This window comes from Erinaceus europaeus, chromosome 14 (genome assembly GCF_950295315.1).
Source record: "Erinaceus europaeus chromosome 14, mEriEur2.1, whole genome shotgun sequence".
Taxonomy (NCBI): domain Eukaryota; kingdom Metazoa; phylum Chordata; class Mammalia; order Eulipotyphla; family Erinaceidae; genus Erinaceus; species Erinaceus europaeus.
This window is the reverse complement of record NC_080175.1, coordinates 41,586,294-41,728,195: the sequence shown is the minus strand read 5'-3', so window position 1 is coordinate 41,728,195 and position 141,902 is coordinate 41,586,294. Positions and strand designations below refer to the sequence as shown.

At 48.7% G+C, this 141,902-nt stretch overlaps 5 protein-coding genes across 5 annotated transcripts; all 5 read right to left on the bottom strand.

The window, feature by feature from the left end:
• Positions 1–62,160: 62,160 nt before the first annotated feature.
• On the bottom strand, positions 62,161–65,877 carry LOC132532860 (uncharacterized). The gene is made up of 5 exons (XM_060172243.1): positions 65,872–65,877; positions 65,378–65,569; positions 64,394–64,515; positions 63,247–63,520; positions 62,161–62,382 (listed from the first exon to the last, which is right to left on the bottom strand). The coding sequence occupies exons 1-5, from the start codon at positions 65,875–65,877 to the stop codon at positions 62,161–62,163; spliced, it is 816 nt and encodes a 271-aa protein (XP_060028226.1).
• Positions 65,878–74,985: 9,108 nt separating this feature from the next.
• LOC132532859 (uncharacterized) lies at positions 74,986–78,702 on the bottom strand. The gene is made up of 5 exons (XM_060172242.1): positions 78,697–78,702; positions 78,203–78,394; positions 77,219–77,340; positions 76,072–76,345; positions 74,986–75,207 (listed from the first exon to the last, which is right to left on the bottom strand). Exons 1-5 carry the CDS (start codon positions 78,700–78,702, stop codon positions 74,986–74,988), a joined length of 816 nt encoding a protein of 271 aa, XP_060028225.1.
• Positions 78,703–79,267: 565 nt separating this feature from the next.
• LOC132532858 (uncharacterized) lies at positions 79,268–82,987 on the bottom strand. Its single transcript, XM_060172241.1, has 5 exons — positions 82,982–82,987; positions 82,488–82,679; positions 81,471–81,622; positions 80,354–80,627; positions 79,268–79,489 (listed from the first exon to the last, which is right to left on the bottom strand). The coding sequence occupies exons 1-5, from the start codon at positions 82,985–82,987 to the stop codon at positions 79,268–79,270; spliced, it is 846 nt and encodes a 281-aa protein (XP_060028224.1).
• A 2,680-nt stretch (positions 82,988–85,667) lies between these two features.
• On the bottom strand, positions 85,668–89,384 carry LOC132532857 (uncharacterized). Its single transcript, XM_060172240.1, has 5 exons — positions 89,379–89,384; positions 88,885–89,076; positions 87,901–88,022; positions 86,754–87,027; positions 85,668–85,889 (listed from the first exon to the last, which is right to left on the bottom strand). The coding sequence occupies exons 1-5, from the start codon at positions 89,382–89,384 to the stop codon at positions 85,668–85,670; spliced, it is 816 nt and encodes a 271-aa protein (XP_060028223.1).
• A 14,700-nt stretch (positions 89,385–104,084) lies between these two features.
• Positions 104,085–108,364, bottom strand: LOC132532856 (uncharacterized). The gene is made up of 5 exons (XM_060172239.1): positions 108,116–108,364; positions 107,069–107,251; positions 105,981–106,274; positions 104,934–105,116; positions 104,085–104,249 (listed from the first exon to the last, which is right to left on the bottom strand). Exons 1-5 carry the CDS (start codon positions 108,362–108,364, stop codon positions 104,085–104,087), a joined length of 1,074 nt encoding a protein of 357 aa, XP_060028222.1.
• Positions 108,365–141,902: the final 33,538 nt, after the last annotated feature.

The following is a 141,902-nucleotide window of genomic DNA, read 5'->3' as shown; positions in this document are numbered from 1 at the left end:
ACCCCATGATTTTCCCTAAGATTACTGCAGTGAGGCCTCTGTCTTCAGCGCCTAACATTTTCACAGACAGCTCTAAGACAGGATATGGAGCTTACGTAATAGAACACCAAGAACCAGTTAGGTGTCATTTCCAACCAGGCTCTCCTCAAATAGTGGAGTTGCAAATTGTAATTGAAGTCTTTAAGAGATGCTATTTTCCCTTTAATTTGATATCTGACTCTGCTTATGTGGTTAATGCAGTCAAGGTTCTAGAGGCCGCTGGACCTATAAAAAGATCCAGCACGGTGTGTGCGCTGTTAAAAGAACTACAAGATCTGATTTGGCACCGCACACAGCACTTTTATATTCAACACATTCGAGCACACACTGGATTGCCTGGCCCCCTGAGCGAGGGTAATAACATTGTAGATAAATTGGCAAGACAGGATGTCCTCTTGATGGCTCCAGCAATGGAATGGGCCAGACGTTTTCATGAACTTTTTCATGTAAATGATAAAACCCTACAGAAAAAATTTAATTTGCCCCGTGCGGACGCTCGTCAGGTGGTTCTGGGTTGCCCTCAGTGTGTGACTTTCCAGCATCCACCAAGCGTTGGAATTAACCCTCGGGGCTTACGCCCTGGCGTCCTATGGCAAATGGATGTCACGCACTTTTCTGAATTTGGCACGCTTAAGTATCTACATGTCTCTGTAGACACCTGCTCTGGTGTTATCATGGCCACTCCATTGAGTGGCGAAAAGGCTCGCAATGTGATCACCCATTGCCTAGAGGCATGGGCTGCATGGGGTATGCCTCAAATTTTGAAAACAGACAATGGCCCTGCCTACACTGCTCGGTCTTTTGTCTCCTTCTGCCAGCAAATGGGAGTCCGCTTAACCCATGGCCTGCCCTATAATCCTCAGGGTCAAGGCATTGTGGAACGTGCTCATCGCACCCTCAAGGAATGTCTGTTAAAACAAAAAGGGGGAATAGGCCACGGCCGCACCCCTAAGGAAAGACTATCCCTAGCCTTATTTACACTTAATTTTTAAAATTTGGATATTAATGGCCACTCTGCGGCGGAAAGACATCATATGCCCCATGGCCCACAGAGAGGCATGGTAAAATGGAAGGACATATTAACAGGCACATGGCATGGGCCTGATCCCGTGCTGACATGGGCACGAGGCTCTGTTTGTGTTTTTCCACAGGACAAACCAGATCCGGTGTGGGTACCCGAACAACTGGTGAGAAAGGTCCAAGATGCCCCACCACCAAAGAATACACCAGATGCTCCTGATGACTGCGGTGGTGATGCCGGTGATGACGGAGCCTCGCTGGGGAATCCTGTCCGTGTTTCCAAGGCCGATGCCGATATGGCATGATGCCGGGCTCTTAGGAAACTGGTCTGGGAGTTACGATACCCTGATGCGACAACTGCGAAGCGCCATCGTGGCAGTCAACTCAACGCGGGTGGATGCTTCCATGACGGCGGGGTTGACCTCCTGGATCAATCAAGCAATGGACAGTTTAAAAGAGTGGGCGGGCTTGGGATGCTTAACTGCGCTCTTGGTTCTGGCCTCCCTGATGGGCCTGTGGTGTATTTGCAAAATTAGGATCACACAGAGGCGTGAAGTCGCGCTGATTGCACAGGCCTTCACAGCAATCGAGGATGGCCACTCCCCCCAGGCTTGGCTGGCGGCCTTAAAAGCCTGATATGAAACGCTCAGGGTGCGAGGCAAAGCACCGCACTTGAGGGCGTAATGCCATCTCAAGGAGTGCACGTCCAATGCATGCAGGTTGTGCCGCTCCCTAACCCCATAATTTCCTTATCTCCTGCCCCAGAACAAAACGGCACGGGATGGGTCTAGCACTGGCGAAGCTTGATTGCTTAGGCGAGGACTATGACAATATCCCCTCCTTTCTGGGATTGGACCTCTACACTCACCTGCTGCGTTGTTAAAACAAAAAGGGGGAACTGTGGAGAGCCATGTGCCGCGCCCCAAGATGGTGCCAGCCTCCTCTACCCTCCAGACCACAGGGAGAAGTAAACAACTCCATAAATGGTCTGAGACTGAGAGCACGCTTGCTTCCACGATCGTGTGCCTATGAGCAGCTGCCACGTGTGCCCTTGGGATTGGCTGACCCATGAGTATATAAGTTGGAGGTTAGGTTATAGCGGGGCTTTTTGCTGTTCAAGGTTCCCGAATAAACTGCTTGAAGAAGAACTTGGCGTTGCGTGATCCTTGCAGGCAAGGGTGGACGCGACAACCTGTGTGCTCAAAGGACCCCCACGACTCACCCCTGAGCAGAGCCAGCTGCGTGTTCAGAACTGGGTTGCTGGGGCTCTGTGTGTCCTGGGTGGTTGTCTCCAGCAGCCTCAGGAGCTCCTGTGCCTGGAGCCAGGAGACTCTGCCTTTGTTCCAATGTGGGGTCTTCGTCAGGGGCTGCTGTCTTCCTTGGGTTGTGGGGATCCTGTCCTGGAGTGCCAGCAGGGCCATACAGGTCTTTAGATGGTGCTCAGCATCTGTGATGATGGGGGGAATATTCCCCATGGTGTCACAGGGGCAAAGGCCACCTGATGGGTTCCTCTCTGCATCCTACATGTCCCCCATGGTCATCTGCAGAGAAAGGGACACAGGAAATCCCACCTGAGACTGAGTATTGTCTGGAGATCAGGTCCTCCCAGGCCCAGAGACAGAGGGCTTGTGGGCTAGGAAGTCACAGGGGCTCACCTACTGATTGGGTTGCAGCTCCCCTTCAGGCTCTTTGGGCCCTGGCCCCCCTTGAGGCCTGTCCTCCAAGGGAGGGGGGGGCAGTCACTGTGAGGGCACGACCCTGAGTACCAGACTACTCTTACCTTGTTCTTGCATGGGGGCTTGGGAGGAGGCTGGTGCCTTCCCTGGGCTTCGGGGACCCCCATATGGTCCTGGGCACCTGGCAGGGCCACATTTGCCTCCAGCAGAGGCTCAGCTTCCTTGTTGGTGGAGGACAGCTGAGCCGTGGTGTCAGAGGGGCGCAGGCCACCTGGTGTGTCCCCTTCTGTGTCATGTATGTCTTCTGTGGACATCTGCAGAGACAGGGACACAGGGCACCCAGTCTGAGACTCTCTGTGTCTGCCTCTCATGAGCCAGAGTATGGACATGTCACATCTGACCAGATGAGGGACCCTCTCCAGAGGGTGGGCAGCACATGCTCTGAAAGAGTGTCACCTAGGGACCCCACCTTTCACTCCCTGGAGTTCCCTTTGCCTGTGGATGAGGGAAAAGCACTGATAGCACAATGGACCCCAAATGGCTTAGCAACCTATTTCAGCCCACAGCGTATTCAGCCTTGGGAGAGACCCCAGTGCCCCCATCCAGCTCCTCCCACCCCCACTGTGATCTGTCCACCCCCAGGAAGTGATAGTGAGGACAGAGGCTTCAATGGGCTGAGTTCCATGGAGCTGAGGAGTCACTCTTCTGAGTTAGTTGTGAAAAGCTTTGGAGTCAACTAATTAGCTCTCCTGGCTAATGTGTTGCTTTGCCCTATGTGTGTGTGTGTGTGTGTGTGTGTGTTTCTCTCTGTGTGTGTTTCTCTTTGTGTGTATTTCTCTTTGTGTGTGTGTGTGTGTGAGCTGGGTGGAGGCAAAACCAACCCAAGGGATTAAGTTCCAGGACTGTGGTGTGCTATCCTCTCACCTTTCTTTCTCCCATTGCTCTCTCTTTCTCTCTCTCTCTCGTGTATGTGCGTGTATCTCACTTTGTATGTCTCTGTCTCTTTCCATCTCTGTCCTTATATTAACTCTCTCAAGAGAAGCTAATGTGGTCATGAGCCCCTTTAGGACAAGATCGTGTAGTTCCTTGTTCAGCCCTTCACCACCCTTAGCCAGGACAGCAGGAGACTAGCCACATGCCTGTCTGGGGCTCAGATCCCCAGAGACCAAGGGGCAAAATTGCCTGTGGGCTCAGGAAGTGACAGGTAGTCACCTCCTCTACAGGTTGCAGTTCCACTTCAGGATGCTGGTGTCCTGGTCCCCTCTGAGGTCTTTCCTCCAGGGGAGGGGGCCAGTCACTGTAAGGGCATGACCCAGAGTACCAGACTACTCTTCCCTTGTTCCTGCGTGGGGGCTTGGGAGGAGGAGGCTGGCGACTTCCCTGCATCTCGGCAGCCTCTATATTGTCCTGGGGAACTGCCAGTCCCACATTTGGCTCCAGCAGGGGCTCATATTCCTTGTTGTTGGGGGGCAGCTGCTCCAAGGTGTGACAGGGGCACAGGCCACCTGGCGTTCCCCCTTCTGTGTCCTGCATGGCCTCTGTGGTCATTTGAAGAAACAGGGACACAGGGAACCCAACCTGAGACTGTGTGTATCTGCCCCTCATGAGCCGGAGTGTGGAACTGTCACATGTCACAGCTGACAAGATAAGGGACCCTATGAGGAGGGTGGGGAGCACAATTATGAAAGAGTCTCAGTTAGGGACCCTGCCTCTCACTCACAGGTGTTCCATTTCTCTGTGGATGAGAGAAAAGCACTGACAGCCCACTTGTCCCCCAATTGCTTAGCAACCTGTGTCAGCCCACAGATACCCCCCTGTCCCCATCCTGCTCCTCTCACTACCATTATGACCAATTCCACCCCCAGGAAGTAAGGATATGGACAGAGGTTTCCATCAGTTGAGTCCCATGGGGCTGAGGAGTCACTCCTCCAGGGTAGTTGTGAAAAGTTTTAGAGTCAACTAATTAGCTCTCCTGGCTAGTGCATTGCTTTGCCCTGTGTGTTTGTGAGAGAGAGCTGGAAGGAGCCAGAACCCTTCCAGGGAACAGAGCTCCAGGGCTGTGGTGTATCCCTCTCTGCTTTCTATCTCTCATCTCTCTCTGTTTCTCATCTCTCTCTTTTTCTTTATCTGTCTTTTTCCATCTCTGTTCATATATTAAATCTTTCAAGAGAAGGATAATTATGGTTATGGGCCCCATGAGAACAAGAATCATGAAGTACCCTGTGTTCAGTCCAGCACCACCCTTAGCCTAGATAGCAGGGGACTAGCCACATGCCTCCTCTGGTGTTCAGGTCCCCCCAGGCCCAAGGGCAAAGGGCCTGTGGGCTCAAGAAGTGACAGGCACTTACCTCCTGCACAGGTTGCAGTTCCTCTTCAGGCTCTTGGGGTCCTGGTCCCCTCTGAGGCTTTTCCTTCAGGGGAGGGGGCCAGTCACTGTAAGGGCATGACCCAGAGTACCAGACTACTCTTCCCTTGTTCCGGCGTGGGGGCTTGGGAGGAGGAGGCTGGCGCCTTCCCTGGGCCTTGGAGGCCTCCATATTGTCCTGGGGACCTGCCAGTCCCACATTTGGCTCCAGTGGGGGCTCAGCTTTCTTATTGTTGGAGGGCAGCTGCCCTGAGGTGTCACAGGGGCACAGGCCACCTGGTGTGTCACTTTCTGTGACCTGTGTGTCCCCTATGGTCATCTGCAGAGACAGGGACACAGAGAACCCAACCTGAGACTGTGTGTATTTGCCTCTCATGAGCCAGCATGTGGACATGTCACAGATGGCCAGATGATCGGGACCCTATGAGGTGGGTGGGGAGCACATGTTCTGAAAAAGTCTCAACTAGGGACCCCATATTTCACTCACAGGGAAATAGGATTCTTTCCCTGTGGATGAGGGACAACCAACTGGTCCTCCAAATGGCTTAGCCAACAGCTTATTCGGCCTTGGGAGAGACCCCTGTAGCCCCATCCTGCTCCTCTCACAGGCATTATGACCTATTCCACCCCCAGGAAGTGAGGCTTTGGACAGACTTCAATGGCTTGAGTTCCATGGGGCTGGGTAATCACTCCTAGGAGCCAGTTGTGAAAAGTTTTAGAGTCGACTAATTAGCTCTCCTGGCTAGTGCACTGCTTTGCCCTATGTGTGTATGAACGAGAGCGAACCCTCCCAGAGGAGGAAGCTCCAGTGTTGTGGTGTTCCCCTCTTTGCTTTCTCTCCCTCATCTCTCTCTCTCTCTCTCTGGTGCCCTCTGAGGCTTATCTTCCAGGGGAGGGACCAGTCACTGTAAGGGCACGACCCTGAGTACCAGACTACTCTTCCCTTGTTGCTTCGTGGGGACTTGGGTGGAGGCTGGTGCCTTCCCTGGGACTGGGTGGTCCCATATTGTTTTGGGGAACTGGCAGGGCCACAATAGCCTCCAGCAGGGGCTCAGCTTCCTTGTTGTCACAGGACAGCTGCCCTGAGGTGTCACAGGGACACAGGTCACCTGGCATGTCCCCTTATGTGTCCTGCATGACCTCTGTAGTCATCTGAAGAGACAGGGACATAGGGAACCCAACCTGAGACTGTGTGTATCTGCCCCTCATGAACTAGAGTGTGGACATGTCACATGTCACAGCTGACCAGATGATTGGGACCCTCTGATGAGGGTGGGGAGCACATGTTATGAAAGAGTCTCAAACTAGGGACCCCATATTTCACTCACAGGTGTTCCCTTTCCCTGTAGATGAGGGAAAAGCTCTGACAACACAATGGACCCCAAATGGCTTAGTGCTCTCAGCCCAGAGCTTACTCTGCTTTGAAGGAGACACTTGTGTCCCCATTCTGCTCCTCTCACCCCTATTATAACCTATTCCACCCACAGGAAGTGAGGATGTAGACAGAGGCTTCAGTGGGCTGAGTTCCATGGGGCTGAGGAGTCACTCCTAGGAGTTCACTTGTGAAGAGCTTTGGAGTCAACTAATTAGCTGTTCTGGCTAGTGCGCTGCTTTGCCCAGTGTGTGTGTGTGTGTGTGTGTGTGTGTATGTGTGTGTGTGTGTGTGTGTTTCTCTCTGTGTCAATGTGTGTTTCTCTTTCTCTATGTCTCTCTCTGTGTGTTGATGTGTTTCTCTCTCTCTGTACGTGTGAGCTGGGAGAAACCAGAACCCTTCCAGGGGAGGAAGCTCCTGGCCTGTGGTGTTTCCCTCTCTGCTTTCTCTCTCTCATCTTTTTGTCTGTTTCTCTCTGTCTCTCACTCTTTCCATCTCTGTTCTTGTATCAAGTCTTTTAAGAGAACCCATGAGGACCAGAAATATGAAGTGCCCTGTGTTCAGCTCAACATCACCCTTAGCCTAGATAGCAGGGGACTAGCCACATGCCTCCTCTGGTGATCAGGTCCCCCCCAGGCCTAAGGGCAAAGTGCCAGTGGGCTCAAAATGACAGGCACTTACCTCCTGCACAGGTTGCAGTTCCTCTTCAGGCTCCTGTAGTCCTGGTTCCCTCTGAGGCCTTTCCTTCAGGGAAGGGGGCCAGTCACTATAAGGACATGACCCAGAGTACCAGACTACTCTTCCCTTGTTCCTGCGTGGGGGCTTGGGAGGAGGAGGCTGGTGCCTTCCCTGGGCCTTGGCAGCCCACATATTGTCTTGGGGACCTGGGGACCTGGCAGGGCCACTTTTGCGTCCAGCAGGGGCTCAGCTTCCTTATTGTTGTGGGGAAGCTGCCCCAAGGTGTCACAGGGGCAAAAACCACCTGGTGAATCCCCTTCTGTGACCAGTGTGTTCCTTGTGGTCATCTGCAGAGACAGGGACACAGGAAGCCCAGCTTGAGACTCTGTGCTTGAGCCTTTATCAGCCAGAGTGTAGACATATCATATGTTACAGCTGACCAGATGAGGGACCCTCTCTGGAGGATGGGAAGCTCATGCTTCGAAAGAGTAAACTAAAGGACCTTCACCTCTTGCTCCCCAGTGTTCCCTTTGCCTGTGGATGATTAATTAAAGGAACTGACTGCAAGTTACTCTCCCCAAATGGCTTAGCAACCTGTCTCAGCCCACACAGTGCATTCAGCCTTGGGAGAGACCCCAGTGACCCCATCCTGCACCTCTCACCACCAATGTGACCTATTCCATCCCCCAGAAGTCAGAGTGTGGACAGAGGCTTTAATGGGCTGAGTTTCATGGGGCTGAAAAGTCACTCCTAGGAGTCAATTGTGAAAAGCTTTGGAGTCAGCTAATTGCCTCTCCTGGCTTTGCGCTTCTTTACCCTGCGTCTTTCTCTCTCTGTGTGTGTATTTGTGTTTTTGTGTGTGTCTATGTGTGTTTGTGTCTCCCCCTGTGAGTGTGTGAGCTTGGAGTAGATGGAAACCTCCCAGGGTAGGGAGTTCCAGGGCTGTGGTTTTTCCCTCTCTGCTTCCTCTCTCTCTCTTTCTCTCTCTTTCTGTCTCTCTATCTTTCAATCTCTGTCTTTATATCAAGTCTTTTAAGAGTAAGTTAAATCTAGCCATGGTCCCCCATAAGGACCAGAATCATGAAGTGCCCAGCACCACCCTTATCCAGGACAGCAGGGGATTAGCAACATGTCTTGTATGTGGTTCAGTTCCCCAAAGGCCCAGGGGAAATGTGCCTGTTTGCTCAGGAAGTGATGGGTGCTTACCTCCTCCACAGGTTGCAGCTCCTTTTTAGGCTCCTGGGGTCCTGGTCCCTTCTGAGCCTTTTCCTTCAGGGTAGGGGACCAGTCACTGTAAGGGCACGACCCAGAGTACCAGACTACTCTTCCCTTGTTCCTGCGTGGGGGCTTGGGAGGAGGCTGGCGCCTTCTCTGGGCCTCAGTGACCCCCATATTGTCTTGGGGACCTGGTAGTCCTGCATTTGTCTCCAGTGGGGGCTCAGCTTCCTTGTTGTTGGGGGGAAGCTGCCCCAAGGTGTCACAGGGACACAGGCCACCTGGTGTGTCCCCTTCTGTGACCTGTGTGTCCCCTTTGGTCATCTGCAGAGACAGGGACACAGGGAACCCAGCCTGAGCCTCTATGTTTCTGCCCCTCATGAGCCTGAGTATGGACATGTCACATGTCACAGCTGACCAAGTGAGGGACCCTCTGAATAGGGTGGAGAGCACATGTTCAGAAAGGTTCTCACCTAGGGACCCCACCTCTCACTCTCCAGTGTTCCCTTTCCCTGTGGATGAGGGGAAACACTGACAGCACAATGGACCCCAAATGTCTCAGTGCTCTGTCTCAGCCCAGAGCCTATTCTTCCTTGGGAGAGACCCCTGTGTCCCCATCCTGCTCTTCTCACCACCATTATAACCTACTCTCCCCCAGCCCCCCAGAAAGTGAGAGTGAGGAAAGAGGCTTCAATGGACTGAGTTCATTGGGGTTGAGGAGTCACTCCAAGGAGTCAGTTGTGAAGAGCTTTGGAGTCAACTAATTAGCTGTTCTGGCTAGTGGATGATTCAACATGTTTGTGTGTGTGCTCTTTTCTGTTCACCGTGTGTGTGTGTGTGTGTGTGTGTGTGTGTGTGTGTGTGTTGTGTGTTTCTCCGAGTGTGTATATGTGTGAGCTGAGAGGAGTCAGAAGCCTCCTGGGAGAGGAAGCTGCTGAGCTGTGGTGTTTCCCTCTGCTTTCTCTCTCTCATCTCTCTCATTTTTTCTCTTTCTATCTCTATTTCTATTTCTGTCTGTATATTAAGTATGACAAGAGAAGGTTAAATGTGGGCATGGACCCCATATGGACCAGAATCATGAAGTGCCCTGTGCTCAGCCTAGCACCACTCTTAGCCAGGACAGCAGAGGACTAGCTACATGGCTCTTCTCTGGTACAGTTCCCCCCAGGCAAAGGGGTAAAGTGCCTGTGGGCTCAGGAAGTGACAGGTGCTTAACTCCTGCACAGGTTGCAGCTCCCCTTTAGGCTCTTTGAATCCTGGCCCCTCCTGAGGCCTTTCCTCCAAGGGAGGGGGCAGGTCACTGTAAGGGCACGACCCAGAGTACCAGACTACTCTTCCCTTGTTCCTGCATGCAGGCTTGGGAGGAGGCTGACTTTCATGGGCCTGTGGTATTCCCATATGGTCCTGGGGACCTGGCAGGGCCACATTAGGCTCTAGCAGGAGCTCAGCTTCCTTGTTACTGGGAGGCAGCTGCTCTGAGGTGTCACAGGGGCACAGGCCACCTGGAGTTTCCCCTTCTGTGTCCTGTGTGTCCCCAGTTGTCATCTGAAGAGACAGGGACATAGGCAGTTCAGCCTGAGCCTCTGTTTCTGCCCCTCATCAGCCAGAGTGTGGACATGTCACATGTCACAGCTGATCAGGTAAGGGAGCCTTAGAGGAGTGAGGGTATCACATGTTCTGAAACAGTCTCACCTAGGGACCCCATCTCTCACTCCCTGGTCTTCCCTTTCCCTGTGGATGAGGGTAAAGCCCTGACAGCAGACTGGACCCCAAGTGACTTAGCAACCTGTCTCACCCCACAGCATATTTAGCCGTGGGAGAGACCCTAGTGCCCCATCCTGCTCCTCTCACTCCCACTGTGACCTATTCCAACCTCAGGAAGTGAGGCTTTGGACAGAGGCTTCAATGGGCTGAGTTCCATGTGGCTGAGGAGTCACTCCTAGGAGTCAGTTGTGAAAAGTTATCCAGTGGACTAATTAGCTCTCCTGGCTAGTGCCATTCTTTGCCCTGTATTTGTGTTGTGTCTCTGAATGTTTGTTTACTGCAGCTGTAATATCTATGAGTGTTAACTCCGTGTGTGTGTGTGTGTGTGTGTGTGTGTGTGTGTGTGTGTCCCCAACCCACCACTGCCAGCCACTGCAGTTCTCCTAAGGTTACAGGCATGGGCTAGCTGTCATCTCTACAACTCTCTGCCTAGATTTGTACATAATTGCCCCCTTTTTCTTACAGATCCAGTCCCCTCTTCCCCTCCAAGCCACTCATGACCCTATGACAAGGTCCAAATGCCCCTCTCGTTTTCCTCCTCTCTTTCTGGCTGTTGATGGAACAGGAGTTCAGAGCCCTCTTATCTTCCTCCTCCTATCACTTCTCTCCCACTGGGAGTATGGATCGAGACTATTTCTGGGGTGCAGAAGGTAGGAGTTCTGGCTTCTGTAATTGGTTCTCTGCTCAACATGGACATTGGCAGGTCAATCCATACCCCCAGCCTGTTTCTATCTCTCCCTAGTGAGGTAGAGCTCTAGAGAGGTGAGGTTACAGGACACATTGCTGAGTTAGTCTGCCCAGAAAGTCAGGGTGCAATCATGGCAGCATCTGCAACTGGGTTTCTGGAAGGTGGCAGGATATAAAGTAAGACAAACTGGTTAATGATAGTGGGATTTGTGTTGTTATGTGGAAATATGGGACATGTTATGCATGTAAAAATACTGTATTTTACTGTTGACTGTAAGCCATTAATCCCCCAATAAATAAATTTAAAATATGGTTAATGAACAGGAACCAAGAAGTAGGAACAGAGCAGATGAGATTAGGAATCATAGGGTGGAAGAAAGTTTGCAAGTCTATTTTAGGCATGTTTCTGGGGCACCAGGACTATGGTAGTTTTTTGCTTGAATTTGATAGCTAGCATGAAGTTGGGTAGAAATATTGTTTGAGAAAATGGTGTCAGAGTGGACAAAAGAGCTAGAAAGTTGGTTAGGCAGAGAGGGGCTCCCATCCTTGAAGAAATTCTTATATAACATTATCTATTTGCCTCCATCCACCTGACCTAGTGCATATATATACATATGTATTTAGCACCAGAGCCTGTGTAACCTCTGAGTCCCTATTGGTCTGAGCTTACAGCTCGTGGTCACAGCTGGAACACTGCAAGTTGCACTCATTTCAGGACCAATCTTCCTCAAGCGGCAGGGGCTCCCTTCAGAGACTGGAGCAGTCTACAGTCTCATGGTTGACATTTGTGTCCATGTGCTCAGCCCAGCCGCACTTCTTATTCTGTGAATGCCTGTTCTTTATCTCACATCTGTGCCATGGCCCGGCAAACTGGAGGAATTTCATTCACCTCATACTTAGAGTCCCCCTAAACTCACTAAGCCTGGGGTACAGGGGGGATTTCAGTAAGATCCAATCCCAGCATATCAGTGCTGCTTTCCATCCCAGACACGAAGGACAAGGAGGGGCCCTAGACCAGGTTACAACTAGGACACTGCGGTGGCAGGTTTAAGGTCTGTAACCTCTTTAGCTCAGTCCCTGGTGGAGATCTAAGGCATTCAGATGATGAAGTTTACTCTTTCGTTTTTTTGTGATTTATGTCATTTGTTTAAAAAAAAGTTAATATATATGTTTTGTTTTATGTTTTTATATGTTTTGTTTATGTTTTGTTAATATATATGATTTGCAAGATTATATGATGACATGGATATAATTCTTTACCATTCCTAAAGCCCTACCTCACCACTGGCAACCACCATGGTTCTCCCGACTTCTAGGTAGATTAAATATACATGAGTTTTCTCTTTTTGTCAAGTTCATGTGTTCCAATTCTTTCTCTCTTTCTTTTAAGGAGTGTTTTCAAAACAATCTCTATTTACTTCTGTATTATTGGATAGAGACAGAGGTAAATGGTGAGGGTAGGGATAGATAGAGAAGGAAAGAGACAGAGAGACACTTGCAACCCTACTTCACCATTTATGAAGCTTTCCCCCTGCAGGTGGGAACTGTGGACTTAAACGTGGGTCTTTGCGCACTGTAAAGTGTATGCTCAACCAGGTGCAGCGCTGCCTGGCCCCCTGTTCCAGTGCTCTATGTTTCAGATCTCTCCTTCACTTCCTTCCTTACTTCGGTGAACATAATTATTGCCAGTTCTTTCTGTTTAGTCCCAAAGGACAAATTATAGTGTTCCTTTCAGCTGCTGAGTATTACTCAATTGAGTACATGTCCCAGAAATTATTTTTTTCTTGTTTGTATTTATAAGACTGAACTTAGTGATTTTTTTCAGTTGTCAAAGGCTCCCCCCCCCCCAACTCTTTCTAAATATTTCTTACAGGGTGTTCTTCCCTTCCAATATTACAAAGTTTCCATCAGGAAAATAAAAGGCACACAGCAGAGAAGCATGCAGGCTATGAAAGCCAAGATGGCTGCCCCCATGTAGGAGCTAATGACGGCTACTCCTACACTCCCGCCCCCCTTTTGCCTCAGGGTTATGGCTGAGGCTCTGTGCATGCATATGAATTCACTGCTCCTGGTGGCCATTTTTTTTTTAACAGTTGTTGCAGTTATTATTGTTGTTGTTGTTGCTGCTGTTGATCAAGAGAGGAGGAGTAGGTAGAAAGGGGGAAGGAAAGATAGAAACCTGCAGACCTGCTACACCACTTGTGAAGTGACTTCCTCCCCTCCCCCCACTGCAGGTCGGTAGCCTGGTCTCTAACTGGTATCCTTGCACTGCTCCTTGCTTTTCGCACCAAGTTCACTGAACCCTTTGAATCACCACCGGGTTCCCCAGCTGCCCCCTTTTATTCACTTCTAAGCCTCTGCCTTCACTTGTATTCTAAGCCACATGTATACCTGTTCCAGCTTCCAGGTATCCTTCCTTTTTCCTCTTCCTCCTCAGGTAAGGGAAACAGTGCCTGACTCACTCAGATATTCTCCAAAAGCTCTTCTTAGTGATGGGGCAAAAACAAATGTTTCTGGTCACAAAAGTTCCTGGTCCCAGTGGTATTTGGGTTCAGAGCCCTCTGGTCATCTTCCTTTAACACTGCAAGTATGGGTCCAAATTCTTTGGGGTGTGCAGAACGTTCTGGCTTCTGTAATTGCTTCTCTTCTGAACCTGGGTGTTGGTAGTTAGATCCTTACCCACCTGTTCCTATCTTTCCTTAGTCGAGTAGGGCTCTGGAGATGTGAGGTTCTGGGACGCAATGGTGAAATCATCTTCCCAGGGAATTTTTGTAGCATCTGGAACTTGCTGTTTGAAAGGCAGTAGGATATAAAGTAGGACAAAAATTGTAATAAACAGGGACTGAAGAGTAGGATTAGAGCCAGTGAAAATAAGGACCCTAGGTGACCCTAGGAGAAAAGAAGTGCAGGAGGGTCCGTGTTATATGGGTGTGGGACAAGGTGGGATAGGCAGGAGCTGAACTGGGGTCAATCAGGGAGGGCTTGAAGGCACCCCCATCTTCATTCCTCTCATGGCGCTAAGAACCAGGCCATCTGAAGGGCAGGCCCAGCAGGAACAGGGTGTGGGGATGACTTTTTTGTCCTGTTAGCAGCTCAAGTTATTACCTTCCCTATGTGAAGGCCAACCCAGATCTGAGGTAGTTTCTGCAAATTTCTTTAGCTCTCCCCTGTCTCCTGCCCCAACCCAGGGCTACACAAGACAGTGCAAATCTGGTCTTTCTGGGACTTTCTCTCAATAGTCTTGTAGAATTCTCTCTCTCTCTCTCTCTCTCTCTCCCTCACCCTCTCCCTCTCCCTCTCCCTCTCCCTCTCACTCTCTCTCACCTCTCTCTCTCTCTATCCTCTCTCTCTCTCTCTCTCTCTCCTCTCTTTCTTTCCTTCTTCTTTGCAGATTACTGCTCAATTCTGGCTTATGGTGGTGCTGGGTGTGAAATTTGGGTTCTCAGAACCTCACGTATGATATTCTTCTTGCAGAAACATCATGCTGTTTTGTCCACTCTTGCTCATATTTTAGAAACCCTAATCAATACAGGTGCATTTGTTGTTAAAACAAATGGAAATGCCTATATCATTGTTTCTGTTTTAAAGTCAGCACACTTTCAAATGTATAAAACTAAGAAGAAACATGGGGGAGTACAGATCAAAAAGCAAAATTGTAATCTCACCATAGAGGCTGAACATTGTGTCAAACATATGTTTCCTCTTTATCTGTCACTCATCCATCCATCCATTCATCCATTCATCCATCTATCATTCCAAAGCAGGTTATCTCTGTCAGAAGTCATTTCTCCTGTCATCAATGCAAAAAAAAAAAAAAAAGAGGAATACACTGACACAAGACTGAGCACACCCTTGAAGGCAAATCTGTGAACAGGGCCAGGGTTACAGTATAATGGCCTTGCAAAAAGACTCTCACATCCACGGCTCTGAAGTCTCAGGTCCAATTCCCAACACCACCATAAGCCAGAGCCATAAGCCACTGCTACCATTCCTGGGACTTGGAGCAGCAGAAGGAAGGCCAAGTGGTGACATAGGGTCACAGACCTAATCCAGCAACTCAGGAGAAGAAATACACTCACAGCATTCTGGAATTGGGGCTGTATAGCGGCAGCCTTTCCACATTGTTTTCCTAAGGAGTTCAGAGACATGTTGAATAATTGTCTCAGAACCCATGGGGTACATGGAGTTTGTACATGGAGGGAGTATAAACAAAATTTGTTTAGAAACTCACAAGGCCAAGGATTGCTGCCTTTCTTGGTTCTGACTGCTATCAGAGAAGCTGAATATGGCCTGGGGCTTTGGACCCTTGGGATGTGGGAGTCTCTTTGCATATCCTCTGTGCTATTTCTCTCCCACCCTGTTTTATCTCTGGTTTAGGAGTAAATAATTAATCTAAAAAATCTACTTTTAGTTAAAAAGCCTACAGACCCCCATAGACTATAGGAAAGATAAAAAACACAAAAGGGTATAGTAGCCACCATGCTTCACCTCAGGGACTGGGACAACATTGAAACAACTGTTAATTTCCATAATTGTAAACTCTTTTAGACACAAGTTAGTCCAGGCAAGCATGATTGTTCAAGTGGATTGAACAGTAATGAGAGAGGGACTTCAGAAGACACCACATACAACTGTTAAAGCAAGAAGAAACATTGGAAAAATGAACCAGGACAAAAGCCCAGATACCCTTCCCCCCTTAGGTACAAGCGCAGAGGAATTCAGACAGGATCCAATACTAACTGAGCTATTAGACATAGGAGTGAGGAAAGAGTTTGAAAGTAATATCAGAAGTGGGAAAATGGCAAATGTGACTCCAAAAGAATACATTATCTAGAGGTGTATGGAGAGCTGAGAGGTGAAATAGCTTGAGCTAAGAGCATAACTAGCTTAACAAGGTAATGCAGTGTCAGAACAGGGAAGCAAGATAGCTGAGCTACAGAAAACAACAGAGGAGAGAAAATAGAATACTTGAGGCAGAAAACAGAATTAGCAAGATTTAGGATGAATTAGAGAAAACTAAGAAAGAAGCAAGAGATCTCAAAAAGAGATGAAGAGATACTGAAAACGACAGCAGAGACATATGGGATGATTTTAAAAGAAGGAATATATGCATTATTGGCTTGCCAGAGGAAGAAAGAAAGGGAGGGGAAGAAAGCATTTTACAGGGCATAATAGCTGAGAACTTCTCCACTCTAGACAAGATAAAAGACATAAAGGTTCGAGAAGCCCAGTGACGCTGAGGAATTATTTGTCATTCTTGAAGCCCATGGAATACTCCTGTCTTTGTGATTAAAAAGCGCTCGGTAAAATGGCGCCTCCTTCAAGATCTCCGTGTGGTAAATAAAACCATGCAGGTCTGGGGCTCCCCCCAAAGGGGTTTGCCTCTTGCTTCTGCAATTCCCACAGGAATTCCAATCATAGCTGTTGACATACAAGATAGTTTTTTCTCTATTCCCTTGCATCCGCATGATTGTAATCATTTTGCCTTCTCTATTCCTTCTATTAATAACGCCAGCTCTGCTGACAGATTTGAATGGGTGGTGCTGACCCAGGGTATGGCCAATAGTCCTACAATTTGTCAGAAGGCTGTTAAATCTGCCCTTGCCCCATATATTCATAAGGGTCTTAATGTTTTTCATTATCCAGATGATATTTTAATATGGGGAAAATCAGATACAGATCTCTATGCCTTACGTGATTTTCTCATTCCTGCATTAAAGAAAAGCGGCCTTAATGTAGCTCCAGAGAAGATGCAGCTAATTCCTCCAATATCTTTCTTAGGTTCAGAGATTTCTTTAACGCAAATTCGTCCCTTAAAACCTAATGTCACCTTTCCTTCTAACCTTACTCTTGCTTCTTTACAAAGTTTTCTAGGAAATTTAAATTGGCTTAGGCAGTATCTCTATCTACCTACAAGCTGCCTCCAACCACTGTTTGACCTGTTGAAAGGAAACAAACAGCCCTCCTCAAAACGTAAGTTAACTCCCGAGGCCTCCTCGGCACTGGAAAGGGTTAACCAGGCCCTCCAGGACATGCACCTTGTTCGATTCTCCCCCTCCTCTCTGGTAAACCTTCTAATCTTCAACTCCACCCCCACAGTAGTAGGGGTATGTGGCAAGACCATGGGGTTCTCGAGTGGCTTCACACGCCAGTAAAGAGGAACTCCAAGACTTCTCACTGAGATAGACGCGTTAGCATTCATGGTTCGCCAAGTGAGAAATAGGTCTGTGCAGGTCTTAGGGAAAGAACCGGATTTAATTATTCTGCCCTTTTCTCTCACAGATACAGAGTGGCTTATATGACATCATTCCCGCTTTGCCAGAAGCTTCGTGGGGTTTCCAGGACAAATAGATAACCATTTTCCTTCTAATAAATTGATAGCTTCTTTACCTCTTCTGCCTCTACTAGCACCTAAACTTTTCTCTCAGGATCCCATTCCCTCTGCTCCTACAATCTTTACTGATGGCAGAAAAAAGGGAGCTGCTGCCCTTATATATTACCCAGACAAACAATCTCCTAAACCTCTCTTTACTGAGCTTCCTGAGAATTCCCCTCAGTACAAAGAACTTTATGCTGTTTTCCTTGCATTAAAAGCTGTACCAGAATCCTTCAACCTTTTTTCTGACAGTGTGTACACTGTTAACTTACTTCCATGGCTTGCTCGTTCTTATGTGAAAATTGGTGACAACCCACTTTCCCCTCTCTTGATTCAAATCGCCTCTATGCTCTGTTCTCAAACCCAACCATTGTATATTCAACACCTTCGTTCCCACAGCCCTCTTCCTGGTTCCCTGTCCGAAGGGAATGCTGCAATTGACCGCCTTGCCTCCACAGGAACTTTCCCAGTCTCTGTCTCTGATCCTGCTAATTTTCATTCTCTAACCCATGTTAATCTTAAAGGCCTTCGAGCTCGATTTCCTGATGTTCCTGTACCACAGTTAAAACATATCCTCGCTACATGCTCTTCTTGTGCAAGTCTCATAAAGACACCTACTATCCAGACCCTTGGGGTTAACCTTCGAGGTTTAAAAGTTAATGCTATTTGGCAAATTGATATCACCCACATACCAAACTTTGGCAAACAAAAATATGTGTTTGTCTCAATTGATACCTTTTCTAAATTTATGTGGGCTACAACTCAGACAGGAGAAAGCTATAAAAAGCTTAAAAGCAATATGCTCTCCTGTTTTGTTGTGATGGGCTTACCTCTTCAACTGAAAACTGACCGTGGACCAGCGTTTACCAGCAAACAATTTAAAGATTTTTGTTCCCTCTGGAACATTACTCATACCACAGACATTCCCGATAATCCACAGGGACAAGGCATTGTCGAGAGGACCCATCAAACACTTAAGGCTCAATTAAATAAAATTAAAGGAGGAATGTAACCCCTGAATATCCAGCTAGCAAAAGCCTTAACTATGTTAAATCTCTTTAATATTTATAATAACTCGGACCTACCTCCTGTCATTCTTCACTGGCAAGCACCATCCACCCTCCCACCCATTAAGGTCAAATGGAGAGACCCACTCGATAAAATTTGGAAAGGGCCTGACTCACTATTGACCATGGGAAGGAGTCTTGCATGCATTTTCCCTCAAAATTTCTCTAAACCTGTCTGGGTTCCTGCCCGCCATGTCCGACAATACCCGCAGGATGGCGCTGTTATCTCTGAAGAACAAGAAATACTACAAGAGGACCAGATGCAGGATACATCCCAGCACCCATAATACGACATGGCAGTACCTACAAAATCTGGCTCACAGAGACCTCTCTCCTACCCTTTCCCTGAATGTCTTATGTTATAACTGGCCAGTTGTGTTTTGTGAGTAAGTGTGTTGAATGACAAAAAAAAATTTTTTTTTTTTGCATGACCCATCTGCTCGGAGTACTCTAAAAGGTAATTGGTTTTATATAAAAATGCTGGACGCAGCCAAAGTTTCTGGAGACGTCCAGAAACATTCCAAAATTTTTGTTTTTCTCCCTCTTTTGATTTTTATATATAGTTTTTGGTATATATGTAAGTGTTTAGTCTTAAACTGTGTGACTAATGACAGATATAAATTTGTTTTTAAAATGATATGTTTTTATAACAAAAGTTCTTTTTCCTCCAGTGTGTTATAACTAAATGTTTATGGGTATGTCTCAAGTTTGGTAACACTCAAAAGTGTAACCCTACAGCTACATTATTACCAGACAAGGTAAAAATTAATTTGCTAAGGTAAATAACTATTTAAGGTAAAAGTCTAAATGTTTAACGTGACTATACATTCCCAAAACTAAAATATATAAATTTTATATACAGGACACCCTTGGCAGGCCCCCAAAGGTGCCCTGTAAACTATCTTGTGGAAATTAATCCACAACAGATCTGGCATCAATCTGGCACTGTAAACGTTAAAATCATTGTCACAAAAATGCATTAACTCTCTAAGCAATTTCAGTCTGTTTAAAATATATATTTTAGATAAAATTGGTCTCAAGATCCTGCAGTAGAGACTGCTACAGGAGGTCACATTAGAAGACCTTTAAATAAAATCATAAAGAGATTTAAACCAATTATAATCATCGAGGTATCAACTATAACAAACCTATAACTTGTTACAAGTTCAAATTAACTATGAGAAGCAGATTGTTTGTGTTTCTTTCACAGGAATCCCAGAAAAAACATCTGAACCCCTGCACACCCAGACGTCACCCACTAGAAGGCACGACTACAGTGGCACACCTCCCGAAACCCTAGATGTCACTCAACACGATCTAAAGAACCTGATATACAGACTCCAAGGACAGAACTTTCTTAATGCCTGCTTGCCGTTCCTGCTTCTGATTTGCCTGTCACGTGTTGGCGGTTCCAGATGGCTATCTACAGAAAAGCAGAATTCCAGCGGCTGACCTCCCTCATGCAGCGTCTCATCCCCTGCCAATTCATCCCCTAGCCATCTACTTTGGACTGAGACTTGTATCGGACTTTCTGGAATACCCTATAGACATTTTACACAATTTTAAAGAAGCTTATTTCCTTTCACGCTGCTGGTTTTTCATAGACTGATCCTGAGTAGTTCATAGACTTTACAGACTGTTGCCTTGAGGACTATACAATACCAAATAGCCCCTCTGTTTGGTGGGTCATGCCCTCCCACCTCCCCCTCATTATGTAGCCTTGCCCCTTCCCCCCCCCCAAGCAGGGAATGTTTCTTTACACACCAATCCTTCCCTTCACTTCACACTGGCTTTTACTACTCCCCTACTTGTCCCTTCCTGTTTTGTTATATCCTTTAGGTTTATGCCCAAAAGGTTTCTGCTCCATGATAGTCTTTTACAGACTTTAAACCATCTTATGCTATTACTAGATAGAAAGATAGAAAAGATGTAGAGATATTGTGAAGAGATGGTTGAGCAGGCTGCGCTCAAACCTATGAGATGGGTCCCTCCACGTAAGTCTCTCTCTCTAAAGAGGGGTTGAGCACAGGAGGACGCATAAATCTCACAAGGTTGGCAGCCATTTAAGCCTTCCCTCCTCCACAGAAAGTCCTACATCTTCCCACCTGAGCACGGCACTCTTTAATAACATTTAAGCTTGCTCCATTCCATTTTTCTTTACTGGGTCCATTTAGTTATAAAGGGAAAGGAGGAGATGACGCTGAAGAATTATTCTGATGCAGTCTCCGCCCCCAGGTTTTACCACGCCCCATGAAATCCTAGCAGTGCCCCCTTCAACCAATCCTGGCCCAGTCACCCCCCCCCGCTCTCTCTGGACTCTCAGCTCCCCCCCCTCTCTCGGCTCCTTTGGCTCTCTCTCAGATCTCTCTCCCTTCTCTCGCCCCATGGTCAGGTAGTGGGGACGGCCATTGTCGGCTGACTCCACGTGGCCTGAGCCACCCCCCCATCCTATAATAAAGATTTGTGTACCCCACTTGCTCTGGACTTCCTCTCTCTTCTCCGCAGTGCAGCCCGACACCTGACCACAACAACAACAGCCCAGAAGGTCCCCAACAGAATCAACCCTGACTTAAAGACACCAAGACAAAAAATATTTAGAATGAAAAGGAATCAGGATAAAGAAAGGATTCTGAAGGCTGCAAGAGAAAAACAAAGACTCACCTAGGAAGGAAAGCCCGTAAGATTAGCAGCAGATTTCTCCACATAAACACTAAAGACCAGAAGAGAATGGCAAGATATTTATTGAGTGCTCCAAGAGAAAGGCTTTCAACCAAGATTACTGTTTCTTGCTAGACTGTCATTCAGACTAGACAGAGGCATTAAAACCTACTCAGACAGGCAACAGTTGAAGGAATCAACTATCACCATGCCTGCCCCGCAAGATGTTCTGAAAGGTCTCCTATAAACAATTAGATCACCATAAACATGCCATATATTGGAACACTCTATAACTCCACAATAATGGCATTAAAACATCCTCATTCTATAATATAGATAAATGTCACTGTTCTGAATTCACTTATTAAAAGGCACAGAGTTGGAAGATGGATCAGAAACACCACCCAACCCTATGTTGTCTGCAGGTATCCCACCTAACTCAACAAGACAAACATAGACTCAGAGTAAAAGAATGGAACACTACCATACAAGCCAATGGACCACAATAAAGGGGAGGCACAGTTATTTTTAATCTGACACCATAGACCTTCAAATTTAAAATAAAAATTTAAGAGATGGGAATGAACATTACTTAAGGCTCAGAGGACCAGTCAATCAAGAGGTCTTGAGGACTGTTAACATCTATGCACCCAATGAGAGGCCATCTAAATACACCAGACACCTACTGAAAGACCTATAGTAATGTATTAACAGCAACACAGCAATAGATGGGGATTTCAACACCCTTTGATGTTAGACCAGGAACTACGAAATACTTAGAGGAAAATATTGGCAGAACTCTACTCCATATAAATTTTAGAGACATCTTCAGTGAGACGAATCCAATTACAAAAAATATATATACAGTTAACAATAAACATAAAGCAGAACTTGGAGTGGGTCTGGTGTATTGCATCAAAGCAAAGACTCTGGAGTAGTGCGGGAGGATTCAGGTCCTGGAACACGATGGCAGAGCAGGACCTACACAGGGATTGAATTGTTATGTGCAAAACAGATATGTGAACAGAGGTAGATGGCATAATGGTTATGCAAAGAAGATCTTGTTCCTGAGGCTCCACAGTCTCAGGTTTATGGTGAATTCATATTCTTTACCTCATCTGGAATGGAGCTCAAAGATATCTGATAGGCATCATGCTGGCATCCAGAACCTGGTGGCTGAAAAGAGAGTTAACATACAAAGCCAAACAAATTGTTGAGCAATCATGGACCTAAAGGTTGGGGGGGGGTACTCTCTGCTGACTCTTGTGTAGTTCTGCTTTCAGGTATATATTTTTTCCCTGGTTTATGGACACGTGTGAACATATGCTCTATTTTAGGGGACCTGGTCTATGTCTAGGTTTGGGGACTTTATTGGGGAGTGGACCACCTGGAATGGAATTAGAGAATACTATGAAAGGAAAGGTCTCACCCGAGTGATGAAGCTGAAGGGTTGTCATTCCACACCTGAAGTCTCTGGACACCATCTGAAGTGAAGCATGCTGGGGTGGCACTCGTTGCATTGATTAGGTTGCAATAGGCGGATGCAATATTATTTGATATGAATTGAGAGAAGCATGCAGGAAAGTGGGCCCCAGCCTAAGGTTCGAGGACTGGAGGAAATATAGGCTGCATAGTGGAAATGTGAGGTTCCTGCTGTCTTAGGGTTCAAGAAGACAGTGGGTAGTTATCGTTATCATCACATTATTTGGTAATTGGGTTAACTTTGAAAAGTCCCTTTGTTAGGGTTTGCTGTATAATTCCCAGCATCTTGTATATAGTGGTGTCATTGGTTTCTTCTGTTCTCCCTGGTCTAGGCTTTTGAGAGAGTCAGGTGTCTGTTTTTCTTTGCTCTTTATCTCCCCTTCCTTTCTCAATTTCTTTCTGTCTTATTTAACAACAATAAAATTATAAAATGAGGTATATTTTCACATCATTCTGGAAAACACTCTATTTATTTGAATATATTTTGTTTATTTATTAGTGATTTAATATTGTTTCATAAAAGTATAAGCTACTAGGGGTACAACTCTATATATTCCCACCACCAGAGTTCTGTGTCTCCATTCCCTGATTGGGAAGTGCAGTAGTTCTCCCAAGATCACATATATGGGCTGCTTATTATCTTTATGACTATCTGTCTATATTTATATATATTTGTCCACTTTTACTATAGTCCTGCCCTCTCTTTCCCTTTAAGTCACACCTACTACCTTCAAGTGTCTTTCTAACCCCCTCACCACTCCCTTGCCTTTTTTCTCTGGATCCTGATGGAGTTGGAGATCAGATCCCTTTGGTCATCTTCCCCTAACATATTTTTTGATAGAGACAGAGAGATATTAAGAGGGAAAGGGGAGATAGGAGGGAGAGAAAAGGAGACACCTGCGGTATTTCTCCACCCCTTGTGAAGCTTCCCCGCTGCAGGTGGGAATCAGGGTCTTGAAACCTGGTCCTTGCACATGGTAACGTGTGCCTGGCGCAGCCCCAGCTTTCTGTTCTCCTGAATAGGAGAAAGAGGTCCCTGGTCTGTGAGAAGGCAAACAGAAGCTGAGGATGGAGCTGGGGAAGGCAAGGCTCATGGGGACTTAATTTATTTTTTGCAATTAGCAGGACTTTACTGTGTCAGACTGACTTACAGATTGGTATATGGGGGGGGGGAGAGAAAGAGAGAGAAAGAGAGAGAGAGAGAGAGAGAGAGGAAGGCAGAGAGTGTCAGGCAGGGGTAAGAGACCACAGCCCTGAAGTTTTCTCCAGCTGGGCTGGACCTGGAGTTGCAAGTACTGTGAAGCATGTGTGTGGGAAGCCCTTCCAAGCTCTGACAACTTTTCCAGGCAGATATGTAATTGTCTTCTGACAATAAAGTCCACAGGTGAGGAGCATGGGTCCTGGGATTCCTGTGCTCCACAATAGCACACCCTTCCTAAGACTGGCCGTGGCCTGGTGCCAGCATCCTTTCTGCACCTGGCAGGTGACCCCGTCTCTATGTTGCAGATGAGGAGACTGAGGCTGCAGAGTGGCCAGCTGAGGCCCCCAAGGACCCCAGTGGCTTGTTGGTGGAGCAGATTAAACACTGACTTTCTCTGACACCAAATGCCTGAACTTTTGGCTACCTGTATGATGACTGGGCCAAAGAGGTGACAGTGCTTTTATTTTATTTTTTTCAATAGAAAGATAGATAGACACCAGTTTCTGTGAGAGAGAGCTTATGTTCACACATATCCATAAACTACTGCAAAATATATACCTGAAAGCAGAAGTACACTAGAGTTTGCAGTGAGTACCTCCCTAACACTTCCTCTCCACTATTCCAAGCTTGGGATCCATGATTGCTCAACAAATTGTTTGGCTTCGTATGTTAACTCTCTTTTCAATCACCAGGTTCCAGATGCCACCAGGATGCTGGCCAGGCTTCCATGGATTGAAGACCCCACCAATGTGTCCTGGAGCTCAGCTTCCCCAGAGACACACCATACTAGGGAAAGAGACAGGCAGACTGGGAGTATGGACCGACCAGTCAATGCCCATGTTCAGCGGGGAAGCAATTACAGAAGCCAGACCTTCTACCTTCTGCAACCCTCAACGACCCTGGGTCCATGCTCCCAGAGGGCTAGAGAATGGGAAAGCTATCATGGGAGGGGGTGGGTTATGGAGATTGGGTGGTGGGAATAATGTGGAGTTGTACCCCTCCTACCTTATGTTTTTGTTCATTAATCCTTTCTTAAATAAAAAATTAAAAAAAAAAGAATGAAAGAAAGATAGATAGATAGATAGATAGATAGATAGGTAGATAGATAGATAGATATGGACCATAGCCCCACAGTCCTCCTCAGTGCAGTGGAGGTCAGGCTGCACCTGTGAGCAGCATAAACACAGCAGATGCTTCACCTAAGTGAGCTGCCTCATTGTTGGCACAGTGCAGTTATTTTTATAGAAATGTCACAGTGCAGTTATTTTTATAGAAACACAGACAAATGTGTCACGACATTTCCAACATCCCATTATTTTGCTGTCCTGCCATTGCTTATTGTTTATTTATTTATTTATTTATTTATTTATTTTTAAATTGCCACGTGGCCTATCCCGGTCTTGGTGCCTGCACAACGAATCCACCACAACTCTTGGTGCATGGATATCTATCAGAGAGAGAGACGGGAATGGAGAAGGAAGGTGGAGATGGAGAGATAAGGAGTGAGGGAGATACTTGCAGCACTGCTCCACCATTCATGAAACTTACCCCATCAGATGGTGACTGGGGGCATGAACCCATTACCTTACACATGGTACCGTGTGTGCTCAACCAGTTGAATCACCCTGCAGCTCTCCCTGCCCCACTCTCACTCGTGCCTTTGGATAGAGAAATGCAGAGCCCCATCCATTGAGCTTCTGACCCTGTGCGCTCTGTGTGGCCAGCCCCAGCTGGAATGGGCATTTGGTTGGTGGGTGTGGGGTATCTTCAAGCTGTCCCTTTGGGTAGAAGCTCATCCACCTCCTTGATCCTATTTCCTCATCACTTGTCAGTGGGGAGACTGAGGCACAGACTCCTGTGGCTACACAAGGCAGCAGTCATTTCTGGGTAGCAGAGATTCACACTCAGATCCTCTCTGAGGCAGCTCCGTGTGCCCAGGCAGACTTACCAGTTGTCCAGTGTTGGCCATCTGCAGGGTCTCTCTGTCAGCAGGACCAGCACCCATGGGTGCCCACCTGGACTACCCAGGGGCCTGCAAGGTGATTGAGCTCAGACTGCTGCTTGGAACAGGACTTTGTGAGCAGAGTCCTGGACTGTGGCTCCATTTGTGTCCAGTCTTGGCTGAGAGGAAACACTTGGCACATCCGTGTCCCGAGACCTGATTTCCACCCAACTGACCAGCCTGGCCGCAGGGACTCAGCATCCTCACGGGGATGTTTGGACTTGGTTGTAAATTCTGTTGTTTCCTTGTAAAGACTCTGGGAAGCTGTAGAGAAAGCTCCCTGCTTAAGGCAGGGGCTTTGCCAAGCATGTGGCACAGGCCTGAACCCCCACTAACCTTCCACAGGGAGGAGGCAGAGCACTTGGGGGAGCTCAGGTGTGTGCCATCTCTCTCTCACGTCTATCTGTCTGTCTGTGCATTCACCCACCATTCATGTGTCCACCTATTGTCCACCCATGTGTTTGCACCCATGGTTTTCTGTTAATCTCTTCACCACCTACAGTAGTTTGTACATGTGTACCATTTCTCAGTTTTCTTTTTTCTTCTTTTTATCTTTTTTTACCAGAGCACTGCTCAGCTCTGGCTTATGGCGGAGTAGGGGACTGAACCTGGGACTTGAGAGCCTTAGGCATGAAAGCCTCTTTGCCTTACCATTATGCTATACCCCACCCTCTAAGTTTTCCACATAACAACTAGGTCCTCCTCTGCCATCCTGTTCCAGGGCCTAAACCATAGCCCCTCATCCCACCCAGAGTCTTTTCCTTTGGTGCAGTACACCAACTCCACTCCACGTTCTGCTTTGTGTTTTCCCTTCTGTTCCTATTTTTCAACTTCTGTTCATGAGTGGGATCATCCCATGTTCATCCTTCTCTTTCTGGCTGATCTCTCTTAACACAATTCCTTTAAGCTCCATCCAAGACGTGCTCGTTCTACTTATAGTGTGTTTTGGTGTCCTTGTCTGAGAATTCTAATATTTGTCCTAGTTCTGTCCAGCTGGTTTTAGTCCTCACTTTGGTTAGTTGTATCATTCTACCTCTTTGCATGTGCTTTTGATAAAATGCCAGGCATTGTGACTTTATCTCACCAGGCCTGGGTATGTTAGCATCTATACAGACATTTTTCAGCCTCATTCTTGGCTGCATTTGTCTTTGTAGGAACTGCCTGCATGGTTCAAGGCCTGCTGTGAGTGTTTGCTGTGCTGGATGGAGCAGTGGGTGGTGTATGGCTAACTCCTTCCTGGTGCTGATGTCAGACTCACCTCAGGACTTCACCAAGTGAACGGTGAGGTTTTTAAATCATGTTGGCAGGTACTGGCACCCCTGTCAGGTGTGTGTGTGTGTGGGGGGGTGGTAACTAGTATTTTCTTTATTTCTTCCCGATGGTTCTTTCCCTGACCTTAACTCATTTTCTTTTTAAAATATTCCTGGGAATGTCTTTTTTTCTTAAATATTTATTTATTTATTTATTCCTTTTTTTGCCCTTGTTTTTTTGTTGTTGTAGTTATTTGTTGTTGCTATTGTTGAATAGGACAGAGATAAATGGAGAGAAGGGCAGAGAAAGATAGACACCTGCAGACCTGCTTCACCACTTTTGAAGCAACTCCCCTGCAGGTGGGGAGCCCAGGGCTCTAACAGGGATCCTTAGGCCGGTCCTTGCTCTTTGCACCACCTGAATTTAACCCGCTGCCTGACTCCTGGAAAGTCTTAACAGAAGACAAAATCATCAGTCTTTCTCTTCACGCTTGCATTCTCTCTCTCTCAGGCACTCTACTTTGAGATTCCTAATCACAGTTCCATTTCTTCAACTCTGTTTCCTTGTGTCCTCTGGGGATGGTGACTACCACAGTGCCCATCTGTTTAACGTGTTCCAGCTCTCATGGATCATGCCTGCTCTATGAATCCACTGCTCCTGGTGGCCATTTTTTCCCCATTCTATCCTTCCTTCCTTTCATCCTTCCTTCCTCTCTTTCTTACCTCTTTCCTTCCTTTCTTTCAATATTATTCAGTAGGACTGAGAGAAATTGAGAGGAGAGGGGAGGTAGAGAGGGAGAGAAAGATAGACATCTGCAGACCTGCTTCACCGCTTGTGAAGTTTACTCCCTACAGGTTGGGAGTGGGCACTTGAGCCCAGGTCCTTGTGCATGGTAACGTGTGCACTAAACTGGATACACTACAGCCTGGCCCCCACAGTTTTTATTTATTTTTTTTAGTTTGTTATTGTGAGCTCTTTTTATTTTGTATTTATTTATTATTTACCATTGTAGGGGTGATAGTTTATTGGTTTACAGTACAGTTGCTGACAGATGTGTTTAAATTCTCATCTTTCCATGACTGGTGTCTGCAAAACACTCTCATTCTTTTTTTTTTTTTTCTGTTTGCTAATTTTTTTTATTTCTTTATTGGGGAATTAATGTTTTACTTTTGACAGTAAATACAATAGTTTCTACATGCATGACATTTGCCAGTTTTCCATATAACAATACAACACCCACTATGTCGTTTATCATCCTTTTTGGACCTGTGTTCTCTCCCCCCACCCCGAACAAACCCCAGAGTCTTTTACTTTGGTGCAATACGCCAATTCCAATTCAGGTTCTGCTTGTGTTTTCTCTTCTGATCTTGTCTTTCAACTTCTGTCTGAGAGAAAACACTCTCATTCTTAACTTAAGGCTCCCTCTACCATCTTGCACCAGGACCCAAAGCACCCATACCCCCACAAACCCCTCCCCCCTCACTCCCCTACTTCCAGGTCCTTTGCTTTGTGCAATACAGCAAAACATATTCCAAGACAAGTGTCACTTTTTAAAAAAACTTAGTCCCCTTTAACTGTCTCACCTTCATTTTTTTCTTATTTAAGCCTGCTGTTAAACCTGAATATTCTTTAAACATTTTATTAATTAGAAAATTAATATTAATGTATGATATTGTGAGGTAATAGGGTATAATTCCATGTAGTTCCCACCACTAGTAGTTCCTCAAGGTCACAGCTATGGACTGAGTCTATAACTATCTATATGTATATACACCCCCATCCCACTTCTTTCAGCAGTTCTGCCTTCATTCCTTTCTAGTTCACCCCTCACACCTATTATTCCTGCCAGGTGTCCTTCCTTTTTTCCTCTTGAGTCTCAGGTGAGCGAAACCATGCTTGTCTTTCTGTGGGGTTTTCCAGATTTGATTCCCTTTCATTGATGGTATACAAACAAGATTCCTGGTGGAATGGGGGTATAGATTCCTCTCATTTACTTTCCCTACCATTTACCCCTCTGGGGGTATGCATCAAAATTCTTTATGGAGTGCATAAGGTGGGAGTTCTGGCTTCTGTCATTGTTTCTCTGTCAGACACCTGCTTTGGAAAAACCTGAATATTCTTCACTAGTAAAATGCTTGACTGTTAATTTCACTTTTTTTTTAAAAGACTAAGTTATTGGGGTCCAGGTCTTTGTGCACCCAGTTGAACACACATAGTACATAAGCCGATGAACAGCACAACATCTGGGTTCAAGGCACTGATTCTTCACCTGCAGGGAGGATGCTTCACAAGTGGTAAAACTTCCAGCCTGCAGGTGCCTATCTCTCTCTCTCTATCTCCCAATGCTCTCTTGCAATTTCCCTCTGTCTAACCCAACAAAATGGAAAAAATGGCCACCAGGAGCAGTCCCAGGTATAACAATGAAGAAAAATAACGAAATGAAAAGAAAAGAAAGAAGGAAATAAAAAGATTTATTTGTTAGTGGGGGTAGAGTTGAACCAGAGCATCATTCGGGCACATGTGATGCTGGGGGTTGAACTCGGGACTTCCTGCTTGAGAGCCCAGCATTTTATCCACAGTGCTGCCTCCCAACCCCTTTGATTGTTTTTTGATGCAGGTGCTTCCTTCCTGCTTTGGCTGCCTTGGTCTCTGCTGCAATGCTTGTGACTTCCTCAGCTGTCAGTTCTCCCTTTGTAAAACCCACCACTGGGGACCATTCATCTTCTTTGTCACTGTGGTCACTGTCTTCACCTGGGAGCTGAAGCTGAATTCCCTGGCTCCTCTGCCCCGCACCCCCAACCTGTCAATTCTGGGCCAGGGATGGCTGCAAGGAGGATTGACTGCCTTTTAATTACAGTTTCTGTAACTCCAGCTTCACCCGTTGCAGATGCATGAGACCCAGTCATTGCTTTTATGCCTGCACTTCTTTTTCTCTTCTTGGGAATCAGACCCACCTTTCTGGTGAGTTGCTTACCCAGAGCCTGAGACTCACAAGGCCTCCTTCCTCCCTGTGCTTGTCCACACCCCTTCCGTGCACAGACTCTGTACTTCCTCCCTCTTTAACTCTTGCTTTCTCCACCCCTCTTCACCTTCTCTTTGGCACTGGGCTGGTTGGGACCCTTAGTGGGTCCCCTTACCTGGGTTATTTAAGCTCCCCTTTCTCCCTTTTCAACACTGCACTTGCTTCTCAGACCCACCCTCCTCTCGTGCTCAGTGAGAGAGGTCTCCCCACCCCAAACCAAGTAAAGCAGGGACAGGTCCACTCTGTTCATGTCCACCCAGCAGGCAATGCTGCACATCGCTGGTGCTCACTGTGAGGTTTTTCTTTATTTTAAAATCTGTTTCCTACAAATTTTATTTGTTTAGGGAGAGACAGAGATGTTAAGAGGGAAGGGGAGATAGGGAAGGAGAGAGAGAGCACAGACAGAGAAAGACACCTGCAGAAATACCTGTGAAGTTTTCTATCTGCTGGTGTGGCCTCGGGACTTGAACCTGGGTCCTTGCACATGGAGATGATTGTGCTTTATAGGATGAGCCAGTACTCAGCCCGGGTCCTTGCACATGGCGATGATTGTAGTTTACAGGATGAGCCAGTACTCAGCCCAGGCTGCTGTGTTTTTCTGAACTAACCTGAGGGTGCATGAAAAGACACTTGACCTAATCAGAGGGAGAAATGGACAGGCAAAGAGCAGGTTGCCAGGATCAGGAGTTGTGCCATCTGGCTGTAGGGGTCTGGGTTTTCTCTGCCAGTCCCCTAATGGCCTGTATGTCTCCTGAAACCAGGAGCTCTTCACACTCCTGGCCCTGTGGACTCAGTGGAGAGGAAGGCCTGAACACCCCTTCTATCTCCCACCACCACCCGGGGTCTTGGGTACATTATTGCAGGAGTCCGTGCCTGGGGCTGTGGCCACTGTTCTGTGCCCAACAAGCTGAGGGGGCAGTTCCAGGCCTGGAACACTATCTTGCCAACCCACATCCAAACCGTGAGACATGTCTGCGTGCCAGGAGGAGCAGCCATCTGCATCCTTCCCATCCCACACAGCCCCCAGCAAGAGCTGGTTTGTGCTCTTCAAGGATTCCAGCTGAGTTTTGGGTGAGGTGCCATTGCCTTTTCAGATGACAGAGTGGCAGCTTCATTCATACTGTTGTGATAGCTGGCAGCATCTTCTGTTCAGTGTGGGCCTGGATGTGGGGCTGTGTCTGTCTCAGGGGTTTGGGCTCCCTGGCTCTCTGGAATGTGGGGGCCAGCTCAGCCAGGACCTGCTACTGTGATCCTGTTGGCTAATGTCACCAGGTTCTCTTCCTGGGCTCCCCCTCCTTCTTCTATATCAGAGCCCTGCTCAGCTTGGTCTGATGGTGGTGCTGGGGGCTGAACCTGGGACCTCAGAGCCTCAGGCATCAAAGTCATGGAGCTCATCTTCCTAGACAACACACGCAGAGTCCAGGGTAGAATGTGGTTGTAGGGCACAGGTCATTCCTTCTACTCTTTTCTTTCTGAACATTTCTAAGGCTTCCTCTTTTCATGCTGACTTTTTCAGAGAAAGAGTGAGAAAGAAAGGGAGTGAGAGGCACACACACTGGGTGGGCATGGAGGGCATAGCACTGAAGCTTCCTTGAATACAGTGGAGGGTGGGCTTGAACCTGGGTCAGACACATAGCAAAACAGAATACTATCCAAGTGAGCTATTTCCCTGGCCTCATAGAAGGCCATTCTGGTGACTTCTTAGACAGAAACACGGATGAGCAGAGCCAGGAAAACATCTCACTGGGCAGAGGTCCCACTTTTGCCATGTACACAGCCAGGTGTAAGTGCTGGTAACCAATAAAGGGGCTGCAAACTGGGGGAAGCTGAGGTGCTCTGGCTTCTCACCGCCCATCTGTCTCTGTGAATGAATATGTGGGCCCAGGAGCAGTGACATAACACAAGCCAGTTGCCCCAGCTCTAGAAAAAGGGGAAGAAAAGGAAGATGAGGAGGAGAAGGAGAAGAAAGAAAGAAAGAAAGAAAGAAAGAAAAGAAGGAGAAGAAATGAGGCTGAATTTCTGGAGCCTGGAGGACCAGATCTCTCATTGAGGGGGGCCAAGACCTTGATTAAACTCTGTTCTGTGAAGTCAGGACATGCAGGCAGCCTGAGGCGGGAGATGCCCGAAGCAGGGATGTTTCAGCAAAATTAGTCAGCACCTGAGGTTTGGAAAATGCTTATAGGTCTATTGTGCACACACTCTCTCTCTCTCTCTCTCTCTCTCACACACACACACACAAACACACACACACACACACACACACACACACACACACAAACACACACACAGATAGAGAGAGGTACGAAGCAGAGCAGGTGTGCCTGGTGCTCCCTGCATAGACATGGGGATTGGGGAGCGAGCACTGTGCAGCTGGGGTAAAAGGACCATAGATAAAGCAGGGAATGCTTGTCTCAGACTTTGTAGGATGAGCCGCTTGGCTGTGACCTTGGGCAGCAACGTAAGAAAGGGAAAGATGCCCAGACAGCTCAAACTTCAGCAAGACCCCCCATCTTCCCTCCCTGTGTCAACCTTGCGGTCCCCAGCTGGGCAAGGCTGCCTCCTCTGCTATTCAATGGATGGGACCCCATCTTCCTCCCAGCTGGACAGGGGGACCCTGGCCCTTCATGTCCAGGTCCCACACAAGACCACTCCTGCATTGGGGGTCTTGTTCCCTCTCTGGTTCTCTGGTCTTTTCCAGGTTGGAATAATGGCCCTGGGCTCCTGTTGGTAGGAGGTAGTAGACTTGGGGTGTCTCTCTCTGTGTACATCCAGGAAATACCCTGATTCCTGGGGAAAGTTCCTTTGTTCTCTGACCACCTCCCTGTCTTTGGGAAGTTCACTGGGCTGAGGTAAGGGTAACACTCTGCTCCAGCCCCTGTCAGCCATAAACCTGCCCTGCTCTGGGGCTGGCACTGGAACCCTTCCCAAACCATTGTCTGACATTGACCTGGAGCTTGAAGGGTTGTTGTTAAAATTTCGGGAGGCTCTGGCCGGGCCGGCTAGCTTCACGGGCGGGTAACAGAGACGCGGAGACAGTGGCTGGGCAGGGCAGCTGTATTTCTTTATTCAGGAACAAAGATTCACAAACTAAGACAAACTAATCACCAAACAGAACTCCGCTGTCTCTTTGCGGCGGCACAAGCACTCTCTTACTCTGGAACTCAGGAACTCTCCAACTCTGGCACTCTGGAACTCTCGTACTGGGGAACCCTCTGAAAATCTGACACACTGGAACTCTCTCTTACTCTGTAACCCTGAAACTCTCGAACTCAGAAACTCAGGAACTCTTTCACTCTGGAACTCTCGGACTCAGGAACCCAGGAACTCTGTCTCTCTGGCACTCTCTCTTACTCTCGAACCCTGAAACTCTCGAACTCAGGAACTCCGGAACTCTCGGAACTCTCGCACTCTCGAACTCAGGAACCTTTGGACTCAGGAACCCTCTCTCGGGGTTCCTTCGGGGCAGGGCCAAGCGGGCCCGCGAAATTAGCAGGCCTGATCCAATTCTCTTGGCGGGGAGAGGGCTAGAACAAGCCAATGTAAAGCATACGACAAAGGGTGTCACTGAATCTGGGGTTTGAGGGGTGTCACTGGACCTGTGACTCTGAGGGCCCAGAGACAATCCCCAGCACCACCATCAGGTAGACCTTAGCAGGGCTTTGGTAAAAACAACAAACAAGTAAGCAAAGTTCAGGACACAACTTCCGTTGTGGGAAGAACAGAGATTTATGGGTAGATACAGGAGTGAAAAAGGTGGTGGGTGTGGGGTTAAGAGCAAAAGCAGGAGTCTGGGCAGTGGTGCACCTGGTTGAGCACACACAATAATACCATGTAAAAGATGGGGGGTGGGCAGGCGGTGACACACCTGATTAGGTGCACACATTACAGTGTGCATGGACCCCGGTTTAAGCCCCTGGTCACCACCTGCAGGAGGAGAGTCTTAAAAGTGGTGAAGCAGGGCTGCAGGTATTTCTCTGTCTCTGTCCCTATCTATCTCTCTACCCTCTAGTATCTCTGTATCTATTCATAAGTAAATAAACATCATATATTTTTAAAAACCTGGCATATGAGGGGGACTGGGCAGTGGAACACTTGATTGAGTATACACAACATCATTAGCAAGAACCCAGGGTCAAGTCCCTGCTCCCCACCTGCAGAGAGGAAGCTTCATGAGTGGTAGACACAGGGCTGTAGGTATCTTTGTCTCTCCCTTTCTATCTTCCCCTCCCTCTCAATTTGTCTCCATTTTATCAAGTAAGATATAATAGGGGGAAGAAAGGGGGGAAATATTAACATTTGGATGTGTGTCTCCTAAACACACATCATTATGATACTAATGAAAAAAATTCTGCCCACAGTTCTGGGAGGCATGATTTATGGAGTAGCTGCAATCAGACCTTTGCTCTCCCCAATACAACTATTGTATACAACGAGAGATCAAATTGGACACATAATCTACAGCTGAAAAAAACCCACACCCTCAGGTGGGTGCCAGCGTACATGGATGGGGAAACGGGAGTGGGTTGGAAGACACAGTTCGGCGAAATGAGAGCTCTGTGTGGAAGATGGTGGGCACCAACCTGCACCATCTCAGAGAGTAACACTGTTATCAGACACCCCAGAAGAAAAGAAATTGGAGCTTAAAACCTCTAAATATTTAACTCAGTGTTTATTATTATTATTATTATTATTATTTGTGAGTGTTTGATTTTGCTTTTCTCAGTCTGAGTTTAAAACAAAGAAAAAACTCAGCCCACATGATAGCCCAAAACACCCCTCCCCCCACCCACCCCCACCACAGATTCAAGTAAGTGGAAAGCTAAGCCTACAACAGCACCACCTGCTGGCCAACAATAACCAGCACCATACATTGAGAACAAAGAGGTAGACAGTCTAACAGCATGCCACATCACACAGAGAGAAGTAAATCAGACAAAATCCAAGAAATTCCATATGCAGAGTGTCTATCAGAGACAGACTATAGAAAGCTTATGAGAACTCTACAAGAATATAAGCAAGAGTTGAAAGAGCGTTTTAGGGAGTTGGGCTGTAGCGCAGCGGGTTAAGCGCAGGTGGCGCAAAGCACAAGGACTGGATCCCGGTTCGAACCCCGGCTCCCCACCTGCATGGGAGTCGCTTCACAGGTGGTGAAGCAGGTCTTCAGGTGTCTATCTTTCTCTCCTCCTCTCTGTCTTCCCCTCCTCTCTCCATTTCTCTCTGTCCTATCCAACAACGACAACAACAATAATATCTACAACAATAAAACAACAAGAGCAACAAAAAGGGAATAAATAAATGAAATAAATATTAAAAAAAAAGAAAGAGCGTTTTACTTTGAAATTTGATAAGAAGCTACAAAGCGAGAAAGAAGAACTCAAAGCAAAGTTCACAAAGCAGTTAAGCAACATGGAGGAAAAATTTCAAACAGAACTGCAAGGACTAAAAGACACCTTTAGTGCAGTTCAATCTCAGGTAGGAAGCTTAGGAAATAGACTCACACATGCAGAAGAAAGACTTTCCAATCTATAAGACACAATCAGCACAAAGATGAGGGAGAGGAAAGGTTTAGAAAGAATGAAGCTACTCTGTGAAATTCCAGACTCCATTAAAAGGTTGAAAATCCGAGTTATAGGGATACCTGAGGAAGTAGACCGTGTCAAAGGTCCAGAGGTAATTTTCAGAGAAATTTTAGATGAAGATTTCCCTCACCTAGGCAATCTTCAGAACATAACTATTTCAAAGGCAGATCGATCACCCAGCCTCACAAATCGAAAACAACCAACACCAAGGCACATTATTGTAAAATTATCAAAACTCAATGACAAGGAGAAAATTTTGCAGGCTGCTAAGACACAGAACATCTTGACAAAAAAAAATAGAGAAATAGCTAACTTAAATGAAATGGACCTAATAGATAATATACAGAACTTTCCACCCCAAAAGCAATGGATACACATTCTTCTCAAGTACACATGGAACATTTACAAGGATTGACCATATGCTGGGCCACAAAGATATCTAAACAGATATGTAAATATTCAAATTATAAAATGCATCCTCTTAGACCATGAAGGCATGAAGTTAAAAATCAACCAAACAAGGGAAAGAAATTCTCCCAAAGCCTGGAGACTAAAAAATATGCTGCTGAACAATAAATGGGTCATTGAAAAGATAAAAAAGAAATTGAGAAGTATCTCGATACCAGTGTAAATGAAGAAACCAGTTACCAGACTCTATGGGATGCAGCAAAAGCAGTGCTGAGAGGGAAGTTTATAGCAACACAGGCCCACATTAATAAACAGGAGGAATCACTAGTAAACCATCTAACAACCAACCTCAATCAACTGGAAGTGGAGAAACAAAAAGAATCAACAGTCATCAGGAGACAGGAAATTGTCAAAATCAGAGCAGAAGTCAATGAAATAGAAAACAAGAAGACCATTAGGAAGATTAATGAAACCAAGAGCTGGTTCTTTGAAAGGATAACAAAAAAATAGATGAACTGCTAGCTACGCTCACCAAGAGAAAAGAGAGAATGCTATGGCAAAATGAAATGAAAGAGGAGATATTACAACAGATGAGGTAGAGATTCAAAAGGTTATGCAAGAATATTGTGGACACGGGACACGTGTATGGAACCAGATTTGACAACTTAGAAGAAATGGACACATTCTTAGAGTCATACCCACTGCCAACCTTGACACAAGAGGAAGCAGATAAGCTTAACAGACCAATCACTAGTAAAGAAATTGAAACAGTAATCAAAAGTCTACTCAAGAACAAAAACCCAGGTCCTGATGGCTATACTAATGAGTTTTACAAAACATTCAAAGAAGAACTAACACCCATCCTCTTCAAATTATTCCAGAAAATAGAAGAAAGGGAACACTCCCAAATACATTCTATGAGGCTCATGCCACTCTGATCTCCAAAGCAGGAAAGGACCCCACCAAAAAAGAAAAACTATAGACCTATATCCCTGATGAATATCGATGCAAAGATCCTCAACAGAATTTTGGATAAGCAAATACAACAACACATTTTATTTTATTTTTTTAATTTATTTATTTAAGAAGGGAGGCATTAACAAAATCATAGGATGGGGGGTGTACTCCACACAACTCCCGCCACCCTATCTCCATATCCCATCCCCTCCACAATAGCTTTCCCATTCTCTATCCCTCTGGGAGCATGGACCCAGTGTCGTTGTGGATTGCAGAAGGTGGAAGGTCTGGCTTCTGTAATTGCTTCCCCACTGAACATGGGCGTTGACTCTTCGATCCATACGTCCAGTCTGCCTCTCTCTTTCCCTAGTAGGGTGAGTCTCTGGGGAAGCGGAGCTCCAGGACGCATTCGTGGGGTCTTCAGTCCAGGGAAGCCTGGCCGGCATCCTGATGGCATCTGGAACCCGGTGGCTGAGAAGAAAGTTAACATATAAAGCCAAACAAATTGTTGAAGAATCATGGACCCAAAGGTTGGAATAGTGGAGATGAAGTGTTGGGGGGTACTCACTGCAAACTCTAGTGTACTACTGCTTTCAGGTATATATTTTGCCCTAGTTTATGGATACGTGTGAACATATGCTCTATCTCCTGGAACCTGGTCTATATCTAGGTTTTGGGACTCTGTTAGGAAGTGAACCACCTGGGAAGGAATTAGAGAATACTATGAAAGGAAAGGTCTCACCAGAGTGATGAAGCTGAAGGGTTGTCGTTGCACACCTAAAGTCTCTGGACACTGTCTGAAGTGAAGCATGCTGGGGTGGCACTCGTTGCGTTGATTAAGTTGCGATACAACTATATATTAAGAGAATAATCCACCAAGATCAAGTGGGATTCATCCCTGGGGAACAGGGATGGTTCAACATCCATAAGTCAATAAATGTAATCCACTATATCAGCATCAGGAAAGATAAAAATCACATGACTCTATCAATTGATGCATAAAAAAACATTCGACAAGGTGCAACACCCATTTATGATAAAGGCCCTCGAGAGACTGGCAGTGGAAGGAAAATTCCTTAACATAATAAAGGCTACATATGATAAACCCATGGCTAACGCCATAGTCAATGGGGAAAAATAGAAAGCTTTCCCCATCAAACCAGGAACTAGTCAAGGGTGCCCACTCTCACCATTTTTATTCAGCATAGTCCTGGGAGTCCTTGGCATAGCAATCAGACAACAAAGAGATATCAAAGGAATCCAAATGGGAAAGGATGAAGTTAAACTCTCATTATTTGCAGATGATATGTTGGTATACTTAGAAGACCCCAGAAACTCTGCCAAGAAACTACTGGAAATCATCAATAAATTCAGTAAAGTAGCAGGCTACAAAATCAATAACCATAAATCTGTGGCATTTCTTTATGCAAAAGATAGGTCAGAAGAAATGAACCTGAAGGAAGCAACACCATTCACAATTGAATCCAAGAAGATCAAATATCTAGGAATAAATCTAACAAAAGATACTGTAAAGGACCTTTTCAAGGAAAACTATAAGACACTGTTAAAAGAAATAGAGAATGACACAAAGAAATGGAAGAACACCCCTGTTCATGGATTGGAAGAATAAATATCATTAAAATGGCAATTTTGCCAAAAGCAATCTATAGATTCAATGCAATCCCTATTAAAATTCCAATGATACATTTCAAGGAATTTGAACAGGTTATTCAAACATTTGTGTGGAACTCTAAAAAACCACGAATAGCAAACACATTCCTAAGGAAAAAAGAAGAAAAATGGAGGCATCACAATACCCAACTTCAGGTTATACTACAAAGCAGTAGTAATCCAAACAGTGTGGTACTGGAACAAAAATGGTCATATGGACCAATGGAATAGGATAGAGAGCCCAGAACTGTATAGACACCTCATCTATGACAAAGGGGCCAAATCTGCCCACTGGGGCAAAGAAAGTCTCTTTAACAAATGGTGTAGGCAGAATTGGACAGCCACATGCAGAAAAATAAAACTAGACCACCGAATTAACTCCATACACCAAAATTAACTCAAAATGGATTAAACATCAGGATATCAGACCTGAAAGTATAAAATACATAGAAGAACATATTGGTGAAACATTTCATGATATCAACACTAAAGACATATTTGGAGACTTCACCCCATGGGCAAGGGAAACAAAAGATTGGCAAGATTGAACAAGTGGGACTATATCAAATTAAAAAGCTTCCATACATCAAAAGAAAACTTCATCAACAGGAAACCCAGCAAATGGGAGAACATATTCGCACATCATATTTCAGACAAGCACTTGATATCAAATACCTATAAAGAACTCAGTCAGTGCAACAAAAAGAAAAAGAACAAACTAATGAAAAAGTGGGTAGAGGACATGCATAGACAGTTCTCCATTGAAGCGATATGCGTGGCCCACAGACACATGCAGAAATGCTCTAATTCACTCATCATCAGAGAATGCAAACTAAAACCACATTGAGATACCACCTCACACCTGTAAGAATGGCCTTCATGGACAAAACAAGAGAAGATGAACGTTGGAAAGGATGTGGGGAGAAAGCAACTCTAATATATTGCTGGTGGGAATGTGAAATGGTAGAACCCTCATGGAGAACAGTATGGAGAATCCTGAAGCAAGTACAGATGGAAATACCTTATGACCCAGCAATCCCACTCCTAGGCATTTATCCAAAAGAGATAATATCATTAACTCAAAGGGATATAAGCACCCTTGTATTCAAAGCTGCATTATCTACAATAGCAAAAATTTGGAAGCAGTCAAAATGTCCCTCCATAGATGACTGGTTAAAAAAGTTATGAGACATATACTCAATGGAATACTACTCAGCAATAATAAAAAAGATGGTTTTATATCCTTTGGGATAAAATGGATGAAACTTGAGAACATTATGCTTAGTGAAATAATCAAGTAGGCAAAGGGAAACTACAGAATGGTCTCACTCATATGTGGGATTTAGAGAAATGAACACACACACATAAAATAAGCAAACAGACACAACACACCCATATTTAAATTGGGAAAGCTACAGTGGTTACCTAGTGTGGAGGGCACAGACTTTTGATGGTGGGATTTCGGGGTATCTCTCTCCCTCTCCGGCGGGGTGGTCTCCAGGGGAAAGGTAACGGGCTGGTTCTTTCTTGCTCACGACAGGGGTGACACGAAGTAAAAGACACCAGGGGACTCTTAGCATGCCTAGAATCTGAGTCCTAGAATCCCAGAATCCTAGAGTCCGTTTATTAGCAAAGTGGACATGAGTTAAATAGAAAAGCACCCCCGGCTCCCCACCTGCAGGGGAGTCGCTTCACGGGCAGTGAAGCAGGTCTGCAGGTGTCTATCTTTCTCTCCCCTCTCTCTCTGTCTTCCCCTCCTCTCTCCATTTCTCTCTGTCCTATCCAACAACAAAAGCAACATCAACAATGGCAATAATAACCGCAACGAGGCTGCAACAACTAGGGCAACAAAAGGGGGAAAAAATGGCCTCCAGGAGCGGTGGATTCATGGTGCAGGCACCGAGCCCAGCAATAACCCTGGAGGAAAAAAAAATAGAAAAGCAATGAAGTTAATTATTGTTGAAATATGACAGAAATTACAGGTTTCTTTTTTTAAATTTATTTCTTTATTGGGGAATTAATGTTTCACATTCAACAGTAAATACAATAGTTTGTACATGCAAAACATTCCCCAGTTTCCCATTTAACAATACAACCCCCACTGTGTCATTTATCATCCTTCATGGACCTGTATTCTCCCCACTCACCCAACCCAGAGTCTTTTACTTGGGTGTAATATGCCAATTCCACTTCAGGTTCTACTTGTGTTTTCTTTTCTGATCTTGTTTTTCAACTTCTGCCTGAGAGTGAGACCATATTCATCCTTCTGTTTCTGACTTATTTTACTCAACATGATTTTTTTCAAGGTCCATCCCAGATCGGCTGAAAATGGTGAAGTCACCATTTTTTACAGCTGAGTAGTATTCCATTGTGTATAGATACCACAACTTGCTCAGCCACTCATCTGTTGTTGGACACCTGGGTTGCTTCCAGGATTTGGCTATTACAAATTGTGCTGCCAAGAACATATGTGTACACAGATCTTTTTGGATGGAAGTGTTGGGTTCCTTAGGATATATCCCCAGGAGGGGAATTGCAGAGTCATAGGGTAGGTCCATTTCTAGCCTTCTGAGAGTTCTCCAGACTGTTCCCCACAGAGGTTGGACCAATTGACATTCCCAATTGACGATCTTTTTGATATACTGCTGTATCTGGTTGGCTAGAATTTTGTTCAATATTTTAGCATCTATGTTCATCAGAGATATTGGTCTGTAATTTTCTTTTTTGGTTGTGTCCCTGTCTGCTTTTGGTATCAGGGTGATGCTGGCTTCAAAGAAGCTGGCAGGGTGTATTCCAGTGTCTTCAATCTTCTGGAAGACTTTTAAAAGTAGAGGTATTAGTTCTTCTTTGAAGGTTTTGTAGAATTCATTTGTAAAACCATCTGGTCCAGGACTTTTATTTTTGGGGAGATTTCTGATAACTGTTTCAATTTCATTAGCTGTGATGGGCCTGTTCATGTTATCCACTTCCTCTTTACTTAGTTTTGGAAGTTGGTAGGTATCTAGGAAATCATCCATTTCTTCCAGGTTCTCTAGCTTGGTGGCATATAGTTGTTCATAGAAGCCTCGCATGATATGTTGAATTTCTGCAGTGTCTGTTGTGATATCTCCTCTTTCATTTACTATCCGATTTATTTGGGTCTTCTTCCTTTTTTGTTTTGTGATTCTGGCTAAAGGTTTGTCGATTTTGTTTACTCTTTCAAAGAACCAACATTTACTTTCATTGATCAAAATTTTGTATGATTTTCCTATTCTCAATGTTATTTATTTATGCCCTAACTTTAGTGATTTCTGTCCTTCTGGTTGTTTTAGGGTTCCTTTGTTATTCTTCTTCTAGGTCTTTAAGATGTGCAATCAGGCTGTTTATTTGTGCTTGTTCTTGTTTCCTAATGTGTGCTTGTATAGCTATGAACTTCCCTCTTAGGACTGCTTTAGCTGTGTCCCAATTATTTTGATACATTGTGTCTTCATTTTCATTGAAGTCTTGAAACATTTTGATTTCTTCCTTTATTTCTCTTTGACCCAGAACTTGTTAAGAAGTGTATTGTTCAGCTTCCACATTTTGGGACTATTACTAATCTTTTGTGGATTGTTAAGTCTTAGTTTAATTCCACTGTGGTCTGAGAAGATGCTTGGGATGATTTCAATGCTCTTGAATTGGCTGATGCTGTCTTTGTGGCCTCACATATGGTCTGTCCTTGAGAATGACCCATATGGATTTGAGTAAAATGTATATTCCAGTTTTTGGGGATGAATGACTCTGAAAATGTCCAGTATTTCTAGTTTATCTATTTCTTCATTTAGCTCCCTTATGTCTTTATTGATTTTCTGCCTGGATGATCTGTCAAGTTGAGGGAGTGGGGTGTTGAAGTCTCCTACTATGATTGTGTTACTGTTAATATATTGCTGTAGCTCTTTCAGTAAAAGTTTGATGTATTTAGATGGCTTCTCATTGGGTGCATAGATGTTAATAATTGTTAAGTCCTCTTGATTGACTGATCCTCTGAGCATTAAGTAGTGTCCATTCCTATCTTTTTCAGTCTTATCTATTTTAAAGTCTATCATGTCAGATATGAGAATAGCTGTTCCTGCCCTTTTTTGTGGGCCATTGGCTTGTATGATAGTTTTCTATCCTTTCACTTTAAGTCTGTGTTTGTCTTGTTGAGTTAGGTGGGTTTCCTGTAGACAGCATATTGTGGGGTTGTGTTTTCTGATCCATCTTCCTACTCTGTGTCTTTTAATAGGTGAATTCAGGCCATTGACATTTATTGATATCAAAGATTGAAGATATTTTAACGCCATTCTTGTAGAGTTTTAGAGTGTTTTGATATATGTCCTACTTATGGTGGTCTGGTTGTTTATAGGAGACCTTTCAGAACTTCTTTCAGGGCAGGCTTGGTGATGGTTGATTCCTTCAACTGTTGCTTGTCTGAGAAGGTTTTGATGCCTCCATCTAGTCTGAATGACAGTCTAGCAGGATATAGTATTCTTGGCTGAAAGCCTTTCTCATTGAGCACTCGATAGATATCTTGCCATTCTCTTCTGGCCTGTAGTGTTTGTATGGAGAAGTCTGTTGCTAATCTTATGGGTTTTCCTCTGTAGGTGACTCTTTGTTTTTCTCTTGCAGCCTTCAGGATCCTTTCTTTATCCTCATTCCTTTCCATTCTAAGTATGATATGTCTTGGTGTCTTTAGGTCTGGGTTAATTCTGTTTGGGACCCTCAGAAATTACAGGTTTCTTAACGGTCAGCATGCCCCTAAGGTAGTGGGCTGGTATGACAGGAATTGATGAGATACAAGACAGTTATTCTCCATGACACAAGCAACTTAATTATCCAAAGGTATTTGAGAGAAGCATAGGGGTTAAACCCGTAGGGTGAGACAGAAAGAAGATGGATATCAAAAAGCCATAGAGTTTGGAATTTCTCTTGTCTGGGGTCTGAGGTGTGTGATAAGGTGTGTTCTTCTGTGATCAGAAGGTGACTTTGAATAAGTGAATCTGTGGCCATGTGGCCTGCAGTTAATGGAGGGAAGTACTGGGGTTTCTGTGGGCCTGAGAGTCAAGAAGGAAAGAACCAAGTCTGAGTTTTTCCCCTTATGCTCACCTCGGTTGAGAGAGACTTACCAAGAGGTTATCTTCTCAGACCTCCATCCAAAGATGGGGGTGGTTCTCCCTAAGCTCTATCAGGCTTACACATGGTCCCAACAGTGGGAAAGATGTGAAACTTTAGTCCTATCACTATTTAGTCCTACCAATAGTAATATGACATGTGCGGGGCGGGGGGGTGGTGGTGGTGGTGGTGGTGAATAGATTTAATATCTCAGTTTCCCCAACTTACTAGACTGTAGCCCTAAGCACAATTTCTAGCTCTTGCTAATATTTATCTTAGATTTGCAAAATGATCAAACTATGATAAGGGGATCAATTGTTTATGGATCTCTAAAACTGTGTCTGAAAATATAGCTCTGCAAACATCTGAATCAACTATAGCTTTAGGCCAGACAGGTCAAGACCTTTTGACCATGTAAGTATTTAAAATACAAAGAGGTTCAGATACCACTAAAAGTGTTCAAATCATAGTGAAGTATACTAATATAGATACTAACCCCCCCCATCCAACCTGGCTATAATAATTAATTATTGCTATTTTAACTCTAAGACTACAACAAACACCTTGAATCCTCTTTAAGACCTGCATTTCTCTTAGTCCTGGTGCCTCTAGGATATACTAGAGTTATATAGTTTCATGCTTCTTGAAATTCCTTCTCTATGATTCCTTACCACCACATCAACTTTGTCAACTTCAACCAAATTGCCACCCTGCATTATGCTGCTATTGAAATCCTACTGTCAGGGGTGGGGGTATAACATAATGGTTATGCAAAAAGACTTTCATGACTGAGGCTCTCAAGAAGTCCCCTGCACCAACATAAGCCGGAGCTGAGCAGTGCTCTGGTAAAAAGAAAGAAAGAAAGAAAGAAAGAAAGGAAGGAAGGAAGGAAGGAAGGAAGGAAGAAAGAAAGAAAGAAAGAAAGAAAGAAAGAAAGAAAGAAAGAAAGAAAGAAATCCTACTGGGGAATGCAACCAGAGATACCAGCTTGAGAAGTCAATCTCACAGTTCTTCAAATCTGGTGAGACCTTTCCTAATACATGGGACTACCTACATCCAAGTTAGATGGCACATCATTTAACTAAGTAACAGATACCAGATTAGGCTAGGGTTTAGGGTACTGGATACAGGTATACACGTATCCATAAATAAGGGGCAATCATATAACGCAAAGTCAAAGTGCTCAATAATGGTTGAAGTGCCTAAAGAAGGCATCATAAATTCTGTAATTGATTGGATTTAGACCAAATTAACAGGACAGCTGAACAGAAAGGCCCAAAGAAGACAGATCCCCAAAACCTAACTCTGGTTGGGCTCAACAAATGATCCTCAATGACTAAACAATGAAGAGGAAATCTAAGATAATCAGCTAAAGGACTACAAAAGTTGGATAAGGGCAGAGATTGGCCCACTTAGTAATGTCCTGTTCGGTCAATCCCACACCATCTGACCATCTAGAATCCTAGTTAGGGAATCTTTGGATTCCCATACACATAAGATGGGCCTTGACCTCTAAAGCATCCCTTTCTCCACTACCACTGGTTGCCTCCATAAAGAACAGCATCTTGTGGGCCCTCTTAGGACCTTGGCTCTACCATAAAGCAACTGACAATAGGGATAACCCCAGTTTCTGAAGGGAGGCTGGGGGTATCCCACCTTGCCCCTTGAAAAGATCTGGTCCTGAAATGAGTACAGCCAGCAATACTCCTCAGATGTGACCATGAGTTGTAAGCTCAGACCAACAGGGAATTAGTGGTTACACAGACGCAGCCACTAAATATAAATATACATTTACATATGGGCCCTGGAGCAAGTGGATGGAGGTAAGTAGTTAATTTTAGCCACATTTTTTTTTTACAAGAATGGGAGCTACTCCCTTCCCTAATCCAACTTTCTGGCCCTTTTCTTCACTCTGACACCATTCTCTCAGACAATATCCCCATCCAACCTCAGGCTAGCTACCAAATTCAGGCAAAAGTACTATAGTTGTATGCTCCCAGGAACATGCCTAAAATGGTTCTCCTAGCTTTCTTCTACCCTAAAATCCCTAATCTCATCTGTTCTGATCCTCATTTCTGGTTCCTGTTCATTAACCATCTTGTCTTAACTTAGATTATGCCATCTTCCAGACACCAGGCTACAGATGTTATCATGACTCTACCCCGACTTTTCTGGGCAGATGACTTCACCAGTATGTCCTGGACCCTCGCATCTCCGGAGCTCTGGTCTACCAGGGAAAGATAAAAACATGCCAGGGGTATGGATCGACCTGTCAACGCCCATGCTCAGCAGAGAAGCAGCTGCAGAAGCTAGAACTCCTACCTTCTGCTTCCCGTAAACAACCTTGATGCATGCTTCCAGCGGGGGAGAAGTGATAGGATGAAGGTAAGAGGACTCTGCACTCCAGCTCCATCAGCACCCAGAGAGAGAGAAGGAAAAGGGGAGGGACATATGGAGGTAGTTATAATGTCATGAGTGGTTTAGAGGGAAAGAGAGGATTGAATCAGGAAAAGAAGGGGCAACTTTGTATAAATGTGGACAGATAGTTGTAGAGATGATGGCTGGCCCGTGCCTACAACTCTAGGGGAACTGTGGTGGATTGCAGTGGGGAGAGTGAGGATTCAGAACTCTGGAGGTGGGAATGGTTTGGATTCAAACACCTGTCAACATATAATTCTGTAGTATAAAAACTAAAAACTAAAAATTATTCTGTGTTCATGAGTAGGAACATTCCAAGCTGCCCCAATATCGAACCATCTTCCTCAGGTGTAGCATAGAGCATGTTGTCCATCCTCCCTTCAGAGGATGGAACATTCTCTACCATTGTTGATCCAAGTTGAGGGCAAAGTCCTATAGGGGCCCACAGAGGGGTCTATTGTGTTGTTCCTGATAGAGATGACCAGTAACAATGGAGAAAGGGATTTATTTGAGGTCTAGGATTCCCATCATGTCTGTTTGGGAATCTCAGGACTCCCCGACTAGGGCCCCGACTGATGGGGTGGCCTGATATGACTAAAGAGTCATCGTTAAAGCATGCCAGTTTGTTGCCCTTATTCAGCTTTTGCAGTACTTGCTTTGATATGGTTAGCTTTGGAGTGAGTGAGAGAACTGTAATAGGAAATAGGTGAGGAGGTTATCTAAGTATAAATAGACACTATTTCATTATGAACTTTATACTGACTCACTGCGGACTATTGTTTACTTTTGCTTTCAGGTATATATTTTGCCCTCATTTATGGATACATGTGAACATATGCTCTATCTCAGGGGACCTGGTCTATATCTAGGTTTGGGACTTTGTTAGGAAGTGAACCACCTGGAATGGAATTAGAGAATCCTATGAAAGGAAAGGTCTCACCCGAGTAATGAGGCTGAAGGGTTGACAACCCATGCCTGAAGTCTCTGGACACAGTCTGAAGTGAAGCATGCTGAGGTGGTACTCCTTGCATTGATTAGGTTGGGACTGGTGGATGCAATATCATTTGGTATGAATTGAGAGAGCCATGCAGGAAAATGAGCCCCACCCTAGAGGTTCCAGGAATGGGGGAAATATAGAGGAAGTGGGAGGTTCCTGCTGTCTTAGGGTTTAAGAAGACAATAGATAGTTATTTCTATAATCGTATTATTTGGCAGTTGGGTTAACTTTGAAATACCCCTTTGTTAGGATTTGCTATATCATACACAACATCTCCATAATTTATGTCCTTTGACATTATTTGTATATAGCTATGCCACTGGTTGCTTCTGTTCTCCCTGGTCTAAGCTTTGAGCTCAGATGTACAGGGATGCAGAGGTCACATAGGCTCGTGAGCTGAATATGGGCCCCAGATCACAGCATCAATGGGGTTTATAGTCAACAATATTTATACCCCTTTCCCATATTAGGGCACAACTTTCTTCCCTGATCCAGCTTTCTGGTATTTTTTCCAGCCATGACATCATCTTGCCAGACAATAACTTGGATCCACCTGCATATCAGATTTCAGGCTCAGGGAAAAAAAACAACAACTAGTATAGCCACAGGCCCTTTGGAATATAACTAAAATATGCCTACTAGCTATCTACAAAACGGAGGACGCCCCTAATTCTTCACCTGCACTATTCCAGCCTTAAGGTTTATGATTGGTTAACAGTTTGTTTGGCTTTGTATGTTAACTCTATTTTCAGCCACCAGCTGCTTGCATGATGCTGACCAGAATTCTCTGGACAGACAACCCCACCACTGTGTCCTGTAGCTCTGCTTCCCCAGAGCCCCACCCACTAGGGAGAGAGAGAACAGGCTGGGAGTATGGATTGACCTGCCAATGCCCATGTTCAGTGGGGAAACAATTACAGAATCCAGACCTTCCACCTTTTACATCCCTCAATGACCTTGGGTCCTTACTCACAGAGGATGAAAGAATAAGAAAGCTATCGGGGAGGGGATGGGATACAGAGTTCTGATGGTGGCAACTGTGTGGAGTTGTACCGCTTTTATCCTATGGTTTTGTCAATGTTTCCTTTTTATAAACAAAAAAAATAAGAGTTAAAAAATTCTAACCACTAGGGTTTCAAGACTGCACACTGGATTCTCCTTTATATTTTAGAGTCAGGGGAGGGGGAAGGGCAGAGATAGAGAGGAAAGACGTCATAGCTCTGCTCCACCACTCATGAACCTTCCCTGTGTTCTGTCCATGATCCTCACTTGGGATGCGGGGGGCTCAGACTGTTCCTGGTGCAGGGGCAAGTGTGCACTCTACCGGGTGAGCCACCCCAATAGGCTACTGTCACCCCATTTCCATTTCCTCCACCGTCTCCTGCTGCTGTCCTCTCACTGCCCCTGGTCCTTGGTCACATGTCCCCTGAGAGCATCCAGAGTGAGGACAAGGACCTGTGCTTCACATAAGTATTTGCCAGTGGGAAGGGACCATCCTGTCTTTAGGAGGTTCAGAAAAGCCTGTCCCTCCCTCTCTCCCTCCCTCCCTTCCTCCCTCCCTCCCTCCATCTGTTCATCTCTCCCTTCCCTTCCTTCCTTCCTTCCTTCCTTCCTTCCTTCCTTCCTTCCTTCCTTCCTTCCCTCCTCCCTTCCTTCCACCAACATGTCCTCAGGTTTCTGCTGGGATTGCTGCTGGCTCTGTAATCTGGGCTCATCCTCCACCCCCACTTGCGGGCAGGCAGAGTTGCTGAGAAAGGCCTCAGTGGGGATAGCAGGGACACTGTCTCCAGGCTGCCAATGTCCCCAGGGGCTCACTGTGCTTTCTGCATCACTCTGAACATCAAACTGGAAGTGATTTGGGCACTCAGGGTGACCTCAGTCTCCATCGAGATGCCTAAACCCCCTCCCCTAGCACCTGGAAGGAGGCAGCTGTTCTAGGGGCCTTGGCAGGTTGGGGAATCTTTGGGGGGTCTCCTGAGAGCCAGATTGGATTGTGCACCCACACAAGGATGCAGAGAACTTTCTGTGCCAAGAACACTTCAGCATCTCAGGGAAAACAAAGCTCTGATGGAGGGTGAGAGAAAGCCTGTGTTCAGGGCTGTCTGCAGAGGATGCTTAATGCTGGCCTAGGGGCAGACAGGAGACATTTAGGGAGAACAGATCTCCATTTAAAGGTGTAGGCGTGGCAGAGCCCAATATCTGCCTTCTGGTATCCCTGGGGCAGATGAAGTGACACAGGTAACCATGCCAGTTCAGACTCCATTTCAGGTCAGTGTTGGGGACTCACCAGGCCACCTCCATCTGCTGACCAGTGGACTCTGGAGACAGGGTCTAGGTGTCAGCAGAAGCCAGAGATATTTGGGGGTGAAGGAAAAAGCCCCCAGTAGCTGATCCTGTGACGCTTGTGTTTGGGGTGTGATAATTGGAAGCAATTTTACCTAGATTTCAGTGTATTGAAGATGGGCATAGGCTGAGAAGCACTTGAGCCCAGCAGCAGTGGCTGAGCCCAGAGTGCTCTGAGGGAACATGGACTTGGATGCAGAGATTGGAAACAGTGAGCACATATGGGGGTAAGTGTGTGTGACAGTGGGCGAGGTGGTAGCCAGCGAGCTCATCAGCCTCTTTCCACCTGCGGTTTGTTCTGTGATGGCTGTCAGGAACCATTGAAAGTCTGTCTCTGTGCTTTCCTGACTAGCAGTAGGCATGACCTGCAGTTGTGATATATTTTTTAAAAACATGTAATGGGTGTATTGCACCAAAGAAAAAAGATTTTGGGGTCAGGGGAAAGTTGGGGTCCTGAAACATGATGGCAGAGGAGGATCTAGTGGGGGCTGAGTTGTTATGTAGAAAAATGGGAAATATTACACATGCACAAAATATTGTACTTTACTGTACATTAATCCTACTATAAAGAAATTTAAAAATACACTTAATGGATGCAGATACGTGTATACACACACACACACACACACACACACACACACACACACACACAGACACCAGAGTCCTTCTCAGTTCTGGCTCATGGTTGTGCTGGGGATTAAACCTGGGACCTCAGGCATGGGAATCTTTTTGCAGTACCATATGCTGTCTCCCCAGCCCAGTGATCCCTCTTTTTTAATTATATATTTTTTTCGCCAGTGATTATTCTTTTTCTCCTTCTTTTCCCTGTAGAGAGCCGGGCATCATCGGGTGTCACTCGTCACCACACTCGGTCATCTGCACCTTGAATCCTGACACAAGCACACACCCCAGGTGTGAGGTGGGCCGTGCTTGTCTGCTCTTCTCCAAACACTGCTCACCCCTTTATTCCACAGCCAGTACCTCTTCATGCTCCCCAAATACTGTCCCCATAGATGGTGGGGGAAGTCACCAAGTCCATCTATTCTTTAAACATGAGGAGGTGATGAGCTAGGCAAGTCCAGAGCCAAGCAGCCCCTCCCAGAGCCCCTTGCAGCTCTGTGGGCAGTAGGGCAGAGGCCAGCGGCACTCTGAGCACCACACCCTGGGGACCATTTCTGGAAAGGGAGCAGGTGCTTGGAACAGAGGGGGCTGAGATGCGCCTCAATGATCTCTGATGCTCAGGCACCTCAGCTGCTTGCTTTTCCTCTTCCCCCTCTGTCCCCTTATGGCTGTGCAGCTGCTGTCTCCTGCTCCTCTGCATCCCTCCCTGCTCTGCTGGCAGCGACCTGTGCCCTTGAGTTGAGGACTGACGTTGCAGAGGCTGCTCCTTGCTGGCGGTGAGGGGATTTGCAAGTCCTTGGGGACCAGAGTGCAGGGCAGCCTGGAGCAGAGACCAGAAGCACCCAGCATGCTGGTGCCCACACATGTGGTTTTGTTTCCTCAGTAGATTGGGTGATAGCTCAGCTGTTAGTAAGAGCACGGTGCCACCTGGTGGTTCTCTGCAGTATCACCGAGTGCAGTCTTAACACTGGCATGGAGCCTCAAAAGAGTGTTAAGTGCCCTGGGTCCAGATTTCAGCCCAGCACTGCAGGAGAGATGCTTCTGCATCAGGGGAAGCTCCAATGTCGCTCCCTTTCTCTCTGAATGAGGAGGTCGGCCCCGTGGCTGTGCGGTGACCTGTGTGTGAGGCCCTGGCTCATGTCTTATCAGGTGGGCCTCTGCCTTGTCCCTGCCCACAGGATGCAAACCACAGAGCCTCCTGGCACTTGTCAGGCCACACACTGACCCTGGAAGCTTCCTGCTAGCAGTGGCAAAGCCACTTCTCAGGGGCCTGGAGAGAGCACTGCTGGTAGAGCATTTGCTAGCAAGCTCATGGACCAGGTTTCAAGCCTCAGCTCCCTACCTGCAGGGGGGAAGAGGCTTCAGGAGTGGTGGAGCAATGTTGCTGGTGTGTGTCTGTCTCTCTCCCTCCGAACCTCCCCATTTCCTCTTGATTTCTCTCTATCTCTAATAAAATAAAAATAAAATGTAAAAGAGCCACTTCTCACAGCTCAGAGACCATACAGTGACTGAATGACACGTCCCTCCCAACAGAGATGTCACATTTGCTGTGTCCAGAGGAGGACCAGGGCCCTGAGCAGGACCCCCAGAGGCCCCAGTGCTGGCCATGTGGCACTGGCTTGAGTCCATTCAACTCCAAATGGATCAAAGCCCTGGATGTTAGGCCAGAAACCATCAAAAAGTAGAGGAAAACACTGGTGGAACACGTTTCCACCTAAATCTCAAGGACATCTTTGATGATACACATCCAATTGCAAGGAAGACTAAAAGACAAATCAATGGGGCTACATCAAATTGAAGAGCTTCTGCAGAGCGAAAGAAACCATTACTCAAAGAGACACCTCACAGAATGGGAGAAGATCTTCACATGTCATATTTCAGACAAGAGACTAATAACCAAAATATACACAGAGCTCAGAAATCTCAGCAACAAAAAGCCAAATGACCCCATCCCAAAATGAGCAGAGGATATGAAAAGAATATTCACTACTTAAGAGATCCAAAAGGCTAACATGAAAAATTGCTCCAAGTCACTAATTGTCAGAGAAATGCAAATAAAGACAACACTGAGCTACCACTTCACCCTTGTGAGAATGGCATACATCAAAAAGGACAGCAGCAACAAATGCTGGAGAGTCTGTGGGGAGAAGCAGCCCTTCTGCACTGCTGGTGGGAATGTAAATTGGTCCCACCTCTGTGAGGGGCAGTCTGGAGAACTCTCATAAGGCTAGACATGGACCTTCCATATGACCCAGTAATTCCTCTCCTAGGGATATAACTCAAGGACTCCATAACACCCAACCAAAAAGATATGTGTACACCTATGTTCATAGCAGCACAATTTGTAATAGCTAAAACCTGGAAGCAGCCCAGGTGCCCAGAACAGATGAATGGCTGAGAAAGCATGGTATATTTACACAATAGAAAACTATGCAGCTATTAAGAACAATGAATCTACCTTCTCTGACCTATCTGGATGGAGCTAGAAGGAATTATGTTAAGTGAGCTAAGTCAGAAAGACAAAGACGAGTATGGGATGACTGCTCTCATGAACAGAAATTGAGAACGAAGAACAGAAAGTGAGACTCAAAGCAGGATCTGACTGAGTTTGGAGTAGGGCACCAAAGTAAAAGTCTCTGGGTGGAGGGTGAGGGTGGATGTTTAGCTTCATTGGGGTAGGTGGGAGGAGGATGGGATGGAACACAGTCTTTTGGTGGTGGGAATGCTGTTTATGTACACTTCTATTAATTTGTAGTCATATAAATCACTATTTAATGAATATGGGAGGGGAAAATTAATTGAATGTCTCAAACTTTTTAATGCACAGACCATAGGTTGAGTCTTTGAAATGTTGACTCTCTTAAAAAGCTTAGACTAGGAGAGCAGAAGCAACTAGTGGCATTACTTTATAAGATATATATATATATCATCAGAGGACAAATTATGGTGAGGTCGTGTATGACACAGCAAATTCTAACAATGGATTTTCAAAGTCAATCCAATTGCCAAACAGTGTGATTATAGCAATAACTATCTATTGCCTTCTTAAACCCTAAGACAACAGGAACCTCCCACTTCCTCTATAAAGCCCAAATTCCTCCCTGTCCTGGATCCTCTAGGGTAGGGCTCACTTTCCAGCATGCTTCTCTCAACTCATACCAACTGATACTGCATCTGCTGATCCCAACCTTTTCAATGCAATGAGTACCACCTCGGCATGCTTCACTTCAGACTGTGTCCAGAGATGGCAGGCATGGAATGTCAACCTTTCAGCCTCATTACTCGGGTAAGAACTTTTTCACATAGGACTCCCTAATTCCATTTTGGGTGGTCCACTTCCTAACAAAGCCTCAAAACCTACATATAGACTAGGTCCCATGAGATAGGGCAGATGTACACACACGTGTCCATAATCTAGGGAAAAATATATACCTTAAGGTGAAAGTGAAGAATAGTTTGCAGTGAGTCAACAATGAAGCAAGCAAATAGAAAGACCTGAAAAGACACCTTAAAGTACCTAAGGAAATAGTTTCTACTTAGACCTAGATATCCTCCTCACCTCCTTCCTATTACTTCCCTCAGTCACTCCAAAACTAACCTTGTCAAAGTAAGGATTACAAAAGCTGAATAAGGGCAAGAGACTAGCATACTTTATTGATGACTCTTTCTTTTGTCACCATCAGGCCACCTCATCAGCTGTGGCCCTAGTAAGGGAGTCCTGGGATTCCCACATAAACACGATGAGCCTAGACCTTGAATAGATCCCCCTTCCATTATCACTGGTCATCTCCATCAGGAACAACATAATGCCCCCCTTTGCAGGCCCCTATAGGGCCTTGCCCTCAATGTGGAACAACAATGGTAGTGAATGTTCATGCTCCAAATGGGGGCTGGATAACATATCTAAAACCTGAAGGAGATGCGTCATGAAATTGGTGCAACTCGGAATGTTCCTCCTGATGACCATAGAATACAAGTTGGAACCTACAGGGATTTAGAGGTTACATAGGTTACATACTCCTATGCTGAATATAGGCCCCACTTTAAATCAATGGTGTTTACAGTCAACAATATTTATACACTTTCCCCATATTTGGGAGCAACTCTCTTCCCTGATCCAGCTTTCTAGCCCCTTTTCCAGCCATGACATCATCTCCCCAGATAATAACTTGTTTCCACCTGCATATCAGAGGTTAGGCTCAGGAAAGAAACTAGTCTAGTCATGGGCCCTCTGGAATATAAAATAAACCTACTACTATTTCCAAAACAGAGACCCCAAATCTTGATCTACAATATTCCAGCCTTTAGGTTCTTGATTAATCAACAGTCTGCATGGCTTTATATGTTAGCTCCTTTTCCCCCACCAGGTTCCAGATGCTACTATGATGCCAACCGGGCTTCCCTGGGCAGATGACCCCACCAATGTGTCCTGGAGCTCCACTTCCTCAGAGCCCGGCCCCACTAGGGAAAGAGAGAGATAGGCTGGGAGTATGGATTGACCTGTCATCGCCCATGTTCAGTGGGGAAGGGGAAACAATTACAGAAGCCAGACCTTCCACCTTCTGCACCCCATAATGACCCTGGGTCCATACTCCCAGAGAGTTACATACTCCCAGAGAGTTAAAGAACAGGAAAACTTTTCTGGTGGAAATTGTTCCCCTCTTATCCTATGGTCTTGTCAGTGTTTCCGTTTTATAAATAAATTTAAAAAAAAAGAATAGGAAAGCTAGCAGGGGATGGGATGGGATATGGAGCTCTGGTGGTGGGGACTGTACCCCTCTTATCCTATGTTCTTATCATGTTTCTATTTCATAAATTCCCCAGGAGTTGAAGCCACAGGCTGAGTGTCCCCATGGAAGACACTCCCAGTCTCTGTGAGCCTGAGGTGCTCCATGAGGAGGACAGTTCTCTGTTCCTGGGATGTAGCCACTCTGCACATTGCCCACCTGTGCCCCAAGCAGGATCAGGATATCCCTCAGGGGAGGGGACAGGAGGGGGTATGTGGGGATCAGGCCTGGGGCTGGGGAGTACAACAAAGTGAGGTTGGGATGCGTTGGCCTTGCAGCTGCTCAGGGGACTGGCAGGGAAGGAGTGTCTGCAGAGAAAGAATGGGGGGGGGGGGCGTGGGGTAGGTTTGCCCTGGGCTCAGTGCTTGTGTTGGGATCAGTCGTGTTATGGAATATTCTATGACCCTGTGGAGTGGATAGTGAATGGCTTGTGACTGACTACAGCACCCTGGAAGTGGATCCATAGAGACTTTATTCAGACTGACATGTAAGAGAAGACAAATTTCCTTAAGAGGTAAAGTGGGGTTTGAATAAACGACACAAAGCAGCCCTCTTCAGATGTGGGGGCAACTTCCATGGGGAGTGGCTCTGGGGCCACAACCAGTGCTGGCAGCTTAGGAACAGGGAGACACTCTGGAGATGAGAGAGACAGAGGTAAGCCTGTCACAGGTGTTGTCCTTGTTGAGTCGGCACCTCGTTCCACCAACATGAAGAGCCCTGACCACCAGCACTGACTGCTCAGTGGTCCCCAAGTAGGCTCAGGGGCCAGTCTCAGCACAGAGCTTATTCTGCCATGGGAGAGACCCAAGTGCCACCATCCTGATCATCCTGATCATCTTACCCACATTGTGACCTATTCAAAGCCCAGGAAGTAAGGGTTTGGACAGAGGCTCCAGTGGGCTGAGTTCCATGGGGCTGAGATGTCACTCCTAGCGATCAGTTGGGAAAAGTGTTGGGAGTGAACTGAATAGCATTCCTGACATATGTGCTTTTTTGCCTGGTGTGTCCTTATGAACAGGGTGGAGCTGGGACAATCCCAGGGCTCTGGTGTCTTACTCCCAACACACTCTCTCTCTTTGTTTTCCCTTTAGTCGCTATCCACTGAGACCCACTCTGACAAGAGGAAATTGCCAACCTGATGTGTCTCACACTCCTGGAGTGTCCTGTGATCAGCACATCTGTGTAAGCACACTCTCGCTCTCTATTTCTTTCTCTCACTGTGTGACACTCTCATGCAATCTCTGTGCTTGTATCAATGATCTCTAGAGGAAACATAATGATGTCCCTGATATCCATCCCAGTCACCCGATAGTTGGGGAAGCAGAGCACAAGACAAATGCTTTGTCTGGCCTCCAGGTCCCCCAACTCAAGAGGCAGAGGGCCTGTGGGCTTAGGAAGGGACAGGTACTAATATCCTCCATAGGTTTCAGCTCCTCTTATCTGCCTTGGGAGAGACCCAAGTGCCCCAGTCCAGCTCTTCCCACCCCCATTGTGATCTATTCCATCCCCAGGTATTGAGGGTTTTGACAGAGGCTCCAATGGGCTGATTTCCATAGGGCTGAGATGTCACTCCTAGCACTCAATTGTGAAAAGCTTTGGGAGTGAACTGAATAGCTCTTCTGATATATGTACTTTTTTGCTTGGTGTGCACTTATGAACAGGGTGGAGCAGGGACTCTCCCAGGACTTTGGTATTTTTGTCCCAACACAGTCTCTCTCTTTCTGTCTCTGTTTTTCTCTTAGTCTCTCCCCCCTGAGATCCATACTGACAAGAGGGAATAGCCAACCTGATGTGTCTCACATTCATAGAGTCTCCTATGATCAGCTCATCTGTGTAAGCACAGACAACACTCTCTCACTCTCTCTTTCGCTCTCACTGTGGAACCCTCCCATTCCACTCTGTGGTCATATCAACAATCTCTAGAGGAAACTTAATGTTCTCTCTGATATTCAGCCCCACCACCCCATAGTTGAGGTAGCAGTGAACAAGACTATTTTGTTTGGCCTCTAGGTCCCTTGGGCACAGAGGAAGAGGGCCTGTAGGCACAGGTGTGGATAGGTGCTCACATCCTCCACAAGGTGCAGTTCCTTGTCACACTTGGGGTCCCCCATATTGTCCTGGACACCTGACAGGGGCACAGGTACCTCCAGCGGGGAATCAGCATCAATGCTGGATGGAGGCACCTTCGGTGAGGTCATATATGGGCATAGGATACCTGGTGTCGACCACGCTGTATCCAGTGTTTACCCTGTGATCTTCTGCAGAGACAGGGACAAGGATTCACAGCCTAAAAATATGTGTATCTGCCTTCAAGAGCCACTTTGTAGGCATGTCACAGATGACCAGCTGAGGGACCCGCTCAGGAGAGTGGGAATCACATGATATGACAAATACTGAATAGGCTCCCCAATTTTCTATGCCTGATGCTCCTTTTTCCTGTGGCTGAGGAGAAAACACTGACTGCACATTGGTCCCTAAATTGGCTCAATGGCAAGACTCAGCCCAGAGCTTCTTCTGCCTTGGGAGAGACCCAAGTGCCCCCATGCTGTTCATCTCACAGTCATGGTGACCTATTCCAGCCCCAGGAAGTGAGGGTTTGGACAGAGGCTCCAATGGGCTGAGTTCCATGAGGCTTGTGTGTCACTCCTAGCACTACTCAGCTATAAAAAGCTTTGGAGTGAACTGCATAGCTCTCCTGACTTGTGTGCTCTTTTGCCCTGTGTGTTTACTTATGAGTACACAGGAGCTGGGACCCTTTCTTTCTTTCCTTCTATCTCCCACCTCTCTCTCTCTCTCTCTCTGTCTCTCTCTCTCTTTCTCACTTTGACTCTCTCCACTGAGATCCACTCTGACACGTGGAAATGGCCACCTGATGAGTCTCAGAGTCATGGAGTGTCCTTTGATCAGCTCAGCATGTGGAAGCACAGACAGCACTCTCTCACTCTCAATTTCTCGCTCACTGTGTGACTCTCTCATTCTATCTCTGTGCTCCTATCAACAATCTCTAGAGGAAACTTAATGATGTCTCAGATATTCAGCCCAGCCACCCATAGTTGGGGCAGCAGTGAACAAGGCAAATGATTTGCCTGTCCTCTTGTTGCCACAGCCCAAGGTCAGAGAACATGTGGTGATAGGAAGAAACCGGTGCTCACGTGATCTGCAGGCTGCAGCTCCTTTTCACACGTCGACTCTTGCATAGTGTGCTGAGCACAAGGCAGGGCCACATGTGCCTCCACCGTTGGCTCAGCGTGCATGCTGGTGGGAAGCACCTGCCCTGAGGTCCCTTCTGGGTACAGGGCACTCAGCGTGTCCCTCACGGTGTGCACTGTGTACAACTGCAGAGACAGGGACCGAGGGTGCCTTTGTCTAGCTGCCCCTTATGAGCCAGGTTGTGGACAAGTCAGAGCTGACCATATGAGAGACCCACTCAGCAGAGCAGGAAGCTTGTGTTCTGTAACATTCTCACCTAAGCCCCCCCAGCCCCCCATCTCTGCCTGGCGCTCCCTTTCCCTGTGGCTTAGGGAAAAGCACTGACTGCACATTGGTCCCCAAGATGGCTCAACGCCTAGTCTCAGCCCAGAGCTTCTTCTGCCTTGGGAGAGACCCAAGTGCACTCAGTCTGCTCACCTCACTGTCATGGTGACCTAACCACCCCCAGCAAGTGAGGATTTGGACAGAGGCTCCGAATCTGAATTCCACGGGGCTTGAATGTCACTCCTAGCACTACTCGGTTGTGACAAGCTTGGACTGAAGTGAAAATCTCTCCTGGTTGAGTGCTCCTTTTCCTGCATGTGTACTTATGAGCAGGGTGGAGCGTGTACCGTCCCAGCGCAGGCATATTTCTCTTACGTCCCTCTCTCTAAGTTTCTCTCTTAGTTTCTTCCTCCTAAGAACCACTCTGAGCAGAGGAAATTGCAAACCACTGTGTCTCACAGTCAGGGTTGTCCTGTGATGAGCTCAGCTTGTGGAAGTACAGATAACACTCTCACTCTCTATTTCTCTCTCACTGTGTGACTGTCTCATACCGTTTCTGTGCTCCTAACAACATCCTCTAGAGGAAACTTACTGATGTCTCAATCATTCAGCCCCGCCCCGAGCCCCCATAGTTGTGCCAGCAGTGGACAAACCAAATGTTTTGTCTGGCGTCCCGTTTCACGGGCCCACTTGCAGAGGGCCTGTGGCCAGGGACAGGTGCTCACCTGTTCCACGGGTTTCAGCTCCTCCTCGCGCTTGGAGTCCTCCTCACTGTTCTTGGTACCTTGCAGGGCCACATGTTTTCCCTGCAAGGCCTCTGACTCCATGCAGTTAGGGGGCTCATGCCCAGAGGTCACGCCTGGGTACAGGCCACTTGGCGTGTCCCCCAATGTGCGCAGTGTGTCGACGGTGGATTTCTGCAGAGACAGGGATACAGGGAGTGCAGCCCCAACCTCTGTGTAATTGGCCCTCATGAGCCCGTTGGTGGACGTGTCACAGCTGACCAGTTGAGGTACCCGTTCAGGAGCGTGGGAAGCACAACCTCTGAAACATTCTCCCTAGGGCCTCCAACTCTCTCTGCTCGGTGCTCCCTCTCCCCGGGGATGAGGGAGAAACACTGACTGAACATTGGTCCCTAAAGTGGCTCAATGGCAAGACTCAGCCCAGAGCTTCTTCTGCCTTGGGAGAGACCCAAGTGCCCCCATGCTGTTCATCTCACAGTCATGGTGACCTATTCCAGCCCCAGGAAGTGAGGGTTTGGACAGAGGCTCCAATGGGCTGAGTTCCATGAGGCTTGTGTGTCAATCCTAGCACTACTCAGCTATGAAAAGCTTTGGAGTGAACTGCATAGCTCTCCTGACTTGTGTGCTCTTTTGCCCTGTGTGTTTACTTATGAGTACACAGGAGCTGGGACCCTTTCTTTCTTTCCTTCTATCTCCCACCTCTCTCTCTCTCTCTCTGTCTCTCTCTCTCTTTCTCACTTTGACTCTCTCCACTGAGATCCACTCTGACACGTGGAAATGGCCACCTGATGAGTCTCAGAGTCATGGAGTGTCCTTTGATCAGCTCAGCATGTGGAAGCACAGACAGCACTCTCTCACTCTCAATTTCTCGCTCACTGTGTGACTCTCTCATTCTATCTCTGTGCTCCTATCAACAATCTCTAGAGGAAACTTAATGATGTCTCAGATATTCAGCCCAGCCACCCATAGTTGGGGCAGCAGTGAACAAGGCAAATGATTTGCCTGTCCTCTTGTTGCCACAGCCCAGGGTCAGAGAACATGTGGTGATAAGAAGAAACCGGTGCTCACGTGATCTGCAGGCTGCAGCTCCTTTTCACACGTGGAGTCTTGCGTAGTGTGCTGACCACACGGCAGGGCCACATGTGCCTCCACCGTTGGCTCAGCGTGCATGCTGGTGGGAAGCACCTGCCCTGAGGTCCCTTCTGAGTACAGGGCACTCAGTGTATCCCCCATGGTGTGCACTGTGTACAACTGCAGAGACAGGGACCAAGGGAGCCTTTGTCTTTCAGCCCCTTATGAGCCAGTTTGTGGACAAGTCAGAGCTGACCATATGAGGGACCCACTCAGGAGAGTGGGGAGCATGCGGTCAAAACATTCTCAAATAAGCACAGCCCCCCATCTCTGCTTGGCACTCCCTTTCCCTATGGCTTAGGGAAAAGCACTGACTGCACATTGGTCTCCAAGATGGCTCAGTGCCTAGTCTCAGCCCAGAGCTTCTTCTGCCTTGGGAGAGACCCAAGTGCTCTCAGTCTGCTCACCTCACTGTCATGGTGACCTAACCACCCCCAGCAAGTGAGGATTTGGACAGAGGCTCCAATGGGCTGAATTCCACGGGGCTTGAATGTCACTCCTAGCACTACTCCACTGTCAAAAGCTTGGACTGAAGCGAAAATCTCTCCTGGTTGAGTGCTCCTTTTCCTGCGTGTGTACTTATGAGCAGGGTGGAGCGGGCACCGTCCCAGCGCTGGCATATTTCTCTTATGTCCCTCTCTCTCTGTTTCTCTCTTAGTTTCTTCCTCCTAAGAACCACTCTGAGCAGAGGAAATTGCGAACCACTGTGTCTCACAGTCAGGGAGTGTCCAGCGATGATCTCAGCATGTGGAAGTACAGATAACACTCTCACTCTCTATTTCTCTCTCACTGTGTGACTGTCTCATTCCGTCTCTGTGCTCCTATCAACACTCTCTAGAGGAAACTTACTGATGTCTCAATCATTCAGCCCCACACCCCAGGCCCCATAGTTGTCCCAGAGTGGACAAGCCAAATGTTTTGTCTGGCGTCCCGTTTCACGGGCCCACTTGCAGAGGGCCTGTGGGCAGGAACAGGTGCTCACCTGCTCCACGGGTTTCAGCTCCTCCTCGCGCTTGGAGGTCTCCTCACTGGTCTTGGTACCTTGCAGGGCCACATGTTTTCCTTGCAAGGCCTCAGACTCCAAGCAGTTCGGGGGCACATGCCCAGAGGTCACGCCTGGGTACAGGCCACTTGGCGTGTCCCCCAATGTGCGCAGTGTGTTGACGGTGGATTTCTGCATAGACAGGGACACAGGGAGTGAAGCCTGAACCTCTGTGTAATTGCCCCTCATGAGTCCGTTGGTGGACATGTCATAGCTGACCAGATGAGGTACCCGCTCAGGAGCGTGGGAAGCACAACCTCTGAAACACTCTCCCTAGGGCCTCCAACTCTCTCTGCTACGTGCTCCCTCTGCTCGGGGATGAGGGAGAAACACTGACTGAACATTGGTCCCTAAAGTGGCTCAATGGCAAGACTCAGCCCAGAGCTTCTTCTGCCTTGGGAGAGACCCAAGTGCCCCCATGCTGTTCATCTCACAGTCATGGTGACCTATTCCAGCCTCAGGAAGTGAGGGTTTGGACAGAGGCTCCAAAGGGCTGAGTTCCATTATGTCTCACTTGTGTGTCACTTGTGTGTCACTCCTAGCACTACTCAGCTATAAAAAGCTTTGGAGTGAACTGCATAGCTCTCCTGACTTGTGTGCTCTTTTGCCCTGTGTGTTTACTTATGAGTACACAGGAGCTGGGACCCTTTCTTTCTTTCCTTCTATCTCCCACCTCTCTCTCTCTCTCTCTCTGTCTCTCTCTCTCTTTCTCACTTTGACTCTCTCCACTGAGATCCACTCTGACACGTGGAAATGGCCACCTGATGAGTCTCAGAGTCATGGAGTGTCCTTTGATCAGCTCAGCATGTGGAAGCACAGACAGCACTCTCTCACTCTCAATTTCTCGCTCACTGTGTGACTCTCTCATTCTATCTCTGTGCTCCTATCAACAATCTCTAGAGGAAACTTAATGATGTCTCAGATATTCAGCCCAGCCACCCATAGTTGGGGCAGCAGTGAACAAGGCAAATGATTTGCCTGTCCTCTTGTTGCCACAGCCCAAGGTCAGAGAACATGTGGTGATAGGAAGAAACCGGTGCTCACGTGATCTGCAGGCTGCAGCTCCTTTTCACACGTCGACTCTTGCATAGTGTGCTGAGCACAAGGCAGGGCCACATGTGCCTCCACCGTTGGCTCAGCGTGCATGCTGGTGGGAAGCACCTGCCCTGAGGTCCCTTCTGGGTACAGGGCACTCAGCGTGTCCCTCACGGTGTGCACTGTGTACAACTGCAGAGACAGGGACCGAGGGTGCCTTTGTCTAGCTGCCCCTTATGAGCCAGGTTGTGGACAAGTCAGAGCTGACCATATGAGAGACCCACTCAGCAGAGCAGGAAGCTTGTGTTCTGTAACATTCTCACCTAAGCCCCCCCAGCCCCCCATCTCTGCCTGGCGCTCCCTTTCCCTGTGGCTTAGGGAAAAGCACTGACTGCACATTGGTCCCCAAGATGGCTCAACGCCTAGTCTCAGCCCAGAGCTTCTTCTGCCTTGGGAGAGACCCAAGTGCACTCAGTCTGCTCACCTCACTGTCATGGTGACCTAACCACCCCCAGCAAGTGAGGATTTGGACAGAGGCTCCGAATCTGAATTCCACGGGGCTTGAATGTCACTCCTAGCACTACTCGGTTGTGACAAGCTTGGACTGAAGTGAAAATCTCTCCTGGTTGAGTGCTCCTTTTCCTGCATGTGTACTTATGAGCAGGGTGGAGCGTGTACCGTCCCAGCGCAGGCATATTTCTCTTACGTCCCTCTCTCTAAGTTTCTCTCTTAGTTTCTTCCTCCTAGGAACCACTCTGAGCAGAGGAAATTGCAAACCACTGTGTCTCACAGTCAGGGTTGTCCTGTGATGAGCTCAGCTTGTGGAAGTACAGATAACACTCTCACTCTCTATTTCTCTCTCACTGTGTGACTGTCTCATACCGTTTCTGTGCTCCTAACAACATCCTCTAGAGGAAACTTACTGATGTCTCAATCATTCAGCCCCGCCCCGAGCCCCCATAGTTGTGCCAGCAGTGGACAAACCAAATGTTTTGTCTGGCGTCCCGTTTCACGGGCCCACTTGCAGAGGGCCTGTGGCCAGGGACAGGTGCTCACCTGCTCCACGGGTTTCAGCTCCTCCTCGCGCTTGGAGTCCTCCTCACTGTTCTTGGTACCTTGCAGGGCCACATGTTTTCCCTGCAAGGCCTCTGACTCCATGCAGTTAGGGGGCTCATGCCCAGAGGTCACGCCTGGGTACAGGCCACTTGGCGTGTCCCCCAATGTGCGCAGTGTGTCGACGGTGGATTTCTGCAGAGACAGGGATACAGGGAGTGCAGCCCCAACCTCTGTGTAATTGGCCCTCATGAGCCCGTTGGTGGACGTGTCACAGCTGACCAGTTGAGGTACCCGTTCAGGAGCGTGGGAAGCACAACCTCTGAAACATTCTCCCTAGGGCCTCCAACTCTCTCTGCTCGGTGCTCCCTCTCCCCGGGGATGAGGGAGAAACACTGACTGAACATTGGTCCCTAAAGTGGCTCAATGGCAAGACTCAGCCCAGAGCTTCTTCTGCCTTGGGAGAGACCCAAGTGCCCCCATGCTGTTCATCTCACAGTCATGGTGACCTATTCCAGCCCCAGGAAGTGAGGGTTTGGACAGAGGCTCCAATGGGCTGAGTTCCATGAGGCTTGTGTGTCAATCCTAGCACTACTCAGCTATGAAAAGCTTTGGAGTGAACTGCATAGCTCTCCTGACTTGTGTGCTCTTTTGCCCTGTGTGTTTACTTATGAGTACACAGGAGCTGGGACCCTTTCTTTCTTTCCTTCTATCTCCCACCTCTCTCTCTCTCTCTCTGTCTCTCTCTCTCTTTCTCACTTTGACTCTCTCCACTGAGATCCACTCTGACACGTGGAAATGGCCACCTGATGAGTCTCAGAGTCATGGAGTGTCCTTTGATCAGCTCAGCATGTGGAAGCACAGACAGCACTCTCTCACTCTCAATTTCTCGCTCACTGTGTGACTCTCTCATTCTATCTCTGTGCTCCTATCAACAATCTCTAGAGGAAACTTAATGATGTCTCAGATATTCAGCCCAGCCACCCATAGTTGGGGCAGCAGTGAACAAGGCAAATGATTTGCCTGTCCTCTTGTTGCCACAGCCCAGGGTCAGAGAACATGTGGTGATAAGAAGAAACCGGTGCTCACGTGATCTGCAGGCTGCAGCTCCTTTTCACACGTGGAGTCTTGCGTAGTGTGCTGACCACACGGCAGGGCCACATGTGCCTCCACCGTTGGCTCAGCGTGCATGCTGGTGGGAAGCACCTGCCCTGAGGTCCCTTCTGAGTACAGGGCACTCAGTGTATCCCCCATGGTGTGCACTGTGTACAACTGCAGAGACAGGGACCAAGGGAGCCTTTGTCTTTCAGCCCCTTATGAGCCAGTTTGTGGACAAGTCAGAGCTGACCATATGAGGGACCCACTCAGGAGAGTGGGGAGCATGCGGTCAAAACATTCTCAAATAAGCACAGCCCCCCATCTCTGCTTGGCACTCCCTTTCCCTATGGCTTAGGGAAAAGCACTGACTGCACATTGGTCTCCAAGATGGCTCAGTGCCTAGTCTCAGCCCAGAGCTTCTTCTGCCTTGGGAGAGACCCAAGTGCTCTCAGTCTGCTCACCTCACTGTCATGGTGACCTAACCACCCCCAGCAAGTGAGGATTTGGACAGAGGCTCCAATGGGCTGAATTCCACGGGGCTTGAATGTCACTCCTAGCACTACTCGGTTGTGAAAAGCTTGGACTGAAGTGAAAATCTCTCCTGGTTGAGTGCTCCTTTTCCTGCGTGTGTACTTATGAGCAGGGTGGAGCGGGCACCGTCCCAGCGCTGGCATATTTCTCTTATGTCCCTCTCTCTCTGTTTCTCTCTTAGTTTCTTCCTCCTAAGAACCACTCTGAGCAGAGGAAATTGCGAACCACTGTGTCTCACAGTCAGGGAGTGTCCAGCGATGATCTCAGCATGTGGAAGTACAGATAACACTCTCACTCTCTATTTCTCTCTCACTGTGTGACTGTCTCATTCCGTCTCTGTGCTCCTATCAACACTCTCTAGAGGAAACTTACTGATGTCTCAATCATTCAGCCCCACACCCCAGGCCCCATAGTTGTCCCAGAGTGGACAAGCCAAATGTTTTGTCTGGCGTCCCGTTTCACGGGCCCACTTGCAGAGGGCCTGTGGGCAGGAACAGGTGCTCACCTGCTCCACGGGTTTCAGCTCCTCCTCGCGCTTGGAGGTCTCCTCACTGGTCTTGGTACCTTGCAGGGCCACATGTTTTCCTTGCAAGGCCTCAGACTCCAAGCAGTTCGGGGGCACATGCCCAGAGGTCACGCCTGGGTACAGGCCACTTGGCGTGTCCCCCAATGTGCGCAGTGTGTTGACGGTGGATTTCTGCATAGACAGGGACACAGGGAGTGAAGCCTGAACCTCTGTGTAATTGCCCCTCATGAGTCCGTTGGTGGACATGTCATAGCTGACCAGATGAGGTACCCGCTCAGGAGCGTGGGAAGCACAACCTCTGAAACACTCTCCCTAGGGCCTCCAACTCTCTCTGCTACGTGCTCCCTCTGCTCGGGGATGAGGGAGAAACACTGACTGAACATTGGTCCCTAAAGTGGCTCAATGGCAAGACTCAGCCCAGAGCTTCTTCTGCCTTGGGAGAGACCCAAGTGCCCCCATGCTGTTCATCTCACAGTCATGGTGACCTATTCCAGCCTCAGGAAGTGAGGGTTTGGACAGAGGCTCCAAAGGGCTGAGTTCCATTATGTCTCACTTGTGTGTCACTTGTGTGTCACTCCTAGCACTACTCAGCTATAAAAAGCTTTGGAGTGAACTGCATAGCTCTCCTGACTTGTGTGCTCTTTTGCCCTGTGTGTTTACTTATGAGTACACAGGAGCTGGGACCCTTTCTTTCTTTCCTTCTATCTCCCACCTCTCTCTCTCTCTCTCTCTGTCTCTCTCTCTCTTTCTCACTTTGACTCTCTCCACTGAGATCCACTCTGACACGTGGAAATGGCCACCTGATGAGTCTCAGAGTCATGGAGTGTCCTTTGATCAGCTCAGCATGTGGAAGCACAGACAGCACTCTCTCACTCTCAATTTCTCGCTCACTGTGTGACTCTCTCATTCTATCTCTGTGCTCCTATCAACAATCTCTAGAGGAAACTTAATGATGTCTCAGATATTCAGCCCAGCCACCCATAGTTGGGGCAGCAGTGAACAAGGCAAATGATTTGCCTGTCCTCTTGTTGCCACAGCCCAAGGTCAGAGAACATGTGGTGATAGGAAGAAACCGGTGCTCACGTGATCTGCAGGCTGCAGCTCCTTTTCACACGTCGACTCTTGCATAGTGTGCTGAGCACAAGGCAGGGCCACATGTGCCTCCACCGTTGGCTCAGCGTGCATGCTGGTGGGAAGCACCTGCCCTGAGGTCCCTTCTGGGTACAGGGCACTCAGCGTGTCCCTCACGGTGTGCACTGTGTACAACTGCAGAGACAGGGACCGAGGGTGCCTTTGTCTAGCTGCCCCTTATGAGCCAGGTTGTGGACAAGTCAGAGCTGACCATATGAGAGACCCACTCAGCAGAGCAGGAAGCTTGTGTTCTGTAACATTCTCACCTAAGCCCCCCCAGCCCCCCATCTCTGCCTGGCGCTCCCTTTCCCTGTGGCTTAGGGAAAAGCACTGACTGCACATTGGTCCCCAAGATGGCTCAACGCCTAGTCTCAGCCCAGAGCTTCTTCTGCCTTGGGAGAGACCCAAGTGCACTCAGTCTGCTCACCTCACTGTCATGGTGACCTAACCACCCCCAGCAAGTGAGGATTTGGACAGAGGCTCCGAATCTGAATTCCACGGGGCTTGAATGTCACTCCTAGCACTACTCGGTTGTGACAAGCTTGGACTGAAGTGAAAATCTCTCCTGGTTGAGTGCTCCTTTTCCTGCGTGTGTACTTATGAGCAGGGTGGAGCGTGTACCGTCCCAGCGCAGGCATATTTCTCTTACGTCCCTCTCTCTAAGTTTCTCTCTTAGTTTCTTCCTCCTAGGAACCACTCTGAGCAGAGGAAATTGCAAACCACTGTGTCTCACAGTCAGGGTTGTCCTGTGATGAGCTCAGCTTGTGGAAGTACAGATAACACTCTCACTCTCTATTTCTCTCTCACTGTGTGACTGTCTCATACCGTTTCTGTGCTCCTAACAACATCCTCTAGAGGAAACTTACTGATGTCTCAATCATTCAGCCCCGCCCCGAGCCCCCATAGTTGTGCCAGCAGTGGACAAACCAAATGTTTTGTCTGGCGTCCCGTTTCACGGGCCCACTTGCAGAGGGCCTGTGGCCAGGGACAGGTGCTCACCTGCTCCACGGGTTTCAGCTCCTCCTCGCGCTTGGAGTCCTCCTCACTGTTCTTGGTACCTTGCAGGGCCACATGTTTTCCCTGCAAGGCCTCTGACTCCATGCAGTTAGGGGGCTCATGCCCAGAGGTCACGCCTGGGTACAGGCCACTTGGCGTGTCCCCCAATGTGCGCAGTGTGTCGACGGTGGATTTCTGCAGAGACAGGGATACAGGGAGTGCAGCCCCAACCTCTGTGTAATTGGCCCTCATGAGCCCGTTGGTGGACGTGTCACAGCTGACCAGTTGAGGTACCCGTTCAGGAGCGTGGGAAGCACAACCTCTGAAACATTCTCCCTAGGGCCTCCAACTCTCTCTGCTCGGTGCTCCCTCTCCCCGGGGATGAGGGAGAAACACTGACTGAACATTGGTCCCTAAAGTGGCTCAATGGCAAGACTCAGCCCAGAGCTTCTTCTGCCTTGGGAGAGACCCAAGTGCCCCCATGCTGTTCATCTCACAGTCATGGTGACCTATTCCAGCCCCAGGAAGTGAGGGTTTGGACAGAGGCTCCAATGGGCTGAGTTCCATGAGGCTTGTGTGTCAATCCTAGCACTACTCAGCTATGAAAAGCTTTGGAGTGAACTGCATAGCTCTCCTGACTTGTGTGCTCTTTTGCCCTGTGTGTTTACTTATGAGTACACAGGAGCTGGGACCCTTTCTTTCTTTCCTTCTATCTCCCACCTCTCTCTCTCTCTCTCTGTCTCTCTCTCTCTTTCTCACTTTGACTCTCTCCACTGAGATCCACTCTGACACGTGGAAATGGCCACCTGATGAGTCTCAGAGTCATGGAGTGTCCTTTGATCAGCTCAGCATGTGGAAGCACAGACAGCACTCTCTCACTCTCAATTTCTCGCTCACTGTGTGACTCTCTCATTCTATCTCTGTGCTCCTATCAACAATCTCTAGAGGAAACTTAATGATGTCTCAGATATTCAGCCCAGCCACCCATAGTTGGGGCAGCAGTGAACATGGCAAATGATTTGCCTGTCCTCTTGGTGCCACAGCCCAAGGTCAGAGAACATGTGGTGATAGGAAGAAACCGGTGCTCACGTGATCTGCAGGCTGCAGCTCCTTTTCACACGTCGACTCTTGCATAGTGTGCTGAGCACAAGGCAGAGCCACATGTGCCTCCACCGTTGGCTCAGCGTGCATGCTGGTGGGAATCACCTGCCCTGAGGTCCCTTCTGGGTACAGGGCACTCAGCGTGTCCCTCACGGTGTGCACTGTGTACAACTGCAGAGACAGGGACCGAGGGTGCCTTTGTCTAGCTGCCCCTTATGAGCCAGGTTGTGGACAAGTCAGAGCTGACCATATGAGAGACCCACTCAGCAGAGCGGGAAGCTTGTGGTCTGAAACATTCTCACCTAAGCCCCCCCAGCCCCCCATCTCTGCCTGGCGCTCCCTTTCCCTGTGGCTTAGGGAAAAGCACTGACTGCACATTGGTCCCCAAGATGGCTCAGCACCTAGTCTCAGCCCAGAGCTTCTTCTGCCTTGGGAGAGACCCAAGTGCACTCAGTCTGCTCACCTCACTGTCATGGTGACCTAACCACCCCCAGCAAGTGAGGATTTGGACAGAGGCTCCGAATCTGAATTGCACGGGGCTTGAATGTCACTCCTAGCACTACTCGGTTGTGAAAAGCTTGGACTGAAGTGAAAATCTCTCCTGGTTGAGTGCTCCTTTTCCTGCGTGTGTACTTATGAGCAGGGTGGAGCGGGCACCGTCCCAGCGCTGGCATATTTCTCTTACGTCCCTCTCTCTCCGTTTCTCTCTTAGTTTCTTCCTCCTAAGAACCACTCTGAGCAGAGGAAATTGCAAACCACTGTGTCTCACAGTCAGGGAGTGTCCTGTGATGAGCTCAGCATGTGGAAGTACAGATAACACTCTCACTCTCTATTTCTCTCTCACTGTGTGACTGTCTCATTCCGTCTCTGTGCTCCTATCAACACTCTCTAGAGGAAACTTACTGATGTCTCAATCATTCAGCCCCGCCCCGAGCCCCCATAGTTGTGCCAGCAGTGGACAAGCCAAATGTTTTGTCTGGCGTCCCGTTTCACGGGCCCACTTGCAGAGGGCCTGTGGCCAGGGACAGGTGCTCACCTGCTCCACGGGTTTCAGGTCCTCCTCGCGCTTGGAGTCCTCCTCACTGTTCTTGGTACCTTGCAGGGCCACATGTTTTCCCTGCAAGGCCTCTGACTCCATGCAGTTAGGGGGCTCATTCCCAGAGGTCACGCCTGGGTACAGGCCACTTGGCATGTCCCCCAATGTGCGCAGTTTGTTGACGGTGGATTTCTGCAGAGACAGGGATACAGGGAGTGCAGCCCGAACCTCTGTGTAATTGCCCCTCATGAGCCCGTTGCTGGACGTGTCACAGCTGACCAGATGAGGTACCCGCTCAGGAGCGTGGGAAGCACAACCTCTGAAACATTCTCCCTAGGGCCTCCAACTCTCTCTGCTCGGTGCTCCCTCTCCCCGGGGATGAGGGAGAAACACTGACTGAACATTGGTCCCTAAAGTGGCTCAATGGCAAGACTCAGCCCAGAGCTTCTTCTGCCTTGGGAGAGACCCAAGTGCCCCCATGCTGTTCATCTCACAGTCATGGTGACCTATTCCAGCCCCAGGAAGTGAGGGTTTGGACAGAGGCTCCAATGGGCTGAGTTCCATGAGGCTTGTGTGTCAATCCTAGCACTACTCAGCTATGAAAAGCTTTGGAGTGAACTGCATAGCTCTCCTGACTTGTGTGCTCTTTTGCCCTGTGTGTTTACTTATGAGTACACAGGAGCTGGGACCCTTTATTTCCTTCTATCTCCCACCTCTCTCTCTCTCTCTCTGTCTCTCTCTCTTTCTCACTTTGACTCTCTCCACTGAGATCCACTCTGACACGTGGAAATGGCCACCTGATGAGTCTCAGAGTCATGGAGTGTCCTTTGATCAGCTCAGCATGTGGAAGCACAGACAGCACTCTCTCACTCTCAATTTCTCGCTCACTGTGTGACTCTCTCATTCTATCTCTGTGCTCCTATCAACAATCTCTAGAGGAAACTTAATGATGTCTCAGATATTCAGCCCAGCCACCCATAGTTGGGGCAGCAGTGAACAAGGCAAATGATTTGCCTGTCCTCTTGTTGCCACAGCCCAGGGTCAGAGAACATGTGGTGATAGGAAGAAACCGGTGCTCACGTGATCTGCAGGCTGCAGCTCCTTTTCACACGTCGACTCTTGCATAGTGTGCTGAGCACAAGGCAGGGCCACATGTGCCTCCACCGTTGGCTCAGCGTGCATGCTGGTGGGAAGCACCTGCCCTGAGGTCCCTTCTGGGTACAGGGCACTCAGCGTGTCCCTCACGGTGTGCACTGTGTACAACTGCAGAGACAGGGACCGAGGGTGCCTTTGTCTAGCTGCCCCTTATGAGCCAGGTTGTGGACAAGTCAGAGCTGACCATATGAGAGACCCACTCAGCAGAGCAGGAAGCTTGTGTTCTGTAACATTCTCACCTAAGCCCCCCCAGCCCCCCATCTCTGCCTGGCGCTCCCTTTCCCTGTGGCTTAGGGAAAAGCACTGACTGCACATTGGTCCCCAAGATGGCTCAACGCCTAGTCTCAGCCCAGAGCTTCTTCTGCCTTGGGAGAGACCCAAGTGCACTCAGTCTGCTCACCTCACTGTCATGGTGACCTAACCACCCCCAGCAAGTGAGGATTTGGACAGAGGCTCCGAATCTGAATTCCACGGGGCTTGAATGTCACTCCTAGCACTACTCGGTTGTGACAAGCTTGGACTGAAGTGAAAATCTCTCCTGGTTGAGTGCTCCTTTTCCTGCATGTGTACTTATGAGCAGGGTGGAGCGTGTACCGTCCCAGCGCAGGCATATTTCTCTTACGTCCCTCTCTCTAAGTTTCTCTCTTAGTTTCTTCCTCCTAGGAACCACTCTGAGCAGAGGAAATTGCAAACCACTGTGTCTCACAGTCAGGGTTGTCCTGTGATGAGCTCAGCTTGTGGAAGTACAGATAACACTCTCACTCTCTATTTCTCTCTCACTGTGTGACTGTCTCATACCGTTTCTGTGCTCCTAACAACATCCTCTAGAGGAAACTTACTGATGTCTCAATCATTCAGCCCCGCCCCGAGCCCCCATAGTTGTGCCAGCAGTGGACAAACCAAATGTTTTGTCTGGCGTCCCGTTTCACGGGCCCACTTGCAGAGGGCCTGTGGCCAGGGACAGGTGCTCACCTGTTCCACGGGTTTCAGCTCCTCCTCGCGCTTGGAGTCCTCCTCACTGTTCTTGGTACCTTGCAGGGCCACATGTTTTCCCTGCAAGGCCTCTGACTCCATGCAGTTAGGGGGCTCATGCCCAGAGGTCACGCCTGGGTACAGGCCACTTGGCGTGTCCCCCAATGTGCGCAGTGTGTCGACGGTGGATTTCTGCAGAGACAGGGATACAGGGAGTGCAGCCCCAACCTCTGTGTAATTGGCCCTCATGAGCCCGTTGGTGGACGTGTCACAGCTGACCAGTTGAGGTACCCGTTCAGGAGCGTGGGAAGCACAACCTCTGAAACATTCTCCCTAGGGCCTCCAACTCTCTCTGCTCGGTGCTCCCTCTCCCCGGGGATGAGGGAGAAACACTGACTGAACATTGGTCCCTAAAGTGGCTCAATGGCAAGACTCAGCCCAGAGCTTCTTCTGCCTTGGGAGAGACCCAAGTGCCCCCATGCTGTTCATCTCACAGTCATGGTGACCTATTCCAGCCCCAGGAAGTGAGGGTTTGGACAGAGGCTCCAATGGGCTGAGTTCCATGAGGCTTGTGTGTCAATCCTAGCACTACTCAGCTATGAAAAGCTTTGGAGTGAACTGCATAGCTCTCCTGACTTGTGTGCTCTTTTGCCCTGTGTGTTTACTTATGAGTACACAGGAGCTGGGACCCTTTCTTTCTTTCCTTCTATCTCCCACCTCTCTCTCTCTCTCTCTGTCTCTCTCTCTCTTTCTCACTTTGACTCTCTCCACTGAGATCCACTCTGACACGTGGAAATGGCCACCTGATGAGTCTCAGAGTCATGGAGTGTCCTTTGATCAGCTCAGCATGTGGAAGCACAGACAGCACTCTCTCACTCTCAATTTCTCGCTCACTGTGTGACTCTCTCATTCTATCTCTGTGCTCCTATCAACAATCTCTAGAGGAAACTTAATGATGTCTCAGATATTCAGCCCAGCCACCCATAGTTGGGGCAGCAGTGAACAAGGCAAATGATTTGCCTGTCCTCTTGTTGCCACAGCCCAGGGTCAGAGAACATGTGGTGATAAGAAGAAACCGGTGCTCACGTGATCTGCAGGCTGCAGCTCCTTTTCACACGTGGAGTCTTGCGTAGTGTGCTGACCACACGGCAGGGCCACATGTGCCTCCACCGTTGGCTCAGCGTGCATGCTGGTGGGAAGCACCTGCCCTGAGGTCCCTTCTGAGTACAGGGCACTCAGTGTATCCCCCATGGTGTGCACTGTGTACAACTGCAGAGACAGGGACCAAGGGAGCCTTTGTCTTTCAGCCCCTTATGAGCCAGTTTGTGGACAAGTCAGAGCTGACCATATGAGGGACCCACTCAGGAGAGTGGGGAGCATGCGGTCAAAACATTCTCAAATAAGCACAGCCCCCCATCTCTGCTTGGCACTCCCTTTCCCTATGGCTTAGGGAAAAGCACTGACTGCACATTGGTCTCCAAGATGGCTCAGTGCCTAGTCTCAGCCCAGAGCTTCTTCTGCCTTGGGAGAGACCCAAGTGCTCTCAGTCTGCTCACCTCACTGTCATGGTGACCTAACCACCCCCAGCAAGTGAGGATTTGGACAGAGGCTCCAATGGGCTGAATTCCACGGGGCTTGAATGTCACTCCTAGCACTACTCGGTTGTGAAAAGCTTGGACTGAAGTGAAAATCTCTCCTGGTTGAGTGCTCCTTTTCCTGCGTGTGTACTTATGAGCAGGGTGGAGCGGGCACCGTCCCAGCGCTGGCATATTTCTCTTATGTCCCTCTCTCTCTGTTTCTCTCTTAGTTTCTTCCTCCTAAGAACCACTCTGAGCAGAGGAAATTGCGAACCACTGTGTCTCACAGTCAGGGAGTGTCCAGCGATGATCTCAGCATGTGGAAGTACAGATAACACTCTCACTCTCTATTTCTCTCTCACTGTGTGACTGTCTCATTCCGTCTCTGTGCTCCTATCAACACTCTCTAGAGGAAACTTACTGATGTCTCAATCATTCAGCCCCACACCCCAGGCCCCATAGTTGTCCCAGAGTGGACAAGCCAAATGTTTTGTCTGGCGTCCCGTTTCACGGGCCCACTTGCAGAGGGCCTGTGGGCAGGAACAGGTGCTCACCTGCTCCACGGGTTTCAGCTCCTCCTCGCGCTTGGAGGTCTCCTCACTGGTCTTGGTACCTTGCAGGGCCACATGTTTTCCTTGCAAGGCCTCAGACTCCAAGCAGTTCGGGGGCACATGCCCAGAGGTCACGCCTGGGTACAGGCCACTTGGCGTGTCCCCCAATGTGCGCAGTGTGTTGACGGTGGATTTCTGCATAGACAGGGACACAGGGAGTGAAGCCTGAACCTCTGTGTAATTGCCCCTCATGAGTCCGTTGGTGGACATGTCATAGCTGACCAGATGAGGTACCCGCTCAGGAGCGTGGGAAGCACAACCTCTGAAACACTCTCCCTAGGGCCTCCAACTCTCTCTGCTACGTGCTCCCTCTGCTCGGGGATGAGGGAGAAACACTGACTGAACATTGGTCCCTAAAGTGGCTCAATGGCAAGACTCAGCCCAGAGCTTCTTCTGCCTTGGGAGAGACCCAAGTGCCCCCATGCTGTTCATCTCACAGTCATGGTGACCTATTCCAGCCTCAGGAAGTGAGGGTTTGGACAGAGGCTCCAAAGGGCTGAGTTCCATTATGTCTCACTTGTGTGTCACTTGTGTGTCACTCCTAGCACTACTCAGCTATAAAAAGCTTTGGAGTGAACTGCATAGCTCTCCTGACTTGTGTGCTCTTTTGCCCTGTGTGTTTACTTATGAGTACACAGGAGCTGGGACCCTTTCTTTCTTTCCTTCTATCTCCCACCTCTCTCTCTCTCTCTCTCTGTCTCTCTCTCTCTTTCTCACTTTGACTCTCTCCACTGAGATCCACTCTGACACGTGGAAATGGCCACCTGATGAGTCTCAGAGTCATGGAGTGTCCTTTGATCAGCTCAGCATGTGGAAGCACAGACAGCACTCTCTCACTCTCAATTTCTCGCTCACTGTGTGACTCTCTCATTCTATCTCTGTGCTCCTATCAACAATCTCTAGAGGAAACTTAATGATGTCTCAGATATTCAGCCCAGCCACCCATAGTTGGGGCAGCAGTGAACAAGGCAAATGATTTGCCTGTCCTCTTGTTGCCACAGCCCAAGGTCAGAGAACATGTGGTGATAGGAAGAAACCGGTGCTCACGTGATCTGCAGGCTGCAGCTCCTTTTCACACGTCGACTCTTGCATAGTGTGCTGAGCACAAGGCAGGGCCACATGTGCCTCCACCGTTGGCTCAGCGTGCATGCTGGTGGGAAGCACCTGCCCTGAGGTCCCTTCTGGGTACAGGGCACTCAGCGTGTCCCTCACGGTGTGCACTGTGTACAACTGCAGAGACAGGGACCGAGGGTGCCTTTGTCTAGCTGCCCCTTATGAGCCAGGTTGTGGACAAGTCAGAGCTGACCATATGAGAGACCCACTCAGCAGAGCAGGAAGCTTGTGTTCTGTAACATTCTCACCTAAGCCCCCCCAGCCCCCCATCTCTGCCTGGCGCTCCCTTTCCCTGTGGCTTAGGGAAAAGCACTGACTGCACATTGGTCCCCAAGATGGCTCAACGCCTAGTCTCAGCCCAGAGCTTCTTCTGCCTTGGGAGAGACCCAAGTGCACTCAGTCTGCTCACCTCACTGTCATGGTGACCTAACCACCCCCAGCAAGTGAGGATTTGGACAGAGGCTCCGAATCTGAATTCCACGGGGCTTGAATGTCACTCCTAGCACTACTCGGTTGTGACAAGCTTGGACTGAAGTGAAAATCTCTCCTGGTTGAGTGCTCCTTTTCCTGCATGTGTACTTATGAGCAGGGTGGAGCGTGTACCGTCCCAGCGCAGGCATATTTCTCTTACGTCCCTCTCTCTAAGTTTCTCTCTTAGTTTCTTCCTCCTAGGAACCACTCTGAGCAGAGGAAATTGCAAACCACTGTGTCTCACAGTCAGGGTTGTCCTGTGATGAGCTCAGCTTGTGGAAGTACAGATAACACTCTCACTCTCTATTTCTCTCTCACTGTGTGACTGTCTCATACCGTTTCTGTGCTCCTAACAACATCCTCTAGAGGAAACTTACTGATGTCTCAATCATTCAGCCCCGCCCCGAGCCCCCATAGTTGTGCCAGCAGTGGACAAACCAAATGTTTTGTCTGGCGTCCCGTTTCACGGGCCCACTTGCAGAGGGCCTGTGGCCAGGGACAGGTGCTCACCTGCTCCACGGGTTTCAGCTCCTCCTCGCGCTTGGAGTCCTCCTCACTGTTCTTGGTACCTTGCAGGGCCACATGTTTTCCCTGCAAGGCCTCTGACTCCATGCAGTTAGGGGGCTCATGCCCAGAGGTCACGCCTGGGTACAGGCCACTTGGCGTGTCCCCCAATGTGCGCAGTGTGTCGACGGTGGATTTCTGCAGAGACAGGGATACAGGGAGTGCAGCCCCAACCTCTGTGTAATTGGCCCTCATGAGCCCGTTGGTGGACGTGTCACAGCTGACCAGTTGAGGTACCCGTTCAGGAGCGTGGGAAGCACAACCTCTGAAACATTCTCCCTAGGGCCTCCAACTCTCTCTGCTCGGTGCTCCCTCTCCCCGGGGATGAGGGAGAAACACTGACTGAACATTGGTCCCTAAAGTGGCTCAATGGCAAGACTCAGCCCAGAGCTTCTTCTGCCTTGGGAGAGACCCAAGTGCCCCCATGCTGTTCATCTCACAGTCATGGTGACCTATTCCAGCCCCAGGAAGTGAGGGTTTGGACAGAGGCTCCAATGGGCTGAGTTCCATGAGGCTTGTGTGTCAATCCTAGCACTACTCAGCTATGAAAAGCTTTGGAGTGAACTGCATAGCTCTCCTGACTTGTGTGCTCTTTTGCCCTGTGTGTTTACTTATGAGTACACAGGAGCTGGGACCCTTTCTTTCTTTCCTTCTATCTCCCACCTCTCTCTCTCTCTCTCTGTCTCTCTCTCTCTTTCTCACTTTGACTCTCTCCACTGAGATCCACTCTGACACGTGGAAATGGCCACCTGATGAGTCTCAGAGTCATGGAGTGTCCTTTGATCAGCTCAGCATGTGGAAGCACAGACAGCACTCTCTCACTCTCAATTTCTCGCTCACTGTGTGACTCTCTCATTCTATCTCTGTGCTCCTATCAACAATCTCTAGAGGAAACTTAATGATGTCTCAGATATTCAGCCCAGCCACCCATAGTTGGGGCAGCAGTGAACAAGGCAAATGATTTGCCTGTCCTCTTGTTGCCACAGCCCAGGGTCAGAGAACATGTGGTGATAAGAAGAAACCGGTGCTCACGTGATCTGCAGGCTGCAGCTCCTTTTCACACGTGGAGTCTTGCGTAGTGTGCTGACCACACGGCAGGGCCACATGTGCCTCCACCGTTGGCTCAGCGTGCATGCTGGTGGGAAGCACCTGCCCTGAGGTCCCTTCTGAGTACAGGGCACTCAGTGTATCCCCCATGGTGTGCACTGTGTACAACTGCAGAGACAGGGACCAAGGGAGCCTTTGTCTTTCAGCCCCTTATGAGCCAGTTTGTGGACAAGTCAGAGCTGACCATATGAGGGACCCACTCAGGAGAGTGGGGAGCATGCGGTCAAAACATTCTCAAATAAGCACAGCCCCCCATCTCTGCTTGGCACTCCCTTTCCCTATGGCTTAGGGAAAAGCACTGACTGCACATTGGTCTCCAAGATGGCTCAGTGCCTAGTCTCAGCCCAGAGCTTCTTCTGCCTTGGGAGAGACCCAAGTGCTCTCAGTCTGCTCACCTCACTGTCATGGTGACCTAACCACCCCCAGCAAGTGAGGATTTGGACAGAGGCTCCAATGGGCTGAATTCCACGGGGCTTGAATGTCACTCCTAGCACTACTCGGTTGTGAAAAGCTTGGACTGAAGTGAAAATCTCTCCTGGTTGAGTGCTCCTTTTCCTGCGTGTGTACTTATGAGCAGGGTGGAGCGGGCACCGTCCCAGCGCTGGCATATTTCTCTTATGTCCCTCTCTCTCTGTTTCTCTCTTAGTTTCTTCCTCCTAAGAACCACTCTGAGCAGAGGAAATTGCGAACCACTGTGTCTCACAGTCAGGGAGTGTCCAGCGATGATCTCAGCATGTGGAAGTACAGATAACACTCTCACTCTCTATTTCTCTCTCACTGTGTGACTGTCTCATTCCGTCTCTGTGCTCCTATCAACACTCTCTAGAGGAAACTTACTGATGTCTCAATCATTCAGCCCCACACCCCAGGCCCCATAGTTGTCCCAGAGTGGACAAGCCAAATGTTTTGTCTGGCGTCCCGTTTCACGGGCCCACTTGCAGAGGGCCTGTGGGCAGGAACAGGTGCTCACCTGCTCCACGGGTTTCAGCTCCTCCTCGCGCTTGGAGGTCTCCTCACTGGTCTTGGTACCTTGCAGGGCCACATGTTTTCCTTGCAAGGCCTCAGACTCCAAGCAGTTCGGGGGCACATGCCCAGAGGTCACGCCTGGGTACAGGCCACTTGGCGTGTCCCCCAATGTGCGCAGTGTGTTGACGGTGGATTTCTGCATAGACAGGGACACAGGGAGTGAAGCCTGAACCTCTGTGTAATTGCCCCTCATGAGTCCGTTGGTGGACATGTCATAGCTGACCAGATGAGGTACCCGCTCAGGAGCGTGGGAAGCACAACCTCTGAAACACTCTCCCTAGGGCCTCCAACTCTCTCTGCTACGTGCTCCCTCTGCTCGGGGATGAGGGAGAAACACTGACTGAACATTGGTCCCTAAAGTGGCTCAATGGCAAGACTCAGCCCAGAGCTTCTTCTGCCTTGGGAGAGACCCAAGTGCCCCCATGCTGTTCATCTCACAGTCATGGTGACCTATTCCAGCCTCAGGAAGTGAGGGTTTGGACAGAGGCTCCAAAGGGCTGAGTTCCATTATGTCTCACTTGTGTGTCACTTGTGTGTCACTCCTAGCACTACTCAGCTATAAAAAGCTTTGGAGTGAACTGCATAGCTCTCCTGACTTGTGTGCTCTTTTGCCCTGTGTGTTTACTTATGAGTACACAGGAGCTGGGACCCTTTCTTTCTTTCCTTCTATCTCCCACCTCTCTCTCTCTCTCTCTCTGTCTCTCTCTCTCTTTCTCACTTTGACTCTCTCCACTGAGATCCACTCTGACACGTGGAAATGGCCACCTGATGAGTCTCAGAGTCATGGAGTGTCCTTTGATCAGCTCAGCATGTGGAAGCACAGACAGCACTCTCTCACTCTCAATTTCTCGCTCACTGTGTGACTCTCTCATTCTATCTCTGTGCTCCTATCAACAATCTCTAGAGGAAACTTAATGATGTCTCAGATATTCAGCCCAGCCACCCATAGTTGGGGCAGCAGTGAACAAGGCAAATGATTTGCCTGTCCTCTTGTTGCCACAGCCCAAGGTCAGAGAACATGTGGTGATAGGAAGAAACCGGTGCTCACGTGATCTGCAGGCTGCAGCTCCTTTTCACACGTCGACTCTTGCATAGTGTGCTGAGCACAAGGCAGGGCCACATGTGCCTCCACCGTTGGCTCAGCGTGCATGCTGGTGGGAAGCACCTGCCCTGAGGTCCCTTCTGGGTACAGGGCACTCAGCGTGTCCCTCACGGTGTGCACTGTGTACAACTGCAGAGACAGGGACCGAGGGTGCCTTTGTCTAGCTGCCCCTTATGAGCCAGGTTGTGGACAAGTCAGAGCTGACCATATGAGAGACCCACTCAGCAGAGCAGGAAGCTTGTGTTCTGTAACATTCTCACCTAAGCCCCCCCAGCCCCCCATCTCTGCCTGGCGCTCCCTTTCCCTGTGGCTTAGGGAAAAGCACTGACTGCACATTGGTCCCCAAGATGGCTCAACGCCTAGTCTCAGCCCAGAGCTTCTTCTGCCTTGGGAGAGACCCAAGTGCACTCAGTCTGCTCACCTCACTGTCATGGTGACCTAACCACCCCCAGCAAGTGAGGATTTGGACAGAGGCTCCGAATCTGAATTCCACGGGGCTTGAATGTCACTCCTAGCACTACTCGGTTGTGACAAGCTTGGACTGAAGTGAAAATCTCTCCTGGTTGAGTGCTCCTTTTCCTGCATGTGTACTTATGAGCAGGGTGGAGCGTGTACCGTCCCAGCGCAGGCATATTTCTCTTACGTCCCTCTCTCTAAGTTTCTCTCTTAGTTTCTTCCTCCTAGGAACCACTCTGAGCAGAGGAAATTGCAAACCACTGTGTCTCACAGTCAGGGTTGTCCTGTGATGAGCTCAGCTTGTGGAAGTACAGATAACACTCTCACTCTCTATTTCTCTCTCACTGTGTGACTGTCTCATACCGTTTCTGTGCTCCTAACAACATCCTCTAGAGGAAACTTACTGATGTCTCAATCATTCAGCCCCGCCCCGAGCCCCCATAGTTGTGCCAGCAGTGGACAAACCAAATGTTTTGTCTGGCGTCCCGTTTCACGGGCCCACTTGCAGAGGGCCTGTGGCCAGGGACAGGTGCTCACCTGCTCCACGGGTTTCAGCTCCTCCTCGCGCTTGGAGTCCTCCTCACTGTTCTTGGTACCTTGCAGGGCCACATGTTTTCCCTGCAAGGCCTCTGACTCCATGCAGTTAGGGGGCTCATGCCCAGAGGTCACGCCTGGGTACAGGCCACTTGGCGTGTCCCCCAATGTGCGCAGTGTGTCGACGGTGGATTTCTGCAGAGACAGGGATACAGGGAGTGCAGCCCCAACCTCTGTGTAATTGGCCCTCATGAGCCCGTTGGTGGACGTGTCACAGCTGACCAGTTGAGGTACCCGTTCAGGAGCGTGGGAAGCACAACCTCTGAAACATTCTCCCTAGGGCCTCCAACTCTCTCTGCTCGGTGCTCCCTCTCCCCGGGGATGAGGGAGAAACACTGACTGAACATTGGTCCCTAAAGTGGCTCAATGGCAAGACTCAGCCCAGAGCTTCTTCTGCCTTGGGAGAGACCCAAGTGCCCCCATGCTGTTCATCTCACAGTCATGGTGACCTATTCCAGCCCCAGGAAGTGAGGGTTTGGACAGAGGCTCCAATGGGCTGAGTTCCATGAGGCTTGTGTGTCAATCCTAGCACTACTCAGCTATGAAAAGCTTTGGAGTGAACTGCATAGCTCTCCTGACTTGTGTGCTCTTTTGCCCTGTGTGTTTACTTATGAGTACACAGGAGCTGGGACCCTTTCTTTCTTTCCTTCTATCTCCCACCTCTCTCTCTCTCTCTCTGTCTCTCTCTCTCTTTCTCACTTTGACTCTCTCCACTGAGATCCACTCTGACACGTGGAAATGGCCACCTGATGAGTCTCAGAGTCATGGAGTGTCCTTTGATCAGCTCAGCATGTGGAAGCACAGACAGCACTCTCTCACTCTCAATTTCTCGCTCACTGTGTGACTCTCTCATTCTATCTCTGTGCTCCTATCAACAATCTCTAGAGGAAACTTAATGATGTCTCAGATATTCAGCCCAGCCACCCATAGTTGGGGCAGCAGTGAACATGGCAAATGATTTGCCTGTCCTCTTGGTGCCACAGCCCAAGGTCAGAGAACATGTGGTGATAGGAAGAAACCGGTGCTCACGTGATCTGCAGGCTGCAGCTCCTTTTCACACGTCGACTCTTGCATAGTGTGCTGAGCACAAGGCAGAGCCACATGTGCCTCCACCGTTGGCTCAGCGTGCATGCTGGTGGGAATCACCTGCCCTGAGGTCCCTTCTGGGTACAGGGCACTCAGCGTGTCCCTCACGGTGTGCACTGTGTACAACTGCAGAGACAGGGACCGAGGGTGCCTTTGTCTAGCTGCCCCTTATGAGCCAGGTTGTGGACAAGTCAGAGCTGACCATATGAGAGACCCACTCAGCAGAGCGGGAAGCTTGTGGTCTGAAACATTCTCACCTAAGCCCCCCCAGCCCCCCATCTCTGCCTGGCGCTCCCTTTCCCTGTGGCTTAGGGAAAAGCACTGACTGCACATTGGTCCCCAAGATGGCTCAGCACCTAGTCTCAGCCCAGAGCTTCTTCTGCCTTGGGAGAGACCCAAGTGCACTCAGTCTGCTCACCTCACTGTCATGGTGACCTAACCACCCCCAGCAAGTGAGGATTTGGACAGAGGCTCCGAATCTGAATTGCACGGGGCTTGAATGTCACTCCTAGCACTACTCGGTTGTGAAAAGCTTGGACTGAAGTGAAAATCTCTCCTGGTTGAGTGCTCCTTTTCCTGCGTGTGTACTTATGAGCAGGGTGGAGCGGGCACCGTCCCAGCGCTGGCATATTTCTCTTACGTCCCTCTCTCTCCGTTTCTCTCTTAGTTTCTTCCTCCTAAGAACCACTCTGAGCAGAGGAAATTGCAAACCACTGTGTCTCACAGTCAGGGAGTGTCCTGTGATGAGCTCAGCATGTGGAAGTACAGATAACACTCTCACTCTCTATTTCTCTCTCACTGTGTGACTGTCTCATTCCGTCTCTGTGCTCCTATCAACACTCTCTAGAGGAAACTTACTGATGTCTCAATCATTCAGCCCCGCCCCGAGCCCCCATAGTTGTGCCAGCAGTGGACAAGCCAAATGTTTTGTCTGGCGTCCCGTTTCACGGGCCCACTTGCAGAGGGCCTGTGGCCAGGGACAGGTGCTCACCTGCTCCACGGGTTTCAGGTCCTCCTCGCGCTTGGAGTCCTCCTCACTGTTTTTGGTACCTTGCAGGGCCACATGTTTTCCCTGCAAGGCCTCTGACTCCATGCAGTTAGGGGGCTCATGCCCAGAGGTCACGCCTGGGTACAGGCCACTTGGCGTGTCCCCCAATGTGCGCAGTGTGTCGACGGTGGATTTCTGCAGAGACAGGGATACAGGGAGTGCAGCCCCAACCTCTGTGTAATTGGCCCTCATGAGCCCGTTGGTGGACGTGTCACAGCTGACCAGTTGAGGTACCCGTTCAGGAGCGTGGGAAGCACAACCTCTGAAACATTCTCCCTAGGGCCTCCAACTCTCTCTGCTCGGTGCTCCCTCTCCCCGGGGATGAGGGAGAAACACTGACTGAACATTGGTCCCTAAAGTGGCTCAATGGCAAGACTCAGCCCAGAGCTTCTTCTGCCTTGGGAGAGACCCAAGTGCCCCCATGCTGTTCATCTCACAGTCATGGTGACCTATTCCAGCCCCAGGAAGTGAGGGTTTGGACAGAGGCTCCAATGGGCTGAGTTCCATGAGGCTTGTGTGTCAATCCTAGCACTACTCAGCTATGAAAAGCTTTGGAGTGAACTGCATAGCTCTCCTGACTTGTGTGCTCTTTTGCCCTGTGTGTTTACTTATGAGTACACAGGAGCTGGGACCCTTTCTTTCTTTCCTTCTATCTCCCACCTCTCTCTCTCTCTCTCTGTCTCTCTCTCTCTTTCTCACTTTGACTCTCTCCACTGAGATCCACTCTGACACGTGGAAATGGCCACCTGATGAGTCTCAGAGTCATGGAGTGTCCTTTGATCAGCTCAGCATGTGGAAGCACAGACAGCACTCTCTCACTCTCAATTTCTCGCTCACTGTGTGACTCTCTCATTCTATCTCTGTGCTCCTATCAACAATCTCTAGAGGAAACTTAATGATGTCTCAGATATTCAGCCCAGCCACCCATAGTTGGGGCAGCAGTGAACAAGGCAAATGATTTGCCTGTCCTCTTGTTGCCACAGCCCAGGGTCAGAGAACATGTGGTGATAGGAAGAAACCGGTGCTCACGTGATCTGCAGGCTGCAGCTCCTTTTCACACGTCGACTCTTGCATAGTGTGCTGAGCACAAGGCAGGGCCACATGTGCCTCCACCGTTGGCTCAGCGTGCATGCTGGTGGGAAGCACCTGCCCTGAGGTCCCTTCTGGGTACAGGGCACTCAGCGTGTCCCTCACGGTGTGCACTGTGTACAACTGCAGAGACAGGGACCGAGGGTGCCTTTGTCTAGCTGCCCCTTATGAGCCAGGTTGTGGACAAGTCAGAGCTGACCATATGAGAGACCCACTCAGCAGAGCAGGAAGCTTGTGTTCTGTAACATTCTCACCTAAGCCCCCCCAGCCCCCCATCTCTGCCTGGCGCTCCCTTTCCCTGTGGCTTAGGGAAAAGCACTGACTGCACATTGGTCCCCAAGATGGCTCAACGCCTAGTCTCAGCCCAGAGCTTCTTCTGCCTTGGGAGAGACCCAAGTGCACTCAGTCTGCTCACCTCACTGTCATGGTGACCTAACCACCCCCAGCAAGTGAGGATTTGGACAGAGGCTCCGAATCTGAATTCCACGGGGCTTGAATGTCACTCCTAGCACTACTCGGTTGTGACAAGCTTGGACTGAAGTGAAAATCTCTCCTGGTTGAGTGCTCCTTTTCCTGCATGTGTACTTATGAGCAGGGTGGAGCGTGTACCGTCCCAGCGCAGGCATATTTCTCTTACGTCCCTCTCTCTAAGTTTCTCTCTTAGTTTCTTCCTCCTAGGAACCACTCTGAGCAGAGGAAATTGCAAACCACTGTGTCTCACAGTCAGGGTTGTCCTGTGATGAGCTCAGCTTGTGGAAGTACAGATAACACTCTCACTCTCTATTTCTCTCTCACTGTGTGACTGTCTCATACCGTTTCTGTGCTCCTAACAACATCCTCTAGAGGAAACTTACTGATGTCTCAATCATTCAGCCCCGCCCCGAGCCCCCATAGTTGTGCCAGCAGTGGACAAACCAAATGTTTTGTCTGGCGTCCCGTTTCACGGGCCCACTTGCAGAGGGCCTGTGGCCAGGGACAGGTGCTCACCTGCTCCACGGGTTTCAGCTCCTCCTCGCGCTTGGAGTCCTCCTCACTGTTCTTGGTACCTTGCAGGGCCACATGTTTTCCCTGCAAGGCCTCTGACTCCATGCAGTTAGGGGGCTCATGCCCAGAGGTCACGCCTGGGTACAGGCCACTTGGCGTGTCCCCCAATGTGCGCAGTGTGTCGACGGTGGATTTCTGCAGAGACAGGGATACAGGGAGTGCAGCCCCAACCTCTGTGTAATTGGCCCTCATGAGCCCGTTGGTGGACGTGTCACAGCTGACCAGTTGAGGTACCCGTTCAGGAGCGTGGGAAGCACAACCTCTGAAACATTCTCCCTAGGGCCTCCAACTCTCTCTGCTCGGTGCTCCCTCTCCCCGGGGATGAGGGAGAAACACTGACTGAACATTGGTCCCTAAAGTGGCTCAATGGCAAGACTCAGCCCAGAGCTTCTTCTGCCTTGGGAGAGACCCAAGTGCCCCCATGCTGTTCATCTCACAGTCATGGTGACCTATTCCAGCCCCAGGAAGTGAGGGTTTGGACAGAGGCTCCAATGGGCTGAGTTCCATGAGGCTTGTGTGTCAATCCTAGCACTACTCAGCTATGAAAAGCTTTGGAGTGAACTGCATAGCTCTCCTGACTTGTGTGCTCTTTTGCCCTGTGTGTTTACTTATGAGTACACAGGAGCTGGGACCCTTTCTTTCTTTCCTTCTATCTCCCACCTCTCTCTCTCTCTCTCTGTCTCTCTCTCTCTTTCTCACTTTGACTCTCTCCACTGAGATCCACTCTGACACGTGGAAATGGCCACCTGATGAGTCTCAGAGTCATGGAGTGTCCTTTGATCAGCTCAGCATGTGGAAGCACAGACAGCACTCTCTCACTCTCAATTTCTCGCTCACTGTGTGACTCTCTCATTCTATCTCTGTGCTCCTATCAACAATCTCTAGAGGAAACTTAATGATGTCTCAGATATTCAGCCCAGCCACCCATAGTTGGGGCAGCAGTGAACAAGGCAAATGATTTGCCTGTCCTCTTGTTGCCACAGCCCAAGGTCAGAGAACATGTGGTGATAGGAAGAAACCGGTGCTCACGTGATCTGCAGGCTGCAGCTCCTTTTCACACGTCGACTCTTGCATAGTGTGCTGAGCACAAGGCAGGGCCACATGTGCCTCCACCGTTGGCTCAGCGTGCATGCTGGTGGGAAGCACCTGCCCTGAGGTCCCTTCTGGGTACAGGGCACTCAGCGTGTCCCTCACGGTGTGCACTGTGTACAACTGCAGAGACAGGGACCGAGGGTGCCTTTGTCTAGCTGCCCCTTATGAGCCAGGTTGTGGACAAGTCAGAGCTGACCATATGAGAGACCCACTCAGCAGAGCAGGAAGCTTGTGTTCTGTAACATTCTCACCTAAGCCCCCCCAGCCCCCCATCTCTGCCTGGCGCTCCCTTTCCCTGTGGCTTAGGGAAAAGCACTGACTGCACATTGGTCCCCAAGATGGCTCAACGCCTAGTCTCAGCCCAGAGCTTCTTCTGCCTTGGGAGAGACCCAAGTGCACTCAGTCTGCTCACCTCACTGTCATGGTGACCTAACCACCCCCAGCAAGTGAGGATTTGGACAGAGGCTCCGAATCTGAATTCCACGGGGCTTGAATGTCACTCCTAGCACTACTCGGTTGTGACAAGCTTGGACTGAAGTGAAAATCTCTCCTGGTTGAGTGCTCCTTTTCCTGCATGTGTACTTATGAGCAGGGTGGAGCGTGTACCGTCCCAGCGCAGGCATATTTCTCTTACGTCCCTCTCTCTAAGTTTCTCTCTTAGTTTCTTCCTCCTAAGAACCACTCTGAGCAGAGGAAATTGCAAACCACTGTGTCTCACAGTCAGGGTTGTCCTGTGATGAGCTCAGCTTGTGGAAGTACAGATAACACTCTCACTCTCTATTTCTCTCTCACTGTGTGACTGTCTCATACCGTTTCTGTGCTCCTAACAACATCCTCTAGAGGAAACTTACTGATGTCTCAATCATTCAGCCCCACCCCGAGCCCCCATAGTTGTGCCAGCAGTGGACAAACCAAATGTTTTGTCTGGCGTCCCGTTTCACGGGCCCACTTGCAGAGGGCCTGTGGCCAGGGACAGGTGCTCACCTGCTCCACGGGTTTCAGCTCCTCCTCGCGCTTGGAGTCCTCCTCACTGTTCTTGGTACCTTGCAGGGCCACATGTTTTCCCTGCAAGGCCTCTGACTCCATGCAGTTAGGGGGCTCATGCCCAGAGGTCACGCCTGGGTACAGGCCACTTGGCGTGTCCCCCAATGTGCGCAGTGTGTCGACGGTGGATTTCTGCAGAGACAGGGATACAGGGAGTGCAGCCCCAACCTCTGTGTAATTGGCCCTCATGAGCCCGTTGGTGGACGTGTCACAGCTGACCAGTTGAGGTACCCGTTCAGGAGCGTGGGAAGCACAACCTCTGAAACATTCTCCCTAGGGCCTCCAACTCTCTCTGCTCGGTGCTCCCTCTCCCCGGGGATGAGGGAGAAACACTGACTGAACATTGGTCCCTAAAGTGGCTCAATGGCAAGACTCAGCCCAGAGCTTCTTCTGCCTTGGGAGAGACCCAAGTGCCCCCATGCTGTTCATCTCACAGTCATGGTGACCTATTCCAGCCCCAGGAAGTGAGGGTTTGGACAGAGGCTCCAATGGGCTGAGTTCCATGAGGCTTGTGTGTCAATCCTAGCACTACTCAGCTATGAAAAGCTTTGGAGTGAACTGCATAGCTCTCCTGACTTGTGTGCTCTTTTGCCCTGTGTGTTTACTTATGAGTACACAGGAGCTGGGACCCTTTCTTTCTTTCCTTCTATCTCCCACCTCTCTCTCTCTCTCTCTGTCTCTCTCTCTCTTTCTCACTTTGACTCTCTCCACTGAGATCCACTCTGACACGTGGAAATGGCCACCTGATGAGTCTCAGAGTCATGGAGTGTCCTTTGATCAGCTCAGCATGTGGAAGCACAGACAGCACTCTCTCATTCTCAATTTCTCGCTCACTGTGTGACTCTCTCATTCTATCTCTGTGCTCCTATCAACAATCTCTAGAGGAAACTTAATGATGTCTCAGATATTCAGCCCAGCCACCCATAGTTGGGGCAGCAGTGAACAAGGCAAATGATTTGCCTGTCCTCTTGTTGCCACAGCCCAGGGTCAGAGAACATGTGGTGATAAGAAGAAACCGGTGCTCACGTGATCTGCAGGCTGCAGCTCCTTTTCACACGTGGAGTCTTGCGTAGTGTGCTGACCACACGGCAGGGCCACATGTGCCTCCACCGTTGGCTCAGCGTGCATGCTGGTGGGAAGCACCTGCCCTGAGGTCCCTTCTGAGTACAGGGCACTCAGTGTATCCCCCATGGTGTGCACTGTGTACAACTGCAGAGACAGGGACCAAGGGAGCCTTTGTCTTTCAGCCCCTTATGAGCCAGTTTGTGGACAAGTCAGAGCTGACCATATGAGGGACCCACTCAGGAGAGTGGGGAGCATGCGGTCAAAACATTCTCAAATAAGCACAGCCCCCCATCTCTGCTTGGCACTCCCTTTCCCTATGGCTTAGGGAAAAGCACTGACTGCACATTGGTCTCCAAGATGGCTCAGTGCCTAGTCTCAGCCCAGAGCTTCTTCTGCCTTGGGAGAGACCCAAGTGCTCTCAGTCTGCTCACCTCACTGTCATGGTGACCTAACCACCCCCAGCAAGTGAGGATTTGGACAGAGGCTCCAATGGGCTGAATTCCACGGGGCTTGAATGTCACTCCTAGCACTACTACACTGTCAAAATCTTGGACTGAAGCGAAAATCTCTCCTGGTTGAGTGCTCCTTTTCCTGCGTGTGTACTTATGAGCAGGGTGGAGCGGGCACCGTCCCAGCGCTGGCATATTTCTCTTATGTCCCTCTCTCTCTGTTTCTCTCTTAGTTTCTTCCTCCTAAGAACCACTCTGAGCAGAGGAAATTGCGAACCACTGTGTCTCACAGTCAGGGAGTGTCCAGCGATGATCTCAGCATGTGGAAGTACAGATAACACTCTCACTCTCTATTTCTCTCTCACTGTGTGACTGTCTCATTCCGTCTCTGTGCTCCTATCAACACTCTCTAGAGGAAACTTACTGATGTCTCAATCATTCAGCCCCACACCCCAGGCCCCATAGTTGTCCCAGAGTGGACAAGCCAAATGTTTTGTCTGGCGTCCCGTTTCACGGGCCCACTTGCAGAGGGCCTGTGGGCAGGAACAGGTGCTCACCTGCTCCACGGGTTTCAGCTCCTCCTCGCGCTTGGAGGTCTCCTCACTGGTCTTGGTACCTTGCAGGGCCACATGTTTTCCTTGCAAGGCCTCAGACTCCAAGCAGTTCGGGGGCACATGCCCAGAGGTCACGCCTGGGTACAGGCCACTTGGCGTGTCCCCCAATGTGCGCAGTGTGTTGACGGTGGATTTCTGCATAGACAGGGACACAGGGAGTGAAGCCTGAACCTCTGTGTAATTGCCCCTCATGAGTCCGTTGGTGGACATGTCATAGCTGACCAGATGAGGTACCCTCTCAGGAGCGTGGGAAGCACAACCTCTGAAACACTCTCCCTAGGGCCTCCAACTCTCTCTGCTACGTGCTCCCTCTGCTCGGGGATGAGGGAGAAACACTGACTGAACATTGGTCCCTAAAGTGGCTCAATGGCAAGACTCAGCCCAGAGCTTCTTCTGCCTTGGGAGAGACCCAAGTGCCCCCATGCTGTTCATCTCACAGTCATGGTGACCTATTCCAGCCTCAGGAAGTGAGGGTTTGGACAGAGGCTCCAAAGGGCTGAGTTCCATTATGTCTCACTTGTGTGTCACTTGTGTGTCACTCCTAGCACTACTCAGCTATAAAAAGCTTTGGAGTGAACTGCATAGCTCTCCTGACTTGTGTGCTCTTTTGCCCTGTGTGTTTACTTATGAGTACACAGGAGCTGGGACCCTTTCTTTCTTTCCTTCTATCTCCCACCTCTCTCTCTCTCTCTCTCTGTCTCTCTCTCTCTTTCTCACTTTGACTCTCTCCACTGAGATCCACTCTGACACGTGGAAATGGCCACCTGATGAGTCTCAGAGTCATGGAGTGTCCTTTGATCAGCTCAGCATGTGGAAGCACAGACAGCACTCTCTCACTCTCAATTTCTCGCTCACTGTGTGACTCTCTCATTCTATCTCTGTGCTCCTATCAACAATCTCTAGAGGAAACTTAATGATGTCTCAGATATTCAGCCCAGCCACCCATAGTTGGGGCAGCAGTGAACAAGGCAAATGATTTGCCTGTCCTCTTGTTGCCACAGCCCAAGGTCAGAGAACATGTGGTGATAGGAAGAAACCGGTGCTCACGTGATCTGCAGGCTGCAGCTCCTTTTCACACGTCGACTCTTGCATAGTGTGCTGAGCACAAGGCAGGGCCACATGTGCCTCCACCGTTGGCTCAGCGTGCATGCTGGTGGGAAGCACCTGCCCTGAGGTCCCTTCTGGGTACAGGGCACTCAGCGTGTCCCTCACGGTGTGCACTGTGTACAACTGCAGAGACAGGGACCGAGGGTGCCTTTGTCTAGCTGCCCCTTATGAGCCAGGTTGTGGACAAGTCAGAGCTGACCATATGTGAGACCCACTCAGCAGAGAAGGAAGCTTGTGTTCTGTAACATTCTCACCTAAGCCCCCCCAGCCCCCCATCTCTGCCTGGCGCTCCCTTTCCCTGTGGCTTAGGGAAAAGCACTGACTGCACATTGGTCCCCAAGATGGCTCAACGCCTAGTCTCAGCCCAGAGCTTCTTCTGCCTTGGGAGAGACCCAAGTGCACTCAGTCTGCTCACCTCACTGTCATGGTGACCTAACCACCCCCAGCAAGTGAGGATTTGGACAGAGGCTCCGAATCTGAATTCCACGGGGCTTGAATGTCACTCCTAGCACTACTCGGTTGTGACAAGCTTGGACTGAAGTGAAAATCTCTCCTGGTTGAGTGCTCCTTTTCCTGCATGTGTACTTATGAGCAGGGTGGAGCGGGCACCGTCCCAGCGCAGGCATATTTCTCTTACGTCCCTCTCTCTAAGTTTCTCTCTTAGTTTCTTCCTCCTAGGAACCACTCTGAGCAGAGGAAATTGCAAACCACTGTGTCTCACAGTCAGGGTTGTCCTGTGATGAGCTCAGCTTGTGGAAGTACAGATAACACTCTCACTCTCTATTTCTCTCTCACTGTGTGACTGTCTCATACCGTTTCTGTGCTCCTAACAACATCCTCTAGAGGAAACTTACTGATGTCTCAATCATTCAGCCCCGCCCCGAGCCCCCATAGTTGTGCCAGCAGTGGACAAACCAAATGTTTTGTCTGGCGTCCCGTTTCACGGGCCCACTTGCAGAGGGCCTGTGGCCAGGGACAGGTGCTCACCTGCTCCACGGGTTTCAGCTCCTCCTCGCGCTTGGAGTCCTCCTCACTGTTCTTGGTACCTTGCAGGGCCACATGTTTTCCCTGCAAGGCCTCTGACTCCATGCAGTTAGGGGGCTCATGCCCAGAGGTCACGCCTGGGTACAGGCCACTTGGCGTGTCCCCCAATGTGCGCAGTGTGTCGACGGTGGATTTCTGCAGAGACAGGGATACAGGGAGTGCAGCCCCAACCTCTGTGTAATTGGCCCTCATGAGCCCGTTGGTGGACGTGTCACAGCTGACCAGTTGAGGTACCCGTTCAGGAGCGTGGGAAGCACAACCTCTGAAACATTCTCCCTAGGGCCTCCAACTCTCTCTGCTCGGTGCTCCCTCTCCCCGGGGATGAGGGAGAAACACTGACTGAACATTGGTCCCTAAAGTGGCTCAATGGCAAGACTCAGCCCAGAGCTTCTTCTGCCTTGGGAGAGACCCAAGTGCCCCCATGCTGTTCATCTCACAGTCATGGTGACCTATTCCAGCCCCAGGAAGTGAGGGTTTGGACAGAGGCTCCAATGGGCTGAGTTCCATGAGGCTTGTGTGTCAATCCTAGCACTACTCAGCTATGAAAAGCTTTGGAGTGAACTGCATAGCTCTCCTGACTTGTGTGCTCTTTTGCCCTGTGTGTTTACTTATGAGTACACAGGAGCTGGGACCCTTTCTTTCTTTCCTTCTATCTCCCACCTCTCTCTCTCTCTCTCTGTCTCTCTCTCTCTTTCTCACTTTGACTCTCTCCACTGAGATCCACTCTGACACGTGGAAATGGCCACCTGATGAGTCTCAGAGTCATGGAGTGTCCTTTGATCAGCTCAGCATGTGGAAGCACAGACAGCACTCTCTCACTCTCAATTTCTCGCTCACTGTGTGACTCTCTCATTCTATCTCTGTGCTCCTATCAACAATCTCTAGAGGAAACTTAATGATGTCTCAGATATTCAGCCCAGCCACCCATAGTTGGGGCAGCAGTGAACAAGGCAAATGATTTGCCTGTCCTCTTGGTGCCACAGCCCAAGGTCAGAGAACATGTGGTGATAGGAAGAAACCGGTGCTCACGTGATCTGCAGGCTGCAGCTCCTTTTCACACGTCGACTCTTGCATAGTGTGCTGAGCACAAGGCAGAGCCACATGTGCCTCCACCGTTGGCTCAGCGTGCATGCTGGTGGGAATCACCTGCCCTGAGGTCCCTTCTGGGTACAGGGCACTCAGCGTGTCCCTCACGGTGTGCACTGTGTACAACTGCAGAGACAGGGACCGAGGGTGCCTTTGTCTAGCTGCCCCTTATGAGCCAGGTTGTGGACAAGTCAGAGCTGACCATATGAGAGACCCACTCAGCAGAGCGGGAAGCTTGTGGTCTGAAACATTCTCACCTAAGCCCCCCCAGCCCCCCATCTCTGCCTGGCGCTCCCTTTCCCTGTGGCTTAGGGAAAAGCACTGACTGCACATTGGTCCCCAAGATGGCTCAGCGCCTAGTCTCAGCCCAGAGCTTCTTCTGCCTTGGGAGAGACCCAAGTGCACTCAGTCTGCTCACCTCACTGTCATGGTGACCTAACCACCCCCAGCAAGTGAGGATTTGGACAGAGGCTCCGAATCTGAATTGCACGGGGCTTGAATGTCACTCCTAGCACTACTCGGTTGTGACAAGCTTGGACTGAAGTGAAAATCTCTCCTGGTTGAGTGCTCCTTTTCCTGCGTGTGTACTTATGAGCAGGGTGGAGCGGGCACCGTCCCAGCGCTGGCATATTTCTCTTACGTCCCTCTCTCTCTGTTTCTCTCTTAGTTTCTTCCTCCTAAGAACCACTCTGAGCAGAGGAAATTGCGAACCACTGTGTCTCACAGTCAGGGTTGTCCTGTGATGAGCTCAGCATGTGGAAGTACAGACAACACTCTCACTCTCTATTTCTCTCTCACTGTGTGACTGTCTCATTCCGTCTCTGTGCTCCTATCAACACTCTCTAGAGGAAACTTACTGATGTCTCAATCATTCAGCCCCGCCCCGAGCCCCCATAGTTGTGCCAGCAGTGGACAAGCCAAATGTTTTGTCTGGCGTCCCGTTTCACGGGCCCACTTGCAGAGGGCCTGTGGCCAGGGACAGGTGCTCACCTGCTCCACGGGTTTCAGCTCCTCCTCGCGCTTGGAGTCCTCCTCACTGTTCTTGGTACCTTGCAGGGCCACATGTTTTCCCTGCAAGGCCTCTGACTCCATGCAGTTAGGGGGCTCATGCCCAGAGGTCACGCCTGGGTACAGGCCACTTGGCGTGTCCCCCAATGTGAGCAGTTTGTCGACGGTGGATTTCTGCAGAGACAGGGATACAGGGAGTGCAGCCCGAACCTCTGTGTTATTGCCCCTCATGAGCCCGTTGCTGGACGTGTCACAGCTGACCAGGTGAGGTACCCGCTCAGGAGCATGGGAAGCACAACCTCTGAAACATTGTCCCTAGGGCCTCCAACTCTCTCTGCTCGGTGCTCCCTCTCCCCGGGGATGAGGGAGAAACACTGACTGAACATTGGTCCCTAAAGTGGCTCAATGGCAAGACTCAGCCCAGAGCGTCTTCTGCGTTGGGAGAGACCCAAGTGCCCCCACGCTGTTCATCTCACAGTCATGGTGACCTATTCCAGCCCCAGGAAGTGAGGGTTTGGACAGAGGCTCCAATGGGCTGAGTTCCATGAGGCTTGTGTGTCAATCCTAGCACTACTCAGCTATGAAAAGCTTTGGAGTGAACTGCATAGCTCTCCTGACTTGTGTGCTCTTTTGCCCTGTGTGTTTACTTATGAGTACACAGGAGCTCGGAACCTTTCTTTCTTTCTTTCTATCTCCCACCTCTCTCTCTCTCTCTTTCTCTCTCTCTCTCTCTTTCTCACTTTGACTCTCTCCACTGAGATCCACTCTGACACGTGGAAATGGCCACCTGATGAGTCTCAGAGTCATGGAGTGTCCTTTGATCAGCTCAGCATGTGGAAGCACAGACAGCACTCTCTCACTCTCAATTTCTCGCTCACTGTGTGACTCTCTCATTCTATCTCTGTGCTCCTATCAACAATCTCTAGAGGAAACTTAATGATGTCTCAGATATTCAGCCCAGCCACCCATAGTTGGGGCAGCAGTGAACAAGGCAAATGATTTGCCTGTCCTCTTGTTGCCACAGCCCAAGGTCAGAGAACATGTGGTGATAGGAAGAAACCGGTGCTCACGTGATCTGCAGGCTGCAGCTCCTTTTCACACGTCGACTCTTGCATAGTGTGCTGAGCACAAGGCAGAGCCACATGTGCCTCCACCGTTGGCTCAGCGTGCATGCTGGTGGGAATCACCTGCCCTGAGGTCCCTTCTGGGTACAGGGCACTCAGCCTGTCCCTCACGGTGTGCACTGTGTACAACTGCAGAGACAGGGACAGAGGGTGCCTTTGTCTAACTGCCCCTTATGAGCCAGGTTGTGGACAAGTCAGAGCTGACCATATGAGAGACCCACTCAGCAGAGCGGGAAGCTTGTGGTCTGAAACATTCTCACCTAAGCCCCCCCAGCCCCCCATCTCTGCCTGGCGCTCCCTTTCCCTGTGGCTTAGGGAAAAGCACTGACTGCACATTGGTCCCCAAGATGGCTCAGCGCCTAGTCTCAGCCCAGAGCTTCTTCTGCCTTGGGAGAGACCCAAGTGCACTCAGTCTGCTCACCTCACTGTCATGGTGACCTAACCACCCCCAGCAAGTGAGGATTTGGACAGAGGCTCCGAATCTGAATTCCACGGGGCTTGAATGTCACTCCTAGCACTACTCGGTTGTGAAAAGCTTGGACTGAAGTGAAAATCTCTCCTGGTTGAGTGCTACTTTTCCTGCGTGTGTACTTATGAGCAGGGTGGAGCGGGCACCGTCCCAGCGCTGGCATATTTCTCTTACGTCCCTCTCTCTCTGTTTCTCTCTTAGTTTCTTCCTCCTAAGAACCACTCTGAGCAGAGGAAATTGCGAACCACTGTGTCTCACAGTCAGGGTTGTCCTGTGATGAGCTCAGCATGTGGAAGTACAGACAACACTCTCACTCTCTATTTCTCTCTCACTGTGTGACTGTCTCATTCCGTCTCTGTGCTCCTATCAACACTCTCTAGAGGAAACTTACTGATGTCTCAATCATTCAGCCCCGCCCCGAGCCCCCATAGTTGTGCCAGCAGTGGACAAGCCAAATGTTTTGTCTGGTGTCCCGTTTCACGGGCCCACTTGCAGAGGGCCTGTGGCCAGGGACAGGTGCTCACCTGCTCCACGGGTTTCAGCTCCTCCTCGCGCTTGGAGTCCTCCTCACTGTTCTTGGTACCTTGCAGGGCCACATGTTTTCCCTGCAAGGCCTCTGACTCCATGCAGTTAGGGGGCTCATGCCCAGAGGTCACGCCTGGGTACAGGCCACTTGGCGTGTCCCCCAATGTGCGCAGTTTGTCGACGGTGGATTTCTGCAGAGACAGGGATACAGGGAGTGCAGCCCGAACCTCTGTGTAATTGCCCCTCATGAGCCCGTTGCTGGACGTGTCACAGCTGACCAGATGAGGTACCCGCTCAGGAGCGTGGGAAGCACAACCTCTGAAACATTCTCCCTAGGGCCTCCAACTCTCTCTGCTCGGTGCTCCCTCTCCCCGGGGATGAGGGAGAAACACTGACTGAACATTGGTCCCTAAAGTGGCTCAATGGCAAGACTCAGCCCAGAGCTTCTTCTGCCTTGGGAGAGACCCAAGTGCCCCCATGCTGTTCATCTCACAGTCATGGTGACCTATTCCAGCCCCAGGAAGTGAGGGTTTGGACAGAGGCTCCAATGGGCTGAGTTCCATGAGGCTTGTGTGTCAATCCTAGCACTACTCAGCTATGAAAAGCTTTGGAGTGAACTGCATAGCTCTCCTGACTTGTGTGCTCTTTTGCCCTGTGTGTTTACTTATGAGTACACAGGAGCTGGGAACCTTTCTTTCTTTCTTTCTATCTCCCACCTCTCCCTCTCTCTCTCTGTCTCTCTCTCTCTTTCTCACTTTGACTCTCTCCACTGAGATCCACTCTGACACGTGGAAATGGCCACCTGATGAGTCTCAGAGTCATGGAGTGTCCTTTGATCAGCTCAGCATGTGGAAGCACAGACAGCACTCTCTCACTCTCAATTTCTCGCTCACTGTGTGACTCTCTCATTCTATCTCTGTGCTCCTATCAACAATCTCTAGAGGAAACTTAATGATGTCTCAGATATTCAGCCCAGCCACCCATAGTTGGGGCAGCAGTGAACAAGGCAAATGATTTGCCTGTCCTCTTGTTGCCACAGCCCAAGGTCAGAGAACATGTGATGATAGGAAGAAACCGGTGCTCACGTGATCTGCAGGCTGCAGCTCCTTTTCACACGTCGACTCTTGCATAGTGTGCTGAACACAAGGCAGAGCCACATGTGCCTCCACCGTTGGCTCAGCGTGCATGCTGGTGGGAATCACCTGCCCTGAGGTCCCTTCTGGGTACAGGGCACTCAGCCTGTCCCTCACGGTGTGCACTGTGTACAACTGCAGAGACAGGGACAGAGGGTGCCTTTGTCTAACTGCCCCTTATGAGCCAGGTTGTGGACAAGTCAGAGCTGACCATATGAGAGACCCACTCAGCAGAGCGGGAAGCTTGTGGTCTGAAACATTCTCACCTAAGCCCCCCCAGCCCCCCATCTCTGCCTGGCGCTCCCTTTCCCTGTGGCTTAGGGAAAAGCACTGACTGCACATTGGTCCCCAAGATGGCTCAGCGCCTAGTCTCAGCCCAGAGCTTCTTCTGCCTTGGGAGAGACCCAAGTGCACTCAGTCTGCTCACCTCACTGTCATGGTGACCTAACCACCCCCAGCAAGTGAGGATTTGGACAGAGGCTCCGAATCTGAATTGCACGGGGCTTGAATGTCACTCCTAGCACTACTCGGTTGTGACAAGCTTGGACTGAAGTGAAAATCTCTCCTGGTTGAGTGCTCCTTTTCCTGCGTGTGTACTTATGAGCAGGGTGGAGCGGGCACCGTCCCAGCGCTGGCATATTTCTCTTACGTCCCTCTCTCTCTGTTTCTCTCTTAGTTTCTTCCTCCTAAGAACCACTCTGAGCAGAGGAAATTGCGAACCACTGTGTCTCACAGTCAGGGTTGTCCTGTGATGAGCTCAGCATGTGGAAGTACAGACAACACTCTCACTCTCTATTTCTCTCTCACTGTGTGACTGTCTCATTCCGTCTCTGTGCTCCTATCAACACTCTCTAGAGGAAACTTACTGATGTCTCAATCATTCAGCCCCGCCCCGAGCCCCCATAGTTGTGCCAGCAGTGGACAAGCCAAATGTTTTGTCTGGCGTCCCGTTTCACGGGCCCACTTGCAGAGGGCCTGTGGCCAGGGACAGGTGCTCACCTGCTCCACGGGTTTCAGCTCCTCCTCGCGCTTGGAGTCCTCCTCACTGTTCTTGGTACCTTGCAGGGCCACATGTTTTCCCTGCAAGGCCTCTGACTCCATGCAGTTAGGGGGCTCATGACCAGAGGTCACGCCTGGGTACAGGCCACTTGGCGTGTCCCCGAATGTGCGCAGTTTGTCGACGGTGGATTTCTGCAGAGACAGGGATACAGGGAGTGCAGCCTGAACCTCTGTGTAATTGCCCCTCATGAGCCCGTTGCTGGACGTGTCACAGCTGACCAGATGAGGTACCCGCTCAGGAGCGTGGGAAGCACAACCTCTGAAACATTCTCCCTAGGGCCTCCAACTCTCTCTGCTCGGTGCTCCCTCTCCCCGGGGATGAGGGAGAAACACTGACTGAACATTGGTCCCTAAAGTGGCTCAATGGCAAGACTCAGCCCAGAGCGTCTTCTGCGTTGGGAGAGACCCAAGTGCCCCCACGCTGTTCATCTCACAGTCATGGTGACCTATTCCAGCCCCAGGAAGTGAGGGTTTGGACAGAGGCTCCAATGGGCTGAGTTCCATGAGGCTTGTGTGTCAATCCTAGCACTACTCAGCTATGAAAAGCTTTGGAGTGAACTGCATAGCTCTCCTGACTTGTGTGCTCTTTTGCCCTGTGTGTTTACTTATGAGTACACAGGAGCTCGGAACCTTTCTTTCTTTCTTTCTATCTCCCACCTCTCTCTCTCTCTCTTTCTCTCTCTCTCTCTCTTTCTCACTTTGACTCTCTCCACTGAGATCCACTCTGACACGTGGAAATGGCCACCTGATGAGTCTCAGAGTCATGGAGTGTCCTTTGATCAGCTCAGCATGTGGAAGCACAGACAGCACTCTCTCACTCTCAATTTCTCGCTCACTGTGTGACTCTCTCATTCTATCTCTGTGCTCCTATCAACAATCTCTAGAGGAAACTTAATGATGTCTCAGATATTCAGCCCAGCCACCCATAGTTGGGGCAGCAGTGAACAAGGCAAATGATTTGCCTGTCCTCTTGTTGCCACAGCCCAAGGTCAGAGAACATGTGGTGATAGGAAGAAACCGGTGCTCACGTGATCTGCAGGCTGCAGCTCCTTTTCACACGTCGACTCTTGCATAGTGTGCTGAGCACAAGGCAGAGCCACATGTGCCTCCACCGTTGGCTCAGCGTGCATGCTGGTGGGAATCACCTGCCCTGAGGTCCCTTCTGGGTACAGGGCACTCAGCGTGTCCCTCACGGTGTGCACTGTGTACAACTGCAGAGACAGGGACCGAGGGTGCCTTTGTCTAACTGCCCCTTATGAGCCAGGTTGTGGACAAGTCAGAGCTGACCATATGAGAGACCCACTCAGCAGAGCGGGAAGCTTGTGGTCTGAAACATTCTCACTTAAGCCCCCCCAGCCCCCCATCTCTGCCTGGAGCTCCCTTTCCCTGTGGCTTAGGGAAAAGCACTGACTGCATATTGGTCCCCAAGATGGCTCAGCGCCTAGTCTCAGCCCAGAGCTTCTTCTGCCTTGGGAGAGACCCAAGTGCACTCAGTTTGCTCACCTCACTGTCATGGTGACCTAACCACCCCCAGCAAGTGAGGATTTGGACAGAGGCTCCGAATCTGAAATGCACGGGGCTTGAATGTCACTCCTAGCACTACTCGGTTGTGACAAGCTTGGACTGAAGTGAAAATCTCTCCTGGTTGAGTGCTCCTTTTCCTGCGTGTGTACTTATGAGCAGGGTGGAGCGGGCACCGTCCCAGCGCTGGCATATTTCTCTTACGTCCCTCTCTCTCTGTTTCTCTCTTAGTTTCTTCCTCCTAAGAACCACTCTGAGCAGAGGAAATTGGGAACCACTGTGTCTCACAGTCAGGGTTGTCCTGTGATGAGCTCAGCATGTGGAAGTACAGACAACACTCTCACTCTCTATTTCTCTCTCACTGTGTGACTGTCTCATTCCGTCTCTGTGCTCCTATCAACACTCTCTAGAGGAAACTTACTGATGTCTCAATCATTCAGCCCCTCCCCGAGCCCCCATAGTTGTGCCAGCAGTGGACAAGCCAAATGTTTTGTCTGGCGTCCCGTTTCACGGGCCCACTTGCAGAGGGCCTGTGGCCAGGGACAGGTGCTCACCTGCTCCACGGGTTTCAGCTCCTCCTCGCGCTTGGAGTCCTCCTCACTGTTCTTGGTACCTTGCAGGGCCACATGTTTTCCCTGCAAGGCCTCTGACTCCATGCAGTTAGGGGGCTCATGCCCAGAGGTCACGCCTGGGTACAGGCCACTTGGCGTGTCCCCCAATGTGAGCAGTTTGTCGACGGTGGATTTCTGCAGAGACAGGGATACAGGGAGTGCAGCCCGAACCTCTGTGTAATTGCCCCTCATGAGCCCGTTGCTGGACGTGTCACAGCTGACCAGATGAGGTACCCGCTCAGGAGCGTGGGAAGCACAACCTCTGAAACATTGTCCCTAGGGCCTCCAACTCTCTCTGCTCGGTGCTCCCTCTCCCCGGGGATGAGGGAGAAACACTGACTGAACATTGGTCCCTAAAGTGGCTCAATGGCAAGACTCAGCCCAGAGCGTCTTCTGCGTTGGGAGAGACCCAAGTGCCCCCACGCTGTTCATCTCACAGTCATGGTGACCTATTCCAGCCCCAGGAAGTGAGGGTTTGGACAGAGGCTCCAATGGGCTGAGTTCCATGAGGCTTGTGTGTCAATCCTAGCACTACTCAGCTATGAAAAGCTTTGGAGTGAACTGCATAGCTCTCCTGACTTGTGTGCTCTTTTGCCCTGTGTGTTTACTTATGAGTACACAGGAGCTGGGAACCTTTCTTTCTTTCTTTCTATCTCCCACCTCTCCCTCTCTCTCTCTGTCTCTCTCTCTCTTTCTCACTTTGACTCTCTCCACTGAGATCCACTCTGACACGTGGAAATGGCCACCTGATGAGTCTCAGAGTCATGGAGTGTCCTTTGATCAGCTCAGCATGTGGAAGCACAGACAGCACTCTCTCACTCTCAATTTCTCGCTCACTGTGTGACTCTCTCATTCTATCTCTGTGCTCCTATCAACAATCTCTAGAGGAAACTTAATGATGTCTCAGATATTCAGCCCAGCCACCCATAGTTGGGGCAGCAGTGAACAAGGCAAATGATTTGCCTGTCCTCTTGTTGCCACAGCCCAAGGTCAGAGAACATGTGGTGATAGGAAGAAACCGGTGCTCACGTGATCTGCAGGCTGCAGCTCCTTTTCACACGTCGACTCTTGCATAGTGTGCTGAACACAAGGCAGAGCCACATGTGCCTCCACCGTTGGCTCAGCGTGCATGCTGGTGGGAATCACCTGCCCTGAGGTCCCTTCTGGGTACAGGGCACTCAGCCTGTCCCTCACGGTGTGCACTGTGTACAACTGCAGAGACAGGGACAGAGGGTGCCTTTGTCTAACTGCCCCTTATGAGCCAGGTTGTGGACAAGTCAGAGCTGACCATATGAGAGACCCACTCAGCAGAGCGGGAAGCTTGTGGTCTGAAACATTCTCACCTAAGCCCCCCCAGCCCCCCATCTCTGCCTGGCGCTCCCTTTCCCTGTGGCTTAGGGAAAAGCACTGACTGCACATTGGTCCCCAAGATGGCTCAGCGCCTAGTCTCAGCCCAGAGCTTCTTCTGCCTTGGGAGAGACCCAAGTGCACTCAGTCTGCTCACCTCACTGTCATGGTGACCTAACCACCCCCAGCAAGTGAGGATTTGGACAGAGGCTCCGAATCTGAATTGCACGGGGCTTGAATGTCACTCCTAGCACTACTCGGTTGTGACAAGCTTGGACTGAAGTGAAAATCTCTCCTGGTTGAGTGCTCCTTTTCCTGCGTGTGTACTTATGAGCAGGGTGGAGCGGGCACCGTCCCAGCGCTGGCATATTTCTCTTACGTCCCTCTCTCTCTGTTTCTCTCTTAGTTTCTTCCTCCTAAGAACCACTCTGAGCAGAGGAAATTGCGAACCACTGTGTCTCACAGTCAGGGTTGTCCTGTGATGAGCTCAGCATGTGGAAGTACAGACAACACTCTCACTCTCTATTTCTCTCTCACTGTGTGACTGTCTCATTCCGTCTCTGTGCTCCTATCAACACTCTCTAGAGGAAACTTACTGATGTCTCAATCATTCAGCCCCGCCCCGAGCCCCCATAGTTGTGCCAGCAGTGGACAAGCCAAATGTTTTGTCTGGCGTCCCGTTTCACGGGCCCACTTGCAGAGGGCCTGTGGCCAGGGACAGGTGCTCACCTGCTCCACGGGTTTCAGCTCCTCCTCGCGCTTGGAGTCCTCCTCACTGTTCTTGGTACCTTGCAGGGCCACATGTTTTCCCTGCAAGGCCTCTGACTCCATGCAGTTAGGGGGCTCATGACCAGAGGTCACGCCTGGGTACAGGCCACTTGGCGTGTCCCCGAATGTGCGCAGTTTGTCGACGGTGGATTTCTGCAGAGACAGGGATACAGGGAGTGCAGCCTGAACCTCTGTGTAATTGCCCCTCATGAGCCCGTTGCTGGACGTGTCACAGCTGACCAGATGAGGTACCCGCTCAGGAGCGTGGGAAGCACAACCTCTGAAACATTGTCCCTAGGGCCTCCAACTCTCTCTGCTCGGTGCTCCCTCTCCCCGGGGATGAGGGAGAAACACTGACTGAACATTGGTCCCTAAAGTGGCTCAATGGCAAGACTCAGCCCAGAGCGTCTTCTGCGTTGGGAGAGACCCAAGTGCCCCCACGCTGTTCATCTCACAGTCATGGTGACCTATTCCAGCCCCAGGAAGTGAGGGTTTGGACAGAGGCTCCAATGGGCTGAGTTCCATGAGGCTTGTGTGTCAATCCTAGCACTACTCAGCTATGAAAAGCTTTGGAGTGAACTGCATAGCTCTCCTGACTTGTGTGCTCTTTTGCCCTGTGTGTTTACTTATGAGTACACAGGAGCTCGGAACCTTTCTTTCTTTCTTTCTATCTCCCACCTCTCTCTCTCTCTCTTTCTCTCTCTCTCTCTCTTTCTCACTTTGACTCTCTCCACTGAGATCCACTCTGACACGTGGAAATGGCCACCTGATGAGTCTCAGAGTCATGGAGTGTCCTTTGATCAGCTCAGCATGTGGAAGCACAGACAGCACTCTCTCACTCTCAATTTCTCGCTCACTGTGTGACTCTCTCATTCTATCTCTGTGCTCCTATCAACAATCTCTAGAGGAAACTTAATGATGTCTCAGATATTCAGCCCAGCCACCCATAGTTGGGGCAGCAGTGAACAAGGCAAATGATTTGCCTGTCCTCTTGTTGCCACAGCCCAAGGTCAGAGAACATGTGGTGATAGGAAGAAACCGGTGCTCACGTGATCTGCAGGCTGCAGCTCCTTTTCACACGTCGACTCTTGCATAGTGTGCTGAGCACAAGGCAGAGCCACATGTGCCTCCACCGTTGGCTCAGCGTGCATGCTGGTGGGAATCACCTGCCCTGAGGTCCCTTCTGGGTACAGGGCACTCAGCGTGTCCCTCACGGTGTGCACTGTGTACAACTGCAGAGACAGGGACCGAGGGTGCCTTTGTCTAACTGCCCCTTATGAGCCAGGTTGTGGACAAGTCAGAGCTGACCTTATGAGAGACCCACTCAGCAGAGCGGGAAGCTTGTGGTCTGAAACATTCTCACTTAAGCCCCCCCAGCCCCCCATCTCTGCCTGGAGCTCCCTTTCCCTGTGGCTTAGGGAAAAGCACTGACTGCACATTGGTCCCCAAGATGGCTCAGCGCCTAGTCTCAGCCCAGAGCTTCTTCTGCCTTGGGAGAGACCCAAGTGCACTCAGTCTGCTCACCTCACTGTCATGGTGACCTAACCACCCCCAGCAAGTGAGGATTTGGACAGAGGCTCCGAATCTGAAATGCACGGGGCTTGAATGTCACTCCTAGCACTACTCGGTTGTGACAAGCTTGGACTGAAGTGAAAATCTCTCCTGGTTGAGTGCTCCTTTTCCTGCGTGTGTACTTATGAGCAGGGTGGAGCGGGCACCGTCCCAGCGCTGGCATATTTCTCTTACGTCCCTCTCTCTCTGTTTCTCTCTTAGTTTCTTCCTCCTAAGAACCACTCTGAGCAGAGGAAATTGGGAACCACTGTGTCTCACAGTCAGGGTTGTCCTGTGATGAGCTCAGCATGTGGAAGTACAGACAACACTCTCACTCTCTATTTCTCTCTCACTGTGTGACTGTCTCATTCCGTCTCTGTGCTCCTATCAACACTCTCTAGAGGAAACTTACTGATGTCTCAATCATTCAGCCCCTCCCCGAGCCCCCATAGTTGTGCCAGCAGTGGACAAGCCAAATGTTTTGTCTGGCGTCCCGTTTCACGGGCTCACTTGCAGAGGGCCTGTGGCCAGGGACAGGTGCTCACCTGCTCCACGGGTTTCAGCTCCTCCTCGCGCTTGGAGTCCTCCTCACTGTTCTTGGTACCTTGCAGGGCCACATGTTTTCCCTGCAAGGCCTCTGACTCCATGCAGTTAGGGGGCTGATGCCCAGAGGTCACGCCTGGGTACAGGCCACTTGGCGTGTCCCCCAATGTGAGCAGTTTGTCGACGGTGGATTTCTGCAGAGACAGGGATACAGGGAGTGCAGCCCGAACCTCTGTGTAATTGCCCCTCATGAGCCCGTTGCTGGACGTGTCACAGCTGACCAGGTGAGGTACCCGCTCAGGAGCGTGGGAAGCACAACCTCTGAAACATTGTCCCTAGGGCCTCCAACTCTCTCTGCTCGGTGCTCCCTCTCCCCGGGGATGAGGGAGAAACACTGACTGAACATTGGTCCCTAAAGTGGCTCAATGGCAAGACTCAGCCCAGAGCGTCTTCTGCGTTGGGAGAGACCCAAGTGCCCCCACGCTGTTCATCTCACAGTCATGGTGACCTATTCCAGCCCCAGGAAGTGAGGGTTTGGACAGAGGCTCCAATGGGCTGAGTTCCATGAGGCTTGTGTGTCAATCCTAGCACTACTCATCTATGAAAAGCTTTGGAGTGAACTGCATAGCTCTCCTGACTTGTGTGCTCTTTTGCCCTGTGTGTTTACTTATGAGTACACAGGAGCTGGGAACCTTTCTTTCTTTCTTTCTTTCTATCTCCCACCTCTCTCTCTATCTCTCTTTCTCTCTCTCTCTCTCTTTCTCACTTTGACTCTCTCCACTGAGATCCACTCTGACACGTGGAAATGGCCACCTGATGAGTCTCAGAGTCATGGAGTGTCCTTTGATCAGCTCAGCATGTGGAAGCACAGACAGCACTCTCTCACTCTCAATTTCTCGCTCACTGTGTGACTCTCTCATTCTATCTCTGTGCTCCTATCAACAATCTCTAGAGGAAACTTAATGATGTCTCAGATATTCAGCCCAGCCACCCATAGTTGGGGCAGCAGTGAACAAGGCAAATGATTTGCCTGTCCTCTTGTTGCCACAGCCCAAGGTCAGAGAACATGTGGTGATAGGAAGAAACCGGTGCTCACGTGATCTGCAGGCTGCAGCTCCTTTTCACACGTCGACTCTTGCATAGTGTGCTGAACACAAGGCAGAGCCACATGTGCCTCCACCGTTGGCTCAGCGTGCATGCTGGTGGGAATCACCTGCCCTGAGGTCCCTTCTGGGTACAGGGCACTCAGCCTGTCCCTCACGGTGTGCACTGTGTACAACTGCAGAGACAGGGACAGAGGGTGCCTTTGTCTAACTGCCCCTTATGAGCCAGGTTGTGGACAAGTCAGAGCTGACCATATGAGAGACCCACTCAGCAGAGCGGGAAGCTTGTGGTCTGAAACATTCTCACCTAAGCCCCCCCAGCCCCCCATCTCTGCCTGGCGCTCCCTTTCCCTGTGGCTTAGGGAAAAGCACTGACTGCACATTGGTCCCCAAGATGGCTCAGCGCCTAGTCTCAGCCCAGAGCTTCTTCTGCCTTGGGAGAGACCCAAGTGCACTCAGTCTGCTCACCTCACTGTCATGGTGACCTAACCACCCCCAGCAAGTGAGGATTTGGACAGAGGCTCCGAATCTGAATTGCACGGGGCTTGAATGTCACTCCTAGCACTACTCGGTTGTGACAAGCTTGGACTGAAGTGAAAATCTCTCCTGGTTGAGTGCTCCTTTTCCTGCGTGTGTACTTATGAGCAGGGTGGAGCGGGCACCGTCCCAGCGCTGGCATATTTCTCTTACGTCCCTCTCTCTCTGTTTCTCTCTTAGTTTCTTCCTCCTAAGAACCACTCTGAGCAGAGGAAATTGCGAACCACTGTGTCTCACAGTCAGGGTTGTCCTGTGATGAGCTCAGCATGTGGAAGTACAGACAACACTCTCACTCTCTATTTCTCTCTCACTGTGTGACTGTCTCATTCCGTCTCTGTGCTCCTATCAACACTCTCTAGAGGAAACTTACTGATGTCTCAATCATTCAGCCCCGCCCCGAGCCCCCATAGTTGTGCCAGCAGTGGACAAGCCAAATGTTTTGTCTGGCGTCCCGTTTCACGGGCCCACTTGCAGAGGGCCTGTGGCCAGGGACAGGTGCTCACCTGCTCCACGGGTTTCAGCTCCTCCTCGCGCTTGGAGTCCTCCTCACTGTTCTTGGTACCTTGCAGGGCCACATGTTTTCCCTGCAAGGCCTCTGACTCCATGCAGTTAGGGGGCTCATGCCCAGAGGTCACGCCTGGGTACAGGCCACTTGGCGTGTCCCCCAATGTGCGCAGTTTGTCGACGGTGGATTTCTGCAGAGACAGGGATACAGGGAGTGCAGCCCGAACCTCTGTGTAATTGCCCCTCATGAGCCCGTTGCTGGACGTGTCACAGCTGACCAGATGAGGTACCCGCTCAGGAGCGTGGGAAGCACAACCTCTGAAACATTGTCCCTAGGGCCTCCAACTCTCTCTGCTCGGTGCTCCCTCTCCCCGGGGATGAGGGAGAAACACTGACTGAACATTGGTCCCTAAAGTGGCTCAATGGCAAGACTCAGCCCAGAGCGTCTTCTGCGTTGGGAGAGACCCAAGTGCCCCCACGCTGTTCATCTCACAGTCATGGTGACCTATTCCAGCCCCAGGAAGTGAGGGTTTGGACAGAGGCTCCAATGGGCTGAGTTCCATGAGGCTTGTGTGTCAATCCTAGCACTACTCAGCTATGAAAAGCTTTGGAGTGAACTGCATAGCTCTCCTGACTTGTGTGCTCTTTTGCCCTGTGTGTTTACTTATGAGTACACAGGAGCTCGGAACCTTTCTTTCTTTCTTTCTATCTCCCACCTCTCTCTCTCTCTCTTTCTCTCTCTCTCTCTCTTTCTCACTTTGACTCTCTCCACTGAGATCCACTCTGACACGTGGAAATGGCCACCTGATGAGTCTCAGAGTCATGGAGTGTCCTTTGATCAGCTCAGCATGTGGAAGCACAGACAGCACTCTCTCACTCTCAATTTCTCGCTCACTGTGTGACTCTCTCATTCTATCTCTGTGCTCCTATCAACAATCTCTAGAGGAAACTTAATGATGTCTCAGATATTCAGCCCAGCCACCCATAGTTGGGGCAGCAGTGAACAAGGCAAATGATTTGCCTGTCCTCTTGTTGCCACAGCCCAAGGTCAGAGAACATGTGGTGATAGGAAGAAACCGGTGCTCACGTGATCTGCAGGCTGCAGCTCCTTTTCACACGTCGACTCTTGCATAGTGTGCTGAGCACAAGGCAGAGCCACCTGTGCCTCCACCGTTGGCTCAGCGTGCATGCTGGTGGGAATCACCTGCCCTGAGGTCCCTTCTGGGTACAGGGCACTCAGCGTGTCCCTCACGGTGTGCACTGTGTACAACTGCAGAGACAGGGACCGAGGGTGCCTTTGTCTAACTGCCCCTTATGAGCCAGGTTGTGGACAAGTCAGAGCTGACCATATGAGAGACCCACTCAGCAGAGCGGGAAGCTTGTGGTCTGAAACATTCTCACCTAAGCCCCCCCAGCCCCCCATCTCTGCCTGGCGCTCCCTTTCCCTGTGGCTTAGGGAAAAGCACTGACTGCACATTGGTCCCCAAGATGGCTCAGCGCCTAGTCTCAGCCCAGAGCTTCTTCTGCCTTGGGAGAGACCCAAGTGCACTCAGTCTGCTCACCTCACTGTCATGGTGACCTAACCACCCCCAGCAAGTGAGGATTTGGACAGAGGCTCCGAATCTGAATTGCACGGGGCTTGAATGTCACTCCTAGCACTACTCGGTTGTGACAAGCTTGGACTGAAGTGAAAATCTCTCCTGGTTGAGTGCTCCTTTTCCTGCGTGTGTACTTATGAGCAGGGTGGAGCGGGCACCGTCCCAGCGCTGGCATATTTCTCTTACGTCCCTCTCTCTCTGTTTCTCTCTTAGTTTCTTCCTCCTAAGAACCACTCTGAGCAGAGGAAATTGCGAACCACTGTGTCTCACAGTCAGGGTTGTCCTGTGATGAGCTCAGCATGTGGAAGTACAGACAACACTCTCACTCTCTATTTCTCTCTCACTGTGTGACTGTCTCATTCCGTCTCTGTGCTCCTATCAACACTCTCTAGAGGAAACTTACTGATGTCTCAATCATTCAGCCCCGCCCCGAGCCCCCATAGTTGTGCCAGCAGTGGACAAGCCAAATGTTTTGTCTGGCGTCCCGTTTCACGGGCCCACTTGCAGAGGGCCTGTGGCCAGGGACAGGTGCTCACCTGCTCCACGGGTTTCAGCTCCTCCTCGCGCTTGGAGTCCTCCTCACTGTTCTTGGTACCTTGCAGGGCCACATGTTTTCCCTGCAAGGCCTCTGACTCCATGCAGTTAGGGGGCTCATGCCCAGAGGTCACGCCTGGGTACAGGCCACTTGGCGTGTCCCCCAATGTGCGCAGTTTGTCGACGGTGGATTTCTGCAGAGACAGGGATACAGGGAGTGCAGCCCGAACCTCTGTGTAATTGCCCCTCATGAGCCCGTTGCTGGACGTGTCACAGCAGACCAGATGAGGTACCCGCTCAGGAGCGTGGGAAGCACAACCTCTGAAACATTGTCCCTAGGGCCTCCAACTCTCTCTGCTCGGTGTTCCCTCTCCCCGGGGATGAGGGAGAAACACTGACTGAACATTGGTCCCTAAAGTGGCTCAATGGCAAGACTCAGCCCAGAGCGTCTTCTGCGTTGGGAGAGACCCAAGTGCCCCCACGCTGTTCATCTCACAGTCATGGTGACCTATTCCAGCCCCAGGAAGTGAGGGTTTGGACAGAGGCTCCAATGGGCTGAGTTCCATGAGGCTTGTGTGTCAATCCTAGCACTACTCAGCTATGAAAAGCTTTGGAGTGAACTGCATAGCTCTCCTGACTTGTGTGCTCTTTTGCCCTGTGTGTTTACTTATGAGTACACAGGAGCTCAGACCCTTTCTATCTTTCTTTCTTTCTCCCACCTCTCTCTCTCTCTCTCTCTCTCTCTCTGTCTCTCTCTCTCTTTCTCACTTTGACTCTCTCCACTGAGATCCACTCTGACACGTGGAAATGGCCACCGGATGAGTCTCAGAGTCATGGAGTGTCCTTTGATCAGCTCAACATGTGGAAGCACAGACAGCACTTTCTCACTCTCAATTTCTCTCTCAATGTGTGACTCTCTCATTCTATCTCTGTGCTCCTATCAACAATCTCTAGAGGAAACTTAATGATGTCTCAGATATTCAGCCAAGCCACCCATAGTTGGGGCAGCAGTGAACAAGGCAAATGATTTGTCTGTCCTCTTGTTGCCACAGCCCAAGGTCAGAGAACATGTGGTGATAGGAAGAAACCGGTGCTCACGTGATCTGCAGGCTGCAGCTCCTTTTCACACGTCGACTCTTGCATAGTGTGCTGAACACAAGGCAGGGTCACATGTGCCTCCACCGTTGGCTCAGCGTGCATGCTGGTGGGAAGCACCTGCCCTGAGGTCCCTTCTGGGTACAGGGCACTCAGCGTGTCCCCCACGGTGTGCACTGTGTACAACTGCAGAGACAGGGACCGAGGGTGCCTTTGTCTAGCTGCCCCTTATAAGGCAGGTTGTGGACCAGTCAGAGCTGACCATATGAGAGACTTACTCAGCAGAGCGGGAAGCTTGTGGTCTGAAACATTCTCACCTAAGCCCCCCCAACCCCCCATCTCTGCCTGGCGCTCCCTTTCCCTGTGGCTTAGGGAAAAGCACTGACTGCACATTGGTCCCCTAGATGGCTCAGCGCCTAATCTCAACCCAGAGCTTCTTCTGCCTTGGGAGAGACCCAAGTGCACTCAGTCTGCTCACCTCACTGTCATGGTGACCTAACCACCCCCAGCAAGTGAGGATTTGGACAGAGGCTCCGAATCTGAATTGCACGGGGCTTGAATGTCTCTCCTAGCACTACTCGGTTGTGAAAAGCTTGGACTGAAGTGAAAATCTCTCCTGGTTGAGTGCTCCTTTTCCTGCGTGTGTACTTATGAGCAGGGTGGAGCGGGCACCGTCCCAGCGCTGGCATATTTCTCTTACGTCCCTCTCTCTCTGTTTCTCTCTTAGTTTCTTCCTCCTAAGAAGCACTCTGAGCAGAGGAAATTGCGAACCACTGTGTCTCACAGTCAGGGAGTGTCCTGTGATGAGCTCAGCATGTGGAAGTACAGACAACACTCTCACTCTCTATTTCTCTCTCACTGTGTGACTGTCTCATTCCATCTCTGTGCTCCTATCAACACTCTCTAGAGGAAACTTACTGATGTCTCAATCATTCAGCCCCGCCCCGAGCCCCCATAGTTGTGCCAGCAGTGGACAAGCCAAATGTTTTGTCTGGCGTCCCGTTTCACGGGCCCACTTGCAGAGGGCCTGTGCGCAGGGACAGGTGCTCACCTGGGGCACGGGTTTCAGCTCCTCCTCGAGCTCGGAGTCCTCCTCACTGTTCTTGGTACCTTGCAGGGCCACATGTTTTCCCTGCAAGGCCTCCGACTCCATGCAGTTGGGGGGCACATGTCCAGAGGTCCTGCCTGGGTACAGGCCACTTGGCCTCTCCCCCTTTTTGCGCCTTGTTTCGATGTTGTTTTTCTGCAGAGACTGGGACACAAGGAGTTCAGCCCGAACCTCTGTGTAATTGCCCCTCATGAGCCCATTTGTGGACGTGTCACAGCTGACCAAATGAGGTACCCGCTCAGGAGCGTGGGAAGCACAAGCTCTGAAACTTTCTCCCCTGGGGCCCCCACCTCTCTCTGCTAGGTGCTCCCTCTCCCCGGGGATGAGGGAGAAACACTGACTGAACATTGGTCCCTAAAGTGGCTCAATGGCAAGACTCAGTTCAGAGCTTCTTCTGCCTTGGGAGAGACCCAAGTGACCCCATGCTGTTCATCTCACAGTCATGGTGACCTATTCCAGCCCCAGGAAGTGAGGGTTTGGACAGAGGCTCCAATGGGCTGAGTTCCATGGTCCGTGTTTGTCACTCCTACACTACTCATTGTGATAAGCTTTGGCATGATCTGAAAACTTCTCCTCACTTCTGTGCTCTTTTGCCCTCTGAGTGTACTTATTAGCAGGTTTGAGCTGGGCCCTCTTATGGCCCGGGTGCCTTTCTCCCACCATCAAAAATCTCTAGAGTAAATGTAATGATTTCTCTGATATCCAACTAGGCACCCCATAGTTGGGGTGGCACTGGACAAGATAAGTGCTTTTTCTGGCCTCCAGTTCCCCTGGGCCCAGGGGCAGAGTGCCTGCTAACTCAGGAAGGGACAGGTGCTCATATTCTCCACCTTTGTAGCTCCTCTTATTGCCCTGAGAGAGACCTTTGTGCCCACATCCAGCTCATCTCACCCCTCAGGAAGTGAAGAGTTTAAGAGAGACTCCAATAGGCTGAGTTGCTTGGGGCTGAGATGTCACTCCTAGCACTGATTTGTGGAAAGATTTAGAGTGAACTGAATAGATTTCTTTACACATGTGCTCCTTTGCCTGGTGTGTACTCATGAGCAGGGTAGAGCTGGGACTATCTCAGGGCTCTGGTGTTTTTCCCAACACACACACACTTTCTCTTTCTCTGTCTCTCTCTCTTAGTCTCTGTCCACTGAGATCCACTCTGACAAGAGGAAATGGCCACCTGACGAGTCTCACAGTCATGGAGTATCCTGTCATCAGCTCATTTTGTCGAAGCACAGACAACACACTCTGTCTCTCTATTTCAGTCTCACTCTGTGACTCTCTCATGCCATCTCTGTGCTGGTATCAACAATCTCTAGAGGAAACTTAATGATGCCTCATATATTCACCCAACTAGCCCATAGCTGGGGCTTCAGTGGACAAGACAAATGCCTTGTCTGGCCTCTAGGTCCTCAGGGCACAGGGGCAGAGGGCCTGTGGGCTCAGGAAAGGGAGAGGTGGTCACATCCTCCACAGGTTGCAGCTCCAGTTATCTGCCTTGGGAGAGACCCAAGTGCCCTAGTCCAGCTCTTCTCACCTCCATTGTGACCTATTCCCTCTCCAGAAAGTGAGGGTTTTGACAGAGGCTCCAATGGGCTGCATGGGGCTGAGATGTCACTCCTAGCACTCAGTTATGAAAAGCTTTGGAGTGAACTGAATAACTCTCCTGACATATGTCTTCCTTTGCCTGGTGTGCACTTATGAGCAGGGTGGAGCTGGGACTCTCCCAGGACTCTGGTGTCTTTCTCCCAACAAACAATATCTCCCTTAGTCTCTGTCCACTGAGATCCACTCTGACAGGAGGAAATTGCCAACCCGATGTGTCTCACATTCATGGAGTGTCTTTTGATCAGTTCACCCGTGGAAACATAGACTGCACTCTCTTACTCTCTATTTCTCTCACTGTTGACTCTCTCATTCCATCTTTGTGCTCCTTACAACAATCTCTAGAGGAAATTTAATGTTGTCTCTGATATTCAGCCCAGCCACCCCATATTTGGGACAGCAGTGGATAGGACAAATGCCTAGTCTGGTCTTCAGGTCCCCTGGGCTCATGGGCAAAGGGCCTGTGGGCTCAGGAAGGGACAGTTGCTCACATCCTCCACAGGTTGAGTCCCCCATATTGTACTGGGCAAGTGGCATGGCCTCATGTGCCTCCAGCAGGGGCTCAACGTCCATGCTGCTGGGGGGCACCTGCCCTGAGGTGATGCCTGGGTACAGGCCACTTGGGGTGTCCCCCACTGTGTGCAGTGTGTCCCCTGGGGTTTTCTGCAGAGACAGGGACACAGGAAGTACAGCCTGAACCTCTGTGTATCTGCCCCTCATGAGCCAATTTATGGACATGTCACTACTGACCAGATGAGGGACCTACTCAGGAGGTTGGGAAGCACATATTCTGAAACATTCTCACCTAGGGCCCCCACCATCTCTGCCTGGTGCTCCCTTTCCCTGTGGCTGAGGGAAAAGCACTGACTGCACATTGGTCCCCAAGATGGCTCAGTGCCTAGTCTCAGCCCAGAGCTTCTTCTGCCTTGGGAGAGACCCAAGTGCCCCCATCCTGCTCATCTCATCCCCAGTGTGACCTATTCTCTCCTCAGGAAGTGAGGGTTTGGACAGAGGCTCCAATGGACTGAGTTCCCTGGTCTGAAAAGCTTGAGTGAACTGCATTGCTCTCCTTATTTGTGTGTTCCCTTCCCTGTGTGTGTACTGTGAGCAGGTGGCAGCAGGTATCACTCAAGTAGCTAGCTCCAAGGTTGACATCTTCCTCTCTTCTCTCTCTCTCCCTCTCTCTCTCTCTGCCTCTCTCTCTCCTGAGATTCTCTGTGACAAGAGCGAATGACCACCTGATGCGTGTCACAGTCATGCAGTGTCCTGTAAACAAGTCATCATCCTGAAGCCCAAAAAGCCTCTAAACTCTATTTCTCTCTCATTCGGTGTTTCTCTATTTCCATCTCTTGCTTGTATCAACATTCTCAAGAGAATATTAGATGAGGTCATGGTCATTAATTCCAGCACTACCAAGCGCCCAGATATCAGGGTACAGGTCAAACCCCTTCTTCATGTCTCCCATGCACTGAGAGAGCACCTGTTGTCTCAAGAAATTACAGGTTCTCACATCCTTCACAGGTTGCCTTTCTTCTTTGAGCTCTGAGGCCTTCATATGTTTTTTTGGTAGGGACACATTTGCATCCAGCAGGCACCCAGCTTCCATGCTGGTAGGGGGTACCTGCCCCATATTGTCACTGGGGTACAGGCCACCTGGCATGCCCCCCTCTCTGTCTTGCCTATTCCCTGTGGTCATTTGCAGAGGCAGGGACACAGGGCCATAGCCCGAGTCTCTATGTGTCTGGCCCTCATGACCCTTTAAGGATAGGTTGACATCTGGAGTTTCTCCAGACAACTCAGCTCAGAAAGATGGTTCTCTTTATCCACTGTGTCCTCAGGGAATCCAGCCCTGGCATGAGGCCAGACTGCTCTTCTCAGGCAGGTCCTTCCCCAGGACACACACACAAACACACACACACAAACACACACATAAACACACACATAAACACACACACACACATAAACACACACACACACACACACACACATAAACACACACACACACACACACACACACAGAGAATCCTCATTGTGTCTGTGAAGGGATAACCACTGTGGGGCTCTTGCTTACCTTTCTCCTACTTCCATGGAGCACGGTGGTCACCCGTTTCCACTGGCGGCGGAGCCACTTTCGGGTCCCCTCACATTTGCAGTGATCTGGGCCCTTCTGCTGGCTCCCATGCTTGCGTCTCGGTAGACAACACAGCATCTTTATTTGACTCTCAGGTCTGGCTGTCTTATCTATGGATTGGTTTCTGGAAACTCATGTATCATCACTTCCAGGTAACTATCCACCTCCTCCAATCCTGAGCCTCCCTTCAGGCCTCTGGGTTTTGATGACAGGCCACCCCACCCACATGCTATGTCACTGTACACATAGTGACCTCATGACCCTCACAGCCCAGGCCCTCGGGGTGCAGCTAGCCTTCAGGGGATGTATATGGATGTGGGTGAGTCCTTCCCCACTTCTCTACATTTCCCACCCCAGGCCTGAGAATGTTCATCTCATCAGTGGTTTGGCTCAGCACCCCCAGAAAGCCCTGTCTCCTTTCTGCTGTTCTCATGTGTTCTGGCATTCACACCCGGATCCTCACCCAGGGGAGTTTTGTACTGTCCCCACTGAGTCACCTTCCCTGTCAAGAATGCTGATTCTGGCATTTGATCTATCTCATTTTTCCCATTTTTTAAAAAAGTTTGTGGTTCATAGTGAGCTCCAAGAAGATAAAAAATATTTTTTTTCAAATTTTATTAGTCGTTAATATTAATTTAGGAAATTAATTGGCAACAGGGGTCTAATTTCATACCATTCCCACCACCAGAGTTCACATAGAGTCCCCAACCCACCACTGCCAGCCACTGCAGTTCTCCTAAGGTTGCAGACATGGGCTAGCTGTCATCTCTACAACTCTCTGCCTAGATTTGTACATAATTGCCCCCCTTTTCTTACAGATCCAGTCCCCTCTTCCCCTCCAAGCCACTCATGACCCTATGACAAGATCCAAATGCCCCTCTCGTTTTCCTCCTCTCTTTTTGGCTGTTGATGGAACAGGAGTTCAGAGCCCTCTTATCTTCCTCCTCCTATCACTTCTCTCCCACTGGGAGTATGGATCGAGACTGTTTCTGGGGTGCAGAAGGTAGGAGTTCTGGCTTCTGTAGTTGGTTCTCTGCTCAACATGGACATTGGCAGGTCAATCCATACCCCCATCCTGTTTCTATCTCTCCCTTGTGAGGTAGAGCTCTAGAGAGGTGAGGTTATAGGACACATTGCTGAGTTAGTCTGCCCAGAAAGTCAGGGTGCAATCATGGCAGCATCTGCAACTGGGTTTCTGGAAGGTGGCAGGATATAAAGTGAGACAAACTGGTTAATGATAGTGGGATTTGTGTTGTTATGTGGAAATATGGGACATGTTATGCATATAAAAATACTGTATTTTACTGTTGACTGTAAGCCATTAATCCCCCAATAAAGAAATTTAAAATATGGTTAATGAACAGGAACCAAGAAGTAGGAACAGAGCAGATGAGATTAGGAATCATAGGGTGGAAGAAAGTTTGCAAGTCTATTTTAGGCATGTTTCTGGGGCACCAGGACTATGGTAGTTTTTTGCTTGAGTTTGATAGCTAGCATGAAGTTGGGTAGAAATATTGTTTGAGAACAAAAGAGCTAGAAAGTTGGTTAGGCAGAGAGGGGCTCCCATTCTTGAAGAAATTCTTGTATAACATTAGCTATTTGCCTCCATCCACCTGACTTAGTGCATATATATACATATGTATTTACTACCAGAGCCTGTGTAACCTCTGAGTCCCTATTGGTCTGAGCTTACAGCTCGTGGTCACAGCTGGAACACTGCAAGTTGCACTCATTTCAGGACCAATCTTCCTCAAGCGGCAGGGGCTCCCTTCAGAGACTGGGGCAGTCTACGGTCTCATGGTTGACATTTGTGTCCATGTGCTCAGCCCAGCCGCACTTCTTATTCTGTGAATGCCTGTTCTTTACTGTGAGATCTGTGCCATGGCCCGGCAAACTGGTGGAGTTTCATTCATCTCATACTTGGAGTCCCCCTAAACTCACTAAGCCTGGGGTTCAGGGGGGATTTCAGCAAGATCCAATCCCAGCATATCAGTGCTGCTTTCCATCCCAGGCACGAAGGACAAGGAGGGGCCCTAGACCAGGGCACAACTAGGACCCTGGTGGAGATCTAAGGCTCTCAGATGTTGATCAAGTTTATTGTTCTTTTCATGATTTATAGCATTTGTTTTTAAAATTTTTTAATATATATTTTGCTAGTGATTTACAGGATTACAAGATAATAGGGATATAATTCTCTACCATTCTTAAAGCCAAAGTTTTGTGCCCTACCCCTCCACTGGTAACCACCATAGTTCTTCCAACCTCTAGGTAGATTGAGTATACATTATTTTCTTTCTTCTTTTCATGTTCATGTGCTCTAATTCTCTCTCTGTCTCTTTTACAGATATTTTTAAAAATATTTATTTATTTATTATTGGACAGAGGTCAAATTGAGAGGGCATGGGTAGGTAGAGAGGAAAGAGATAGACACCTGCAACCCTGCCTCACCATTTATGAAGATTTCCCCCAGAAGGTGTTGACTTAAACCTGGATCCTTGAACACTGTAGAGTATGTGCTTAACCAGGTGCACCATTACCTGCCCCCCTCTTCCAATGCTCTATGTTTCAAATCTGTCCTTCAGTTCCTTTCTTACTTCAGTGAACATAATCTTTGCCAGGCCCATCTGTTTAGTCCCAAAGGACAAATTAAATTATAGTGTCCTTTTAAAAATTATTTATTTTCCCTTTTGTTGTCCTTGTTGTTTTACTGTTGTTGTAGTTATTGTTGTTGATGTCGTCGTCATTGTATAAGACAGAAATGGAGAGAGGAGGGGAAGACAAAGAGGGGGAGAAAAACAGAGACACCTGCAGACCTGCTTCACCGCCTGTGAAGTGACTGTGAAGTGGGGAGCCAGGGCTTGAACCCAGATCCTTACGCTGGAACTTGCACTTCGTGCCATGTGTGCTTAACCCGCCACTCTACTGCCCGACCCCCTATAGTGTCCTTTTTAAGCTGCTGAGTATTACTCAATTGAGTATATGTCCCAGAAATTCTATTTTCTTTTTTTTTGTACTTATCAGACTGAAATTAGTGAATTTTTACACAAGTGTCAAAGGCTCCCCCCAACTCCTTCTAAATATTTTGTAGAGCGGCTCCTCACTTCCAATATTATAAAGTTTCTATCAGGAAAATAAAAGGCACACAGCAGAGAAGTACACAGGCCAAGATGGCTGCCCCCATGTAGGAGCTGATGTAGCCCTGCTTCTTTTTTGCCTCCAGGGTTATCACTGGGGCTTGCTGCATGCATATGAATCCACTGCTCCTAGAGGCCTTTTTTTTTTTCTGTAGTTGTTGTTGCTGCTGCTGTTGTTAGATAGCACAGAGAGAAATTGAGAGATGAGGAATAGATAGAGAGGGGAAAGATAGAAACCTGCAGACCTGCTACCCTACTTGTGAAATGACCTCTCCACGCTGCAGTTAGGGAGCCGGGACTCGAACTGGTATCCTTGCACTGCTCCTCGATTTTTACACTAATTTCACTTTGCCCATTGCATCACCGCCCGGTCCTCCTGCTGCCTCTTTTTATTCACTTTGAAGTCTCTGCTTTCACTTGCGTTCTAAGCCACACCGACGCCTGTTCCAGCTCCATGTGTCCTTCCTTTTTCCTCTTCCTCCTCAGGTAAAGGAAACAGTGCCTGACTCACTCAGATATTCTCCAGAATCTCTTCCCTCTTAACGATGGGGCAAAAACAAAGGTTCCTGGTCACAAACGTTCTTGGCCCAGTGACATTTGGGTTCAGAGCTCTCTGGTCATCTTCCTCTAACACCACCCCTTCTGAGAGTACGAGTCCAAATCTTTGGGGTGTGCAGGAAGTGGTAGTTCTGTCTTCTGTAATTGCTTCTCTTCTGAACATGGACATTGGTAGATGGATCCATACCCACCTGTCCCTAGCTTTCCTTAGTGGAGTAGGGCTCTGGAGATGTGAGGTTCTGGGACGCACTGGTGTGATCATCTGCCCAGGGAGTTCTTGTAGCATCTAGAACTTGCTGTTTGAAAGGCAGTAAGATATAAAGTAGGACAAGAAGTATAATAAACAGGGACTGAAGAGAATCATTAAATCCAGTGAAAATAGGGACCCTAGGGTGGAAAGAAGCTAGGATGCCTCTTTTAGGTATGTCCCTCAGAGCCCGGGACTTTAGTAATCTTTGCTTGAGTCTTCAGCTAACACGATGGTGCAGTAGAAATATTGTTGATGTGGGCTACTCTTTATAGGGAGGGAGGAAAAGGGTGTGACTTCTTAGGTCTTGGAGGATACCACACAAATCATGACTGGCTCCAAATACTGTTTTCTGAGACTGTGTATCTAGGGAAGTGTGCTTCCAAGTCCCTTCCTTAGTACCTTTTTCTTTTAAAATTTTTTTTATCTTTATTGATTTATTGGATAGAGACAGTCAGAAATCAAGGAGAAGGGGGAGACAGAGAGTGAAAGAGACAGAAAGACACCTGAAACACTGCTTTACCACTCGCAAAGCTTCCCCCCTGCATGTGGGAACCGGGAGCTAGAACCTGGGTCCTTGTGCATAGCAACATGTGTGCTGTACTAGGTGCACCACCACCCCGCCCCTTTCCTTAGTACCTTCTATACACATGGCAGAAATTGGGAGGAAAGAGGTGGAAAGGGAGTTTCTCCTGACTGGGAGTGGGGTACTCTCCTAGTCCAGAAGCTCCCCCTACATCTTGCCCAGATGCTGTGGTCTGATTGGACATGCAGGTCAGAAGCAGATTGGGGGTGGTGGCTTGGAGACAACCCTACCCCCTAAACTGGGACCAAGGAGATTTTGAGGCTCTGTAGCTCTCATTGTCCCTCTTCTTCATCTCTTTCTCCTCCACAGTCATTATAGGGCTAATAGAATCAACATAATGGGTGAAACATATTCAAATGAAATGCAGTCATCACAAGCATTACAAAGACCATGCTGTTCTGTTCTTTGACTCAGGCCAATGTCCAGTTTAATACACCCAAATGACCACACATTTATTTTCATTTTCATCATCTGCCATAGGGCTTGGTAAAATTTCCTTGAAATGAATGGATCTGGACATAGTGTTTTATAAAACGAAGGTTCAAGACTGCCCTATTAACATTTTTCCAGCGTCCCAGTCTGGCTTGCTGTGGATCGTTCTTGCATGTAGGAGCATGGAGACTGGGAACACTCCCTGTGCCCAGCTGTGTCTCTAAGCTGGGCCTGCAGCCATGTGGAGGTGAGAACAGCAGGACAAGCCCAGGAGTAGGCTGCACTTTATGTCCCTGAATGTGTGTTTGCAGACCAGACACTGTATTACCCTGAGAGGGAGCTTAGTTAGGGACATTCCTGTGTCACAAAGTTATTAGTGGAGAACAGATGTCTTTTGGTAAGACAATAGAGGGGGAAATCTGGGAGTTGGATGGTGGAGTGAAAGCAGTGTAGTAACAGTGAGAGGCCTGTGTTCCCTGAGGTGGGTCAGGGCAGAGGCAACTATTGTAGTGAAAACAGGGCAGGTCTCCAAGCCCTGAGCAGAGGAGGCAGGTCCAGGAGCACAGCAGGGGACACCTTGGAGGAGAGAATCCAGAGGGCCCACAGCCATAACCAAATAGGCTGTCTTCCCAGAGCTGTGGCTACAGAAAACAAGCCACTGGATGACCTCAAGGTAGAAAATGTGGCAATACGTGAGAAGTTTACTATTTCCATTTGCTTGTTTGTTTTTTTAGTTGTCAACAGAATTATAGCTGGGGCTCAGTGCCTATATGACAAATTCATTGCTCCTGTGGGTCATTTTTTTTTTCTTTCTGTCTCCCTTCCTTCCTCCCTTCTCTCCTTCATTCTTTCTCATTTGTTCTTTCTTTCTCTTAATATTTTATTTGAGAGAGAGAGAGAGGAGACCAGATCAGTGCTCAGCTCTGGCTGATGGTGGTATTGGGAATTGAACCTTGGGACCTCAGATCCTCAGGCATGAAAATCTTTTCCAGAACTATTATGCTATTTACCCAACCCTGTTATGTCTTTCTTTCCTTCATATCTTCATGCCTTCCTTCCTTCCTTCCTTCCTTCATCCCCTCCTTCCTTCCTTCCATGTTTCCTCTCTCCCTCCCTCCCTTCATCCCTCCCTCCCTCCCTTTATTTTTATTTGCTATGACAGAAAGAAATTGAGGTGGACAGTAGAATTAGGAGGGAGAAAGAGAGAAACCTGCAGCACTGCTTCAGTGCTGGTGAATCTCCCCACTCCCCATCCTGCAGGTGGGGCCAGTGGGCTTGAACCTGGTCCTTGGCTATGGTAACAGGTGCAGTCACCCAGGTGCACCCCCAACCACATTTGTGCATTTGTTTATTACTGTACTTCGTACATATAGTATCCCACAACTTCACGGCCCAATTTTTCCTTTGTTGCATTTCCAACAGAAAGAGAAAGAGCTAAAGCAAGAAACATAGGAGAGAAGGAGAGAGATCACAGACCATCTGTAGATCTTCCTCTGGTACCATTCATGGTTCTCCCATGTGGTTCCAGGGCTCCATCCCAGGTCCCCGTGTAGGGTAATGCATGTGCTATCCAGAGTAAGCTAGCTCCTGGTTTCAAGTTTCTGACTGGTTCAGATATCAGTCACTGCTTCTGGTTGTTGAATGGTAATTAGAGCTGTGAACACACCCCACTACCAAAGGTGCTAAGTTCCTATCCTGTGTGAGGCAGGTATCTCCCAGGATCACTGAGGATGAGGGAAAAGGAAAGGCCTACTCAGCTGTCATGCCTGGGACTGAAGACAGGGACCCGCATGGCTCCACCATATGGCTGTAGAAACGACCATCCCAGGAATGGTCTACTGGACAGCTGTTCCCAGGGACTGTGGAAGCCAGATTTCTGTCTTCTGTTGTGATGTAATCAGTGTTAATCCTCCCAGAGGCAGGTGGACAGATTTGAAAATCTGCTACAACTGATATTCCCTCTCAGGCTCACACCACAATGATTCACTACCTGTACACTCTGAGACACAACCCCATGATTCACAGGGCCCAGGGGGCTAGAGTCTTAGGTTTTCACTTTTTCTTTTTTATTGTCAACTTTTTTGGGATGAGACAGATCGGTGAAATGTCAAGCTAGCTAGAGTGTAATGGTGGTGACTAAAAACACCCAATTCCATTTTTCTTTTTTAAAATTTATGTTATTTAATTTACATTATATATTTCTGATAGAGACAGACAGAAATCCAGAGGATGAGACAGAGATACAATGGAGAGAGAGAGAGAGAGAGAAAGACAGAGACCTGTTCTAATACTCATGAAGCTCTCCCCCACCCCTGCAAATGTGCACTGGGGGCTTGAATCTGGGTCTTTGTGGACTGTCATATGTTCAGTCAATCAGGTGACCATTCCGAGGTGCCTTCCATTCTCCAGTGTAAGTGTTGGTGGGCACCTTTGCCCTGTGCCTTTGGGCCATCAGACATTTTACTGGAGAACGTCTTCTCAGTTCCCTCATTCATTTCTAAATTAATGTCAGGTTCTGATTCCTAAATGTCTAGGCAGCTCTGGTGTTGTGCAGTCTTTCTGGGAGAACATAGCAAGGCCCACAGTTTTCTGGGATACCAGAGTGAGCTGATGGGTTAGAACTGAGCTGTGCCTTGAAGAATGGCTCCTCTCTCCAGGCCCAGGCTCCTTCCACAAGGGCTACAAAGGCAGGACGCTGAGCCTCTTCTGTGCTCCTGAGTCCAGGCTCAGCACCCAGGGCCTGCGCTGCTGTTCTGTGTGTTTCCAGCAGGGGCATGAGGCTCAGTGTAGGCCCATACCAGCCTCCCCCCCCCCCCCCCCCCAGTCTCCAGGAGGTGAGGGGCCAGGAGGAAGCTGGGGTGGTTGTATTTCTGTCAGGCCAGTGCCACCAGCCCCCTCCCCCAGCGTCAGAATCAGCTCAGCTCACAGCTTCTATCCTGGACTGGGAGGCCACAGGCAAAGGTGGGTCAGCAGATCTAGCCTGGCTTCCAGCTGCTCCCCTGTGCCCACTACAGGGTCAGCTTTCTCTGTGGTCCTGGGGGAGCTGACCCAGGTGGTCGGTCAGGGGACCCAGGATGGGTCTTGCCAATAAGCAGGGCAACCAGCTGCTCTGTCAGTTGTCAGACTCCACTCCAGCCTGCAGCAGCCCAGCCAGGGAACAACCCTTCTCCCTGCACCCAGCTCAGGGTCCCATCTGCTGACAGCAGGAAGCCACACCTAGTCCTGGCCAGAAAAGCCTTGTCCTGAGGCACCAGAGCAGGAGCTGTCAGTGGCCCTGCATTATCCTCCCTGCCCCACTTTATCGGTGTTTACGGGGGGTGTGAGTCTTTACAGTACAGCTGTTGGTACACACGTACACTCTTACCTCCCATGATAGGTGTCTACAAGGCACTGTCTCTCCCAGCCTAAGCCCTTTTCCACCTTCTTACACCAGGATCCCAGAGCCCCTACACCCCATCCCTTTCCTACTTCCCCAGAGCTTCCATATTTTGGGACTCTTACTAATCATTTGCTTACTGTTAAGTGTTAGTTTAATTCCACTATGTCTAACAAGATGCTTGGGATGATTTCAATACTCTTGAATTTGCTGATGATGTCTTTGTGGCCTAACATATGGTCTGTCCTTGAGAGTGACCAATGTGGACCTGAGTCGAATGTGTTTTCCAGTTTCTTGGGTGGAATGATTCTGAAAATGTCCAATAGTTCTAGTTTATCTATATTCTCATTTAGCTCCTTCATTTATTTCTTTTATTTTCTGCTTGGATGATCTGTCAAGTTGAAAGAGTGGAGTGTAGAAGTCCCCTACCCTGACTGTGTTGCTGTTAATATATTGCTGTAGCTCTTTCAGTAGATGTTTGCTGTATTTAGATGGCTTCTCATTGGATGCATAGATGTTAATAATTGTTAAGTCCTCTTGATTGACTGATCCTATGAGCATTAAGTAATGTCCATCCCTATCTTTTTAAACTTTATTTATTCTGGAGTCTATCGTGTCAGATATGAGAGTAGCTGTTCCTGCCCTTTTTTGTGGGCCATTGGCCTGTATGATAGTTTTCCATCCTTTCACTTTGAGTATGTGTTTGTCTTGTTGAGTTGTGTGGGTTTCCTGTAGACAGCATATTGTTGGGTTGTGTTTTCTTATTCATTTTCCTACTCTGTGCTTTTTAATAGGTGAATTAAGGCCACTTACACTTATTGATATCAAAGACTGAAGATATTTTAACACCATTCTTGTAGAGTTTTAGAGTGTTCTGATATATGTCCTATTTATGGTGGTCTGACCGTTTATAGGAGACCTTTCAGAACTTCTTTTAGGGCAGGCTTGGTGATAGCTGATTCCTTCAACTGTTACTTGTCTGAGAAGGTCTTTGTGCCTCCATCTAGTCTGAATGACAGTCATGCAGGATACAGTAGACTTGGTTGAAAGCCTTTCTCATTGAGCACTCAACAGATATCTTGCCATTCTCTTCTGGCCTGTAGTGTTTGTGTGGAGAAGTCTGCTCCTAATCTTATGGGTTTTCCTCTGTAGGTGACTCTTTGTTTTTTTCTTGCAGCCTTCAGTATCCTTTCTTTATTCTTATTCTTGTTCATTCTAAATAGGTTGTGTCTTTAAGTCTGGATTAATTATGTTTGGGACTACTGGGCTTCTTGAACCTTTATGTCTTTGATGCTGCCTAGACTAGAGAAGTTCTCAGCTATTGTGTCCTGAAGAATGCTTTCTTCCCCTCCCTCTCTTTCTTCCTCTGGTAAGTCAATAATGCGTATATTATTTCTCTGGAAGTTATCACATAGGTCTCTGTTGTTGTTTTCAGTATCTCTTAATCTCTTTTTGAGATCTCTTACTTCTTTTTCAGTTGTCTCTAATTTGTCCTCAGTCTTGCTAATTCTGTCTTCAGCCTCATTTATTCTAGTCTCTCTCCCCTGTACTGTTTTCTGGAATTCATCTATTTTGTTACCCTGTTCTGATACTGTTTTAGCTTGTTCAGCTAGCTGCGTTCTTAGCTCAGCTATTTCAGCTTTCAGCTCTCTAATAACCTTGAGATAATTTGTGTTTTCTTCCAGGGTCTCCTTTTTTGTTTCTGCATTTCTGATGACAATTCTTTCAAACTGTTTACTCACTCCTGTTATTATTTCCTTAACTAGTATTTGCATGTTGACCTCATTATTTTGTGGTTCACCCTTTGGGGGGCTTTTAGCTGGACTCTTGTCCTGGTTCATTTCTCCAATATTTCTTCTTGTTTGTTTAACTATTCTATAGAGTATGTTATGAGGTCCCTCTCTCAGTACTTTTCAAATTACTGATCACTCTTGCCTGGATTGACTTATGTCTAAGTAAGGTACTTAAAGAGTTCACAGTTGTGGAAATTAACAGTTGTTTCAATAGTATTTTAATCCCTTTGCTGGAGAGCAGAGTCTGTTAAAGGCCTCTTTTTTTCTTTTCTTCCCTGTAGGCTATGGGAGCCTGAGCGCTTTTAAACTATAAGTGGGCTTATTAGCTTAATCACTCACTCCTGACCAAGAGATAAAGCAGGGTGTGGGAGAGATAAAACAGTGGTCTAGCAAAGGACTCTCACACCCCAAGGATCCAAATCTCTAGGCCCAATTCAGTTTCTATGCCAAGCTGAGCAGCACTGCTGGGCCCTGTCCAGTTTATAGTCTGCAAGTTCTGAGGCAATTATTCACCATGTTATCTTCAGGAGACCAATGTGGAAAGGCTCCCACTATACAGCCCCACTGCTAGGCCACTGAGGTGTAGCTCTTCTCCTGAGTTTCCTGGTCATTTCTCTGTTCCCAGATGTCAGCACAGGGCCTCCTTCTGCTGCTCCAGCCTCTGAGGGCAGCAGCAATGGAGACTCACAGTTGCATTTGGTGAGTCTTAAGGGAGTCCTCTCCTCTTTACAGCAGTCTTTTTGTTGGTAAAGGAGACCGGAGGTGGTGCCTCAACTGGTAAACTGCTGGACTGTTACCAGCTGTTCAATCTCTCCTTAGCCTCCTCCCTGTCCACAGGACACATGTGTTTGCACTGGGTTAGTGGTTTGGTGGGTTCCTGAAGTTATTCTAGTCCTGCCTTGTTGTGTTCCCAGGTGGACTCCTTAGTATTCCTCGTTGTCCCGGTAGAGGAGAGTAGAGAAACACCTCACTTATTTATTAATGAGAGAGCTTGGAGGAGAGAGCAAGAAACCTAGACATTACTCTGTACATGTACTTCCAGACATTGATCTTGGGACCTCATCCTTAGAGTCCAACCATTTATCCAGTGTGCCACCTCTGGATCACACAGTAGCTTTTAGAGTTAGCAAACAGTCTCTGATGACTCTTGATCACAGACATGGGGATTACATTTGATTTCTGTACCAAGCACCCCAGTTCAATCTGTTTCTGAATTCAGAATGAAATGAGCTGGTAGACTCATCAGGAAATTATAGAACATTGACGTGCTTATCCATCCCAGAACCACTCTTTTCCTTCTCTTTTCTTCTGTTTTCTTTTCTTTTCTTTCATTTTCTCTTAATTTGTTTAGTTTCATTAATTCATTCATTCATCCTTTCTTTGTTTTTTAATCCACATAAATGATCTCGCCAGTTGGTGGACTCTATTTTTATGCTTTTTTTTCCTCCAGGGTTATTGCTGGGCTCGGTGCCTGCACCATGAATCCACCGCTCCTGGAGGCCTTTTTTCCCCCTTTTTTGTTGCCCTAGTTGTTTCAGCCTCGTTGCGGTTATTATTGCCATTGTTGACGTTGCTTTGTTGTTGGATAGGACAGAGAGAAATGGAGAGAGGAGGGGAAGACAGAGAGAGAGGGGAGAGAAAGATAGACACCTGCAGACCTGCTTCACCACCCGTGAAGCGACTCCCCTGCAGGTGGGGAGCTGGGGGCTCGAACCGGGATCCTTACGCCGGTCCCTGCGCTTTACGCCACGTGCGCTTAACCCACTGCGCCACCGCCCGACTCCCTTTTATGCTTATTTTAATAGCAATTTAAAAAATTAAAAGAGGGGGCTGGGCTATGAAACACCCAGTTAAGCACACATAGAACTCAGTGCAAGGAACTGCACAAGACCCCAGTTTGAGTCCCTGTTCCCATGCTTTGCAGGAGGCAAAGCAAGTCTGTAGGTGTCTGTTTTTCTTTCCTTTCTATCTCCCCTCCTTTCTCAATTCCTTTCTGTCCTATTTTTTTAAATTTTTTATTTAAGAAAGGATTAATGAACAAAAACATAAGGTAGGAGGGGTACAACTCCACACAATTCCCACCACCCAATCTCCGTAACCCACCCCCTCCCATGATAGCTTTCCCATTCTCTAGCCCTCTGGGAGCATGGACCCAGGGTCTTTGAGGGTTGCAGAAGGTAGAAGGTCTGGCTTCTGTAATTGCTTCCCCGCTGAACATGGGCGTTGACTGGTCGGTCCATACTCCTAGTCTGTCTCTCTCTTTCCCTAGTAAGGTGTATCTCTGGGGAAGCTGAGCTCCAGGACACATTGGTGGGGTCTTCAATCCAGGGAAGCCTGGCCAGCATCCTGGTGGCATCTGGAACCTGGTGATTGAAAAGAGAGTTAACATACATAGCCAAACAATTTGTTGAGCAATCATGGATCCCAAGCTTGGAATAGTGGAGAGGAAGTGTTAGGGAGGTACTCACTGCAAACTCTAGTGTACTACTGCTTTCAGGTATATATTTTGCAATAGTTTATGGATACGTGTGCACATAAGCTCTCTCTCACAGAAACTGGTGTATATCTAGGTTATGGGACTTTGTTAGAAAGTGAACTACCTGAGATGAAATTAGAGTGTACTATAAAAGGAAAGGTCTCACCCGAGTAATGAAGCTGAAGGGTTGTCATTCCACACGTAAAGTCTCTGGACACAGTCTGAGGTGAAGCATGCTGAGGTGGCAATCGTTGCGTTGGTTAGGTTGTGATTGGCGGATGCAATGTTATTTGGTTTGGATTGGGAGACACATCTGGGAAAGTGGGCCCTATCCAAGGGTTCCAGGACTGGGGGAAGTAGGGGCTCTATAGTGGAGATGTGAGGTTCCTGCTGTTTTAGGGTTCAAAAAGACAATCGATAGTTAATGTTATCATCACATTATTTGTTAATTGGGTTAACTTTGAAAAGTCCTTTTGTTATGGTTTGCTGTACGGTATCCAGTATCTTGTATATAGCTGTGCTATTGGATGCTTCTAATCTACTTGGTCTAGGCTTTTGAGAGAGTCCACATATCAAATACACAGCCTATATATTAAAAAAGATTCAGTTTGTGTTTTGAGAAACTTTGAGACATACAATTGATTTTCCCCCTCTCATATTAATTAACTACTGATTTATATGTCTACATTTTGCTAGGAGTGTACATAAACACCATTCCCACCACCAAAGGACTGTGACCCATCCCTCCCGCCCACTCCCACCCCCCACTGGCCCAGGAAGCTGCATGTCTACCCCTCACCACTGGGTTTTTACTTTGGTGCCCTACTTACAATTTGATCAGGTCCTGCTTTTAGTTTCCCTTTCAGATCTTCTTAATCAACTTCTGTTGATGAGTGGGATCATCCCATACTCATCTTTATCTTTCTGACTTAGTTCACTTAACATAATTCCTTCTAGCTCTGTCCAAGATGGGTCAGAGAAGGTGGGTTCATTGTTTTTGATAGCTGCATACTTTCTGTCCTATTTAACAACAACAACAACAACAACAGAAAAATTATAAGATAAGTGGTATAATTCTACATTATTCCCCAAAACACTCTCTTTATTTAAATATATTTAGTTTAATTATTTATTGGTGATTTAATATTGATTCGCAAAAGTATAAGATACTAGGGGTACAATTCTACATCCTTCCCACCACCAGAGGTCTTTGTCCTCATTCTCTCCATTGGAAAGTGCAGTAATTCTCCCAAGATCACAAATATGGGCTGTTTATTATCTTTATAACTATCTGTCTATATTTATATTTATTTGTCCACTTTTACTATGGTCCTGCCCTGTTTTTCCCTCTAAGTCACACCTATTACTATTCTCCCCTTTCACCTTCCCTTGAACCCTCCTTTCTCTCTGAGTCCTGAGGCGTGGGAGATCAGATCCCTTTGGTCATCTTCCCCTAACATTTTTTTGATAGAAACAGAGAAATATTGAGAAGGAAGGGGGAGATAGGAGGGTGAGAAAAAGAGACACCTGCAGCATTTCTCCACTCCTTGTGAAGCTTCCACACTGTAGGTGGGAATAGGGGTCTTAAAGGATCCTTGCAAATGGTAACATGTTCCTGGTGTAGCCCTGACTTTCTGCTGTCATGAACAGGAGAAAGATGTCCCCTGTCTGTGAGAAGGTAAACAAGAGCTGAGGATGGATCTGGGGAAGGCAAGGATCACGGTGACTTTTTTTTTTTTGTCATTAGTAGGACTTTTCTGCCTTAGTCTGACTTTTACAGATAGAGAGAGAGAGAGAGAGATGGGTAAGAGACCACAGCACTGAAGTGTCCCCCAACATAGAGGGGACTGGGCTGGACCTGAGGCTGCTAGCACTGTGAAGTGTGTGTTGGGGGGAAGCCCTCCCAAGCTCTGACGTCTTTTCTAGTTAGACTCTCCTCAGGACGTCACCAAGTGAGCAATGAGGTTTTAAATCATGTCATGTTGGCAGGGAGTGGCACCACTGCCAGGTGTGTGTGTGTGTGTGTGTGTATGTGTGTGTGTGTGTGTGTGTGTGTGTGTGTGATGGGGGTAGTATTTTCTCTTTTTCTTTCAGATGTTGTTTATTTTTTTTCTCTGATCTTAGCTCATTTTTTTTCATATATGCCTGGGAAAATTTTAACAGAAGACAAAATCTTTCGTCTTTCTCTCCCTGCTTACATCCTCTCTGGCACTCTACTTTGAAATCCTTAACCATGGGAGTCTCACAGGAGGCTGGACAACATACTCTATGTTCCACCTGTGGAATATGGGTCCTGAAATTGGGGCAGCTTGGATTGTTCCTACTCATGACCACAGAATGTGAGCTCAGATCTACGGGGATGCAGAGGTCACATAGGCTCCTAAGCTGAATATGGGCCCCAGATCAGATCAAATCGATGGGGTTTAGAGTCAGCAATATTTATACACCTTTCCCACATCTGGGAGCTACTCTCTTCCCTGATCTATCTTTCTGTTCCTTTTTCTAGCCATGGCATCATCTCCCTGCATATCAGATGTCAGGCTCAGGAAAAGAAAATGCACTCCATTCTTAACTTAAGGCTCTCTCTACCATCTTGCACCATGACACCAAAGCACCCATATCCCCACAATCCCCTCTCTCCCTTCCTTCCCTCCCTCCAGACTCCTTTGATTTGTGCAATACAGAAAAACACACTCCAGGCCAAGTTTCACTTTTTTAAAAACTTAGTCCCCTTTAACTGTCTCATCTTCATTTGTTTTATTTCAGCCTGCTGTTAAACCTGAATATTCCTTAAATGTTTTATTAATTAGAAATTTAATATTGATTTACAAAACTGTGAGGTAACAGGTGTATAGTTCCATTTAGTTCCCACTACCAGTAGTTCTCCAAGGTCACAGCTATGGACTGAGTCTATAACTATCTATATCTGTATACCCCCCTTAATCCACTTTTTTCAGCAGTCCTGCCTTCACTTCCTTTCTAGTTCACTCCTTATACCTATTACTACTGCCGGGTATCCTTCCTTTTTTCCTCTTCAGTCTCAGAGCAAAACCGTGCTTGTTGTTGAGCCAGATGTTGTAGTGAGTGGGCCGCAGAGAAGAGAGAGAGAGAGAGGGTCCGGAGCAAAGAGGAAACACAAAACTTTATTCGTGCTGGCACCTCAGAGTTGGGTGTTAGAGAAGCAGGTTGGGCCACGTGGAGGTAGAGAAAATGGCCGCCTCACGCAGTAACCTTTGCTGTGTCTGAACACCAGAGTGGAGCGCCAGCAAGAGAGTGAGGTATGGAAAACGAAGGGTTTTTATAGGAGTAGCTTTCGGGAGAATGGGAAGGGGGAGGAGTAACCATAGCACTCCAGGATAGGATGATAACTCTCGTGAGAATGGGAGGGGGGAGGAGTAACCAGAGCACTCCAGATATCGTGGGGATATAGACAATGTCCTGAGGGCACAACATGGCTGAACAGGCACTCTGAGAATGTCCCAACTCTCTCAGGAACTAGCAGTAGCCTGAGGGGACAACATGGCAGATGTGACTGCATTGGCACAATTTCCCAGCATCTCCCCCTTTCCTTTTATCTAATGCCCAGGGCAACAGTGTGTAAAGTCTATGAATTACTCAGGGTCAGTCTATGAAAAACCAGCAACATGAAGGGAAGGAAGCTGCTGTAAAATTGTCTAAAGTGTCCAAAGGGTATACCAGCAAGTCCGATAGAAGTCTCAGTCCAAAGTAAGCGACTAGGGGGAGAAATGGCAGGGGATGAAATGCTGCATGAGGAAGGTCAGCCTCTGGAATTCTGCTTTTCTGTAGATTGTGAGCTGGAACCGCCAAAACGTGACAGGTCAAAGCAAAAGCAGGAAAGGCAGACAGGCAGTAAAAAGGTTCTGTCCTTGGAGTCTGCGAATCAGATTCTTCAGATCGCGTCAGGTGACATCTAGGGTTTCGGGGGTGTGCCACTGTAGTCGTGCCATCTAGTGGGTGATGTCAAGGTGTGCAGGGGTCCAGATGTTTTTTTTTTGGGGGGGATTCCTGTGGAAGAAACATAAACAATCTGCTTCTCATGGTTAGCAGGGCATCTGATTTGAATGCTTTATAGAAAAAGAAGTTTAGTGCCTTGACCAACTGAGTATTGGGGGATGTATCTTTCCTATTCAGTTATGATTATATTTTATATTATTTGTCATGGTAGTCAGCCGTTTATCTGGAAGGTCCTGGGTGATTCATGGGGAAAAAGACCTTATCTTTTAACAAAGAATCTAAGGTGTAGGGAAGCAGGAACTATCTTATCCCTTTTTTTTATCTTGCCTTTTGTTGCCCTAGTTGTTCTTGTTGTAATTATATTGTTGTTATTGCTGATATTGTGGTTGTTGGATAGAACAGAGAGAAATGGAGAGAGGAGGGAAAGACAGAGGGAGAGAAAGATACCTGTAGACCTGCTTCACCGCCTGTGAAGTGATTCCCCTGCAGGTGAGGAGCTGGGGGCTCAAACTGGGATCCTCAAGCCAGTTCTTACACTTAGCGCCACCTGTGCTAAACCCGCTGCACCACCGCCCGATTCCCAGGAACTATCTTTTAACATAAACTCTATGGCCATGCCAATAGCAACCTTGAGGGCACATGTGGCTCCCCACATGTCCCCCTGTCTTATATCATGTTTTGATGTTTGGCAGACTTTGTTTTGTGGCAGGGTGGACTGTGCCTGTCTTAGGTTGGGGATCAGCCTTCCGTCTTACCCGTCATTGGAACACCTGGTCATTTTTGCCCAGTAGTACCAGATGCCCTGTCTTAGGTTGACTGGATAGCACTAGTTTCCTCTTACCCATCATTGGCTAGCCAGCCCTCTACATGGTGGACGTTCTGATGGAGGGGGGCAAATCCTCCACAGCAACTCAATATTCTGCCATGTCCAGCCTATGATAGTGAGTTTGTATAGGTTGCATCTTTATGGCATCAATCTGTTGCCGCAAAAGGCCATGAGCTTGTTAAGAATTATAGGACTGTGGTCCGGGAGGTGGTGCAGTGACTAAAGCCTTGGACTCTTAAGCATGAGGTCCTGAGTTCGATCCCTGGCAGCACATGTACCAGAGTGAGTCTGGTTCTTTCTCTCTTTCTCATTAATAAATAAATTTAAAATGTTGAAAAAAAAGAATTATAGGACCTATTGTGAGCAGAAGAAGTAAAAAAAGCTAGGGTCCCACAACTAAGAGTATACAGGTAAGGAAGGGGGAATGTATCCATTGATATGAAGAGGTAGGATCATATCTCAAATCTAAGGGAAGCAGTCAGTGGATGTGATGTCCAGGGGAACAGCCATTTGTCTTTGAGGGTAGTAAAGGATGTCCGTGGCATGGGTGATGTTATAAAGGGAAACATCTTTAAATTGTTGGATGACAAAGGCAGGCCTATGGTGGCAAGACAAGATACACCAGTTAAGTTTACAAGAATATGTGAATGTTGCTAATTCACATAGGTTGGATATGGGGGAACTTCTTACAGTTTAATACCTTACCATATGAACAGATGATTCCTCATATGAAGGCTTGATAGCTGTAATCACTTACTTGTGAAAAACAATAAAACATGTAACAAGTTAGAGGTTTACTATAATTGACTTTGGACTATAAGCAGACTCAGGTTACTTAGAGAGTTAATGCATGTTAGTAAAAATGGTTTTAACATTTAGAGTACTTCTGAGCAGATGGGTCATACAAAAATTTTTGGTCATTCAGCACACTCACTCACAAAACACAACTGGCAATTCATAACATAAGACATACAGGGAAAGGGTAGGAGAGAGGTCTCTGTGAGCCAGATTTTGTAGGTTCTGCCATGTCGTATTACGGGTCCTGGGATGTATCCTGCATCTGGTCCTCTTGTAGTATTTCTTGTTCTTCAGGAATAACAGCGCCATCCTGCAGGTATTGTCGGACGTGGCGGGCAGGAACCCAGACAGGTTTAGAGACATTTTGAGGGAAAATGCATGCAAAACCCCTTCCCATGGTCAATTGAGGGTCAGGCCCTTTCCAAATTTTATCGAGTGGGTCCTTCCATTTGACCTTAATAGATGGGAGAGTAGATGGTGTTTGCCAGTGAAGAATAATAGGAGGTAAGTCCGAGTTATTGTAAATATTAAAGAGATTTAACGTAGTTAAGGCTTTTGCTAGCTGGATATTCAGGGAATACATTCCTCCTTTATCTTTATTCAATTGAGCCTTAAGAGTTTGATGGGCCCTCTCGACAATGCCTTGTCCCTGTGGATTATAGGGAAAGCCTGTGGTATGAGTAATGTTCCAGAGGGAACAAAAATCTTTAAATTGTTTGCTGGTAAACGCTGGTCCACGGTCGGTTTTCACTTGAAGAGGTAAGCCCATCACAGAAAAACAGGAGAGCATGTGGCTTATAAGCTATTTAGAGCTTTCTCCTGTCTGAGCTGTTGCCCACATAAATTTAGAAAAGGTATCAATTGAGACAAACACATATTTTTGTTTGCCAAAGTTTGGTATGTGGGTGACATCAATTTGCCAAATAGCATTAGCTTTTAAGCCTCGGGGGTTAACACCAAGAGTCTGAATAGCAGGTGTTTTTATGAGACTTGCACAGGAAGAGCATGTAGCTAGGATATGTTTTAATTGTGGTAACGGAACATCAGGAAATCGAGCTCAAAGGCCTTTAAGATTAACATGGGTTACAGAATGGAAATCAGCAGGATCAGAGACAGAGACTAGGAGAGCTCCTGTGGAGGCAAGGCGGTCAGCTGCAGCATTCCCATTGGACAGGGAACCAGGAAGAGGGCTGTGGGAACGAAGGTGTTGAATATACAGTGGTTGGGTTCGAGAACAGAGCATAGAGGCGATTTGAATCAAGAGAGGGGAAAGTGGGTTGTCATCAATTTTCACATAAGAACGAGCAAGCCATGGAAGTAAGTTAACAGTATACACACTGTCAGAAAAAAGGTTGAAGGATTCTGGTACAGCTTTTAATGCAAGGAAAATAGCATAAAGTTCTTTGTACTGAGGGGAATTCTCAGGAAGCTCAGTAAAGAGAGGTTTAGGAGATTGTTTGTCTGGGTAATATATAAGGGCATCAGCTCCCTTTTTTCCAGCATCAGTGAAGACTGTAGGAGCAGAAGGAATGGGATCTCGGGAGAAAAGTTTAGGTGCTAGTAGAGGCAGAAGAGGTAAAGAAGCTATCAATTTATTGGAAGGAAAATGGTTATCTATTTTTCCTGGAAACCCCAGGAAGCTTATGGCAAAGCGGGAATGATGGCGTATAAGCCTCTCTGTATCTGTGAGAGAAAAGGGCAGAATAATTAAATCCGGTTCTTTCCCTAAGACCTGCACAGACCTATTTCTCCCTTGGCGAACCATGAATGCTAACGCATCTATCTCAGTGAGGAGTCTTGGAGTTCCTCCTACTGGTGTGTGAAGCCACTCGAGAACCCCATGGTCTTGCCACAATTCCCCTAATACTGTGGGGGTGGAGTTGAAGATTAGAAGGTTTACCGGAGAGGAGGGAGAGAATCGAACAAGGTGCATATCCTGGAGGGCCTGGTTAACCCTTTCCAATGCCAAGAAGGCCTAGGGAGTTAACTTACATTTTGAGGAGGGCTGTTTGTTTCCTTTTAACAGGTCAAACAGTGGTTGGAGGCAGCTTGTAGGCAGATAGAGATACTGCCTAAGCCAATTTAAATTTCCTAGAAAACTTTGTAAAGAAGCAAGAGTAAGGTTAGAAGGGAAGGTAACATTAGGTTTTAAGGGACGAATTTGCGTTAGAGAAATCTCTGAACCTAGGAAGGATATTGGAGGGATTAGCTGTATCTTCTCAGGGGCTACATTAAGGCCGCTTTTCTTTAATGCAGGAATGAGAAAATCACGTAAGGCATAGAGATCTGTATCTGATTTTCCCCATATTAAAATATCACCTGTATAATGAAAAACATTAAGGCCCTTATGAATATATGGGACAAGGGCAGATTTAACAGCCTCCTGACAAATTATAGGACTGTTGACCATACCCTGGGGCAGCACCACCCATTCAAATCTGTCAGGAGGGCTGGCGTTATTAATAGACGGAACAGAGAAGGCAAAAAGTTTACAATCTTGCGGATGCAAGGGGATAGAGAAAAAACAATCTTGTATATCAATAGCTATGATTGGAATTCCTGTGGGAATTGCAGAAGCAAGAGGCAAACCCCTTTGGGGGGAGCCCCAGACCTGCATGGTTTTATTTACTGTACAGAGATCTTGAAGGAGGCGCCATTTTCCTGAGCGCTTTTTAATCACAAAGACAGGAGTATTCCATGGGCTTCGAGAATGGCGAATGTGTATTGGGTGGGGTCACCCTTTCTCATGCTTGTGTTGCGCAGATGCGTACCTGTTCAAAATAACTGGTTGGAAACCTGGCTTCTGCCTGCTGAGCTCCAGATTCATAAGCTCCTTCTCCAAACAAGGCATCAGAATCCCATTCTACCTGTTTGTTACTATTTTCCTGCGACTGTCTAGAGCACTCATCGCGGAAGTTTGCCTTCCACTGTAGGTAGAGGGGGTCTGGGAGTGCAGCATGAGCCAGAACTTTCCAATCTTGGGGCGTGTTAAGATGGTGGTAAAAACTCCTCACAACGGACTTGGTCCATGGAGCATGCATTCCGTCATCCCTGACTGCTTGTCTGAGTGTTTCGAGTTCTTTAGCGGAGTATGGCTGCCACGGCTGAGGGTTTTGTTTAGACGGGGCCACGTTTACCGGGAAGGTGTGGATTTGGTTCGATGACACTGGGGAGAGATCTACGGAAGTGGTAGGTGCTGTGGAAACTGCTGTAGTGGCCGCAGGGGAAACTGAACACGTATCTATGGGGATGGAGCTCTTGGGGTGGACTGAAAATGGTTTAAGGTCCTTAAATGCTAAAAAAAATATCCTTTAACTCTCTTATCTCAGCGACAAGGTCTCTTAATGATGACGTATCAGCAACGGGTGGAGTCAGAGAAGCAGAAGCCTCAGGGGAAGCCAAAACCGGGGCGGTAGAAGGAGGGGCTAGAGAACCGGAAGCCTCAGGGGAAACAGGGGGCAGGGCCAGAGAACCAGAAGGAACTGAACACGTGTCTGCCACAGAAGGGACCGAACACGTGTCTGCAGAAGGAGCCGAACATGTGTCTGTGGGGACAGCTGGGGCAGGGGTCAAAGGAGCGGCCGAACACGTGTCTTTGGGGGCAGTGGGGGGAGGGGTCATGGAAGCGGAAGCTGCCGCAGGAGAAACCAAACACGTGTCTCCAGAGGCAGCGGTTTTGGGGCTGACTGCAGATTGCTTAGGGTGTTTAAGTCTTAAGCAAATATCCTTTAACTCCTGTATCTCAGCCTCAAGGTCACTTAACCTTTTGGCAGGAGGCCTTGTACATATCCTGAAAATAGTAAATATAGCCATGAGAACCCATGGTGTAGCAAAAATTAAAGCATCTCTGAGATCGAAAGCCTGTCCCAGGAGAGAAGGATAGAATGTCTGGGGCACCTCCTCATAAAACGGAAAAAATCCCATGGTGGAGGGAAACGCCGGGCCACAGAGGCAGGCGGATGCCACTTACCTGTGTCTGGGAGGCTTTTCTGGACCTCAGGATGGGCGTGAGTGCGGGACACGTTGAGCACCAGTTTTGCTGTGATGGGCTTACCTCTTCAAGTGAAAACCGACCGTGGACCAGCGTTTACCAGCAAACAATTTAAAGATTTTTGTTCCTTCTGGAACATTACTCATACCACAGGCATTCCCTATAATCCACAGGGACAAGGCATTGTCGAGAGGGCCCATCAAACTCTTAAGGCTCAATTGAATAAAGATAAAGGAGGAATGTATTCCCCGAATATCCAGCTAGCAAAAGCCTTAACTACGTTAAATCTCTTTAATATTTACAATAACTCAGACTTACCTCCTATTATTCTTCACTGGCAAACACCATCTACTCTCCCATCTATTAAGGTCAAATGGAAGGACCCACTTGATAAAATTTGGAAAGGGCCTGACCCTCTGTTGACCATGGGACGTGCTTGTCTTCCTGTGGTGTTTTTCAGATTTGATTCTTGGTGGCCAAGGCTTTGGTTCCTGGTGGAATGGGGGGTATAGATTTCTCTCATTTATTTTCCCTATCATTTACCCCTCTGGGAGTATGGACCAAAATTCTTTTTTAAAATTCTATTTATTTATTTATTGCATAGAGACAGCCAGAAATCAAGAGGGAGGGGGTGAGAGAGAGGGAGAGAGACAGAGACACTAGCAGCACATCTCCACCACATGCAAAGCTTTCCCCCTGCATTTGGGAGAAAGGAACAGGGGCTCAAATCTGGGTCCTTGCGCATTGTAACATGTGCTCTCAACAGGTGTGTCACTACCGGCACCTGGATCAAAATTCTGTATGGAGTGCAGAAGGTAGGAGTTCTGGCTTCTGTAATTGCTTCTCTGCTGAACATGGGCTTTGGAAAAGCCTGAATATTCCTCACTAGTAGACTACTTGACTTTCTTTTCATTTTCTTAAAAAAGATTTATTTATTAGGGGCCAAGTGGTAGGGCACCTGGTTAAACACACATTGTACATAAGCCAAGGACCAGCATAAGGATCTGGGTTCAGCCGCTGGCTTTCCACCTACAGAGAGGTTGCATCACTGTCGGTGAAGTGTCTGGCCTGCAGGTGTCTATCTTTCTCTCTCCCTCTCTATCTCCCCCTCCTCTCATAATTTTCCTCTGTTCTACCCAACAAAATGGAAAAAATGGCCACTTGGAGCAGCTCCAGTAATAACCCTGGAGAATCAAAAAAAGAAAAGAAAGATGGAAATAAAAATACTTATTTATTTGTTAGTGGGGTAGGTGTGATGTGATGCTGGGGTTTGAACTTGGGAACTCCTGCTTGAGAGTTCAGCATTTTATCCACAGTGCTGTCTCCCAACCCCTTTGATTGTTTTTCTATACAGGATGTTTCTTTCCTGCTTTGGCTGCCTTGATCACGGCTGCAATGCTATATATTTTATAAAAACCTGACATATGAGGGGACTGGGCTGTGGAGCACGTGACTGAGTATACACAACACCATTTGCAGGAACCTGGGTTGAAACCCCTGCTCCCCACCTGCAAGGATGAAGCTTCATGAGTGGTAGACATAGGTATCTTTCTTTCTTCCTTTCTATCTGCCCCTCCCATCTCAGTTTCTCTCTTCTTTATCAAGTAAGGTATAACAGGAAAAAAAAACAAGAGAAAAAATTAACATATGAATGTGTGTCTCCTAAAAACACATCATTATAATACTAATAAAAAAATTCTGCCCACTAGGGCTTCAAGCCAGCATCATCCCACTGATTCCAGCACACTGAATTCTCCTTTATATTTTAGAGATGGGGGAGGAGGAGAGACATCACAGCTCTGCTCCACCATTCATGAAGCCTCCTCATGTTCTGTCCATGGTCCTCCCTTGGGGTGCAGGGCACTCAGCCTGGGTCCTGGTGCAGGGGAAAGTGTGCACTCTACCAGGTGAGCCACCCCCAATAGGTTACTGTCACCCCACTACCATTTCCTCCACCGCCTCCTGCTGCTGTCCTACCACTGCCCCTGGTCCTTGGCCACATGTCCCCTGAGAGCGTCCAGAGTGAGGACAAGGACCTGTGCTTTCATCAGTATTTGCTGTGGAAAAGGAACCAACCTGTCATTGGGAGGTTCAGGAAAGCCTGTCCCTTCGCTCCTCCCTTCTTTCCTCCCTCCCTCTCTCCTTTTATTCCCCTCCCACCTTCCATTCCTTCCTCCCTTCCTTCCACCAACATGTCCTCTGGCTCCTGCTGGGAGTGCTGCTGGCTCTGTAATCTGGGCTCACCCTGCACTCCCCATAGCCAGCAGAGCTTCTGAGACAGGCCTCAGCAGAGGGCAACAGGAACACTGTCTCCAGGCTGCCAATATCCCCAGGGGCTCACTGTGTTTTCTGCATCACTCTGAGCATCAAACTGGAAGTGACTTGGGCACTCAGGGTGACCTCAGTCTCCATGGAGATGCCTAGACCCCCTTCCCCTAGCTCCTGAAAGGAGGAGGCTGCTCTGGAGGACTGAGCAAGCAGGTGAATCTTTTGGGGGTCTGCTGAAAGCCAAGTTGGGTTGTGCACCCACACAAGGATGCAGAGAACTTCCTGTGTCGAGAACACTTCAGCATCTCAGGGAAAATGGAGCTCTGATGGAGGGTGAGAGAAAGCCTGTGTTCTGGGCTGTCTATAGTAAGGATACTTAGAGCTGGCCTGGGGGCAGGCAGGAGACATTTGGGGAGAACAGTTCTCCATTTACAGGTGTAGGCATGGCAGAGTCCAATATCTGCCTCCTTGAGTCCCTGGGGCAGATGAAGTGACACAGGTAACCATGCCAGTTCAGATCCCGTCACAGGCCAGTGTTGGGACTCACCAGGCCACCTCCATCTGCTGACCAGTGGCTTCTGGAGACAGGGTCCAGGTGGTAGCAAAACCCAGAGATATTTGGGGTGAAGGAAAAAGCCCCAGGTGCTAATCCTGTGACATTTGGGTTTTGAGGTGTGATAATTGGAAGCAGCCTGACCTAGATATCAGTGTATAGAAGATGGGCTTAGGCTGAGAAGCACTTGAGCCCAGCAGCAGTGGCTGAGCCCAGAGAGCTCTGAGGGGACATGGACTCGGATGCAGAGATTGGACACAGTGTTCACATATAGGGGTAAGTGTGTGTGTGACAGTGGTGTGGTGGAAGCCAGCGAGCTCATCAGCCTCCTCCTACCTGCGGCCTGTTCTGGGATGGGGGTCAAGTGCCACAATGTCTGTCTCTGTGCTTTCCTGACTAGCAGTTGACATTATCTGAGGTTGCGATATATTTAAAAAATATATGTAACGGGTGTATTGCACCAAAGACAGGGGGAGGTTTGAGGTCCTGGAACATGATGGCAGAGGAGGACCTAGTGGGGGCTGAATTGTTATGTAGAAAACTGGAAAATGTTACACATGCACAAACTATTGTACTTTAATATGTAATAAAAACCATTAATCCCACTATAAAGAAAAAAATATATTTAGTGGGTGTAGATGCCTGTACACACACACACACACACACACACACACACACACGGAGAGAAACCAGAAACCTCCTCAGCTCTGACTGACGGTTGTTATGCTGGGGATTGAACCTATGACCTCAGAGCCTCAGGCATGGGAGTCTTTTTGCAGGACTGTTATGTTGTCTCCCCTGCCCCGTGATTATTATTATTATTATTTTATTTATTTATTTAAAAAAATTATTTGTAAAATGAAAAATATACACAAAACCATAGAATGGGGCGGGGTGAAATATCATACACTTCCTTCCAGAGTTCCATATCCCATCCCCTCCATTGGAAACTTTCCTATTCTTTATCTCTCTGGGAGCATGGATCCATGGTCATTATGGGATGCAGAAGGTGGGAGGTCTGGCTTCTGTAGTTGCTTCTCAGATGGACATGAGCATTAGCAGGTTGATCCATACTCCCAGCCTGTCCCTATCTTTCCCTACTGAGGCAGGGCTCTGGCGAGGTGTGGTTCCAGGGTACATTGGTGAGGTTGTCTGTCCAGGCGAGTCAGGTTGACATCATGGTAGCATCTGCAGCTTGGTGTTTGGAACGTGTGTTCCTTTGCTTCCTCCTTTCTTGTGGGACTCGGTTCAGTAGTTCTTGTAAGGCGGGGTTGATTGTGGCAAATTCCTTTAGTTCTTGAATATTTGAGAAAACCTTTATTTCTCCCTCATATTTGAAGGATTATTTTGCAGGATACAATATTCATGGCTGGAATTCCCTCTCCTTTAGACATTTGAATATGTCATTCCACTCTCTCCTTGCCTCTAGAGTTTGTAAAGAGAAATCTGATGAAAGTCTGATAGCTCTGCCTTTGTATGTAACTTCTTTACTTTCCCTAGCAGCCAGCAATTTTTCTCCTTGTCGTTGATTTTTGATACTTTTACAACAACGTGCCTTTCGTTGGTCTTTTTGTATTTATAAATCTGGGTGATAGTTCTGCCTCTTGGATAAGAATGTTCTGATGGTTTCCTAAGTGAAGGAAATGCTCAGCTAAATTGCTCTGAAAATGGACTCTGGGTCTTTGGCCTTGTCCTCCTCTTCAGATATACTTATCACTCTTATATTCAATCTTTTGATGAAGTGAGTCTGCAATTTCACAGAGAGTTGTTTCAGTCTTTCTAAACCATTCCTCTCCCATATCATTGAGTTGAAAGAGTGGGCTGGCTGTATCTTCTGGATTGGAAATTACTTCTTCTGAATGTGTGGATCTGCTTGCTAAGCCTTCTACCTGGGCATGGATTGCCCCGTGGGCAGCTAAAGTGTCTGTTACTCCCTGGAGTTCTGACTGAAGTTCTTCTTTCAAGATCTGATGATTCTTAGTGAGCTCTGTTATAAGTTCCTCTCTCGTGTGTTTTAATTCCATAGTAACACACTCTTTTAACTCTTGCTTAATTTCTTGGAGAGTCCTCACAATGAGCTATGTGTAGTCTGTCTCTGAGAGTCTCTCTAAATCTGTAATTCTTTGGATTTCCTGTTTCATCCCTGTCTGGCTGATACGGCATAGTTGGCTGTTTAGTTCTGTTTCTCTGCTTGCTCATTGGTTTTTTTTTAATATTTATTTATTTATTCCCTTTTGCTGCCCTTGTTTTTTTATCGTTGTAGTTATTATTGTTGTTGTTGCTGATGTCATCGTAGTTGGATAGGACAGAGAGAAATGGAGATAGGAGGGAAGACAGAGAAGGGGAGAGAAAGACACCTGCAGACCTGCTTCACCAATTGTGAAGTGACTCCCCTGCAGGTAGAGAGTTGGGGGCTCGAACTGGGATCCTTATGTCAGTGCTTGAGCTTTGTGCCACCTGTGCTTAGCCTGCTGTGCTACCACCTGACTCCCCTTGTGCATTGTTTTGAGCTGGTTATTGATGGCCAGCAGGTGGTGCTGTTGCAACATCTAGATTCTCTTGTTTGTATGATCTGCAGCCTGTGGGATAAGGTAGGAGGGGTGGTTGCTTTGGGCTGTGTTGTGGTCACAAATGCCCTGTTTTATGTTGTGTCCTTGCCTTGAATTCAGAAGGCTAATGTACCCTCTGAGTCAGACTGAGAGATTTTAAGCCCCTGTCTCTTTTCTTCCGGCTCTAGGAACAATGTTACTTGCTTTCTGCGCTTCAAGTGAAATCGCCAAAATAGTGCAGCTCAGCACCCATGATGCCCAGAGCTCTCATTTGACTTTCATGTTCTTCGACAGGCA

Coding starts and splice junctions, on each gene's coding strand:
- LOC132532860 (XM_060172243.1), bottom strand. Junction 63,521..64,393: donor GAGGCACATGTGGCCCTGCC/GTGTGGTCAGCA, acceptor TCAACTGGTCAG/CTGTGACACGTCCACCAACG. Junction 62,383..63,246: donor AGCTGAAACCCGTGGAGCAG/GTGAGCACCTGT, acceptor CTGTCTCTGCAG/TTGTACACAGTGCACACCGT.
- LOC132532858 (XM_060172241.1), bottom strand. Junction 81,623..82,487: donor ACCTGAAACCCGTGGAGCAG/GTGAGCACCTGT, acceptor CTGTCTCTGCAG/TTGTACACAGTGCACACCGT. Junction 79,490..80,353: donor AGCTGAAACCCGTGGAGCAG/GTGAGCACCTGT, acceptor CTGTCTCTGCAG/TTGTACACAGTGCACACCGT.
- LOC132532856 (XM_060172239.1), bottom strand. CDS start 108,364: ATGAGGGGCAATTACACAGAGGTTCGGGCTGCACTCCCTGTATCCCTG. Junction 105,117..105,980: donor AGCTGAAACCCGTGGAGCAG/GTGAGCACCTGT, acceptor CTGTCTCTGCAG/TTGTACACAGTGCACACCGT. Junction 104,250..104,933: donor AGCTGCAGCCTGCAGATCAC/GTGAGCACCGGT, acceptor GAGCCACTTTAG/GGACCAATGTTCAGTCAGTG.
- LOC132532859 (XM_060172242.1), bottom strand. Junction 77,341..78,202: donor AGCTGAAACCCGTGGAGCAG/GTGAGCACCTGT, acceptor CTGTCTCTGCAG/TTGTACACAGTGCACACCAT. Junction 75,208..76,071: donor AGCTGAAACCCGTGGAGCAG/GTGAGCACCTGT, acceptor CTGTCTCTGCAG/TTGTACACAGTGCACACCGT.
- LOC132532857 (XM_060172240.1), bottom strand. Junction 88,023..88,884: donor AGCTGAAACCCGTGGAGCAG/GTGAGCACCTGT, acceptor CTGTCTCTGCAG/TTGTACACAGTGCACACCAT. Junction 85,890..86,753: donor AGCTGAAACCCGTGGAGCAG/GTGAGCACCTGT, acceptor CTGTCTCTGCAG/TTGTACACAGTGCACACCGT.